This window comes from Sylvia atricapilla, chromosome 2 (assembly GCF_009819655.1).
Source record: "Sylvia atricapilla isolate bSylAtr1 chromosome 2, bSylAtr1.pri, whole genome shotgun sequence".
NCBI lineage: Eukaryota > Metazoa > Chordata > Aves > Passeriformes > Sylviidae > Sylvia > Sylvia atricapilla.
In genome coordinates this window covers 10,676,513-10,820,691 of record NC_089141.1, presented here as the reverse complement: position 1 = coordinate 10,820,691, position 144,179 = coordinate 10,676,513, and the positions used below count along the sequence as shown (strand labels likewise).

Sequence of the window (144,179 nt, the reverse complement as noted above, 5' to 3'; positions counted from 1 at the left end):
ATCAAGCAGGTGATAAAACCACAATTCCAGCCCCAGGATACTGTTGCCATCCCATCCAAGAGAAAGCAGCGGCTGGAGAAGAAAGGCAGTCACAGTAACTTAGACAAAATTTGTCCTGATTCTCCTCAGTAAGTGAATCACAGCATGAAATGCTCCCTCTCCCCTCTCATTACTTTTCTGTTCACAAAAGGGGACAAGTCTTGCTAGATAACCCTGCTGATCCACATGGGGCAAAAGGGGAGAAGTGTGGAGTGACTTAGAGCTTATGGCAGAATAAAAATGAAGAAACAGCCTCTTTTGGCTCAAACAGTAGCAGTTAATTTGAAAAATCTTCAACATGCTCTCTGCACCAAGATGGCCACAGAATCACAGCTCCTTCCTGAGCTCATGGGGTACTTTCAGCATCAGAAAAAAAAAAAAAAAAAAACCAAAAAGGAAAATGTTACCATATCATCCTGAGAATTTAAGGACCTCTATAGCACTGTCTGGAATAGAGAGCTCAACTGATTTACTGCTCTCAAAGCAGGCAGGGGAGAAGGCACCCTCATGTTAGATGAAGACATTAAGTGAGGAAATTACTCTTATAGGAGTGAATTAATTCTCATTGATCTAATTTCCTGACAGACATACCAGCAGTGAAACATTTACTAACTGTGGGTTCCTCCTTTGTCAGGTATCCCTTCCTTATGCTTGTACTGCAGAAGCAGAAAAATAGAACTAAGGCATGGAAAAAATACTTAACATTTCTCTCAAATCACCAATTAGTGTTCCTCTGGGGTAAAAGCTGCTCATACTGTTCAGCCTTTAAAAAAAGATTTGCTGAATGCAAGTACATGGATGGCATAATACAGAAATGCTCCTGGATTAAATTCCTTTGACAAAGTACTGCATTTCTCTTTTATTTGTTGGCCCTTTTAATATGCTTTGAGGGTAGCCCAATGAGTTTTACTATAACATTTAGCTGCAAAAGTCTTAATGATCTTTGCCACTTCTTACCTAAGGAAAATTTGTATCACCTTTTTGCCCAAATGACAGAAATAGTTCTTTCCTGGCTATAAATCTAGATGTGAAAAATTGGAGTTTGGGCAAAAACCAGCAGCTTTATTTAATAAATATAAACTTCACCCTTCATATCTCAACGAAAAATAGGGTTGATATTCAATAGCAAACTTGTAATTGCTATTTCCAACTAAGATCAGGTCTCCAACTAAAGTATGGCAGAATTTGAGCCATGAACAAAAATATTTGAAGGAAAGGTTCAGCTCTCCTAAAAAAATACCTTCAAATATAGCACAAACTCTCTGTGCACAGCAAAAGAAAAAAAATTCCTTTACTTTTAGGTTTTATACCCATTACTGCTGACACACAACATCAGAACAGAGGTTTATTTTAATTCCCTGGTCTTGGGAGTTAAAAATAAATAAAATACAATAATCAGATGACTGATTTGTTTATTTATTTATTGCATTTCTAGGTGCCTTTTTTTAAAAATAAAATATTTTAAAAATCTAGCTCAGGTGCACACTCAATATTAAGATACTAAAGGTTAATAAAAAGCCATCATAGATTCTATTTTATATTACCGTTTCTGAACGGCCACTCTTCTAGTGGAGGAACAAGGCTTGATCTTGGTTGAAAGCTTGGGTCTTGCTGAGCTTTCATTTTTTCTAGCCCTCTATAAATTTTTGGTATGAAATTTTAATTGACTTAATTTCACAGAGTCATGGAATCGTTTGAGTTTGAAAACTTCAGAGATCATTGGGTGCAAACATTAACCTCACACTGCCCAGGCCAGCAGGAAACCATTCTCTGAGCACTACATCCACAACTCCTTGAAATCACTCCAGCATGGGGACTCAACCACGGCCCTGGGCAGCCCCTCCCAGGGCTTGATGAGCTTTTCAGTGGAGTTTTTTCCAATCACCAATCTAAACATCCCCAGGAGCAACCTTGAGGCCATTTCCTCTTGTCCTGTTGTTTGCTAATTTAGAGAAGACACCAACATACACCTCACCACAATTTGCTTCCAGGTAGTCGTGAGATTCTTCTGAGCCTACTTTGCCTCAAAGAACAACACGAAAGCAGCAGCTTGATTTGGCATTGTGAGATATATTAAATACATCAGCCAAATTTTTTTTTTTGTTTACATGAGACCAATGAAATGCAGCCACAGAGCTCATTTATCCATGTGGATGCATGATGGTGATAACAATAATTAAGCATCATTGTGGCCAGATGAAAAATTTAAAAAATAACTCGCACTGTGTGTGAGGAACTGAGGGAAAAATCGGCATTAGCTGAAATGGGAACACTTGCACTTTCTGTACTTCCTCTCTAGGAGGCTGAACACTCCTGGCAATGTATTATTTCCCTCAGCTTTAGTCATTCTCATGCCCTGGCACAAGTAGTACTGTCTGTCATAAATTCTCATTTATGACAGACACATCTAGACAGAATTTGGTCCCTACAAGTCCATTTCTAATTGTAATAATGGTCAAAATAAAGGAGCAAAGCTTTAGCAGCTCTGCTATCCACTGTATTCTGCTCACAGAACATACAAAGACAAGAAATTCCATGTCTATATTGGCAGTTCTGCTGCTGCTGGTGAAACAGGGTCACCAGGAAATTTCAGAAAAGAAAGGAGAGAGTGTTCCAGTGAGGAAGAATTCATGCCTCACATAAATACTACCTGAACTTTCGACAATTTGAGAAATATCTAAAGAATTGAGATTATTTACAAAGCAGAGCAGTGTGTTGCCAGGGCACAAAAGGACTTTTGAGGCTCTGGTTACCATCACAATTTAAATCTGCATGCTCACAGGTAAGCTGAAGGGAGCCCTGCACCACAAACACAAATATAAGAGATTCAGCACTGAAAAGAATTCAAATACATGCCCACTGTGATAGTTACCTATCCACAAAAAATAAACCATTCTTTTCTAATTTACTGCTGTGATACAACAATTAAAAGTTCATCTCTCTTCCCCACAGCACATGGATCTGACAGTAATTTATTCATGTTGTTTTGTATATGAGTTTGCAAGACATTTTAAATACTGTGAGATCACTTTCTATTCCCAATAGTAGATGAACTTATGATATTTATGGTGCTCCCTCTTCCTAGCTGTGACATTTAAAACAAATCAGGACCTCTCTCTTAGCCAGCAGCCCCAAGTCAGCTAACCACAGAAGAAGACTGACTCTTGAAGCCCAGCTCTCTTCTCATTAACGCCCAATCACTGCAAATATCAAATCGCAGCACATGGTGGGAAACAGAGGCTTTCTTTTCAGTACATCCTTATACCAAGAAATCCAGGTAGTGTGGAATTTGGGAAAATTAAGTCTTGTAAACCTCTATCCTTTAAAAAGAAAGACACTGTGTGTCATGGACTCCAGAACACATCACCTCCACATATCAAATCATTTCTGAGATACAGACATCAACAAGGCTGATGACAACTGCAAGAAGAAAGCTTGGAAGAAGCAAGAAGAAGAAAGAAAATCAAAGGTGTTGTCAGGTCCAGAGGAAGACAAGAACATGTTTTAGGGGCTGAAGATCTTGGTTAGTTAGTCACTTTTAATTTAAGTAGGATGGGTAAAGAGCTATCTCTCTGCTTTTCTTTGTGTTTACTTCATTTAACAAGGCAAAGTTTGAAGTGACCCATACAAGTTATGTGGGGTTTGTTATTATTTGGGTTATATTTGCAGTTCAGTCATTGACATTTCACAGGAACTTGAAAAATAGATGACACTTTTTCATAACCAAGAATTTTATATGTGGGGACTTGCTAAAATTCCACACATCTTCCTCTATATTATTCTAAAAATGAAAGTTTTCCCTCATGAATACTTCTGAAAGCAACTTGCTGTCTGGAAAAATAATTAATGGAAACCCAAGTCTCCAAGAAGTGTGGAAAGATGTTCACAGAGCTCAACACTGGAAAATCTTCCCAAGGCTGCTCCACATTTTCACCTCTCTAACAACAGCAAAGAATACTTGACTGGCCAGAAGGAAATCAGCAGTGTTGAATTATCATCTACTCACACATCACATTGTTCAGCAATAAAACAAACTAGGGTTGGTAAACAAAGACTTGTGTGAGCACAACAGTAAACTCAATAAATGGCTTCGTTCAGCATTAACTGGGACTCCATCCCGACACCAGAAAATACACATGTACTTGAAGAATGTCTTATTTCAGTGTTCTAAGAACCCTTTATAACAAATTGGCTAAAATGGCCACATCTATCTTTACTATGAGATGCACAAGGAAATTATTTTACTGCTTTAACTCATCTCAAAACACGGAAAACAAACAAACAAAAAAAAAGTAATAGGCATGTGTTGTGGTTTGAAAGTAAAATGAGTGAGAGGCTCCAAGTCAGAAATACAATTTAATGAGAAGAAAAGAGGGAAAAAAAGGTAAAATAAAATAAATGCAATAACACAAAAAGACCACTGACAGAGTCAGAATACAAGCTGAGCAGGGTGATGGAAGCAGTCCAGGTGAGGTTGTGTTCCTGAAGCAGTGATCCCATAGAAAGGTCTGGTAGCTCTGGTCCTCTGGGAATCCAGTGGGTGAGTGCTGCTTCTACTGTCCCAAATCCCAGCTTATATCCAGGTGAGAATGCTTGGCTCCTCCCCTTGGGTGGAACATCTCCCAATGGGATGATGAGTCGTGCAGTGGGTCCTTGATGGCCCATTAAAGAGAGATAACTCCTGGAGGGAGTTATCTGTGAGTCATGGCAAGGCATTGATGGGCCATGAACAGAAGGCACCCCAGAGGGAGGGGGCCTGGGAAGACACTGCTCCAGCAACTGCATTCATCAGTTCATGGAGATGGTGACAGAATACATCCTATACTACAACCCAGGACAGCATGCCGTGTAGCAGATTAACTTAGGCATTAATTGCAGCCCACTGAGAAGAAAATTAGTAATTATACTTAACTCATTGGTGATAACTCTGGTCTCCAGCTCTGTGCTGATCTCAATCAAGAGCAATTCTTTTCCAGTTAGTCAAATGGACTGAGTTGAGATTGGTATGAGATTAATACTGAGTTCAAGAACTAATGAAACCTAGGAGAGAGTTTTTGAACAGACTTTTGTTGCCAAGGAAGAAGGCCAGAGGGGGAAAGGGAGTGGTTTATTGTCAACATTTAAAACTTGGCTCAGGTTAAGTACTTCTTTCCCTATAAAATATCAACAGGAACATTGAAGTCTCAAAGTACCACTAGTTTTCCAGTGTTGTTACAGGGCCCTTGCTGAAATTTTGTTATTTTTTTTTATTAGGGGGAAAGGTTGTGTAGTTATTTTTAGTAGAAACTCCCAAATTTCACATTTTAGAATTAAAAATAAGACATTCTAAGAAAATGTTGTCTAGCCTGAGGATTTAAGTACAGTAATTGACAAAACTTCTATTGCATAGCATGGTTTTTAAGATTTATTTCACTTCTCATTATCCCACTCTGATTTTTTTAGTGATAAATTCAATTAACATCCCCAGGTTGAGTCTGTTTTGCCTGTGATGGTGTTTGGTGAGTGGTGTCTCTCTGTCCTTAACCCATAAGGTTGTATTTTGTTATATTTTCTTTCCCTTGTCTAATTGCAGAGGTGAGGCATAGAGTGTGTTGTTTCTCTTTTTTTGGAGGGGGGTGTATTTTTCTCGGTTTTGGTTTGGTTGTTTTTTTTTTTTTTTTTTAAGTGAATAGCTTGCTACAATAGACACCTGAATTTTAAAACCCTACATGAGAATACATTTACTCCTCAAAATCCTGACACCTGCTAACAAATTTCCAGGCTGACATTTTCAGAGAATGCTTGTGCATGTTAAAGCCAGCCCTTGAAGAACCTGAAATTTCAAACAGGCTAGAAAGTTTTTGTTTGCTTTTCAAATAAAATTCAATTTTAGCAAAATACATTTGCACTCATCACAGAGGTATCACACAAATTTTACCCTTTGCCTACAAACATTATGGGCTCCACTGTCCTCCTCTGCTTGGAACTGTAATTTAGTGTACAAATTACAATGATATTTAAAACACTAACATTTATGCTAAGTGTATGTATAATCTCTTGCTAAAGTATATATTGATATAAACAGTAAAAAGCAAATTAAAATGTTTCAGTTTTGTCTTTTAAAACACTTGAAAATATGGATGAAATCACACACTGCCTGAAATCATCAAGCAGCCATATAGAAAAATCCTTCCAAAGGTGACCTGTGGTGATCACTTCATGATCACCGCACACCTTTCTGAAAAAGCTCACTTCTCACAGCACAAGCCTGCTGTTTCATGTTTCAGATTTGAAAGGACACACACATCTGAAAGCTAAACTTGCTCTGGTAAACCAACAACCAAACCACAAAAAAGTTTCCCCACCAAAAACACCACAAACAAAAAACACCACAAACCAAAACCTTGTATCCAACTCAGCGTGAAGAAGATGGAGATATACATGCCAGCATGGAAATGTTATTTGTTTGAGCAGTCCTGGGGATATTCACATGCTTACAATCATGTTCACTGATGTGGTTTGACAAACCAGGCAGTGCTTCCAGCATGGGAAGTCTGACGTGGTTGTGCTTATGAAGACAATTGCTGGCATGTGCAGAAATTCCCCACGGCTGCTAGACAGAGTCCTGTTGTCCTTGCAGTGATGTCTCTGAAATATCCAGAGATTACCAGAGTAAGCTGACATTTATCCTCACAGAGCTGTTATTAACTCCTGGTTTGCATCTCTTGCCTTTGCACAGAATGGAATCAACAGGATTTTTTTTTTTTTTTACTTTCAAGGGAATTATCATCCTATGAAAGATCTTGGAAAAACATAGGCACACACGACTTCTTTGCAGTGCACATACATAGTTATTTTCACATTCATATACATGATACCTAAAAAACAAAAAATTCAAAATGCTTGTTTCTTGGCTTCCCCATAAAAGAAAACACTGTACTTTCAACATCATGATTTCCCACATGGGATTTTTTTTACTGGGCTCCTACTTCCAAGGCAATGGTGCTTGTACTAAGGTATACTCTTCAAAACTAAGAGGCAACACTGGGACAAGAAGACAGAATAAAACTGCTTGTCTACTGAACCATTCTTTTTGGTGTTCACAAGTCATAAAAGCCATCATAACATTTTGACCAGAAGTTTCTCAACAAAAAGGTATGCAAAAACTGATTCTTTTTAATATATTTTATTGCTGTGTTTTATTGGCATTTCAAACAGGAAGAGAAAGGAAATTTTTTTCCTCCTGTAATACCAATAGGAGGTTTTACTTGTTGTTAATGGGAAACATTATCTTACCAGAGAGCTGAGTCTTCTCATTTTCATTTATATAGGAGATTGATTAACACTTAGCTAATTGGCACATGCAAATAAGGATTAGCTGGATTTGTTTTTCTTCACAGCTCAACGACTATAATTTAGATACTTATTTAGATTAAAATCTGTTATTTTTTGAAGGTAATTATCTGCCTGTTGTCAAAAATAACACAGTAAAATATATTAGTAATTGTATTTTACATGTGTTTCAGAAAATAGTTAATTAACTTTACTAAAAAAGTAAGCACAAAAAAAGAAAAGCTTCACTTCACAATATTGGAACCAGGTCTTCTAATGAGGGGATAAAAAGAATTTTTTTTTTTAGTGAAATGAGGTTGAATAAGTAGAGGATAACTTCAGATGCAATCACATCTGAAACCATGTAGATTTCCAGCAGAAAACATCTGCAATATTACTAGAAATAGGTGAGAATGCAGACTGAATTTTGAATCCCCACTCTAAATAAAAGATTTTTTTTCTAGCAGTGATTTATAAGGAAGAAAGGTCTCTAGGCTCTTTGGCCCCCTACTCACCTACCCTTCCATAATATTCAGTGCAAGGCTTATTTTAGAGAACAGCTTGAGGATGACTCTGTGGTTGGATGGGACAGGGCAGTTGTTTCTGAAGCATTTTTGTGGTTTGAATTTCATTTTTGGATGTTTTGGGCTGAGTGAGAACAGGTGGTCAGAGGCGGGTGCTGGGCACAGCAGCAGTACAAGAGCAGAGACCTCACAGCAACAACTGTGTGTGGCTCAGCTCATTTTATGGCTCGGGAAACAATGCAGCCTGACACAGAAATTCTCCCCCAAAAAACCCTCTCTCTTTGCTCTCTTCCTGCACTGCTACTGGAGGAGCTCATAGGAATGTAAGTAATTAGTTTTAATACTTATTATCTCACACAACCAAAGCAGCTAAATCACGTACATGACACTACAAAGACTTGAAGTTCTATTATCATCTCCCAAAGTTTATCCTATTATATATATCAAAACATTTTAGTAGAGCTTCTCATAAAGTACCAAGCAATAGACCAGCCAAGAGCTTACACGACAATATTTAGAATTCAGAACAAGCACAGTGAAACTACAGTGACCCATAGGTCAGCAGCTGGAACTGTGAAATGCAGCCTCTGGTATACAATTGGAATGTTTCTGTGAGGCACAGTTACTATCTCTCCAATTTTTCCTACAGCAAGTTCAGCCCCAAAATTTATTAAGGTGGTTGAGTTTATCCACCAGACAGTGAGGGGTGACCATAATGAAACAATTATGGAACTTGATTCAGCTTATTTCCTTCACACTTAATTCAACCCTCCATTCCCGCCTCAAATCCTAGAAAGCAGTAAATCCTCTAAAATTCGTCTCCACAGATTGCCTTGTTGGCTAGCAGGATCCAGGTCCCAGCAAGCTGCCATGGGCACGTTTCTGTCACAGACACAGCTGCTAGAAGTGCATTCTCTGTTATCAGTGCTCATACTCTGCACAACACCCAGCAGACCCGTCCCCACACAAAGCAGCAACACCTTCATCTCTTCAAGGTTTATTTCTCACCCTTGTTGCCTCAAGCCCCTCAGAACGCTCAGAGGGAGAAAGCACTCTATGGATGCTCTCTGGGATGTTTCTCTGCTTTGGATCAAATCTGGTTAGCTTGGTTATTTTTCTCTCTAACAGACAAGGGAAAGAACTGGATTATCATATCCCACTACAGGTGGAATAGCCCACCCAGAGCTAGCTGGAGAGTCTCTCTCCTTTCTTACTCTCTGAAGGGAGGGATGACATCGGGTTGTGCCTGGTGGCACTCTGGATACCAGGAATGTGTGCACAGGGAAGTCTGAGGTGCATCAAGGAGGAATCACAGCCCGGCTGTAGCCACACAGACTTTACTGATCATTGTCTCTCTAGTCCATGCAGAGTCTCTGCTGCATAAACTCTGCATTTAGGGCACATACTATTAGTATTCCATTGGGATACTCCAGGTACCTTTTCAACACCCTGCTAAAATCAGGTCTAAGCAAGACAGCACCAAGATAACTAGCTTGAAGTTCCTCTCAGGTCCAAGCACATCATTAACATCTTGCACCTAATTGAAAAAACCTAACTGTACTTTCTGGAACAGCTTCTGTATTTCCTCCAGAGCTCAGCATAATCACTCCCTACACTGCTATTCCCACAGTTTAAAGGAACTCTGACCATGTCACAAGATGATGTTACCTCCAAACACCTTCACCCAATAGAATTTTAAAACTGGGGGGCACATGCTCTAGAGCAGAGAACTTCCCACTCAGCCTCTGCACAGAATCAACAACTGCCCAAGTTAAATTTAAAATTTCTAAGTTACAAGTGTACAGAGCAGATCAGAAAAATCAAGCAAGCTCCACACTAAACAACTTGAAAAGTTTGCCAGGAATGCAGAAAAAATATGCACATTCTCCTTAAAGTCTAAAATAATTTAGAAGCTTTAACTAAAATGTCAGCATGTGTCAAGAAATATTAACTTATATAATACTGCACCATTTTGCTTGCCAGATAATATTATAGAAACTTGGCACTCTAACTGCTTCATGCTTTTCTAAGTGTTCTTACATGGCTACAATAACTCAGCATGATTGAAACAGCAGTAAATTTCCCCTGTTTAATTTTCACTTTCCATTTTATTCCACGACTACTATGAGCACAGTTGTGTTTGGTTACAATACCAAAACTATAATGACTCAGATTAAGGGTTCTTGTTTTCAAATACCCAGGCTGAACTGGTCTTTAAGGAGTTGAACATTTCAGCACCCCTTTAATCAAATAGTTCATAATTCTACACCACTAACTTCTATATACATAATCTTATATAAACATCTGCATCCTTGTATGCCTTGAAAAATAAACATTGACTCAAACACCTTTTTGAGGGTCTGAGCCCACAAGGACCTCATTTGACAAACACCTATTAGCACATCTCAGTTTTCAAAGGAAGCAGCCCCAAGACCCTACAACGTTTTTGGTGATTACTACAAGAATATTACAACAGATTAGCATCCATCATAAATACAAGCCTATGCCATCTGGACCTTAAAACCTGGCAAAGAGTGGACAGAACTATATTTAGATTTAAGAAAGATGTTCCATAACACTAAGAATTTGTGACCAAGCTTTGATGTCGGTGAATAGAATATAACAAAGCTGTTTGTTTGAGTTGGTTTTATTTAATTTTCCACATACCAGATAGAGTGCCTGCAGTTCTATACCAGACAGTAAGAATGCCATGCAGAATTCCCCCACCCATTTGCAAACATCCTCTGCAATTTTAAGTGCACTTCATACGTTCCTCTTAATGCCAGCTTTGAAATCTTTCCCTGTCTTAGAGATGAGATGGGTGGGAACTGGCAGGGCAGTAATGAAGACTAAAAGAAAACTCTGTCCTAGAAGGCAGAACTGGATTACCACAAATATCTGTGGTACAGACACCAAACTCCTGGTGGCTCACGAGGATGATCACTTGATACATCATTCTCTTTAAGCTTAGTCATAATTTATTTCTGCTTTTCTGGGATACTGAAACCTGTGACTGCATTTAACTCTCATTAACTACTATAAATTAAATTATTACACGAAGAGTTAAATAACTTGCTGGAAAACCCTTAGGGCCACCAACCAGATACCAGGGTTTGTAACCTTTCCTAAGTCACTGGGAACAGAATACTAAACAACATTTTTATTATCTCTTTGTTGCTAGATATTTTTTCAGCTTTAAAACAGTGACAATCTAAAGAGTGATAGCAAGCCAAAAAAGCACAGCCAGAGACAGCTGCATTCAATCCACATTTCAAAAATATACAGACTTAAATTCAATCGACTTCTTTAAAGCATTTTTAATTTTCCTTCCAAAATGTATCACATAATTAGCTATTGTATATTTGGGGTTTTAATAGGAAAACACAGGGAATTGATAGATAGCCTGACACAGAAATCAATACATTGTTATCTTTTAAATTCATTTGCTTTCAAACAACTAACCAACAAGGCAAGACAGGAAATTAGGAAGGCAGAATTTCTTGGTGGCAGTGGTTTATTTACTGGTAGAGGCCAGGACAAGAAATTAGGGTTGGAAAATCCAGGAATGGGGGTAGGTAGGGCTGGCCAGGCAGCTCCAAACCTATGGAAGCATCCTACATCCAGGCAGGATTTGATTCTACCACAATCAAATGGAATTGGATGTTCTCTAAGCTCCCTTCCAACCCAAACAATTATAAAATAAACAACCAGAAATGGCATGGGATGGTGAAAAAGCCTGATGAAAACAGATCTTTTTCATCCTCTTTTTCCCCAGTTAAAAAACACATGTTTGTACGGCCCCATAACTTTTTCAATTCAAAAACAAAATACGTTTTTGAGCCAATGTGTTACAAATGTCACACCTGGCTTTTTGCTACACGCACCAGCCACAATAGTCTAACTCATCAGTCTAGGTGTTAGTGCAGGCAAGACATGACTCAGCCACACTGGTTAATCCCAGGGATTCAAACCCCATCCCATAAACATTCCTGACATCATCTGTAAAGAGAGATAAACCTCACCTGGCACAACCAGCACATCTTCACCAACATGAGCTCTTATTTTAAAGATTCCACACAATCACCTAGAATGAAACCATCACCTGATGCGAACAACTTCAGGAAAAATCCGCTCATCTAAAATGTGACATTTTTGTCACTTACTGACCAGGTGAGTAGATCACACAGTATTGAAACAACTGCCTGAAAACATGAGCACGGTTTAGAACCATCCTTGTTTTGCTTTGGATGAAGATATCCACAATTTGCTTTGGATGAAATATCTGTGCCAAATTTCAATTCATACAATGCTTCCAAAGCTGAGATATCATCTAGGTAGGAAGAGTGGAAGGGAATAAACCACCCGCTGTTACAAAAATCTAAACTTGAGTTTAAAATGCACACACACACACACACACAAATAATAATAATTAAAAAAAAAAAAAAAAAAAAAAAAAAAAAAAAAAAAAAAAACAAAAACACTCAAAAACTAACCACACACCAAATCCCCACCTCACACACAGGAAGAAAAAATAAAGACAAAATGGTCACACAAAGATTTAATGCTGTCCCATAACCAGACACCACACAAGTCCAGAGCAGAAGCTGAAGATGTTGGAATACAGATTTCTCCCTGTGAGATTCACACGTGAGTTCTGAATTTGAAAGCCAAGCTAAATTCTCTTCACAGAAAATTTTGTGTTCAAATAATATCAGCCATCTGTACTTTTTAGTGTTAATGCACAAGAAAAAGTCAAATATTTCCTACCAGAACCACAATAAGGAAAACTTGGGAGGGAATCCTCAAAAAATAGCTGCCCATACATAATTTTGGTTTGTCTCTTAAGTAAAACTCAGACAGAAATATGGAAAATTCAAGTAGCTTACTAGAACACAATCACAAGGAAGGAGAGGCTTGAATATAAAATAAACTTTGCAAGAAAAGAAAAGAAATCACGGGGGAAAACCAGATGAGCTTTATATTCAGGATTTTGAAAAGTCCCAGCTACATCCCTTTGTGCAGAGATCAAGAAGAAGAAGCAAGTGTGCCAAAGCAACATCTCAGCAAACTTCTCTGTTGTTTTCAAATATGAAGGGAAGATGAATTTGGATCTCAGCACACTTGGCAGGCAGCTCTGGCTCCATGGTGCTGAGGGAGGAGACTCAGCCTGGAGACCTCTTGTCTTCATCTTTGTCGTGTTTCTACACAGCTCAGCACTCTGCTGGTGTTCCTGCTGCTTTTACCCTGAAAGGCAGTGAGACCCTTTCCCCTGCTCTCCTCATTGCTATTCCACCACAAACAGAATAGATCCTGCCCAGTCAGTGCAAATATCTATGCATTAATGATGTCTAGCATGCAGCAGCAAGCAGATTACCTTGAAATATCACCTAACATTGATTTCACCCTCCACGCTGTTGTCAAAACCCAACGTTAATGAAGCACCAGACAGATCTACCCAAAATCCTGCACTCAATTGAAAATTTCTCTTGGTTGTGTTGTTCCAGGGAAAAATCAAAAAAACATGATCTGGAACAGTGCTGGAAACCTACTCAAAGGATAAACAGAAATTGAAGAATCTCTTGTAGCTCCTGGACTCCAAACCCAGAATTGCTGAACCAGACTTCTGTTTGCTTACATCTGCTCAGGATTTATTTAATTTTTAAATTTTGTTTTACTTCATTTCTTAGCATCTGAAATTAAACATTCTCCTGAAAAGAGTGAAAACTACAGCAGCAGCAGCCCTGGAGGATGCATGTGTGGGGCTGGCATAGCTGCAAAGCTGAGCAAACACTGCTTGTGAGAGCTGCTGAAGAGATGCTCACTCAGTTCACAGGAGCACCCTTTACAAGCCATGACACATTTTCCTGGGCCAATTGATTTCCATATAAGACAGATGTGTGTATGTAAATAGTTAATAGATCATTATCTGTCATTATACCTTTTATAAGGCAGCCGATGTGACAATAGTAAACAAAACGTGCAAACACAGCATATGAGAAAACGCCTGAAGATTGCCCAATTTACATTAAAGACAGATGTTCTGACCCTGAGCATATTGCCTTCCTAAGGATCATTTTTTTTTCAGTCTGTCAAGCATACCTGTACATTTCACACAAAGTAAAAAGAAAAAAAAAAACTTTAAAAAATCCTAGCATCACATTTTATTTCCTGTGCATGAAAGAAAAGGTGACTCTAAGAAGCTCAACAGACTTCAGCTGAAGCTGGATTCTTCAAAGTTGTTGTTTTGAATGTAAAGACAATGACAACATTGCCACAAAGACAGATTTTACATGCCCATTTTAATGGGGAATTTTATTCTACTTATTTTTGTTACCTACTTCTTTCACCCAAATAAAGGATTTGATTTGCAAACCCATTCAAATTCAAACATTTAGTTCCAGACATATCTGGGGAGCCAGAGGGCAGGAAATAGGTCACTGGTTTGCAAGACCTTTATTTACATTTTAGCCAAATAACATGTTCAGATGGAGGTTTTTTGGTCCAGTATCATCATTTCCCATCATCTCTGCCAGACAGAGGAGAGAGAGCATTGGTGTGTTCCCACAAAAGGCAGCTTTGGGCAGCACTGAAACCAGGAACGTGGCAGATGTTGGATTCCTTCCCTTCCCCTGGCAGGGATCTGCCCTTATGGGGCAGAGCACAGGCTCCTGGTGGCATCATTCCCAGGTGGGAGCTGCTTTTCCTGCTCCTTTCCCTTCCCCACAGCTCTTCACTCAGACCTGGATTTCGGGCAACCTGCTGCTGGAGCCCTCTCCTCTGTCGCTCTTCCCAGGAAGATGCATTTCCTACAAAACTTTCCCCCAAACTTTCTTTAAGTCTCTGAGTGTGGATCCTCTCTTGCCCCTTTCCCACTCACAGCACTCTGTAAGGGGAACGTGTCCTCACACAGCAAAATCACTACATCCCCCTCAAAAACAAGTCCAGATAATTAATAATAAAATAAATGTGTTTTCAGGCTAAAAATGTGTCACAGCCCTCTGGACACAGAAGCTATGCTTTGGGCTCTAGCACAACCAACGGTTAGATATATGTCGTCTGAAGTTTTGTTTTTGGAGGACAAAAGAGAAGTGTTTTTATCCCCCTGAGGGTACAGCATAGCCCATGCCCTTGGGAGGCAGCCCCAAGGAAATGCATGGTCCCAAAGAGACATCCAGTGAATCCTATGGACATTAATCCTATTTTGCCCCCATTTTAAGTAAGCTAACCGCACAGGAACTCAGCTCTGGTATGTCAGGTACCCTTCATGCACTGTAATTTTAATTCCTGCGTGGGTTAGCAGATAAAGTTCCTCCAAAGTTATTTTTCCTTACAGAAAGATGAAGAATATCATAAAAAGTTTCAACTTTCACTCCTTAAAACAGGTTAGCAGAAATTAATGTTATCTGGGTATGTTTTGTGATTAAGTCTCCAGCATCTTTTCAGATAAAAGGAGTTTATCATTTCACACTTTAATAACAGCTGAGAGCGCAAAGCCTAAAGCTAAAAAAGTCGTCATCTTGCCAACAAGAAAATGATCCAGAACCATCTTAGACAAATATCTTAATAAGGAAAGCAAAACTTTTGCCCTCTCTCTTCAGAAACAGAGATACACTAAATTACTCAGATCCTTATTAAAGATTTACTCAGGAGGAAGGAGGGGAAGAAAAGAACCAAGGCAAAAATTGCAGTAATTTTTCAAAGAAACTTCCAGCAGCAGATTAAAGCCTAAGGAACATCAGCCTTCTCTGCCATCTATAACACAGAAGTGCTGGTTCTGGGCTTGGATTTCACAGCTGACAGAAGACCACACACAATTTCACAGGCACTATCAGGAGTTCACCTGAGCCTAAACACTTCTGGCAGGGGACAAGCACTCATTATCCTGACCTAATCCAGGAGCAAGTCTTAAATTTGCTGTAAATATGCACAACAAATTTAGGCCTGGTAAGTTCTTTAAAAGTTCTTTAGGTGGGGGAATGTGTAAATTAAAATAGGGGAGGAAAGTCTGAAAACTGCAAGTGATGGTTGTTTGAAGCACAAGAACATCAGCAAACTGTGGTAGTGCTACAGAGTCTGCTTGGCTAGGAGCCTGTCAGTGGAGAGGAAGCAAAAATATTTCAGCCATTACTTTGTTCCTGGTAAATTTGTTTCATGAGCTAAAATGCTGCTAATTCCAGCTGTGGAATTCCTCCCCCCCCAAAACAACCATGCATCCCATTTCCAGCTTTGTTTAATGAACCAGCTTTACAGACAACATAGAAAGTGTTCCTAATGCCATTCATGTTCAAGTCTTCAAGTCTTTTTTTTTTTTTTTTTCCCTTTTTAATCCGTGCTGAAGCCTTGTGTCATATTTTGCACAGGCCAAGGAGAAATCCATATGAAACATATGCAGTTACATAAATTGTGGTCAAAGACTTCCTGACATGGAGATCTATGAGGCTGTGGGATATTCCCCCAAAGGAAGTGGAGGAGACTCTAACGAGTGAGACCCTTAAAACATGTCCTAGCAGGAGAATGGCAGATATTAACTCTGTAGTAACTGCAAGAATATTGCTTAGAGTAGCTACTCCCAGAATTTCAGGTTTGTCATGGTTACTCTCAATAGAAAGGCCAATTAAACACTGTAAAATGCAACAAAAGACCATATAAATCTATTTGCATGGTTTTCTCAATCTTTAATAGGTTTTTGCAGCACAGGAACCAGATGTACTTTTATTGAACTGGGACCTTAAATATGGTGTAATCCATATGGCCAAAATAACTAGGTAATAACAGTGCATTTACTAGGGGACCATAATAATTATAGGCTATTTCTCTTTATGATGTATAAGCAAAAGTTAACCACAAATGTAATTTATAAACTATTAATTTCATATATGAAATAAGCTACAGAGTAAGTGGCAGTGGGACTGTACTAAAAAAAAAGACAATTCTGGAATAAAAGACACTGAGTATGACCATAGCTGGATCCTGTTTATCTCCCAGCTGAACAGTAAGGAAGAGACCCCCCTGCAAGCACAGATCCCCTTCCCATCCAGAGGGAGGAGAAGAAATCCTCACCTCCCAGCATCATCCCTCCCCAAGGCTGCACCTACAGGAACCACTGGTGGAGATCTGGAGCCCAAGTGCTTCCAGGTTTCAGCTCAAGGACTGGGAACTCCTGACCACATCCAGGAAAGCCACACGCAGAGCTGCAGCCCTGGGCTGTTTAACATAATCCTGAGAACTTCCCCTCACTCTCACATCATCAGTGCAGGCTGGAGCCTTGCAGGCATTGAGGCTTGGCCTCCCATTCCTTCACGTATTTAATAAAAAGTACTCCCAGCCATGCTTGCCTTGTTCCTCCCCAGACTCTTTTCCTTGCAGCTGCCCCAAATAGATGCTTCCAGAAAAAGGAAAAAAAAAATCCCAACCCTGACTGCCATCCACTGCTCTCCATTATTTGTTGTGCAAAGAACTGATTGGGTAAACAGCGCCCATGAATCAGCAAACATGCCCTTCAAGAAAACTGTTCTAATACAAAGTTTCTAATCTAAAAGTAACAGGACAATGTTTAAGCCTAATTGCTCTACTCTTTTCTTTTGATGTGGACCAGGACATAATACAAGAGCAGTTTTCAGTAAAAATTAAAATTGTTACTGAAGTTTTACCCTAGAGTAAGGGTACAAAGTGCCAGGACAGAGTTTCAACATTTCCAAATTTAACCTCTTTCTTCTTAGGATAACCCTACACTCAGCATGGATTGTCTCATGCTTCCCAGGATCCACACCAATACATCAAGGTTTTCTGTTTGCTTTTCAAATTATCACTAAATGCTTTTAGGGTTGGGGTTGTTTTGTTGCTTTGGCCGTTTTTGATTTTTTTGCTTTTCATGAAATTCAGCAGCAGGGTATGTACATTTCTAGCACCAGATATTTTTTCTTCAAATTCCATTCAGAAAAGCACACTTAAAAAATACATCTGTAAAATCCTTTGACAACTTTCAATGAATTCATTGTAATAATTGTAAATGTAATTATTGTAAATGTAATTGTAATAATTCACTTTAATAACACAAACAGCAAGTTAAGTTTCTCGTCTGCATTTGAAACAAGATCTTGGCAATATCTCAGGCTCTTTATCCCAAGAGTTTAGGCAGTCAAAATAGCCCAACAACCACGGTAAGGCAAACCTTTTAAGTTCTTGTGAGTGTTTGATCTATGCAAAAATTGTATTAAATTGTTTTTGATGCTCAGGTGTAGTGGTAGACTAAAATATTTTACTCTTCACAGAGAGCAACACTAACAGGAAACAAAGATTTTTGCATTGTAGAGGGGAGAATAAGGAGAAGCATTTTTTATTATTTTACTTCAGTTTCCTTAACTCAAATTATTGAATGAATGATTACAAAAATCCTTTGCAGTACTAACAACTTCTCAGATGATCAGCTTCTAACAAGTCTTTTCCAGTGAATTATCACTATTCCCTTCTGAAAAGCTCAATTTAAAGAATAAACAGCTGTCATAAAAGAGAGTAAATTATGTTAATTCCTCAATTAACCCCAGAGCAGAGGAGATGCCACAGAGACCATCACAAAAACCTTGTGGCAGAGTGTGTGTCCAGCCCTTGAGGCAAAGCTGAGAGCCCAAGCAGAGTTCCACTGTGCTCCACCACAGTTTTTAAGACTCAGCTCCACACCCACCACGCAGGAGCTGTGCTGTCCATGGACAGCAGCTCCATGGCCTCAACCACTTCTCTGACTTGGCTGAAACCCTGGAAGCTGAGAATTTTAAGCTTTCTATGCTGACAGGCACTGACCCTCAAGTAAACACTGCATTTGACCTGAGGCTGTGGAACAGGCTTCCAAAATTAAGTGACAGCACTGGGATTGTGGGTGTGTGGTTTGAACAGAAGTGTGTAACATAACAGGGTGGAACACTTGGAGTTATGGGTTTAGTATATAGTAATATATAGAAAGAAATATAGAGGGTTTAGGGCATAAGATGAGTCTTTTTTCACCTCCTTCATGAGTTTGGGGTTTTTTTTTTGTAATTGGATAGAAAAATCCGCATCGGGGGCCATGGGTGGTTGGCTGTTGGGTTAAAAGTAAAAATAATATAGATGTTATGTCATTGGACAATATGTGCCTAAAAGACCTTGGGAAGAGTTACAGACAGAGACACTTTCTACCTTGCTAGCTAGAACTTGCAACTGGTGAGACTGTAACATAAATAAGAATTAATAAACATCTGAGTCTGAATACAAAACTGAGTCTCCTGAGCCTTAATCCAGCCTCTAACAGAAGAGAAGAAGATACCAAACCCACATGGGTTCAGCCTGAGCAAGTGGCTGCAGGTGAAAGGCTCTGCACTCTGTCACCCATCACACCCCACCTGCTCCTGCCAGCATCCAGATATTCACTGTGCAGCATTCCAAACAAGAGCCTTCTCCTCTGTAACCACTCAAAATCAATCCTGCGAGGAGCAACCAGAGCTCATAAAGAACAGCTAATAATTAATTACACTCCAATGGTCTTCCAGCTAGCTCCATACATCACAGGCTGCTGGATGCTTTTAATCAAAGTGCTTCATTATCATACAGCCATGTATCACTTTTATTTTTTTTTTTCTAAAATAAAGGATGACATTTTTATGGCAGTAACCTTAAACTTTCCAGCCACATGTCTTCCTAGCAAAGAAATGCCAAGAACAACTACAAATATTATAGCAAAATATTCTTCCCTTTAGTAAATGGCACTTTGGGGATATGAAGGAGGGAAGAAACAATGGGTACAATATAATTTCAGCAGAACAAATGTGCACGGAAGCAACTTTAAAATAATTTTCCTCCTGCCCCCAGCCAGCCAGATCAGATCCCTGTTCTATCAGCAGAGGGAGGTGCTGGTGAAGTCCCTAGTGCAAGGCTACAAACCAGTTGCTATTTGGCATTAGTTCACACTCACCAATCTCATTCAGTCCTGGACAAAAGTGGTCAAAGTTTTCACATTCCTGCAAAGTGCTTTGCTGAGGGGACACAAACCAGGAAACACAACTTGCAAATTTGGGTTATGAGACAGTCACCAGTCATGAGGTAAGGATCCTGCCTGCTCCTACCTGAGCCATTTAGTTATCCATTTTTTTCTGTGAAATAACCCAGAGTCCTTCCCTCACATGTTCATTATGGGTACCAACAATTGTATGAAATAAATGATGTTTGAAAAAAGTCCCTCCTGAACAATTCCCAGCAGTGGGCCTTCACCCTTCCCTGCCTCCACAAATATTTGTCTTTTATCAAAGAGCTGGCCTCAAAAAAATGTAACACAGAAAAAATTTAGGTGGGAAAATACCTCCAAGATCCTTCTCTGGACACACTCCAGCCCCTCAATGTCTGTTTTGCTGTGAGGGGCCCAGAAATGGACCCAGGATTTGAGATGTGGTCTCCTCAGTGCTCAACACAGGTGACAACCACTGCCCTGCTCTTGCTGGCCACACTATCCCTGATCCAAGCCTGGTGCCCTTGGCCTTCTTGGCCACCAGCACTCCCAACTCCTTTTCCTCTGGGCAACTTTACATGAAAATCTTTGTGGTGAGGCTTTTTTTCCCCCTTATTTATTTCTCCCCCTGCTGTTAATCTATGGGTAGTTAATACATTTTTTTTATGGGAATTACACATATTATGGAATACTCATTTGTTTCGAAGCATAGCAAGAATCTGCTAACACTCTCCTGGAAAATTAATCACCTACAAGCAAATACCTCTAGCCTCTCTCTGTCCAGAAGTCAAGGGTAAATGGCAAGCAAAATTCATATTCCAAGACCACACCGCCAGTTTCATGTTCATCACACACTTCCAAATCTGTTTGGGCTCCTAATGACAAAAATTCCTTGCTGAAAATTATATGGAATACAGCTTTAAAGATTCCAAACACTGTGGGAAGCAAAATAGACCTCAGTCTAGACAGATACAATAAATTAAAATAAAGTAAGTGAGGTAGAAATCATTCACCTGTTGTGCCATAGGACCACCCCCCATTTCTTTTCCATGGAGACAGAAGGCACACACCATTTTTCTACACAGGACACTGCATGGTTTAAAAACTATGCTCTGAAGGTCATTCTTTTCCAAAGTGATGCACGGCTTCAAACCTTTTCCTAGGGTACATGGCCTTTGTAGCACGGTCGGTGACTGCTCCTGCAACAAGGGCTGCTCAGAGCTGCTGAGGTGCAGAAAATGGAGATATTGTGTCTGTCAGTTCCCATAGTTTTATATATACTAGACCAAATCAAGGAGAAACACTTCGCCAAACATTTGCATGGAAATGGATGGTTTCCTTCAATGAGCAATGCCTCACAATGAAAACCAAACAATTCTCAGCTCTAAAGTACTTTAAACAGTGTAAGTTAAGATGCCTTTCCTCACATAATGATCCTCTGGGGCTAAGCAGGCAGAGGATGGAAGTTCTGTCGCACCATCCACTGCTGATGGCACTTGGCCTCATTCTTGGCTGCTTGCAGTACGAAAGTGGGCATTCACAGTGCTCAAGAGCAATCAAGATGTAAAATAAAAAGAAGTATTTTAAGGAAGGTTTCTGGTCTCCTCTGTCCACCATGAAATGAGTTTTAAATTGCCCCTCTAGCAAATAAGTTATTTTTACATACATGGGAATAGAAAGGTAAGGAAAAAAATGGGCAATGCTGAAACAGTGGCACTAAAATTAATGTACTGAAAACACACACATATTAACCTTTCATCTTAACAAAAAAAAAAAATAGCATTAGCATACAAGCCAGCTGGACAATCTGTGGTATCTTCTATTAGCTCAATCACATCTCTTGTCTTACAAGTAATTGTTATCTGGGTTCTGATAGCATTTGATATTCAGACTTATGTTTCTGGAATGTTTATAAAATCCATCTTCCTACAGTCATTCATAAATATGTTTTCCAATCATATATCCAGGTAACAATGACCAATTAAGCTCAAACGCCTCGAGCTGCAGTGTCCAAGTGCTGGGGAACTGGAAATGGTGCAGCTGGATGAGACAAAACTTGTAGATCCCTTCTAACTGAAAATATTCTGGGTTTAAACAGCATCCATGCCCAACAGCAGGATGGGCTGCAGGGAGTGCTGTCCATGCTCACAGCTGGCTCTAGGGAAATAATGACAGGACTTCTCTCCCTATAAAACCAGGGATATGGAGAACAGCCTTTCCTTAGGCACACACACTTCTCATCCAGCATTGAAACATTAAATTGCCTCCTGTGCTGCCATTTCTCACCCCAGTGACTCCAGCTGATGGCGCCAAGCCCACCAAGAGGTGAGGGGGGTCCTTTTCCTCCGAAGAAGCAAGAAAAAAAAACTTTGTCCTCTGATGTTGACTCCTAGACAGCCGTGCCCCCTCCACACTGACAGAAGTGGAGAGAAATGCTCACTTCCTGCCACAAAAGCCCAGCTGTGTGACAAAGCAGCTGGCAAGAGAGAGCTCCTGTGAAGGACTCCCATGAAAGGCTAAAGCCCCAAGTTTTGGTTCCTGGAAGCCACCTCCAGACATGCTTCCCATGTCCCAGCTCACACAGTGGATGCCTGTCCCCAATCCACAGACCATGCCTACACAAGAGGCTCCACACTCGGGGTTTAACTCCTTGTCGTGGTTACTTCACTGACAGCCCTGAACATCTTGGATTTTGTGCAGTACTTGGCAACCCTTGAAACACCATAAGCAGCTTCATGTCCTCTCATTACAAATATTTAAAAGCTAAAAAATGTTTAGACAGTGTCCTGGGGCATGCTCACAGTGAAATGCCAGCCTGGGCAATTCCAAGAGTGCTCACAGCAGCCCAGGTTCATTTACTGACCTAACACATTTTCCACCCTAGGCAGAAGTGTGTCCGTGGGGTATAACTCACCTCCTGAAAATTCCTTCTTTCAGATCTGCTGTCTGCCAATTGAGAGATGTCATTATTCAAAACAATAAGCCTAAAGAGGTAGAAGGCAGGGGAATAATTCTGAATCAGGAGTATGAAGTTACTGCCACAAAAGAAAGGTCATTTCACCAATTATCTCCTGCACATATTTTGTATTAAATTCTGCATTATTAGGTTCACCAGGCTTACTTCTGATTGCTATAAGGAGAACTGAATATTTATGTAGAGCAATAGGTTAAATTATAAGTCATTGAAAAACTACAATGATGGATTTCGGTTTAATAAGCAGTGACATAAGGAATAAAATATATATGCATATACATAAAGTAAATATACTGTGGTTAATTGATTGAAATAACCTGCTTTCCTACTCTAGGTGATCTCCCACCCATGCAAGGAAAGCATCAGGAAGGGTTTCAGGTTAAGCACTACCCCCTGCAGTGATTATGCACTCCACGGCAAGGCAGTTTAAAAGAGTTTAATTTCCTTTATGATTTAACATTCTGATAGATAAGCCTTTCCTAATTCCACTGTGTTAACATAAAACCACCTCCATTTCGGAATTTTGGTACAGAACAGAAGCCACATTTAAAAGCAAGCTTTTGTTTGATGTTTTTCCTCTCCCCTCGCTCATTTCTTTGGGAGCAGGTCCCTGATTTTGCGGAGGAGCTGGAGGGCACCAGGCTCCCTCTCACCTGAGACTGATGGGCTGGGAGGGGACCAGGCTGGAGCCCGGGCACAAAACCCGTGGGCTGGCAGTGACAGGGACAGATGCCTCTCTGTAGCTGCGCAGATGGCACCAGCAAGGCATCTTTGGCTCCTCCAACTCGGGGATATTATCCCATGAAGGAAGTGTCTCTGAGCAGAGATAAGAGGAGCAGGGGAAAAAGCATCAGCTTGCCTATCAAGTGGGAGAGATCTGGAGGCAGATTGAGTAGCAGAGGATAACAGAATTCGAGTGTTCCGAAAGCAACAATCTGGCCCAGGGGGCTGAAATCTGGGGAAGTGATAAGGAGCTGTAAGAGAGTCTATCAGAAGGAGCAGCAGCCTGACACTCAGGGAAACTCACTTGGATTTCTATAGAGCAACCCTAGGAGTAGGGGAGAGAGGGAGGAACAAATGGGAGCTCTAAGACTTGAACCAGCACTAGAAGAGATTTTCCTGGGCAAACTCTACAGCTGAGCATCAATCACTCTGTAGGAAGAGCATACAAATTTATTATATTAAATTCCAAGCGTAATTCAATGTGAAATGAGGAAAAAAGACCAAAAAACCAAAACCAAAACCAACCAAGCCAAAAAAAAAAAAAAAAAACAACCAAACTAAACCCAAAAAAAACCCAAAAAACCCCCCAAAAAAACCCAAAAAAACCCAAAAAAAAACCCAAAAAAAACCCCCCAAAAAAAAACCCAAAAAAAACCCCCCCAAAAAAAACCCCCCCAAAAAAACCCCCCCAAAAAAAACCCCCCAAAAAAAACCCCCAAAAAAAAAACCCCCAAAAAAAAAACCCCCCAAAAAAAACCCCCCAAAAAAAACCCCCCCAAAAAAACCCCCCCAAAAAAAACCCCCCCAAAAAACCCCCCCAAAAAAAAAACCCCCCCCAAAAAACCCCCCCCAAAAAAAACACCAACAAAAAACACCCCCAAAAAAACCCAAAAAAATCCCCCAAAAACACCCAAAAAAACCTAAAAAAAAGCCCCAAAACACAAAAAAAAAAACACCCAAAAAAAACACCCAAAAAAAAACACCCAAAAAAAAAACCCAAAAAAAAACCCCAAGAAAAAACCCCAAGAAAAAACAAAAAAAAAACCCAAAAAACCCCAAAAAAAACCCCAAAAAACCCAAAAAAACCCCCAAAAAACCCCCAAAAAACCCCCAAAAAACCCCAAAAAAACCCCAAAAAAACCCCAAAAAAAACCCCAAAAAAACCCCAAAAAAAACCCAAAAAACCCCCCCAAAAAAACCAAAAAAACCCCCAAAAAAAACCCCAAAAAAACCCAAAAAAAACCCCCCCAAAAAAACCCCCAAAAAAAAACCCCCAAAAAAAAACCCCCCAAAAAAAACCCCCCAAAAAAACCCCCCAAAAAACAACCCCAAAAAAAACCCCCAAAAAACCACCCCAAAAAAACCCCCCAAAAAAAAACCCCCAAAAAAACCCCCAAAAAAAACCCCCAAAAAAACCCCCCTCCAAGGGTGATGTCGCTATTTACTACCACCAGACCTAAAGCAGCCCAGAAAATAGGCCACTGATATGCATAGGGCAGAGAACTTCATCTAGGGATGTTGATAAAGCAGTACAGAACCACACTGACCACTTCGAATTCAACAGGATAATCTCTGGATAAACCCCGCTAACCACCTCGAGCTACCAAAAAAATTAAATCCAGTGAAAGTACTAGAGGGGAGTTATTTCTGTTCCAGTCCTGACTAACAGGAGAATAGAAGAGAAGCAATTGAGAATTTGACATATGGGAGTAATAAATAACACTGTGGATTAAAGCAGGCCCCCCCCCCCCCCCCCAAAAAAGCATGTGTATATACATACATAATTATTTTAAGCAAAACAGCTTTTCTTCTGATAGAGAGGAGCAGAATGCGTAGCAAAACCATCACGGCTGTGCCAGAAACAGGCACTTGAAAACAGAAAGAAACATAAATCATATGTCAAAAACAAGTTTACATGGCTGAGGAATACAAAAGAACCAACATTAATCACAGTGCATTAAAGACAAGACACAAAGCTAACTAGAAAGGGACAAAATGCATCAGGAACAAATTGGTTCACATATAATAAGAGCAAACAAAGGAAAGCAAGACTTTGTTCCTAAAGAAAAGAAGAAACTCCCTTGTGCCAAGGAGTTCACCAAAAGGGGAAGTGTCCCCATCCTCCTGGGGTAACTAATGGGAGAGCAGCCCAAGGGCTTCCTTTTCCTCCCTCAGGTCTTTGAAAGGATAAATAGTCAGGTACTTCTCTGCAGTTCTTCAGTGCCTCCTTGATCTCCATGGGAAGTTCTCCATTGATAGGGGATAATTAGGGAATTGCACACTGCTAGGATCAGTGGGAGCGCACAGCTCTGTGTGCAGTGGTTACAAAGTGGGAGGTTGGCTCCAATAAAACCTAAATTAGGGCAGCTTTCCCCTATAATTATCTTTGACTTCTCTGGGAAACCAAACAGCAGAGAGGGAACATTGAAGTGTCCTCTCCAATCCAGCTGTGTTTGCACAACTGACAATGACACAGAACCCAAACCCTGCTCGCTTCATAAATGCACAGAACCGGCACATCTGGAAAAGAAGGAAATTTTAAACAGGGGTGGGAGATACATTGCAACCAGTAACAGATCTTGAAAACAAGCTGGTCCTACAGGACACGTGAGAGAGCACATTTTGAGACAGCAGAAGCTGCTTTTAATCTTGTATCTCACTGATGTGTTGTGTGGGTACACTGTTGTGTTCATGCTACAAATGTTATAGGAGGATTTCTGAAAATGCTCCTTAAATTTTAAACAAAGAAACTCTTTGGAAAATTAAACCGAAGGAGAATTTCCCCTATATTCGCACTGGCTTAAATCAGTTTTCACAGAAGTACACTAGGAAATACTAAGTTGAGTTTGCTTTCAGAATGCTAAGCAGTGCACTGCATGAGCAACGCACCAGAACCAAGTTTTGAACCATTTGCAGTGTAATAAATGTTACATTTTCAATGGCTGTTATTGAAATGGTCTTCACATTGAATGACTTTTCCATTTTGTGGCGGGAGGGAAAGGTACTTCATTAGAGCTGTATTTCACAAACCCCAACTCCAAAAGCTTACAACTGAAAATGGCCTAATACCATCTGATCAGAAGTAGTAGTGGAGGAGAGGACTATGGCTCAATGGAAGACTGTAGACATGAGCCAGATGATTTCTACCTTGCTGTAGGGCAATTGGTCTACACATTAAAGGGCAGAGAAGCTTCCATTTGCATCACAAGCCATAAAAATACATCTTGGCAAGGAAAAGCACAGAAAGCCAAGCAGCAGCCAAGGATCAGATCAGTCAGACATCCATCACAACTGACTTCAGTGTACTTGATGGCTCTCTGGTGCATTATTTTTTTTTCAAGTTTCCTCTGCCTTTGTAGTTTGATCAATCTTATCTCAAGAGCTCCTAGAAATCAAGCACAAGATGATGCTGCTCTAAACCACAATCAGGCACCAGAGTGGTGACGTGGGGAGATTTGCTCTCGTTATTTGATCTCAAATGATCTTCAATACTGCTTTGCTGTGGCAATATTTTGCATTCTTATTAAGATGAATTAAGATCATCATGTTGTATCATAACATACCCCATCAATACAAAGCAGCTTTGGAACTTTATCAGTGACATTAATTTCCCCCAAATGCCCAACATCCTTGCACTAAAAAGCGTTTAATGTTGTTACCTTTCTACTACATGAACACAACAAACCCTTTCTATTGCTTTCCCTATGTATTATAAAGCATTTCATGTACGTTTTGCTCAGCATATCTTGGAAGCACAAGGGTTGTGTCAATACTGCCCTTGTACTGTTCCTGGCTTTCATACCCAGAGATAACACAGTGCATTAACACACTCCACTGGCTTTAGTTTTACAGCTGAGCAATGAAAAGATAACCATTTATAAAAGTTGATATGATGCTGGATCCATTTGGAGCAGGACCATGCTTTGTGTGATGGGGAACAGGAGACTTTGCCTCTACCCCCACACACTCTTATTTTGACTTGGGAACATGATATACTTTTAAATACACTCTCTTCAAGTAGCATGGTGGAGAAATTTCCTCTCTAAAAAGCAGGAAGCTATTTTTCAAAGGCTACCTTTTAATTTTGAAAGGGATTGCATTCAAGCCAGAAGATCAGATACCAATATTTTTCAAGTAATCTAAAGCATGACAAGCTTAGCCCGCAATAGAAAACCCATACAATCTATCCACTATTGTCTGAGGGTTAATATAGTTATACCAAGCCTATTACTTCTGAGCCTCCTAATGAAAAATGTTCTATTTAACAAAGTGAACATCAACGTCCTGAAGAGGTTCCTCTGCTGTCTTCTACCTTTAATTTTAATTAAGAAAACAAATGGACAGTAAATTTGAAGCAAAGAATCAACATTAATCTCTAAATCAAAACGATTTATATTGAGATTACAATTAATCATATGCATGAAATATCTTATTTAATAGGGTGATGCCCTCAGTTACTTTGTTTAATCACTAAAACAATTCAATTTCCAAAATTAGAATTTGGAACCGTTCCAAACATAACCCATTAAGATTATCAATCCAGCAAGAACAGTGACACTGAGCCTCTGAAAAATACACTCTTCAAAACTTTTTTATTCCTACATTTAAGAATGTAAAGTGGGCCCAGACGGAGCAAACCTCAATTAAAAACAAAGAGGGGTAATGCAACATCTAAACAAGGAGATGACCCCAGGACATTTGCCCTTAAACTTATTGGTGACATTACTCAATCCTCATTCAAATAAAGGCCACTAGGCCAGATTTTAACCTTGAATAAACAAATCAACTTCACAAAATTACTGGGTTTACCTCCACTTACAGTGGGTGTGGGTTTGCTTAATTAATAAAGGCAATATTTTGCCAGCATCCTTAACGAACAGCAGAGAGGACACAACCTTAGTTCTGCTGTTGGGATCAGCAGCTTTCACATGGTACACTGCACAGAGATCAGTCTTGGTCCAGATGCACACATAGGCTGTCACCAAAATGTACCAGGGTGCACCAGTGATGGCTTCTACAGCTGGCTAAGCCTTGTATTCAGGTTAAACATTTTAAAATGTCTCTTGAGCCACCTTATTCCGTGTTACCACCATCATGGTTCACACCCTCCTTTTCTTACAGGGAATTCCACGTCCCTCACAACAATCTCCTGTTGTCCTCAAAAGCAGGTGGAGGCAGGATTTGAGCAGGAAAACCAAAGCAGCCAGCTTTGATTTAGCCTGGCCATAATATTTCAGCCAGCACATCAAAACATGGCTGGAACACTTCATGGAAACATGAATTTACACACATTTTTTCCTCCAGCCAAATGCCATAAGTCTTGAGACGCTGCCTCAGCAAGATTAACACAAGACTATTCATTATGGGATCAATAAGCCTGTCCTCTCAGGGGCTCTTTTCCTCCTGCCCACTTAGCTTTCCACTCTGTGGCAGGGTGGATTTATTTAAAGGATAAAAAGTCTTCTTAACTGAAGACTGCCCAATGATTTCTGTTCACATTTTGTATTCTAGCACTATGTCTCCGAAATTTAAAAAAAAAAAAAAAAAAAAAAAAAAAAGACCAGGAAAGGGAATCAAGAAGAAACTGAGCCAGGGTGCTCTGGACACTCCAAAGTGTGTTTGTATGTCTCCATGTCACATCTTAATAGAGAAGAAGAGTCATATTCTGCTTTCTTACTTAAATGACACTTCTCATCTAAAAATTCATTTTTCAAGTAGATTTTCCTCGCTTCGCATGCTCAGAGTCACCCTGCCAGCAGAGGAGAACAAGCCCTTTTGGCTCCCTGCCCACTCCATGTGCCAAATCTCCTCTGGTGGCACCTCAGCCACCTTCTCATCTTCTGCCTCACACGGCTCCAGCCTCTCCCTGCTCTGAAAATCCACCAGAAGAGCCAGCAAAGCAAAAAGTACCCCCAGCTCCAAAGGCAGAGCTGGCACGGAGAGCCACCCCAGCACATCCCTACCTTCACACAGACCACCAAGACCCCTGCTATGTATGAGACACTGATCCACCTCAGGGACAACCCCAACTGTCACAAAAGACAATAAAATTCACTGTTACTCTTCAAACTGTCCACCCAGAAGGGGTGAGCAATGCCCCTCCATCCTCACCCTCAGGAAAAGACAAGTTGGCAACATCAGAGCAACATTCCTCATCCTAAAAGCTTCTTGAGGTAAAAATGTACTTTTGTGTCACACAGCTCTCTCTGGCAGTTGTTTTTGGGAAGATGCCACATGGCTGGTTAGGGAACAGTCCTACCTCTAACCTTTATTTCTCACTCACTGAAAAATATTATTTTGTTACCTCCAGGACACTATAGGCTTGCATTTGCCTGGATTGCTGCTTTGTGTGGAGGAAGTACCTGCAGTTAATGCTAAAATGGGACAAGCTACTGGAGTGGGCACTATTTTATTTCATAAATAAATAAATAAAACAAGTTCTTCTCAGCTTGTCTTCTTGACATATCAACTCCCGTGTTGCCTTCAGGCAAGAAATAAAGAATATTAACCAACAAATCAAGTAAACACATTTTGTGTGCTGCTTTCAGAGTGCAACATGATAATGGGTTTCCTAAATAATTCTCTCTTTTGCTGGTGTCAAACCAAAAGAAGGATAAATACAGCAGCAGCCCAGCTCACCTCTCCTGAGCATGCACAGGGTTTGAAAGAGTCAGGAGCAAAGTATGGACTGCTCTGTTCAATAAAACCCAGCATGAAAACTTCAGCAAGACAACACAAACACCTGAAACCAAGGGTTGTGACAACAAGGTGACACCTCATGAACCTGGCTGCTGTTCCAGCAGGAGCAGTTGTCCTTCCCAGAAGTCCTCATCCCCCTGGAAGCTGTGCCAGCTGCAGCTCCTCGGGGCAAGGATGGGCGCTGTCACTGAGCCTGTGCTCAGCTGGAGGGGACCCAGGCAGCCACGGCCACCCCACACAGCCCACTGATCCCATTCATGGGGAAATGGAACACCTCGTGCTGGGGGAACCCGATCCTCCTCGCCGGCCCGTGCTGAGGAGAGAGTGATTGATGGAGAAGAATTGATCCTCCTGGTCCTTGTCAGGCAGCCAAGTGCCGCCCCAGACAAAGAGGTCTATGTGGAAAACTACCAGGCAGCCACTCAAATCATGCCACAGCTTATAATGCCTCCCCATAACCTTCCCCCTTCCTTTTTCACAGCTACTTATGAGCTAAACAACCTCTTTTTCTACACGTTTCGAAGACTGACAGCAGAAAACCATCCCTGAGGTATGGCAGCCTTATCCACCCAGCTGCCCCCAGATCACGTCCCCCTTTCAAGGCCATGAAAAGGTTTCTGAAAAATTCAGAGCAGACCAGGCCAAAGAAACTCCTCCGAAGAGAAGAGAGAGATAGGGGGACATTCCATGTCAAGACAGCCAACAGGTAAGGAAGGAACAGGAGGGAGGATGTGCAGAGCTTTCAGGGCTGAAGTGTGCTCTGTCAAAGCCCAGCTTGGACTAGACACAGTGAAGTATCATCACTGCCTTTTGGCAGCATGCATCACAGCCCTAAATGTTTTATCTTTCTGTTTTCCAATCTTGTTACATCTTTTCCCCCCCCTGAATTAGCTCGGTGGCATGGTTAGGCAGGAGAGCAGCATCAATCCCTGCATGAAGGGCAGGAGCACACCTCTCCTTCAGGTTCGACCCTCAAATCTCATTAATTGCGGCAGCCTCCTCAGGGCCCCGTGTTTGCACACGGCATTCCCGAAAGGAGAAGGCAGGGAGAGGAGATGAGTGCTCCCCACAGGAACAGACGGCTGACTGCTCGCTCTGGCTCCCTTCCATCCTCTCCCTCGGAGTCCCCAGGGCAAAGCTCTGCTAACAAAAAGGGGCTCTGCAAATACCACGCGAGATAAGCACGGTAGCACACGCAGCTCTTGGCATCTGTTTATCATTAAAGATAACCTCACCTGGATGGCTGGGGAAATGGCCCACCTGCTCTTTAAAGATAGGTTTTATCTCCTCTCTCACAGCAATCTGCCTGTGCTGAGTGATGCTTTAAAAATATACCAAGACATGGTGCTAACACTGAAGCATTTCCTTACCCAGCCGGGCAGGGATAAGATCTGCATCTCACAAAAGGCCAACATATGGTGCTGATAGCTCCCTGATTATGTCAACATTTATTAGTTAAGTAAAAATCACCAGCCTTCTTTAAAGGAAGGAGCCCAGATGCCTGCAATTAATATTTCTCCACTCCACCGAAGAAACTGTAACGCAACTCCTAATGTCTCTACTCAAGAAGGCTCAAAACTCACAAATTATGTCATTAGAAACTGCAACAGGGTAACGAGAGGCTCGGTATAATGTATTTTCATTAGCCGAGGCTAATTGGAGCCAAATGAGTAAAACAATGCAGGGAGGGTGAGGCAACAGAAATCCTCGGGTCTTTAGGAGCCGAAATAAATGAGAGTAATCAGCGGTGTGTGCAGAATACAGCATGTTCAATTAATATAAATGGGAGAGCAGTCACCTGCTGGTGGGCAGCAGGCGTCTCGTGGCGGTGGGCAAACACCAGCAGGATGGCAGCCTGGGACAGGGAGGATGCTCAGCTCTGAGGGACACCCAAAACAACAGGATTAGGGGGCGAAAAGCCCCTCAAAGGGGGATATCTGAGCATGGTGAACTGACCTGGGGAGGAGATAGCTGCCTGTTTGTGGGGATGCCTGAAAAAACAGAGCTAGGGTTGAAAACCCCAACAAATTACCACAAGAGGGATATACATCCGAGCAGGGAAACCTCAGGAGGAGGTGGAAAATGGGAGGAGACAGACATCAGTTCAAGGGACGCCCAAAGAAAACAGGATTGGGGGTTAAACCCCCAAAGATTGCCGGAGGAGGGGAAGCTGAGTAGATAAACCAGCATGAACTGTAGGAGGAGATGGCAAAAGGAGAGGAGATGGCAGCCTAAGTGAGTGACACCCAAAAATCAGAACAAGGGGGTTAAAACCCCCAGAAATCGCCAGAGGAGGGAAATCTGAGCAGGGAAAGCAGTGCAGACCTTGGGAGGAGATGGAAAAGGGGAGGAGATGGCCGCCTGTCACATCAGAGGAAAGGCAGCCGTGGCAGCTCTACCCTTGGCAGCTCCAACACTTGCCACCTGCGCACACAGATATTTTGTGGGGGTGGATGCTCGGAGCCATCCTCCTCCTCCTCCTCCATCTTTTCATCACGTCAGTTTAATTGTTACAGTAACCACAGTAAATTGATTTTGCAATTTAGCTTTCAGACCCTTCTGAAGTGAGAACAAGCAACCTTGTCTTCCATTTCAATCTTCTTCTCAATAAGATCAAGGCTGCTGTCCTTCAATTTTCTCTTCTTTTAGAAGAGAGAATAATGATGAGCTCCCTCTTCGGCATTTGCTTCTGGTCCAATCTGTGGCATAGAAAGATTTTTTTTTTTTTTTCAATTCGCATTAGGCAAATCCCCTTTTTTAATATTACGCTTTGGGACTTAAGGCTTTAGAGATGATGTTATTTTGTAGCTCAAAAGTCAGAAAATGCCTATGCTTTTTCAAGTTATTGGCATTTTTATACAATTGTTGATACACTTCTTTTTTGCCTTTCCCAAAGAGGAATTGGCAATAAATCTCTTATTGTTCTCCATGTACAAAGCTAAGAGGCTCACATACCTGTAAACACTGAATTTTACTGTACAAATCCTACTGAAATTAAGCAAATTAAATAAAAGCTTAGTGAGCTATCCATCACTCACAGCCACAGATACCCTGCCTCTTTTTCATATTCTGGAAAACAATAATAAGATTCTGCATCCATTAATAAAATTGCAATTTCATGATCAAGTCTGCACTGACTAACCTTGTCTTTCATCACTTCCCATCAATAAATGATGCTCTGTGACTTAAGCACTGTATGATAAACATGTTTTCAGACAAAGACCAATTTTCTTAAAGCAATTAGTTCATTTTTGCTTTAGCATTTGGTACAAGGATTTAGATGGGGGGTTGGTCTTAATTCCAAGATTCCCCTCCCTCTTTATTCTCTCCCAGAAAAAAAATTAGCTTTCACACGAAAGAAATCTGAGGGGAAAAAACGGAAGTTAAATAACAGGAAGGTCAAAAAGCTTTATCACTGTGGAAGTGAAGATGAGGCAGCATTTCCTTTCATGCCCTACTACACTGATTGTGTCTGAAGATTAGGTCAGACAGCAGAATGAAAAAAATTGCCAAACATACAAGATGGCACACCAGGAATGGTTTAGGAAATAATTAAATAGAGAAGCCAAAGACTTAAAGCAATTATGAGTCCCTAAGTCCTGCAAAATTACTGATGAGCAGCTGAAGCTTCATATCCAGGAGCTGTTAAAATACGTTCCAAGTTCCTGAAGTTTGCCTGAACATTTTTCTCTGGACTTGGTTTGTGGGTCCCCGAAATCCATCTATGTACATCAAACTAAAAAAACCCAAAGAGTTCCTACAGCAAAATCAAGCAGCTCTGATCCTGCAGCAAATTTTGAAAGAGGCCCGAGGCTGCATCATCCTTTAAAACCCAGGTAGAGGCCAACTTCAAACCCTGCAGACCCTGTTAATGCTGAATCCAGAATAAATACATGAAATTCACTGGGGGGAAAAAAAAGCTGAAAAAAATTCACCCAAGTAATCCAAGTCTAACAGGCAGCAATTTCTGGTATTACTTTATTATTCTGCACCAGCCCGATTGTGCTGAAAAACATTAATTTTTGCTGTCCCGTGTAATTGAAATAGAATGAGTTATAAGGCAGACCATGCAAATAACCTGAAATAAGCAAAACTGCAGGTCTGGGCTGACCAAGATTGTTAGATTGTTGGCAGTACAGACAGACAACGATCAGTTCCTTGAATCCCTTACAGATGCTACAAAAGAAGTTTAACTTAGATTTATTTTTTTTTCAGAGGAAAATGCATTCCAGTGATATTTCCCTGTGAAATACTAGAAAAAAAAAAAAAAAAAAAAAAAAAGGCAGATTACTGCTGTCCATCCATTTTTTTTTAAGCCCTAAAATTCTGCTCCAAAATTATTCTCCTCCCTTCCTTCCTCAGTGATATATGACAAGAAGAAAGGAAGAATATACAGATCCAAGAGAAGATTTAATAGCTGGTTTTAAACATGGAGAAGAATCTGTGAGGATAGGACAAAAACCACAACACTTATTTGACATTAAACCCTGGTCTCCATTAAGACAGTGAGGAAACCTGCAAGAAGTTTATAGATTTGCTTCTTCTGCTTTAATATATTCTTCCCTCCATTTTCATGTAATTAAACGTTAAAAAGTTTAAAAGAAAAAAAAAATCCTGAAGCACTCCTGTAAAACAGCCCTCCCCAAAAGAAAAAAACCCATTTAAACCTATACTCAATTAAAATAGTATTTCCTCCAAAAAAGCACGAATATGTATGTAAAACAACAGTTAAAAATAGCTGTGTGAATACTTTGATGTGGAGAAACTCTGGTGACATTTACTTCCATTTTAGAATTTAATCAGGATGAGTATTTCTATTAATAAATATATTTTTTGAGGTAAGAATATTTTTCTAAAAGATGGCAGGAAAAACACAAGAGTAAAGGTGTTATTCCCAAGCAGAGCATCCAAACCACCTTCCAAGTCAAATCCCACAGATTTTGCTATTTTAGCAGTATTTTGCTTCCACAGAAAAGAGTGGGAGAAAGGACAGGGGGATGGTCAGTGAGAATAAGCTGCACATTTTTCAGCACATGTTTGGAAACACATGATATTCAAATATCTCAGTCAAGTCCCTGCTAGGAAAGTCCTAAAGGATCTGCTGAAGGTCAGGTAGATTTCAGCTCCTGGAAGCCACAGAAGCAATTGGTCATAAACAGAACACAAACAATTCAGGTTTTCCAAATAAACAGAACTTGGTGAAGAATCTGTTTTCCCACATGACAGGACAAAGTGTGCTCTGTGTAAAACCTGGCTCAGCTCTTACTATATAGGTCAGAGTATGTAGGGCAGGCAACTCGTGGGACACCAGAGGTGCCACTACACCGTCTACCTGCAGCAACTCATTTTTCCAGCAGCCAGCCCATCCCAAAGATTTCTCTGATAGACTGCTTAGGTTAAGATCCTGCACCCCAACTCACCTGAATGTTCATGTTTGGGCATCATTTGGCATCACCCAAATGATCCCTGTTCCCCACCAGCCCAACATCCTTGGTTTTGTCCTTGCCCTATATTGTCTTTGGTATGGAGGGAAAAGGAAATAGTGGCTTTCAAAGACAATAACAGGAGAAGGCACAGTAATTGAAAAATACTCTCTCAGGCTTGGATATGAGCCATAGAAACAAGAGCTAACCCAGTGACCTGCCCATCAATAGTAGCTAGAACAGGGGTCTTGTATTATTATTTTTGTTCCTTGGAAAAATAAAGTTCAAAATATTACTGCTAAACCCACAGAGCCTTGTGTCACTGTATAATAGAAGAGTGTTTTATGTTGCATTTTACAACATCAGCACTTCAAGGGGACAAAACCATCCGTGAGCATTTCCACTGCACCACAGACAGAGAAAAGCACTGGACACATCCCAGTTTTATCTTACAGCCAAATAAAATGAAGATTGTTCAGCTGCTGTTTATTTGCCAGGCTCACAGATGAGGGTTCCCTTCTGCAGTGCCCAGTGAGCAGATTAGCAGGACACCAGTGAGTATTTCTCGGCTCTTTATTTGCTGAGCAGGAGCTGCAGCAGGGGAAGGCCTTTCTACCATGGCAGGACATCTCAGGCTTTTGGGACCCCTCACATGCCCTTCTTTGCCAGTGGACACAGAGACCTGAGAGCTGTTCCCAACCAGGAGGTTTAGGAGGCTCCCAATATCCTTGTTCTGGTCATCACTCGAGAGTCCTGCATCTGTTACTTCCAAAAAGAAATATTTATTCTCTCTTTCCATTCCCTGAAATTCATGTCAATCACCTTTATACACCTCAAAAGAAAAAAGCTCTGCCACATCCCTTCTGAAAACTATATTATCCACAGTTCATTGCTTTGCTTTGACATATTTAGGATTTTCTCCCCAAAAACCAAGTTTTCTTTGGGGGCAGGTGGAGAACCTCAGTCGCCAGGATATCCCAAACACACGTCTCCTTTCATGCCTCCTTGGCATCAGACAAGGATGCAGTGCTGCTGGCATCACAGGCATGAAGAAGGCCTGAACAGAAAGTCCCAGACAGGAGCAAAGGTTGGGGTTTTTCTCCCCTCGTTGCCACTGAAGTGCTGATGAAGTTGCACATCATTCCTGTGCTTTAAACATTAAAGTAGCAGGTAAAGGTCACCATGGTTCCTAACTTCCCTGTCAGCATGCAAGTTTCAACTCTGATTTCTCTTTTAAAACAAGAAATGATTCTCTGTCCTGCCTGTGTTTAAATAGGAGATTGATTTGCTCTTGAGCAATACCACTTGTAATTACAGTTACACAGAGAGTAGATAAACCAGGGTATGGGAGCAGGAGAGAGAAGAGAGCACCAGGACTTTTTGAAGACACTTATCAGACACCAGGCACCGAGGTTTTCCAGAAGGGTCACCACCTGTGTTAAAGCACTAACACAAACAGAGTCTATATTCATTTCCAGAAAAAAGGCAGACAACCAAAAAATGCCTCACACTCACCACCACTAAATAATCTCAGAACACCTTAGCTCAGGCCCATGAGCCTCCCACAGACACAGGGAGAACAAAAGCTGCTACAGCTGTTAATTATCAGGTCTCTTCTGAGAGAACTTTCACCATGACCATGAAGACCAAGCCAGCAAGGAGTAACTCCATTCCTTCAATTAACGTCAGCAACAGCTTTTAATTACCGCTCTGAACCTCACCACACACGAACTAGCTCTAAAAATGACCAAATGAGCTCCAAAAATGACCAAATGAGCTCCTTCTAGCAATAAGCTCTCTCTCCCTGGCCATCACTGCTATTTTCATGCCAGCTCTGGATACCAGACCCAGCTGGACACAGGAAAGACCAGCTCACACAGACTGCAGGGGTGGTGTGAGTGTGAGAACACAAAAATATTCTCATCACCTGCTGCTTTCCCCCAGTCTCCATATTCAATTCACACAAACCATGTGGGATGAGATTTTTATACCACCTGAAGTGAGACATGTGCCATGAGACACAGTTGTTGGAGGGTTCCTGCAATGCTTTTTTTACTTTGTTATTCCATCTGATATTGCTATAAAACATTACAGAAATGAGAAAGGAACTTTCACCAACCTTCTCTGAACCAGGCCAGGGGAAGGATCCCAGAAGATCTCCTAGCAGAAGGATTTACTAGGAGAAGGGCTCACTTCACTCAAACGGGGAATCTTCTAAAAGTTCCTCAAAGTAAAATCCCAGTCTGCTCCAGGAAAGAGGGAGAGCTTAACTTCTCTCACTGCCTAATTTTTGTATTATGTTCCCACCAGCCCTTGCTAGTGACAAGTCAGCTGTGATTAATCACCCGTGATTGATGGACCAGGACACCCCACAAAACACTGATTAGTAGATTTGCATAGACAGATGACTTTGCCACCTCCAGCAGCACTTTACAAACATTAACTGATCAGGGTTTCTTAAATTCCCTTCACTGTCTCTCACCTGGCTCCCTCCTATCTTTTTTCCCTCCTCTTGTTTGCTTGCAGGGAAGCTCTTTCTTCTCCCAGCTGTGAAAAATCTGTATTCTGCCTTACCCACACCTTACTCGCTCCTTCATCTTATCTTTTCCTCTTTTGACCCTCAGGCATCCTTGTTCCAATTAAAAACCCCAAATGGAGCAGCTGGAAGATGCCTAAATATCCTAATGAACAGTGAGATGCAGCAAAAGAGATATTTAAGGCTTCACAAGGAGGTGAGCAGCACTGAGGGAAGAAAATGTGAGTGACAGAAATAGGGTAAGGCATGTTTGCCTAAAAATGAGGATAGCAGAGAGCTCCAAAAAGCAGAGAATAAGCAGAAAAGAGGAAAAGAACCAATCCCATTAACATTTGTCTTTCCTTATCAAGAAGGTTTCAGGTGTGCTGAGTTCTCTTGTTGCAAGCTGCCCATGGAGACAGCACCACATAAGCCTGTAGGAAAGAGCAGAAGCTGATGCTGACAGATATTTAAAATGCATTGAAATTCAATAGCTCTGGTTTCATTCCCCATGAATTTCCAGATATCCACAGAATGGAAGTGAGATGTGAATAAAATTCACTTTGTATTCCAGAAAGAAGAAAGGAAAATTATACAATAAATACCAAAGTTTCAAAATAAGTCGTCTTCTTTTTGTTCAGGATTACTTTAAAAAAATACAATAGAAATTTAAAGGAGAGAATAAATAATTTCATTTGAAGTCAGTGTGTGCCCCAAACCACATTGTAATAGCTTCATGGAATCATGGAATGCTTTGGATGAAACTTAAAGGTCATCCAGTCCCACCCCTGCCAAGGGCAAGGACACCTTCCACTACCCCTGGGTGCTCCAAGCCATGTCCAACCTGGCCTTGGACACTTCTCTGGGCACCCTGTGCCAGGGTCTCCCCACCCTCACTGTCAAGAATTTCTTTCTAATATCCCACCCAAATATCTCCTATTTTAGTTTAAAACTATTTCCCCTTGTCCTATCACTGTCTGCCCATGCAAAAGTCAATCTCCCATTTTGATATAAGCCCCCTTTAGGCACTGCAAGGGGCTCTCAGTTCCTCATGTCTGCAATTTCCAAAGCTCAGGTCCATCACCTTGTACTCCTTTATCACCTTCACTAATTCATGAATAAATTTTAAAGCAAATCTTTGAAAACTTCTAAGAAAACAGAAGTTCTCGAAAGGCCTCTCAAGCAAGATGATGAAACTGTGCTGCAAGAGCACCAGCCTGATAAGCTGGTGGAAATGGCAGCACCACAAAATACAGAGATGCATAGAGAAAAAGAAATTCAGCTGGTGATACCAGATCCCCAGAATCTCTGAGCAGGTTCAGAAGGGGTGAATGACTCTGTTTCACCCTTGCTCATGCTGCAATAGTTCTGCACTCTCAGGTGCACTGTGAGCGTCCACCACAGACTGGATTTCTTCCCTTGAGACGTAACTTGCCTTTTCCAAGGAAATTTCAAATTCCTGTGAGATGTTGCAGACACCAGACACCTCAGGTGGGGATTTGCAATATGCTTTTGGTACACAGTGCCCGATTGTCTGGTTTGGGGTAAGAAAGGTGAGACCAAGGTGTGCCTTTCTGTCTTTAACTTTCTTCCACAAAAGTATCATTTGATTTCCTAGAAAAATCTGGGCATTTGCCACAGGCCAGCCTTCAGAGACAGTCACAATGCAGACAGAGACTGCTGTACCTCAGAGCAGCACCTGCCCTGTTTGCACAGTGCAATGCTGATTAAAAACCAACCTGTAGGATGGCCATGCTAGGAGTTTTACTCTTGTTTTGCTAGTGATGGGGAACAAAAAAAAGCACTGTGGTAAAAGTGGCTTAATAAATTACATGCAGCAGAGTTAATGCAGGTGTGCTTTCTTGGCCATGGAGCAGGCAAGGGACTCAAGAAGTGACTCAAAGGCAGGGAAATTTGAGACTTCAGCAGAAAACTGATTATTTGGAATTAATGTTAATAAATCTAGCTCTCTTTTCCTATACCCACTCCCCGTTCTCCCAGCCCTGCCACAAAGACTCTCAGCGCGCTGCTGGCCGATTACAGTATCCAGCACAAAACAATCCTCTTCCCCTGCCTTTGTGTCACGTATTTCCACTGATACAGAACCTTTGTGTCTCTAGCCGTGGTGGCTGACATGCCAGCCAGAGCCAGCAATCTTCACTTGGCAGGAATTTCCATGTGAAAGGGATATTTTGAAGAAAGCCTGTGGGCCAGAGCCAAGGTAAAAAGCTCCTCACTCTCTCCAGCAAATGCTGCTTTTCCAGTGTGAAAGTATTGAGCCACTGCCCTCCAAACCACTGTTCCCATGGATTTGTCCCAGGTCGGAGGCTGTCATCGTCACAGCAGGAGTAGGAAGAGGGTTTTTCAGTGGGATGGGGATCGCCAACAGCCCCAACAGCACAGACATTGTTTCTTCACAAAGGAAACAAACTTGAGCCCGAGGTTTTGGCCGGCAACACATCCCCAGTGCAAACAGCCCTCGGTTCTGGGAAGGGTGGCTGGGCCTAGCAGGGAGAGGAATAACCTCAGGCAGGGGCTGACAGCTAAATCCAGGTCATTGAAAAGGAGAAGCAAAGTACACATTTTAAACAGCTACCCCTTGAAATGAAATGCTAGGGGATGAAGCTGGGCAGTTTTGACTTCGTTTAAACTTTTCAGATCAAGATTAGGGTGATGCCCTCCCTGCATCACAAGTTATTGCAGACCTGAGCAAGACTGGTTGAGCTGCAAACACCCTTGCACAGAGCGAGCACTGCAAAAGAATGAAGCTTGGTAGATAACCAGGGTTTCAGCGAGAATGAAATGACCAATATTGGTACTGCTGCTCTTTCAACTCGAGCCACGAGCTGGATTTGGTCTTGCCCACAGGGAAGCGGGCAGTGGCCTCGGCAGTGTCTTCACACTGCAGCTTTCCCGGGATCCCGAGCCCTTCCCAGTCACCTCAGCATCAGAACTGCGCTCTTGGCTTTACTCACAGCGTGCCACGAGCGTCACCATCAGCTTTCCTGCCGCCTCCTCAGCGTGCCCGGTACCTGTTGCTGGAGGAATGACGGCTGTACCCCAGGGAAATCCCAGGCAGGAATTTGCCCCCAGACTCTAGACCTGAACGGTGGGGGTTTAGGAAATACGACTGTCCTAGGCACCCGCTCCTGGCAGGACCCGAGTGCTTCCTGCTTTACGTGAGACGAGGCAGGAGAGGAGAGCAGTGCCCTCGCTGGCTCCTGCAGCTCCGCGATGCTCCCCGGCTCCGCAGCTACAGAGCCGCGGGGACAGGGACAAGCGCCAGGTGCCACCGGCCGGGCCAGGGGCTGGCACCCGCACGGAAAACGCGCACAGGGCGCACGGGATGCTGCGCCGGGATCCCGCCCGTGCGGGCGGAGGAGAGCACGGTATCCACGACCGATCCCGTGGCGCTTGCCTGCGGACCTCGAACCCTCCGGCCGTGGCTCTCTTTCCTGCCTTTCCTGCCTTTTTCCCGTCTTTTTCCCGTGGATGCGCGGCGGCCGTGCCGCCAGCGCGGGGCAAGAGCTCCGCGGCGCGGCGGCTGCGCGCAGTGCGGATGGAGCGGGGCCGGGGCTCTGCCCGCTCCTCCCGAGCCCTCCCGGCGGCTCGCAGCTCTGACCGCCTTTGTGGCTCAGGTTTTATGGCTCAGGTCACTAAATCCCGGGTGAGCATCACCGTGAGCGGAGGGGAGCGCTCCCTTCTCCATCCCGCTCTGTCCGAACCGCCCCTCGCTTTCTCATTCCCATTGAAGTTTCTTATCCCAGCTTTAACGCTGCCACTGAGGTTTTGTAATCCTGCTCGTTCTACTTCAGTTGAACTAAAAGACTCTCCTCCAGAGACTCCTGACTGTAAAAGAAATGATTTTCACAGGCGTTCTGCGGGCTGTTACTTTTCCCGTCCTCCAAGTCTATCACTGTTCTGTGGTGGTGCTCATAAACTATGGGCGGCCGTGCACCGGCCTTGAAGGAGTTTCTCAGTTATCTCTAATATGTGTGATTTTTGAGCTGTGTCCTTACTGTCTCCATAACTGCGGGAAAAACAAACTCTCCAACAACATTTTTAGTGTTGGACAATCAAGGCATTACTTTATGCTGGCCAGGATGCTGTTCTGGACAGGATATGCAACAGAAATCATTTCATCCACACTGGGCCTGGGCTGTGCAGAGGAAATCATTCCATCACACATCAATTTTACTAGATTTTTCGCATATAGAGTCAAAACTCATAGAAATACATTGGTGCAGTGTTCATCGGCCCCACATTACACAGTTCTTAGTATTTGGCTTTATATCTTCTATCGATCTCTTCGCCTTTAATGCTAATTAGGTTCTCATTCCTTAGTTCTCTTATCGGGTTTTTCCCGACCAGGTGTCTCTGACCATGCCAGGGGTGTTGTTTGGAGCTGATGGTCAGTGGTAGTTGTCAGCCTTTGTGCATCTTCTGAGCTACTACTAGTCTGTTGAGAAGTTCAGCTTACCAGGCCTTGAGTGCTGAAACTGTCCTTTGAAAAGAAACTTATATTTCCCTTCCCCCAGGGCAAAGGCGAATAAAACCCCTGACTAAAGTTACATAAAAATACTTTCAACTCGGTATCATTCCTAATACTACCACTTAATACTAAGGGCCTCCTGCTTGTAGGGTTTTTCCTTACTGACTGGCTGGAGCACACAGGGTATCCCACATGGAAACACCGCTAGTACATCACACACACGGGGGGTTCCACCGGCATTAAATCTGCCAGATGGGAGGCAACCCCACAAATACTCTGTATGGCACTCAAGGACAACACAATCCATGGAGAAAGGCAATTTCCCTGCTGTGACCCCTGGAAGCCCATGCCCTGTGCCTGTTCCTGTTCTGAAACCCTCTATCTCCACCGTCCTCCCCCAAGCCCCCCAGTTCCTCTGCACCCTGGCCCCTTCACCCCATCAGCGACCCCTTATCTCTGCGATGATCTCTGGAAATGCCTTTTGTCTCCAACAGCTCATCGCCCTGCCCCTCACCTGCTGAGATCAGCTGCTTTCCTACTGGGAAAAAAGAATAAAAAATGAACCCTGGGAATAACGAGGAGTTCTGAGAGCTTTCAAGTTCCAAAAATAAATAAATAAAGGGGAAAAGGAAGGGAGAATTGCGTGCTTCTTTTGATTAATTCCCTTTCTTCCCACCCCCAAAGACCATGCAGTAAATAAAACGAAGTCCAGTCCTGACAGACACAAACCTTGACTGTCTGTTTATAGTTGGTGTGAGTGCCAGTATTCCAGCGGGACTGTGCAGAATGAATCTGTCAGGGAATCAGAGCACATGTTACAGAGTGTGAAGGTACATGCTTCACATTAAAAACAAATCCTTCAGAAAGTGCAGAATACCCTAAATCTACATCTGCCACACTGGTTATTCCTGTTGCGTTCTTAAAATTCATCCTGAATTTTATCTTCCACATCTTGCAAGTGTTAGATCTGCAAAACAGCATTATAAGTGCAGCTGTTGTGAAGTTCAGCTCTGAATAGCTATGTAGCTGAATGCTGGCTGGAATTCTGATTTTTACCTCTGAATATTTTCTCATCTTTTGGAAGCTGCCCGGTTTGAGAAAACCATCTCTTGTGCCTATGATCACCAATACCATCACATTTCAGGGTGATGTGAGGTGCCATCTTTTCACATCTGACTCAACCCAGCTCTAGCACCACCTTTTCCTAATTGCCTCAATTCCTCAGCACCAACTCCCTGTGCAGCTGCTTTTGCTTCTGTATTGCCATTACTCTGTCCCCAGGAGCCACATCCAGTGCCACTGATGTCATTGAAAATAACATCAAGGAGCAGAAAGAAGCCTAGTAAATGACTAATTTATTTTTATTTCTTTAAATCCTTTGTCACCGTCACCACCTCCTGACAAAGGAAGCAGACTTGAGGAGGGTCTGTGCTGTACAGCGATTTGCAGTGTAAATTTTGAGCAAGATCTTTGATCACACAGGAATTCAGTCATTTGTATTACCAGACAAATACAAACAGAAACCTGCCCGGTTCTGAGACATGGTTTAGTATCAGCTGATGACCCTATTGATTTATTTTGTATTTCTCATAATGAGTTATAGCTACATTATGGAGTTGCCTGCATTGGATTGCAGTTTGATTTTCCAAGTGCCATTTCTCAGACCGTGAGGGTTTTATAAAAGCTTTCCTCACAACAAAAGCCACGCACTTATCATCTTAACAGAATAGTCTTGCAAGTTTGTACCTACAATTCAACAACAGATTATTTTTTGTTTTCATCAAATTATTTTAATTTTTATTTTCATCTTCACACCCATGAGCAGAGGTTGAAGCACAGCAGAACAGGCCAGGGTGCTCCCTCTGATCCCATTTTTCCTTGGAGGTGGAGGAGAACACTGACTATTTTTCCTCTGCTCCTACACGTCAACACTGCTGGAAGCTACCACCTCTCTCTGGTTGGACTTTGCCAATAAAAATAGGATAAAACATTTTAGTTTAGTGTTCCTAACTTACAGCTCTTCCTACAGGACTTAGCCTGAAAAATCTGTTTCCTCAGCAAACAGTTCATCCCCTTTCCATCCTTCGGCTGGAGCTAACACCAGCCAAAGGCACCAGCACAACTTTGCCAGGTCTGAGTTGTGTCTCTGCAGACTACAGAAAACAAAGCTTCAAAAATGTGGAAATAAAAACCCAAACAAACAAAAAAACCCCACCAACTCCAAGAAGAAAAAAAACCTACCATGCTCCTTGCACATGTTATGAATTCCAAACCTTGGCTCATGTGCCAATACAAAAGTATGAAAAAAGCCACAGGGAATGAAGAGCTGGAAAATATTCTTTTCCTTGATTTCTCAAAATCAAGGTCCCAAGTGCTTGCTGGAGAATTCATATTATTGCATGTTCTCCTCATGTGTCTGTCTGTCACCAGCAGACCAAACTCCCTGGCCCCTGCATTTGCCCAGGGCTCAGAACAGAGGGGACATACCCTCGCCCTCAGTGTCCTCTCACAGTTATTCTGCCACTTTTTTTCCTTCAGGACATTCAGAGTGACCAACATACTGAACAAGCAACCTGTCCTGGGTGCAAACAGAAAACATCCCTGCTCAGGAATAGGAACAGAGCTTCTTGTTTCACCCCAAATCGTTCCTTCAAGGAAACACAGAGCTAATGGTGCTGCCAGAGATGAATCACCAGTACCCAGACAAAGTTTTGTGAGTAACTCTTTGGGGATGGCACAAAATTAGAAAAAGCAAGTGGCCTGATCAATGTGAAACATTATTTCAGCTGAGAAGGAAAAGGGACACTTCTCTCTGTACATTAAATAGGAGACAAATGCATACAGGTGCAACATTTGCCACAAGCAAAGCAGCAACCCCCAGCACTGCTCCAAGAGATGACTTCCTTCCCTTCTACTCACCTCAGGTTTCGGGATACCCAATAGCATTTAAAATGGGGAAAAAAAATAAAAAAAAAAAAAAAAAAAAAAAAAAAAGAAGGACCCTAATAAGCTTGCAATATTCAACCTGGTATTGTTCCTTGAGAATATTTCCTAGTGTGCACTCAGTAGTTGAGAAATTACTGACAAGATAATCTCTCAAGACCTCAAAACAGTTTTACTGGCACTTTAGAAAAATCAAGGAAATTTGGCAAAGGCTTTACTACAACCTACAACAATCCAGTCTACATAAAACATTTCTCAGAGAATTAACCTGGCCCATTTAACTTAGCAAACTTTAAGCCCATTTGATGTTAAGTTACCCAAAATGCTCCAAGAAGGAGGAATTGTAAGGGGAAGAAAGAGAGAAAGAGAGAAGACAGAAAAGACACAGAAAAGCATACAGGCCACATACACATTCAGAGAATGCAAGAATTTGGAATTTAAACATCCTGAGTACCATTCAGGAGCACACAATTCATCAGATAACATTTAGCTGCAGAGATCAAACTACATGACAAAAAAAGTAGTTACAAATATAAATCCAGCCCAGCAGCCCTTCACTTTTGATCTGAGATCCATAGCCATATTTTCTGGTTTGATTTTACTTCTGTTTAAAATCTAGAATACTACAAAAAGCAAATCTACTGACAGAAGATCCAGGATTGTCCAGGTTAAAAATAGACATTGAAGGTGTTTTGATTAAACTTCTTTGTTTAAACAATCACTGGGACTGGGAGAAGGGGAATGACCTTCCACAGCACCATTTTCCTATTGCACACTAAAAATGTCAGGGATTTTCCAATATGGACTCTGGTACTGTCTTGTGGGGACACTGAGAGCAGAAGGAATCTGTAAGTGACGTGAGGAGCTCAGAATTTCAAAGTGAAAAGGGTGAAAACTAAAAGATAAAGGAAGTGAAACTAATTTTAAGCCCATTCCTTAATTTGTAATGCTCTAGTTATTGTGAGCAGATATGGAAATACAAAGCCTCTGATTCCCTCCAGCCCAGCCCAGGATGCAGGAGGCCAGGGAAAACACACAGGGAGGTAGAACATGTGCCTTCTGATGAAAAGTGCAGATTTAGGGCACTCCAAGTGAATTAGACACAAGGAACTATCCCAGGTACCTGCTCCACCTCCATGCAATTGAAACATGGCACAGTTACTAATTAAACTTACACATTTATAGAATGCTTATGGCTTCCAGCACATGAGAAATCACAGCTGACATCACGCAAGCAAGAGGCAGGACACTTTTGCTCAGCAGCTTCCCACATGTGGAGTCACAAGCCCCAGAAACACATTTTAGGATAAGCAGACATTTTTATCTCTTCCCAGGTCCCGTGGAGGACAGGGTGGGTGGTGTTTTCCAAAGGGCTGCAGAGCTTTTTCCTTGTGTCACAGGACCACTGGAAGGGCTCATCCACACACCAGCTTCTCCCCAAGGAGCCCACAGCCAGATATTTTCCATGGCAGGGTTTTAAAAAATCCTATCCATCATGCTTAGCAGTGTCAGCCTGCTGCCAAAGTTTGTCAGCTATAGCCTGAAAGCATCCAGCTTTTTTAGGTTGGAATCCAAGCCCTCTGTTCCATGTGTAAAAAAGCTTTAGGGCAAACACAGTGTTTGCACTTGAAGTGCAAAATTTCTTGTGGGTGGTTTTCTGCCTGATGCAAAAACTCTTAACAGTGTTTGAATTAGAATGTTTTCAACATGTAATTTCATCATCTAGTGGTTTTATTGTCACCACTGACACTGCCGACGTTTCCCATCCTGGGCTGAAGCAGGAGCTGCCTTGCCAGTGACAAACCAGCCCTCCTGGGTTCCTACAAAACCTGGCAAATCCATAACACAATCCCAGTCTGGGTCAATAACCAGAAGGGCAACCAGCTCATCCAGAGAAGAATTTGCCCTTCTGTTGCTCTCAAAGCCTTTGTCCTTGCTGTTAACCCTCACTGAGCTCAAAGTAAATTGTGTGATGTTCTCCTGCCACCAGCAGAGTCCTTCCCTGTTACATCTGGGGAAAGCAGCTGCTGTAGACACCGGGAAGGAGACTTTTATGATTATTACAGTAGCTGCAACATCATCTGTGCCGTGGTAGCACTTGGATATTTATCAGTTTCTATCACCCACACAAGTTTTAATGTAGAAATGGGCCTGCAGGCAGCCAGGAGAACCCACAGCAGCCCAGCCCAGCCACGTTTCAAGAGAGGCAGCTGCAAGGGGCTGGCAACTCCCTGGAAGATGCACAAGATACATTGCTGGGAGCTCATGGTTTGGTCACTGTCAGGATGCCACAGATGTGACAAAATGGAAAATTGAATGTAAACTGAAAACACTAGGATCCTTTTAGTGCCATGTGATGGATTTCTAATGATGGCATTTAAAGAGTTTGTGTCTCGTAAGATGATGTTTCTAATTTCAGAGAACAAAAATGACTGTTCATCTGAGCCCTTCAGATGCACATCAGCCAGCAAGTAATTGAAGACAAAGTGTTTCTCTGTAATAAACCTTCATAATGAAGCACCAGAGGAAATTCCTAAAGTTCAATTCAATACATCAACGCTAATCTGCAGAATGGGATTTTCCTGCCACTAATCTTGTTAGAACTGGAGCACTGTGTAAATATATCTAAACACATAATTACTGAAGAGATATTAAACGGATCGATTTATTTCAATAAAAAATGCAAACTTTGAGGAGAATTCATTAATACTCAAAATCTAGCCAGGCAATAAATAACACTAATGAACTGAGAAAAAGGAATAGATGAACAAGTACTGACATGATGTCTTATGCTTATTGCTGTTAAAGAGGAGCTGACAATTACTCCATTTGAAATATAAATACTGCAAGGGAAATGCTAGAAAGTGAGTGAAAGACTTGTCAAAAATACATATGTACATATATATATACACATTTTAGGAAGGCATTAGGATGAAAACTAATTTAATTTCATCCTAAGGAGGCTGTATTACCATTTTCATCACCCTTAAGCTGTGTTTACATTAGCAAACAGTGCTGTGCAACAGGAGCATGAAACAGCTGTTGCAGAGATGCTGCCAGCACATCTCTAAATGTGTTGGGGGTTTGCTGCCAGCCAGCTCCAGGGTGGTCCTGCAGCCCAAGCGCCTCACAGAGAGCAGGGAACCCTGCCCACAGGGCTGCAGGATCTCCCTGGTCCATTTTGTCCCAAGGGAACTCCAGGGTGAACGCTCTGTAATGTGAATCAGATCACAGGGACTGTGAGTGTGGCAGCAAACACAGCATTTTCCTCAAGAGCAGCTTCCTGGCTGGCACTAAAATGTTTCCTGCAGCAGAAGCACTCAGGGCGCTCTAAAGGGCTCACCCTGGGACAAAAGAGCCAGGGTCCTCAGTGCATCACTCACCAACACAACCCAAATAATCCAGTGACAACCAGGGGTATCTAAAAGAGCCTTTTCAGTAAGGGCTGTGAGACCTTGTCAAGACAGAACCCAAGAACACGTTTTTCCTTGTGCTTGGGAGCTTCTGCTATTTGCCAAGAGGAGAAATCAAAACATTTTGGTTTGGTATTTTGGAATTATAACCTGGTATTCAAACAGCACACTTGGAGTTATCCAGGCTGCTTCAGAGGACCCTTGCAGGGATTTTCTACAGGCTCCTGAAACAGAAGCAAGACATTGAGGGGCTGAGGTGTGTCCAGAGAAGGGAACAGAGCTGGGGAAGGGTCTGGGGCACAAGCCTGATGTGGACCAGCTGAGGGATCTAGGGTTGTTTATCCAGAAGGCAGCTCAGGGGGACATCATCACTCTCTACAGATACCTTAAAGAAGGGTGCAGTGAGGTCAGGGATCCTGCTTTTTTCCAGAGGAAAAAGACAGGAAGAGAGGAAATGGTCTCAAGTTGTGCCAGGGGAGGCTTAGATTAGATATTATGAAGAATTTCCTCACTGCAAGGCTGGTCAGGCATTGGAAAAGGCTGCTTAGGGAACTGATGGAATTGCCAGCCCTGGGAGTGTCCAAAAAGGTGTGGATGTGGCACCTGCAAATTTTACTCAATCCCACAGTTCTTATGGCAAAGGAGGTGCTGCCACCTCTCCTGGTGGAAGATCCCCAGTTTATTCACTCATTCCTGACCTCCAAGCTGCTCCTGTCCATTATTTCGGACAACAGACTTCAGCAGCTGAGCAGGAAGAAAGCTCAGGTATCAAAGATGAGCCTGTTTTGTTAAATCACAGTCAAGTTATTAAAAAACACCATTTCCTTTTAATAGTCTTCTGTAGGAAAATGCTGGCAAGGCACCCAAACCTCATCTAGATGAGCAACTCAGGCTTTTACTGGTTATAAAAACAGGTGATTTATGGCAGCATGTACAACATGATGTTATTTCCCTTGCAATTTATGCTCTCAGAGGGCAGAGAAGAGGAATTACCTTGCTCCTTCCAGCAGATGCCTCTCTGCACAAAACATCACTTTCACAAAAATCTGTTTTGTTCTAGCCCACGTCTCCACAGTTTTTCTGTGAGGGCAATTACTACTGGCAATGAGCCAAATCGAAGTTTGTATTTTTGTCATTTCTTTAAGTTTATCCTGGAAAGATAGTAGGTTCCTTAGTTTTCATTCTGCTGAGGGATCCCCTTCAAGCTTTCCTTTAGATCAAGGCAAGGGGGAACCTGGCAATTCCAGGGCTTTGTTGGCAGCAAGGAGTGGGATAAAGCAGCCTGTTCTGCACTGTCTCCTCGGGACTGCAGCTCCGGGTAAGTGATGAATCTGCCACCAGATGTCACCCAGAGGCCACTCCTGTCCCCTGCTGAGACTCCAGCAAGCCCTTGGAATACCCGCAGGCAGCAGGGATGGTCACAGCACTGTCATTCATCACTTCCTGCAGTCCCACCCACATTTAACTTCACATTTCCACTTTGTACTCTGAAAAAGAAAAGAAACTTTAAAGCCTCAGGAAGTCTTCAGAATGCTTTGAAAACTGAAGCATTTTTCATGAGCTAAAAGCAAAATCCTATGGTTGTTGGTATCTTTACTGAAGGCATGTATTTCTCCTTTTACAGAATTTTATCACCTTGCAGAGTTTACCCTTATCTAACTCTTAGGGGAAAAAGAACAAACTACTGAGACAGATAATGGACTGCAAGAAAACAGCACGCAATGCAGAAAGAAGCAGAAGCACCTTGTGACATGGGAACATAAAAGATTTCCTGTCATAATAAAGAATATTATAACAAGAAAAAAACCCAGCAGAATAAAAAATTATAAAGTCTAAAGAGATGACGACTATTAGACGCCTTTTACAAATTCCTGAATACAATTAAAACCTTCATTTCATGGGGAGCAAAGAAAGTACAGATGGACATAATTTCCACTGTTTAACATCCAGAAAGTTCCACATGCTTTGTTACAAATCAGAATTTTGCTTTTTATCACATTATTTACCAGAGAGAGATCTAGAGAGCATAAATTTAGCATTGCAGCTTCAGTGGTAGTGATAGACGTAAGAAACTGTTCTTGAAAAATATTTGTTGTGATAGGAAACAGGGGAAAATGGATGATAACAGTTTTGAAAAAAACTTACTTAATTTTTAATTTTAATTTTGCTTTAATTATTTCAATCTCCTAAATACAACTAGAATGTCCAGTGCTTCCAAGGGTAAATCAACAACTAAATTACTTCAGCTCTGAACAGCAGCATCTAAAAAGAGGGATAAAATCACTCCTGTAAATATTTCAGCCTTTTGAAACTTGTCCAGCTCAATTTAAACAAGTCCAGAAACAATTTCAGCTCCATTTAAATAAGTCCTAACTTTTCCCTTGAAGTCGAGGTTAAGCTAAAAGTACCTTCCCAAAATTGCCCCACAGTTAATGTTTTTCTACTCTTAAAAAACTCTGCCTATGACAATGAATTTAAAATCAAATTTGGAACTCTCAGTAAGGATATTTATTCTAAACCACAGAAAAATGAGAAGACACAACTCAGCTGTTTATTGAGAAAGAACATCCCAACAGAGTATCTGAACTTTTGCTTAGAAAATAAATTACTTTAAGGTGAAAGCAAGATTCAGACTACTCCTAAAAATCCGTTCTGTGCATACTTGACCTTTCTTGTTTCCTCTCACCCAGCCACACTTTACCATGACAAACCTGGGAACAGTTCCTTTGGTTCTGCTAAGTTATGGGGAATGTTTATGTTCTCATAACTTTAAACAGGGAAGCCAGAAAATTAAAACAAAACTCCCAAACAATCCAAACAGGATGCAGAAAAAGAAGATTTCACCTCTAATCCCCTATAAATAAATAGAGTAAAAAAAATCAAGTTTTACACTGGCAATAATTTCAATTATTAAGTAGTAATTTTCTTACCATGACCTATCATTGTACCACCCAGTGGTAACAAATGGACTTTCAGTACCTGCAATAAAGCAGCTCAGAGTAAACAAAATACTTATTTGAGAAAACTTACAGAAATCACATCTTATATTATATTAAGAACTCTGTTGTAATTATACCCAAAATAACTATCAGAGAATTTGGTTCATACAGTGTTGCTGCAAGTTTTTGAAATCAAGTTCTTGATCCAAGACAGCCAGTGCTAGAAACCAGCAACCATCTCAAGCTTGCCTGCCTGGGGACAGAATATCTGTGTGCGTTCATGACAAAGTTGAAACCATAAGGTAAAAGGACAGGAAGCAAAAAAAAAAGACTTCAACCATGCCAAGTTCCCTGCACTGTCCCATTAAACCACGTTTGGAACACCCACAGCAGCTGCCTCCATTCACAGTGGTTTGGTTTGGGTTTTCTATTGGTTTTATTGGGACTCAGATGTCCATTTAGACACCCAGCCCTCCCAAATTTCAAAAGCCAGATGCAATGACTTCCTGCTACAGCTCAGGTGAGAGTTTCAGCTGGTGTCCTGAAGAGAATTTGCAGTTTGTGAACCCCTCAACACAAACTGCTGCCAATCCATATTTAAATGTAACTATGAGTAACCCAACTCCACTGTAATGACAGTGCAAAACCTGAAGGAATCCCCATGAAGTATTTGTTAGCTCTTGGAAAGTGCCCAGAAGCATCACCTGTGTTAATACCCTTCAACTCAGCAAATCTTACTCAGAGAGGAGAAACTGCATGGCAGCAACAACCCACCCCTCACCCAGCCGTGACAAAATGCTCAGAATTTCTGAGGTTCAAACACAGTCAGTTCATTCCCATCGTAGAACTCTCTCAGTTGGTTTGACTCATACTTTATGGAAGGCTCTTCCATTTGCATCCCAGGCTCCAGAGCGTTCTGTCCTACTATTTTAAGGTTCACCAGTTTTATTTTCCAGGTGTTATTCCTCATAGGGCAGCTGATGAGCCCAAAGATTTGCTCAAAGACACCCAAACAAGTGTTGTCCCTGTGCACTGTGCCAGCCACTGCCACCAGCACCAATCCATGAGGGGATATGGCACATTTCATGCCACTGGAATGCAGATTGGGGTTGAAGAGGAGACATTCTTCTTTAACCAAGGACAGCAGGCGCAGGCTCACCATGTCTGCACCCACATACTGTTCCACGTTTTTTTCCAAAGTGTTGTAACAGAACTTCAGCTTGGCATCCTCCCAAAAATGCTGTGGTCCCCATGTCTCTTCAGATTTTGCTCTCAAAGGGTGCTGAGAGTTCAGGAGTTCAAAGTACCACTGGCAGAATTCCCCTCCTAGACCACCAACATCATCTTGTGGTGACTTCTGTCCATTTCCACGACTCTGCAGTCAAGCAAATTTTTTTCTTAGAACTCTTTAGCAAGATTATCACTTAGAAAAAGATCAAATCATGCACGTATTTATATTAAATCTTTTAAGTGCTCTGAGCCAGAGTGCCTGAAGAGAAGCACCAAAGGAAATTCTCATTTATTTTTACAAAAATGCTTATGTAATGTAGAGAACCAGGACAGGATTCTTGAATTATACCTAGAAAGTGCTTCAGTGTCTTGGGCTCTTTACGAACAAAGAGGAAAATCCTAGTTCTACTGACAAAGGGCAGGGGAAGGATGCAAAGTGACATTTTTTGGAACTAAATGTACAGTTACTTACTAGGACTTCTCAGTATTTATGACTTGACAGCAAGACTTCTTCTACAAGTAAATTAAATGTCAAGTTTGCTAACACCAAAGTCTAGTAAGTATTAAATTGTGTTATAAGCATTAAGTAATTAAGCATGAAAAGTTTGGAGAATTCTGTGTAGAAATGCTGCATTTGTTTCACCACATGTTGAAATTCATTTCCAGTTCTGTTACACTGGTTCAGGTTTTCCATTTCTTCAAAGTGGTGAAGAAAGAAGAGATGAGAATTAAGAGAAAACAAATGCAAATAAAGATGTATGTGACAAATAAATCAACTTTCTTTTAGATTTATGAATGTGTTATAAGTACTTAATTTATAAACCATCAACCACAGAACTTTGCTACGACAAACCTTTTCTTCTTTTCTCGAATTATGCATGTGGAAAATTGTTTTGAAAACAATTTTCAGCTAAATCCTAGCTGTCATCAGTTAATCCCTGAGTGAAAGCTCAGTGCAGTAGGTTCTCAACAGGGACAGAGCTCTCACAGCCCAGGAGGTGGGGCTGCTGCTCATGAAGGCTCTGAACTACAGCAATTAGAAAGTTCATTATACCATGAGGATTTGCTAAATGGCAAAGATTTCAACTTCAAAATAACTTATTATTGCCAAAACACATTTCCTTACACTGTATTAAGTGTTACAAACACCAAGGAAAACAAACGGCACCAATGTGTGTCACTGCTGGAAATTGCACATTTTATCAATATATAAACTCCCTAAAATCACAAGGGCCTCTGCAGGATTTCTGTGTGCCACTCATACTGTTTTCAGTTGTCCCTGAACTCACAAAACTATCTGTGAATATCTTCTATTTTAGCTCACAGGACAATTTAAAAATTCAAAGCATGGAGAAGACCCCACACATCAGAGATTCAAATACTGCAGAAAACAGAGCAGACACCTTCAGCTGCTGTAATTTAAAAACCAAACAAGCCCAAACCAAGGAAGAATTAAAAAGATTTGGGACCTTCCTAGAGGTGCAGAGCCACATTTGCACCGGTGGAAGCAGCAGTGAGCTGCCCGAGGATTTCAGCAGCAGCACTGACCTGAGCAGGAGGTTTCCTGTGCTCCAGCTCCGAGGCCGGATCCAGGAGCTGCCCGCTCCAGAGCTGCTTCACACGCTCGATGAGGAGGTGTTTCTCCGAGGAAGGAGCCATTGCAACCCCCTGCGCCGCCAAATACTTGAAGATGATTTCTCTGTAGACTTTCCTGCGCCTCAGGAGCTCTTCCACGTTCTGGCTGTACACCAGAATGGCCTGAATGGCCTCTGCAAAGAAAGAAATCGAAGTTAAACTTTCCTTCTTTCACAACAAAAAAGCCAAACCTAAGCCATTTCTTAAAGTCCTGATCTCCGAACACAGTACAAGGTGACAGGACATGAAGAGACTGAAAGTTTGTCTCGAAACTGAAATCTCATCATATCAGGCACAGAATTCACCCTGAGGCTTGCAAATATGCTTCTTGGACAAGAATTCTAGTGAAGTGTTTCAGCAATGCACAGTAGTTTGTGAAAGTGAAGGCTCCTTCCTGAAGCCTGCTGGAAATGGGATTAAATCTGTTATATTTCCACACTAATGCAATCACAGCTCCCTTGTTCATAAGAAAATGCATCCTATCACAACAACAGTGCATTGAATAGCAACAATAAACAAAATTCAGCTACAAGGCTCTGTGGCAGAATGAGGAAACATGGAAAACTCACTTTCAAAGCAGTGATAGCAGACAGTTCCCACCTGAACTGAGGCTAGTACTTAACATGAGACCTATAAAAAACCTAAACCTAATCAGAAAGAAACAGCTAAAGTAAAACACAAAAACCTTTCAAGGCAACCTACAACCACTGCAAAAAGCAGGGAACAAAAGGTAAGGGAAAAAAACCCAAAAAAACCAAAAAAAACCCAACCAACCAAACAAACAAAAAAACCCAAACAAACAAACAAAAACAAACAAACAAACAAAAAAACACAACCAAAAAAACTACAGGGAAAAGACCTTTTAAAGAAATGTGTGGGGCAAGTATTACAGGTTTTAGCTACATCACATGAAACATAATCAAAGCTTTAGGGTGAGTATATATCACGGCAACAATGCCAGCGGCCTCAGAAAACTCACATAAAAAATAAAATCTTATGAAACAAGTCTTAACAAAGTGATGGGGGATGGTCACAACTGGAAATGTCCTGCAAAAAGAGGAAGTTCAATGCAGATTCGTATTTTACCCTTTCAAAACCCGAAAGCAAATGTGACTGCTGCCAAGAGCGAGAGACTCTCGAGCTTTCAATACTTTTAACCACTAAGGGCACAGCCGTGCTCGCAGCTCACGGCAGAGGTCTGAGAGGGAAAAGATGCGCGTAGAAAGATCCGCTACGAGCCCGTGGCCACCGCAACCTCCTCGGCGCGAAGAACCCCAAGCTCCGAGCAGGAAAGCCCCGGAGCCGCTGGGCTGTGCAGGAGAAGGCTCCCGGCAGCAAGGCCCGCAGCGGCCGAGCCCAGCGAGCCCCGGGCAGCCGCCGGGCCCCGGGAAGCGAAGGCGGAGCTCGGCGCAGGGCCCGGCCCCGCTCGGCAGGCGCACCTTGGCGGCTCTCCGGGTGCACCAGGCGGTTGGTGACGGTGTCGGTGAGCGCCAGCAGCTCCTCGGTGTGCAGGAGCTCCAGCAGGTCCCGGCAGCCCGCCCGCTCCCGCTCGCTCAGCCCCGAGGCCGCCATGGCCGCAGCGCGCGGTGCAGCGCCGGGCGCCGGCTGGAAAGAGCGGCCGGCACCGAGGTTCCGCACGGGGAAACGGCCGCGGGCCGCTTCCGGGCATGGATTGTGGATTATACACAGGAGAGCTTGTGACTGAGTGCATCCTGCCCCGCCAGCCGTCCTCACTTTATAACTGAGTGCACCCTGCCCCGCCAGCCGTCCTCACTTTATAACTGAGCGCATCCTGCCCCGCCAGCCGTCCTCACTTTATAACTGAGCGCATCCTGCCCCGCCAGCCGTCCTCACTTTATAACTGTGTGTATCCTGCCCTCCCAGCCGTCCTCACTTTATAACTGAGCGCATCCTGCCCCGCCAGCCGTCCTCACTTTATAACTGAGCGCATCCTGCCCCGCCAGCCGTCCTCACTTTATAACTGAGCGCATCCTGCCCCGCCAGCCGTCCTCACTTTATAACTGAGCGCATCCTGCCCCGCCAGCCGTCCTCACTTTATAACTGAGTGCACCCTGCCCCGCCAGCCGTCCTCACTTTATAACTGAGTGCACCCTGCCCCGCCAGCCGTCCTCACTTTATAACTGAGTGCACCCTGCCCCGCCAGCCGTCCTCACTTTATAACTGAGTGCACCCTGCCCCGCCAGCCGTCCTCACTTTATAACTGAGTGCACCCTGCCCCGCCAGCCGTCCTCACTTTATAACTGAGTGTATCCTGCCCTCCCAGCCGTCCCGAAGTAGTGCTGAGCTCTGGGGAGATGCTGGAGAGCAGCACCATGGAAAGGGATGTGTGGGTCCACGGTCAGGGGAGTGAGCCAGCAGTGCCCGGGAGCCAGGGGTGACATCCCTGTCCTGGGGGCATCAGGGACAGCATGGCCAGCCAGGGGTGACATCCCTGTCCTGGGGGCATCAGGGACAGCATGGCCAGCCAGGGGTGACATCCCTGTCCTGGGGACATCAGGGACAGCATGGCCAGCCAGGGATGACATCCCTGTCCTGGGGGCATCAGGGACAGCATGGCCAGCCAGGGGTGACATCCCTGTCCTGGGGGCATCAGGGACAGCATGGCCAGCCAGGGGTGACATCCCTGTCCTGGGGGCATCAGGGACAGCATGGCCAGCCAGGGGTGACATCCCTGTCCTGGGGGCATCAGGGACAGCATGGCCAGCCAGGACAGTGAGGGGATGGTCCCGTTGTGCTCTGGGCTGGGGTTGCCTCCAGTCTTGAGGCACCTTTGGGCACCACACTGTCAGAAGGTTATCAAGCCATTAGAAGGTGTCCAAGGGAGGGTGACAAAGATGGGGAAGGGCCTTGAGGAGAAGCTGTATGAGGAGGGCTTGGGCTCCAGCTGGACAAGAGGAGGGCTCTCTGCAGTCACATCATTGTGGGAGGGAAAGAGGAGGGACAGTCACTGATCTCTCTGGTGGTGACAGTGACAGGACCCGAGGACCTGAAGTGTCAGGGAAGGTTTAGGCTGGTTATTAGAAAAAGGTTCTTCTCCCCAGCACCAGGCTGCAGAGTTCAAGCAGCATCTTGCCGGTGCTCTTAGCACAGGGTGTGATTCTCAGGGGGCCTGTGCAGGGCCAGGAGTCAGACTCAGTGATGCTTGTGGGTCCCATCCAGATGAGGATAGTCTCTGTTTTCTATGATAGTCTCTGATGTCATTCCATGATTTCTACCACTGGTCACCTCATCTGGAGCAAGCCCTCCCTGAGCATCTGAGCCCCTGTGGGCTACAGGCAAGTCATCCACTTGCGACTGAGGCAAGAACTGCATGTTCCCTAGTAATGCATGTCTCCGGGACTGGGAAATCCAACAGCACAGCACCTCCTTAAGTCCTATAAGCTAAAGATGCTTATTTTTACTAAATGCAAACTCTCAACCTTGTATTGTTCTTCCACTTTGCACTATTTTCTGTGTCAGTGATGGACACTTCATAAAACAGGGAAAAAAGAGAAAGGAGGAAAGATGAACAAAACAAGGAATAGAAGGCACCAGAAGCTTCTACTGAGCTAAGCATCGTAAGCTACATGCCAAGAAAAATAAAGGTGCAACGAGTGTTTGACCTCTCTTTGGCAGAAAAAGCCAACACTCTCCTCCATCCCGTGCTTTAATAGGGATGTGTAAGGAGACTACGTTTTGGTGCTAAAGCTGCCTGCGATTTCAAACCCAGAAAGACCCAGATTCTGTAAAGACACACAGAACCACATTTAAATTACTGATGTGCAAAAGCATCAAACAACTGAACTTATCATTGTGGTGGGCTCTGTTCTGAGCTGCCCTCAAGATCTGGTAAAGCTACACCAGAACACTGATGGGAACAGAGAACACATCCCTGATCCCTGTATTTTAGATGATTGTTTCCTCTTTGAGATCTAAAAAAGTCCATGCCAGATGTCCAGGTTGATCAGAAGGAAAACCAACACACGTTCAGCTAAGTAAGAGCTGTTCTCCTGAGCTGCAGCAATGCATTCCATATGAGCCAGAAACAGCTGAACGGAATTTGCCCATGAAGTTTAAGTTCAACATTCAGACAAAAATTCAGTCTGGAAGCATCTGTAAAGTTTTAACATAATAATGCTTATTGTCTGCTGTGCCAAACTTCCCTTCACGTGCACACTGATTTAATATTCTTGATTAGTATCAATTGTGCAAACTACAAATTAGCCAAAGCATCTGAGAAATATAAATTATCTTTGCTTCATTTTGCCTATGTTTCAATAAACCTCTACTTAGATTTGCAGCCTTCAAGGAAAAATAGCTATCCAAATCTTCTGGAATTCAGGGGAAAGAAAAAAAAATCACCAGGATGCCATTTTGACAATTAGATTGAGATATCTGCTGTGTCTTCAGCAAGAAATGAGGGAGTGGGAGGGGTAAGGGAGGGGCAGGTTGCCTCGGAATGGTCACATTCCCATTAATCCTTAGAGAGGAAAAGTACACTGAGATGAGGGAGATTGGAGAGGCTTTTCTACGTTCAGGACTGATGTCTCCCCACAGCCTCATTCCTGTTCTAAACCAAGACCAGCCCTTTCAGCAGGATTTAGAATTGTTTATAGTATTTTTATATATTATTTTATTTTGTAAGTGCTTCCTCTGTGGAGGGGGTGGAAAGATGATAATCTCAGAAGTAGGTTTCATTTTTTTCCCCTCTTTCTCGTAACTCTGAATTCCCTTTAGTTTTTAGTCAAACTTTTAATTGACTTGAGCATTGATGGGCATTCCCAAAGGGGAAGAAACAGGAAAATTATTAGCCTATATAAACCAAAAGGTGAACAGCAGTCTTGTAACAATAAAGCACTGTCATAATTCAAGGAATTACTACAAGGGCTTTTGTTGTATTTTCTCTCCCCTGTCCATCTAAGGAGAGGCAAAGAAGTTTATATTTGGTGTTAATATATTTAACGATGAATTTACTAAATGGCTTATGCACACATTGCCATTTTGATAAACATTTTTGCTGGCAAAAGGTACCTGAGGCCCCTCACTCTTATACCCACATTTAACTTCCCCAGGCAAGAACCTTGTCAAAATTATCCAAAGTAGGAAATAAAGGTAAGATTGAAGTTACACACACACACACAAAAAAATCAACATCCAAAATTTTCCAGAAGACAGTCAAAAATCTGCAGTCAAAAGACCCTAGGAATTTACAGGTTTACGAAGAAGAAATCTAAATTATCCAGTAATTTCAGATGGCAGTATTGAACTTTCTGAAGCAAAAGAAAAAATTAGCTGCACTGTCTTTCTGTCTGAACTTGGCAACCAACCCAAAGCAGAGAAACAGTTGCACCCAGACTTGGATTTGGATTTTGAGCTCTAGGAATTAACTGCTGCTCCCATGCTGAAGCTTGGTCTGTTCAAACCCAAATATATCCACACACCTGGAACATCAAGACCTGGCATCTTCACACAGGTGCCACACAACCATCATGTACCAAACATAACACAGTAACTCTGAACATCAGGGCAGAATTTCCAGAGTGATTCTCCAAAAGACAAGATCAGTTTCTATCAACAACAAAGACAATGTTTTATTGAACAAATCTATGTACAGTACAAAAGGTTTTTAAAATGAAACACTACTGTAGATTTATTGCAGTTTGATGGCTCAGTTTTAATTTGTACTCTTATATAAAATGCAAAGTAAAATAATTTAACATTCAACAAGGAAGCACAAATTTCCTTTCTTGCTGAACTTGTAACAGCTTTTACAAATTAAGAGTCCCAAAATGCATACACTGCATTTAATCAGAAAGGTGTTATACAGTACCAAATAAATTAAGAAAATAGTAACACTACCACCCCCTTTGGGTCTTTTGTCCATAGCACTGGTGTTAAACAATAAAAGAAATGAGTACAGCTGAACCTTCCATGTGATATTAAAATCACAAAGTTTAATGTTATAAATTATCCAAACTATACAATTCATATAATTTTAATGAATATGGCTAAATAACCAAAGTACCAGTGACCTTGCCCCACAGATATGACCACTTGCAACCTACTTTCAGTATTCATTTTTTTTGTGAAAGGTGCCTAGACTGAGCGGCAGCTTTTTGAAATTAGAAATTACATGACCTTCACACAGAAACATGATGGGGTTGGAGGAGACACTCTAAAAAGGAAAGTTCAAATCCAACTGGAGGAATGTTATTAAATACAATTATGAGTACTGCATTGCACCAACTTGGATCCAACAAGGCTCCTAAGCTCATGTATAACTTCAGGCAGCTTTAGGGTAGCTGGAGGCTTACATTACACACATACTTCAGGATTTATTGAAGCAAAGTGATACATCTTCAAGGATTTCCAATTATATCACACAATGCTTAACTGGCTGGGGGCGGGGGCAAATCAACCAGAACCCCCCCAACTTTCAAGATTTGTAACCCGTTTTCAACCTTAAAATTGCAAGCTTAGTAGGGGGTAATACTCAAGAGAAAAAAGAATCCTTAATAAGCATGGAGAATTATTCCACACATGATCCAACTAACTTTTTGCCTCTGATTAAAGTTGCTTAATACTGCAACTATCTGAGAATACCAACAGGTATCAAAGAGTAGCTTAAAGAAAATGAAGTATCTTTTCAAGTGAAAATTATTTTAAAATGTTACCACCCACTTGCTACTTAAAGTCAATTTAACAGATTACTGATAATTGTTAGGTGATGCTCGTTTTCACCTACATAAGAAAATTCCTGTTTCCTGTTCTCCAGAGTGTACACACTGAATACATGAGAGAAACAAATGGTGGTGTCCCAGAAAAGCATCTTTGAACAAAAAATTACTTTAATACAGGTACAAAAAATTATGGTCACAGCTTATGCATGTACACAGATGCATTCATCTATACACTTAAACCAAAGATAATACAAGTCTCAATCATGTTTTTAAAGCATCTTCAAACATATGGAGCTCCAGGGAAAAGGCAAAAAAGCACCAAAGATTAAAAGGTACCTTAAAAAGATTTTACACAAACATCTTTGTTGTATCTTTGTTGACTCAGTTTTATGATTTTCAGAACTGCAATACTTTAAAATGAACCTTTTTATTTTTTTCCCCAAATATATTTAAGCAATGTCAGCAAAGAAGGGGAGCCTGGGAACATTCAACACAGTAACTGGGTCCTTAAAAATTAGTTGGTATCTTGAAAGTAAAAAATGTGAAAGTGCATTTGTCTGATAAGGACCCCATCAACTTAATGGTTAAAACTTTTAATGTATTTATACATGTAAATCTATATATAGTGTGTATATATGCATATATAATGAATGATGCAGTTAAATCAGGCTTTTTGCAATTGCAAAAAAAAATTCTTTGGTGCCTCAAACATCATATTAATCTCTGGAAGTGGGCCATAACTGGGATTCATGTAATGCACACATACCTGTGATCATAATTTTACAACCTTTTATGATAATCCAACTCAAAGTTAAGGCAAAACTCTTCTAGAACTCAAGAGCATGATTTTGAATTTGCATTCTTTTTACCTTGCAGGAAGGGGAAAGCAAGCAGAATCAATGCAAACATCTGTTTACTTCCACAGAGGGCTATTAACAGAGGCATTGCTCAACTACTGAGTTTGTGTTCCAGAAGTACTTCACAGCCAATCTTACAGAGAAACCCTTGGGTTTGCAAGAGTGAGCCATTGCTACAATGAACAGGGGGTTTTATGAACCCCCTGATTTTTTACACATTAATTTTCACCCACCTGTTGATTTAAGCCCTGCACACACTGTGATGAACTCTTCGGTGACAGCTGAGCAGGAACAGTTGCTCTGTGCTGTGCTACATTTCTGGAATGACTCTGAACATCAGTTTTTACCCCTTTGCCTCCCCTGCCTGCAATCCCACTACAATTTTCATAGAACAGAACCCTTAAAAAATATTATGTGGCAAGATAGTGTGAGATAAATTAGAGGATAAATTAGCATAGTAATTGGACAATATGTATGTTTGCCACACCTCTGCCTTAGGGTAGGAAGATCAACACTTGAAGCAGCATCTTTTTGGTTTCAAAATCCTCTGTATTTCAGTTTTCCATATAGAGTTGAAAGGTTCCTATTCCCTGTCTTCAAATTGTGGCTGTTTCTGTGAACAGTGAATTGTGAATAAAGTGCTTAACATTTAAGTAACTCCTTCAGCAGCCTCTGGGAAAGGCTCTCCTTTCAAGGGATGCTACTAAACAGGACTGCAATGTGTCTTTAGGATAGAGGATCCCAGTTTTCTCCTTCCTAGGCAGTAAGTATTGAGCTGGGCCAAGTTCTGGCCCACCACCATTAAGCAACATCACAGATGTGAAACAGGTTCTTCCTGACCTTTTTGTTCACCCCAATTTGATGTGCTCTGCTTTTGTTTGCCTTCTCAAGTCCTTGTTGGTCCTACCAACAGCTGAGGGACTTGCAACAACTGTCTGTACTTGCAGAATGTTAGTTTAACTCTGCTTTGTAATGCAAGCTTAACCCTCCCAGCATTCTGGATTTGCTTCCATCAGCTGCTGTTAATAGCCACACAATCTACCACTTGTGCTGGTCTTCCCACACCTACGGCAGATGTTTTACAGGACACTTTTACCTCAGCCTTGCAAAGGGCTTCTCCTGCATACATCTGACTTCCACTGTGTGCAAGCCTCACACCATATCACAGCAACTCACTTTTTCCTACTCGTTCTGTATTTCAGGTTTTTGGCTACTCCAGCATCCCATCTATCTCAAGATTTCCTTCCACATTCCTCTTTGGATTCTGCGCAGAAGTTTATGAAACAAGCTCCATGCTTTTGAGCAGATAGTGGACTCACACATTCAAACTTTAAGAGAGGGAAAAAAAAAGAAAAAAGGCATGGATTCTTTATGTATTTATCCACAAGGTAAGAATGTAATACTTCCTTGAATGATTCCTTCTCAGCTGTGTGGACAGATACCCATTAACCACACAAACTAAAGCAGCTTCCAGAACTGGTTGGTTGGATTTCCACAAGACAATGAACACCTCTGCTTCCTCTGCCTGCTCACCTCAATGCCTCATTGTCCTTCAACTTTCATGCTAGAAAAGCTGTGCCATTAAGCTTCAATCATACATTTGGAATGAACATGGCTTTTTTGGATAACTGGTACTTTGGGGGTTTTGTAGCAACTTTTCTGGACTCAAGACCTGCAGAGCTCCTATTACTCCTCTGTGAGTTTTGTCTAGAAAATGTGCTTTGTCTTTATCAAGGTCATGTTTTTCTATAGGAATTTGAGACTGCTTCATGATTAAGGCCAACTGGGAAACAAACTGATGCTGCTCCACGTAGTGTTTCCTTACATCACTCCTCAGCTGATACTTCTCTACAACATTGAATCAGGCACCTGTAAAACACAAAAGATATAATTCCTTAATCTAGCATACTTATGCTTAAACATTTAGTTTCAAACATTAGCCACATTTAGTTTCAAGGAAACTTTCAACTTTCAGTTTCCTTTTGCAAGCAAAGACTGATCGAATTGCCCCATTCTGTTTTATCAGAAGTCTTTTTCATTAGTTAGCCTACGAATTCTCATCACCTCTTTCTTGTTCTGAACGGCATGCCCAATTTCAACTTCCAATTTAGCAGAGCACTGTGATTTAGTGTGTGTCTTATCTATTCCTGTTTTCAAAGCCCATTTTCTGACTGCTACTGACTACCAAAGAAACCAACAGGGAAGGACTGCAGGACTTACTTTCATCATCTGAATCGAATCCAAAGAGCGTCTGACACTTCTTTTGTGCAAGGTGAGCCTCAAGTGCTTCTGAATTACAGTAGATGGTCAAGCAGTTGCCACATCTAAATCTTTCTGTTGATTTGCTACAGATTTTGTCTTGTTCAGAATAAGCATCTACTTCATCAGCCAAAATTTTTCTCCGTTTTGGCATGCTAATGTAACGTTCATCAAGGTAGCTCGGAGGCAATGGTCTGACGTAGGGTTTTGTTAAGATGACGCCGTATGAAGTAGTCTCTGTTGTCTGATTTGGTTTAGAAGGTACTTGTGAGGCCACAGGAGCATTATTTTGTGGTGCATCGTGACAATTCTGTAAAACTGGTAACACTGACCCATTTTCTGTCCTTGTTTCATCTGCTACTCTGTCCAAAGGTGTCTGGGCTGCCTTGGAGGATGTCTGATCTGGGTCAGTGTGCCCATTGACCAGTTGGTCACTAACAACATTACAGTTTTCAGGATTTGGCTGTAACACAGGTGTCTTTTGGTCTATCACACTTAAAACTGGAGCACTACCCTCAGATGAGCTTTCATTTCCATTGTGAATTACATTATTTGCTTTCTTCTCTACACTTTGAATATATGTCTTTGGTTCTGCAGAATCCTTCCTTGACTTCCAGGTTGGAATTGGTAAATCTACAGTTTCTTTTTCGTTAACGGATTCATCATTATCTTGGTAACTACAAAGTTCTGAAGGATCATCTGAAGAATCTTTTTCACTTGCATCTTCTGAACATTCTGGGGTTTTATTTAAATAATGCTGAGCCTCGTGCTCATACAGCAAAGGGAGCTCCTCAAATAGCTCACAGCAGTTTGAGAAATTGCACTGAGCTTTAAACACACTGTGACTTTTTGAATGTTCTGCAAGCTCAGTCGACAGCTTAAATCTCTGATTACAATTAAAGTGTAAACAAAAGTAAACATTTGGATACACGTGTCTCTTCAGGTGGTCTACAAAATGTTGGGAATCTGCGAATTTCCTCTGGCAGAAGCGGCATTTTCCTTTATTCCATTTCATTATATGCTGCTGCACCTTCAGATCGGTTGGATGAGTTTTTCTGGCATGTTTGTTGAGGAATCTTATTTTTTTAAACACTCTAGCACAACCATTAGCAGGGCACTTAAAGGTTCCCTCCTCATCCAAAGCATCAATATCTTTTTGAGGGCAAAGCATTCCATTCACTTTATGCAGAATGGGTGACTCTTTACTGGAGCTCTCATCATCCTCAGGCAAACTCTCTGTACTTAAAGCCTCAGGAACATTATTAAAACAGCTGTCACTACTGTTTTCAGTAGCATCATCCTGGTCACTTAGATGGTTTTCCACTGCATCTAAAACCTGTTCTGCATTCTCAACCTCCCCTCGGACCTGATCGGAACTCGGAGCTACCGTAGCCTCTGGTTCAGTATCTTTGGAACCCTCAGAATTCCCATTTTCAAGAGACACAGAAACACCAGAACATCGCACTTCATGAAGAGCAGGAGCCTCCTGACTACCCTCAAGAGCTGCGGCAAGATGTTGCCTTTCTATCTTCCTGACATGATTCCTTAAGTGCTTCAGCATGAGTCCTTTCTGCCTGAACTTCCTGGTGCAAAGTACACAGGAGAAGCTGCCCTTTTTTTGGTGAGCTTGTGCATGCTTCACTATGTGATCCCCAAGGAACTCCTTGTTGCAGATCACACAGCGGTGCCTTGGTTCCGTCTGATCTAACGTTTTGGATGCCTCAAGAGCCTGGTGGTTCTTTCTGGCACTCCCTTTGGAGCGGGCTCCAGAGCAGTTTCCAGGGTCAAGTTCCCCATTGCTGACATCTGTTAAACAGCCACGTTCCTCACCCAGAGCCCTGTACTCTGCTGTTTTCTCTGTGTTTGCAGGAGAGTTTTCCAGTGTACTTTCACTCAAGCCATCCAAGGCTTTATCCCCCAGCAATGCTAAACAATTCTGCTTGATCATCAAGAAATTCCAGAACTCGGGGTCAAAAAACAAGCCTTTCTTCAGGATGGGCAGCAGCTCGAACCGCACACGGTTTTGAACAGAACTAGTGCACTCGTTGTACTCTTCATCTGCACATTTATACAAGTGTTCAACAGTGTAGTAAGATTCCAAGGTGCGCTCCAGGAAAAAGATGGAGAGAGCACAAATTCTGAGGATCTCCAAGTCGTTTGGCAGAAAATGAGCGATTGCTTTATAAATAAGACTTTTCATGTTGGGATCTTCCCGGAGGTCCAGCTGTAGGGCACATCCACATATCTCAACGCAGATCTGAAGGCCGTCTTCACCAACCTGCAGGAAGGAAACCACAGTGTGCATAAACTCCCAAACATCCCACGTATTTAGATCCATCTATAGCAAAACAGGAGGTCAGGAAGCATCCTGCTACTGAACTTCATCCAAGGGCATGAACATTTTTAAATATTGCTCAAACAAGGCTATAAATGCAGACTCAAAAATGGTTTGCACTGAAAGCTGTATGTACAGCTACAAAGCTTCAGCTCTGCAGTTCTGTAGTAAAAGACAATTATTTGGAGATATAAACCAAAACTGCAAGAGATCAGTATCTTCTGCCCGCCTCTTCGTTGCCTAGGCTGTTTCACACTATAATTGGACAGTTCCTCTATATTTTGGCCGTTTTAACTTCTTTAGCTTGAATTACATAAAAACCATAGTAATATTGCTCACAGTTTTGAACAACCAGCAGGAGAACCATAACAACCCATGGCCAAGAATTCTAAAAGGCTTCATTTTCCAAAACTGATGACCCATCCTTCCAATGAGCAGAATTCTTATTCCACACCTCAAGCTGGGGGCCCTGTCATGAACATGGAACTTAAGAGAAATGATCAGAAATGCACTGCCCAACGGGTAGCAGATTAAAGTCAAAAGAGGCATGGGAAATTTAGAAATAATGAATGCCTCCTACATTTGGGTTCTAACAAATACAGTCAATGCTCCATAAGGAGGGGGTTATTAAAAAATAAAATTATTCAGATGCAAATAGAATTATTTATATCACCGCAAGCATTTTGGAATATTTACCCTTGAACAGCAGCAAATTATTGCATTTAGATCTGACAAAATAATTTAGAATTAATTTAGGGCATAAAATAAGAAGGAGCTTTGTTAAGTCAGGTCAATGATAAATAACATTTGTTAGGAAACAACTCACAGGCCTGTGTGCAAAGCATTGCATGTGACATCTTTTGCAGATGAGGCAGAACAAGACTGAGATCTTAAGCCTGAAATACAGCACAATTTTCTGAAGCAAAATGTCTTCTCCTGTATTATTCTGCCTTTTTCTTTATGTTATATTAAGTAATTTTTTTCCAGATTTGATTTCAATTGGTAAAGATTCAGACTTTAACAAGAATGAAGGGTACATACAATTACATAGCCCTGTTTCCTTAAGAGGTCAGGCTGAAAAAAAACCCCAACCCACCCCAACCAATAAATCATTCACATTTATTCCATGGACTTATTCCTCGAACTTGCTGCAGAAATAGAAGAAGTCTGAATTCAGTTAAAAACAAAAAATAAAACAACACAAGCAATCATAATATTGAAGCCCAATCTGGAATCTGACAAAATTTTAAAGATAATATTGTGCCCGTCCCTAACCCCTCTTTTTTAACTTTCCACCAAAAGTGGTCATTACACAATATAAACACTTATCTTTACTTTAACTGGTTACCAAAAGAATGGTGGATGAGGTAAAAATGAACAGAACTTACTTCATCCTTAATGACTTTCATGAAAGGGAAAATTACTCTGACATTTGTAGCAATTCTTAGAAGCTGGTAGCACTGGTCCACAAATACTTGTTTTGATGGGTTCGACTTGAGCTGAAGTTTACTCCAAATGAAGATCAGGTCCCTATTAGGTAGAGAATAAAATATTCCAATTACATTGAGTTTTAGAACTCTCTCACTAAGCACAATGCATTACTAAAGACAATTATTTGCACATTCTATGAGTAAAATCATATTTGAGAGTGTAATACTGATCTAATTAACACCACAACTGCACACAACGGAAAATGCAACTTAATTACTTTGTTAAAGCATTCAGGGTATCTCCTATCACCAGCCAATTAAATATTCAACAAAACATTCATGTATTCAGCTCAGTTTCAGAGAAGTGCTCAACAAAATCAGATGGAACGGCACCTAGCCCTCAACACCGCAGGCAATAAACATCTGTGTGCTCTTGGGATTAAGTCAATTCCAGTACAAGCATGAAGAGTCCTTCAGGAAAAGAAGCTTTTGAATGTGAAAAATGGAAGCAGCACAGGAAGCTCCTGATGTGGCAGGAAATAGTGATGTCCTCCAGTTATGACAGCACAATTTTCTGCCTAGAGCAGTTACACCAAAGTTTCAGGCTCTACAGCTATCCTACATCTCCATGATCTGCAGCCAAATAACCTTCCTGCCTGAGAAAAGGAAGTGTAAGAACAGATTAGTGCTAAACTCGGCACAAGTGATGTGTTAGCCTATAAAATAGAGCTAACTGAAGTCTACAGCATATTAATTCAGAGACTTAGGAAGGCAATTGGGCTAACTTCTAGTCACAAGATTTTTTGCCAGCACAAAGATCTCCCACAGGGGTAGCTCTAGTTAGGACTCGGGAGAAATCCCACCACATTACAATGCAAGCAAGACCCACTGCCTTTCATTTTCTGAAGGAAGACACTACCCTACTCCAGCAACCTCCTCTCACAGAAAACAAACCTGGTTACTGGCAAAATATTTGGCTGATTTCCAGACTCAGACAAACCTTTTGAGATTAAGCTTCTCTAAGTGAGCTCAGAGCCTGAATGAAAGAAAGTGTCAGAACTGCCTATGAAAAAATCAACTCCACTTTTAAGTTCAGGACAGCTCTAGAATTCTGCTTGGCATTGAGACCTCGATCTTCTTTTTTTCATCAGAACCCAAGAGAACTAAAGTTGAAAGAAAGATCAAGCTTCTGGGGGAAACTGAAAAGGGAGACCTATAAGCTAGGTCTACACACAAAAATTAGTCTTTCTGGTTTTCTAAAGATACAAACTGCTCACCTCTGCCTTTACCAGGCTGGAAACCTGAATTCTATATATTTGCAAACTTCATATGCAAGTTTGAAATTAGTGTCTTCATGCACTAAACCACTCTTAGCAACTCAGCAGAAGTCTCAACCTGAAGTACAGAAGTAAGAACTGAGTATTTTTGCTGTTATATGTTACAATTCAATAATCCATCTCATTCTGTGCTTTTCCTCACACCATTTCAGAGCGAGCCATTTCAATACTAATCCCAGAGAACATGAAAAAAATCAAACTATTCTTCTGAGAGATTAGTGGTTAAAGGGGCTTGCTGTGTGCTCAGACAAGTGCTAGGCTGGCACAAGGTAAGAGTTGAAAAAGGAGAGCAGGAAACTGGAAGTAGAAGGAAGAGCTGCACGGGTGAAGAACAAGATGTTACCCACCATTTACCTAGACCCTGACATGAAGCAGTATTTTAGTCTTTTAGTCATTTTTAGTAATTTTTCTATGTCAATACAATGGCTTCTCCTTTTCAAGTCCATCTCTGACTTTGTTGGGACAATTTAAATTGTTGTTGGGAGATCACAGAACTCTGCACCCCTTTACCAGAGGCAACCATGCATTCCAACCTCCTGACTACCAGCAACATAAAATGATGGTTAAACTCTCCCTAAATTAGGTAGATCTAAACCCTTTGCTACTCTTATTCAGTGGGGAATATGCTTTGCCAAAAGACTGATCAAACCTGTGGCAAAAATTCTTTGACTTACTTAATTTACTGCCTAAGAATCACCTGAAAACACCCAAAATCGCATTTAAAAATCATCAGGGAAGGAAAGTCACCTGTGCCTGCTCCATCAAAATATTGTGTGTCTTCCTGAAGAGACAACACTTGGATAGAAAGTATTATTGATTATAGATTATCAATTATAAAATTATTTATAGATTATCAATTACAGAATTGATTTCTTACCAGTACTTTGCACAAAAATATTTATAGCATGACCAAGCACAGCTTGCTTGATGATTTCATTTCAGAAAAATAATTTCTTCATCTGAATCTAGAATTTATTCTTAACAGAGAAAATTTGAGTTTTGTGACCAAGCTGCTTAAAATTAATCTTCCTCCAAGATGACAGCCAATGGCTTTAGCTTGAAGATTTCATATAAGCCCTAGCAAATATCTGCTATTTACAGCTTTCTAATCTGTTTTGTTGTTTTATCTTTGCTATTAATGTAAGCAGCTAGATCTCTGTTAGATCTGCAAGGCCCTCAGCTCCAGACAAGGTGAGATGATTTATACTGTGCTGGAGACATTAAAATCATCCCTGGGGAAAAACAGACTCTGTAGGTTAATTTAACCAGGCTTCCACTTCGTCAAAAAGTTGGATTACAGTATAGTCATGCCTTCACAAGCTTTGCTGCAGCTTCCCTGATCTATTAAGTATTACAGAGAGTTCTTGCTGGGAACACAATTGTTAAGGTTCAGCATCTGTGTTAAGGCTCAAACATCTGTTGGAGCTGCACAGATATAACTGCTCTGAACTCTCTTCCAAAGATCTTCAAGCCCTATATTCTGGATAAATTAAAATACTGAGAGACGCCAAGATTATTTCTCCGAAAATCAGGCATTAAACAGTACTTGAGCCTCTACAGGAATTTCACCTTTGACATGTGCTTTGCCAGAACACAGAGAACATAAAAAGAGATACACCTTGCTTTGAAGAGCAATTTCAAAAATGGATGATGCAAAACTCAATGATCAGCTGCATAAGAGCAAGGTCAACAGGTTACTACAGCAAAAGGAGTTTTAATTACAGTATTAAAAATGCATCTCTTCCAAGGGTAAATGCCCCAAACAGAAAGCATTAATCCATAGAGGTTACACCTGTAATTTCCTAGTAAGAAACAGGGAGATGCAGCTTTGGGGCAGGAATCAGCAAAGATCGATTCAATTCCCACTGAGCTCACACAAAATCTACCTTTTTGGTTGAACTTCATCTTTCCCATAGGGACAGCCCTGTCCATCTTTTCCTGGACAGACTGGATGAAAAATGCCAGCAGCTATTGCCAACATATAAATGGATGCCATTATCATAATCCCAATGGTTTTGATCAAGCAATTACTCATCCAACAGTCCAGTAGACAAGGAAAAATATTAATATCCAACCAAATATTATCATATCTAACTTTCATTAATTTCTCAAGACAAAGCTCTTTGTTTTCCTGGAATCTTGGAACACAAATCCAACGTAGGTTCTGAACTCAATATTAAAATTAGACAGATTGATAATTTGATCTCTATCAAATCCTTGCTAGGATGTTTTGCTTTAGCTACATAAACAAACAAACCATTTTTTAGCAAGGAATGCAGATGTTCCTTTAGGTACAGAAATTATTCAGGCTCAACAGGATTATATTCCTTAGCCATCTTTCAGTCTTCAGAATGATGAAATTCATTGACAGCTCTCTAGAAAACACTTCCTAGCCCTAAAAACAAGTCCAGCTATCAAGATAATTGAACTTGTGTGAAGAAATCTTTAATGTGTTCTATAGAACCCCATTTAGGTGATACCTCTGTCCATGACATCCAAGTTCCCATAATTAACAGCACACTTCCAGCACCATACATTCTCTTTTTAGGCACATTGGTGACACACTACACTTACAGAGCAAAATATCTACATGGCTAAAGCCTACAGATAGCATTTTGCTAATAATAAATGCTACATTTCTAGGTAAGGAATGTAAAGGTTCACTTTTCTGTTACTTTGAAACAGTAAATAAGAGTTATAAACCATTAGGCTACCCTGTATATGACTTGTGTGTAAAAGGGCAAACAGGCAAAACAGAAGCACCAGGAACATTTAAAAATCATTTTTATCTGGTATTTTTAAGTTAGGCTAGTTTCATTTTGGCGAAAAGCATGTACTTTCTGCTCAGCTGCTTCCCCAGAAATAAAGTATTTACCATATACAATACATGTCCCCATTTTGGAGCTGTGGGACTAGGAAGGATTCACAAAGCTGTAAGGCTAAGGTAGTCTTCCCTTCTTTTTCAGTGTTGCAGATGATCTCAATTCCACTCTTGCAATCAGTCCTCAACAAGTGCTATACAATTAAAATAAAATCGATTTAGATCAATTTGCTGACATGAAATCAAAACCAATCAGACCTTGCTCTACTAAAAAACTTCAGGAATTGCTATTAACACAGGAAGGATGTCTTTGGAATGGCTTTTGTGTACATCTAAAAGTAAAGATTTTGGAGGTATTTCGAGCTCTTTCACATTTCTTAGAATAATGACCATCAGAACAATTGTCTGAGAAACTAAAATACCACACAAAAGCACCTTTTTGCTTGTTCTTGCCACCTTTTGGTGGCTTGTTCTTAGAACAAGGTTAAGAAAAGCACTGTTACATACTAAGTGCTATCAGTGATGAAATAGGGCCACATTCAGCTCAAGTGTCATTTTACATATTGGAGCATCATTAAAAAACTTAACAAAACTATATAATGTATGATTAACATTAATTAGGCTCAAGTGCTTTTACTAAAACAGTCAATAGCAAAATAGTCAATACACTGAAGTTACAAAATATTTAGAGAATATATCTACAAGAATACTTGACCAAAATCTGCATTTAGGTCAACAAGATCTATAGGCACTTCACATTCAACTTTCCCAAGTTTAAGCCAGCACTAAGTTTAGAACACCAGTGTGGCTGCCTGATTTTATCACATTTGGTTCCACAAAATCAGAGTTCCACATGCTCCTCTTGACAACTTGTACACAGCAAGTATAAAGCACCACTTCATTTTAAAAAAAGAAATGTATACTGACAAACAATACCTCCTGGAATAGCTGATCTTCTAATGGTGACATATAAAGACAGGTGAAAAGAGCTTGATGGAAATACAGATCTTTACTGATATCTGGATGATTTATGCAAGATTTGATAAGAGCCATTGCCTCAGGGATGCGTTCACAGGCAATAAGGTATCTGGCACGGAGTTCAAAGAACAGTGGATTTTCAGAGCTTAAATATTTGTTAACTGCACAGAAAAGAAAGATTTAAAGGCAATTAGAATATGAAGTCCAAACAACAAATATATCTAAAAGTAATGTTTTTAATAACAAATAATACTAAATAAAATAAAGGCTCTGCTAAAAAAAGTCTATCAAATATTAAATTAAATACAATAAGAAATCTGTCCTTCTGCTTGGAAACAAATTGCTATTTTTCTTAAACCAGTAATCTAATTCAGCATTTTGTTTCTAACAAGTTAACACAAGATGCTGGAAAAGGATTGGTAAAATTAATATTATATAGAAGCAGATGTGAGCATTTTAAAGAAAGAAAATTCCCTCCTTTCTCAGCAGTGGAATCCATGTGACTGTCAGAAGTACAGGACTGACATCACTTCCTTAAGCTGTAATTATAAATATTTATAAAAACCTCAAGATACTCATTATCCATTAAAATGTAAGACCTCAAAGTGGTGAAAAAAGTTAACTACAATTCACATGCTATTGCCTTAAGAAGCTTTGAATGCCTTGATTTTGCTTGCTTGGAAAACATATCTTCCTCTAAAAGTGCTACTGGGCACAACTCCTATCTAAACACCTTTAAATTCTGGCTCCTAATTTCTGTAAATCTGTTTTTCAGCTCTAAAAGATAATCTTAGCGTTAATATTTGAATGAAACAATTTCAAGTGAGATACTGAAAATACTCAACATTGAAGTAACTGGACATTCAGAAATACTTAGAAGAGATGCTTTGCATCTTTATTATAAAAGATCATACAGATGATAGTATCTCTTTGGATTAAGAGTTATAATATCACTCAAGGCTACAACTGTAGTATTTTAGTGCTTTATGCTTTAAAGAAAGAAAGAATAAGAGTGTCAATTTAAAGTCAGTGAAGGCTGAAAGTTCCTCTTTTAGAAGGAATCTGTACTAATTAGAAGCAACTTAAAGTGATACTTAAGAAATGGTTACCAAAAACGACAATCTGGACAAAGATTTTTTTCCCCCAAAATGAAGAATTACTTGTACAGTAAGCTTTCAGTTAAAGCTTTTTTTAAGGATTGAAATCATTCTTTACACTCAAACCCAAGATTTCTCTAGCATCTTTATTTTTATGCAAGCTAGCAGTGTTCCATGCTAATGAACATTTAAGCAGTGCTATTCAAGGTGTCAGGTTTCAATTTGATTTATTAACAGATGCACTGTAAGAAAGAAACCTCTCATTCCTACTATCCATTAGCACTTTTGAGAACAAACTCAGAAAACAAGAGGACTAAAAGGAAAGCTGGTGTCTAATGGTGGTGACAAACTGCAAGAAAAAGTCATTACAGGGATAAGTCCTTAGAGTAAAGGCCTCTCCTTTTCTGAATTACCACCTTCAGGATAATAAACCACACCCCGTGTTTTGTATGCAAGCATTACCCAACCGATTACTGAAAAATAAGGCTGGAAATACTCAGCTTTGGTAAGTGTTAATGGTAAGGAAATGCTGCCCATCTAACAAGTGGCTGTAACATCCTTTTCCCTTAAAGGAGGGAGAACTGCACTCCACAGCACAGCACAGCCTATTCTATCATTCCCTCTTGGTGTGGGGAACTCTCAGGTCCCTTCTGCTTCAGAAATGAGACTCTGACAGCCTCTTCTCCCAGGGAAGAGTACTTCCATACCCTACACCACTGCCAGCAGGAGCTCCCAAGGATGAGGGTTCCTACAGCCTCCTCTGTTTTCAAACAGTTCCACTGATGCTGCTGGCAGGGCACTGCTCTCTCCCTGTCCTGCAATGTCCTATTTTCCCAGGGCAGCACCCAGAACTTTCCTAACCCCCCAAGCCAAAGACAACTGCCAGCTGCAGTAGTGTTGGGCCAAGCCTGTGATCTACTAAGAAACAACATTTACTCTTAGCCAGGCAGTGATGCTTTGCTTTAGAGCACCAGACATCCCCCACCACCTCAGAAACTCATCAACTGCTCCATCTGACTGCCCCCCTCTAGATGCTCACCTTATTCTCCCTAGTCCACTACATGTTGATTGCTCCTGTTTCAATCCTACTATTTTTCTTTCAGCTCAATGACTGCTTTGTCTTACAGCCATGTCCAAACAGATTATGACATCTCAAAGGTTACTACAGCTCATGTAAAGACAGACAGAGAGGGTTGTCTTGGCCTAAGCTTCTCCATGGAGTTAATTAATCCAGGACAGGATTATGTAGTTCACACAAACTGATTTTTGCAAGGAATGGTTGGTGATTCAGCAATAATAGGCAGTTTTTCCTATTTAAAATATCCCCTGAGAGAGCTACATGGCCAAGTTTCAAAATACACACTAAACACTGCTAGCCTATAAGGCAGCACAGGATGTTTGTTTTGTGTAAGACTTGACAAGAATCGCATTTTAGAGGAAGTGAGAGGAAGAAAGAACTACATTCCAAATATAGTTGTCTAAAATAAAACATTTGTCAGCACACATAAGAAGTGTCAAGGCGATATCAGAAGATAAGAGGAGAGAAAATCTCTCAGCAGAGGGGAAGGAGATGCAGCCTGAAACAAAAGGGACCAAAGTGCTCATCTAGTGACAACATGTCTCATTCCTGCTCTGCCAGGTTAAAAACAAACATCCTCAAACTGTTACCCATCATAGGGAGGATTCATGATGATCAAAAGAACCATTACAGCAATGGACTGAACTAATTCTTTGCTGGAGAGATGGAGATTGAGACCTAATTCCACATCATCATCACCAAAATTGTGTGATGCAGAACAAAACAAGGTTTATCTCGGTTTTCATTTTCTTTCTGTAGGTATTTGACCAGAACTGAGATATCTAATCATGGGTAAATCTGTTGCTCAAGCAGTTGCTTCACAAAAGAGAACAACAAAGGTGTAATTACATTAATTTGCTATCAAAACCCTTGATCTAGTTAAAGAGGCAGCTCACTGGGCTGTCCTGACTTTAGTGCTCTTCGTCTCTTTCAGTGAACACACTGTCACAAACAGAGTGATGAGTTTGTATCAGGTACTACACCATAATAACTAAAGAACTGGCATTTTCCATCACTATCAAATAAAAAACAACTTTTAAGAGCTCCCCCGTGAACACTGTTGCTTAACATGTTAGTAAAAACTTTACTGTAGCTTGGGTATTTTCCCTCTTAGGAGCTTTCATTAACATTCTGCTGATTTTGTTCCCATGCACTGCACCTTTCCCAGCTCCAGGAATTACATATCCATAAACAGGAAGCAGTTGTCACATGTAGCCATGAGCATCATTGGAAACAGAACCAAGAAAAGCCACAAGACCAAGTATTTACAAGTAAAGAGAATAATTAAATGAGTCAGAGTGCCAGGAGACAAATACACATCAGATCCTCTCCAGTCACGTTATTTCAGGAGTCTAACTAAAGTCAAGTTGGTCTCCATGCTTTAAGGGTACACTTAGAATTGGGAAATCCACTCCATGAATTTTATGAACTACTCCATAGCTGCCTGTGTCTGACCAATCTGATTTCTACATTATAAAAGAAGACTTAAATTAGTAAAGAAATTCAGATTTCATTCAAACAAAAAAGGGACCAGCACATTTTACTACAGAAAAATAGTTTAAACACTGTGCTATGCCAGCTGATAACCTGACCTCATATACATCTTAAAAAAAGCATAATTGAACGCGTTTTCCAGTACTCTAGAAAATTATTGTGATAAATGAAGTACCTAATTCTTGTGACACAGGCTTTGCTTTAAGGATTGCTTGTAATACTGGATCTTCCCATGGTCCACCATCTCGAATAATTCGAGTCACTAGTTCCAGGTTCAGATTCCTGTATTTATTTAGAAGGTTTTGACATTCCTAAGTGTAAAAAGAGAAAAAATTAGAAAGAATAAAAAGATGTTGTCTAAAAACAGTTAGGCTATCCCAAAGACACAAACCAAGAACCCCATGACTGGTTGAGTATTTCCTCAGTCAGTAATTTGAGCTACAAAGTCTTTCCTTGACCATACAGAAAGCCCTAAAGCAAAAACTGATGTTATCTAAAAACAGCAGTACAGAACTGCTGAAGGTCAAATTCATGGCTTCTCCAACCCTCAGAAAGAGCCTTCCACTTGTATAACAATGCAAAACAAACTTGGATTGGAGATATTGCTGGCACACACTGAGACAAGTCCTCACCTCATGGCAGCCAGCACAGATTTAGACATGTTGAGTTGGATTTGTGATTTCTGAGGAAAAACTCAATTAAGGCATGAGTCACCAGCCCTCAAGCAACCATTTTTCTCCAAATTTCTACATAACAGGAACTATGTTTGCCTGTAATATCATGGAATGCTTTAGCCAGCCATGATTTTCACATGTCAAGTTCCCTCTCATTCCCACACCTTAATTGCTGAAAGAGTGTCAACAACACCATTGATTAACAGAAAATTCTAGCAATGAGAAAGTTATCTAATATTGAAACAAAAGATGGAGCAGAAGAATGGCTTCCATCCACATACAGTTACTTACTTTTCACTGCCAGCTTCATTACACAACTGATGCAGAAACACATGTACTGGCACATTAATTTGTAGGAGCAGTAACAAACAGGTATCAACATAAAAACAGCAAAGGAAGAGTTTTTTCCTCCAACTGCAGTTCAATGAGAAGTATTAATAGAGACACAACCCTGGTTTTTATCCTTTCTTTCCCTACAAAGTTTCCTCTCATTGTGGCACAACCCTAAAAATCCATTCAGGTATCAAAAAACCCAAACAAACCGAAAGCCCACACTTACCTGGCAAAACAAATTTTTAATCCAGGGTCATTTATCTTATGCAGTTGTACATAGACATAGAAAACTCTGTCCCAATCTACCCAAGAACAAAATAATTTAAACTCTCCATGTTTATGCTGACTTGAAGACTTCATTGAGATGAAGCTTCAATTTGAAATTTACTGTTTAAAACCAGAGGGGAAACCTGAGATTTCATGTCATGAAATGAATGAAATTAACCTCTAAATAGACATAAACAAGCAGAGCTTCTTTCACTATCATGGCACGTTTCCTTCAGGTCATACATTCCCAAAAACTGCCTTTACATCTACTAAGATAGTATTAGAAGTTAATATGAAAGTAGGCAACACTACCTGGATTGAACCTAAAATATCTTTCAAAGGATCTTCATAGAATTCATCCTTTCCAAAGAACAGCAGCAGTTCAAAAAAACTCCTAAAAAACAGAAGCAGTGACACATCAAACTAAAAACATTGATTCAAAAAATGAAACTATTTTAAGTCTCTTACTTTCCACAGCATTCAAACCAAAATTAGGAATTCTGTGAATTCTAGACTTGTGTCCATGTGGAGTCACCCAAGGGTTTATTGTGGACAACAATTCATGTTTTCAGGCGCTTTTTACAAACACACTTTATTTCATTTCAGCTGTCTTGCCATAACTGAAGTCTCTCTATGAAGATGCTGGTTTAAAGGTATTAATTATTTTGTCTTTTCAAAAAAACTTTTGAAGAATATTTAGAAAGGGACAGCTTTCGTGCAAATATGCAAACAAAAGTACATTCACCTTCCGTGTGGCATTCAAATTCATACAACTTGAATTTTACTACCACCAAGTTTTTAAGCAGATCAGGTCTCTGTCCAGCGAGATGAATTCACAAGTGTTACCCCAAAAAGAGGTGACAGAAATGGGTGAAGAAAGGACTAATACTTTCAATAGCTGCCTAGATTCAAACTGATTTTTAGTTTGAATGGTTTTTATCATCTTAAATGATTTTTATCATCTTAAAATACTGGTCTAGCATTTTATTTAAGTCCTGTTCCAGAATCAGAGAGATTGGTAAAATGCCGCTTTCCAGATGTCCTTTCAATTCAGGTTTTTGTTTATAACAACCTCCTTCCAGATAATGCAGTTGAGTCAATTCAATCAAAAACTTGGCAGTCAGAGGAGCGCGTGGATCTGCAGTGCAACTGTTACTGTTCTGCCTGAAGATTCTGAGAAATTTCATTTCTACTTGGAAGAAGTACCAGGCAGGCACTGCACTAATGAGCTGCAATTGCTGATTGAGAAAGTCAAGAGCAACAGAAAGAACTGAGCAACTCTCAGAGGGACAGACAGGACTTCAAAAACTATTCTGCAAATTAAAGGCGTTTTTTTCTCCTTTAAGGATTACTATGCATTAAAAAAGTCTTAATACTCACAGACAAAATCAAATTTTCTATATGAATAATGGAAAAGTACCATAAAATTAGATTTCCAATAGATTGTGCTGAAGTATTTTTTTCTAACCAATGATTAGCTGTGCCAAAAACAGGCTTAGAGAAATAGACACAAACCTATTACATTCAGTGACAGAATTTCTCTCAAGGCTAGGTCTTTAAATCACAATTCAAATATGCAATGGAAAAACAATCCCTACCCAAATAAGTACTTGGTTCTGAAAAAACATTATCTCATTTCATGCTAAACAAAATTTTGCAGCATACTTGACTCTCAGGAAAGGTCAGCCATGCGTCATCTGGCAAGCAACCAAACTGGAACTTAAATAATAAGACAAAACTAGTCAGAGCAAGTGATGCATGCATGCTTGTATTTAAATTTGCTTTGACCGATTTAAAAAGAGGAGGATCTGGCAAAAAAAAAATTTTAAAAAATCGGGAAATCAACATTGAACAAGTGTAAACTATGATTTTCTGCTTTATCAATGCACCTGCTCACAGTCTAATAAAGGAAGCCATCAAGATATTTTTATTTCCTCATCACCAGTCTCCAGTTAAAATTACTACAGTCAGTTCCAACTTTGTTTATCTCAAAACTGTCTGCAGCACTGCATGTCCACATTTATATCCATCTAGAGTGATCACATCACTGCTTTGGCATCAGAAGATTGCCTAAAATCACCAGTGTGGCACCATTATAAAACCCCCAGATATTAATGCAGATGCTGCTTCATTTGATAGGAATAGCAAGAGCATTATTAAGTACAGGAAATTAAGCAGTTGCTCCTGTTAAGTTTATGGTCTGGTTACCAAGGAAATCTTACTCAAGGATGACAATACAGTCAGGCAGAGTTTTGTTCTCCAAGAACTAAGATCTAATATGCACTGAATTTTCAAAAGAGATTCGAGCCAGGTTGCCCAGGTAACTGCAGCTACTAAGCCCTGGGATCCCTTTATATCACATCACATGCAAAACTGTGCCAGCCAGGCAGAAGAATAAATAATCTGACATCCTAGAATGCAAGCAAATCTCATGGAGTAAACCCAGTCTCAAAAATCAAAACAGCCAAGAGTGATAGGAACTCAGTGACCAATTTACTTCCCAATTATCTCAATTACCAAAAAATTACCTGGACTTCCACCTTTTACCTCCCAAGCTTTGCTATTTAAAAGTACAGATAAACACGGTTTGAACTCTGAGACTTTTACCCTAAAACTAGTTAAAAACCCACAGGAACAGATGTCACTGTGTTTTGATGAAACTTTGAAAATTGTGGCCTTATGATGCCAAAAATAGTGCTCTGTCAAACAGTTTCACACACACAAAACAGGAAACGTCCACAGTGAAGCTTCACCAACATTTAAAGACAGCATTTATTTTTCCTTATGTACCTATTACCCTGACACTTCCAGTCCTCATGTGGGAAAATGACCAATGCGTCAAGAAAATTGAAATTAGAGCAAAATTTATGATACAACATCCTGCAATTCTTGAAGCTGAATGTGACCTTGGGTCAGTTAACTGCATGACAAGTAATTCCCATAAGCATTTTGATGACTCAAACATAAAAATCAGTACAATTTTAAAAGTAATTGACTTCTTTCTTAAGAAATTTACCTTAAGTACCTAGGTTATTACATCACTAGAAGTACAGAAGTAAAAATTAGAGATAAATTACTTAAAATTGTCTACTGGCAAAGGTTGGTCTTCAAATACCCCAAAACAGAGTTACGATGATCACTTGTTTCTTAGATTATTCATTTTGCCAGACATCCCTTATGATAAAACACTGCCATAGCCAACTCAAATACTTAACAAAGATACAAAAGAGACGAAACTAAAATAAATTCTTGTTTCTGTGTAGCTACACCACCTGTAAAGCCCCTCTTGGGAGCTCTGAGGATGTGAAAGCCTTTTGCTATGCTGTTGTAAAGGAAGGAATAATGAAAATGAAGGAGTACTCACAAAGCAAGGCTACTGAGCACATACTGCACGTGCTCACATTCGGCCGGGAAGGACACACAGGCAGAGGTGAAGCAGCACAGCGCCGTCTGCAGCACCTGCAGCTGAGGCAAAGGGACCTGCCATCTCCCAGCATAGTCTTCCACAACCTAGGCAAAAACATGGAAATATGGATTATTGTCCAAGACACTCTCCTCGGTCAGAAAGAGGAAGCAGTTAACACTGTACCTGCTTTAGCTTCCCTCCTTCTCCCTGAAGAGCAGAGTTTGTAACCTAAAATATTTGACTGTTTTCTGGTTTATATCTGGATTTATATCATGAAAAGAGTATCACAAGGGACCTCCAGCTATTTTTTTCAGAGGATAAGACAGGAAATACTTTCTTCCTATGCTGCACCACAGGAGATATTGCACTCTGCATTTAAACACGAGTTTTTATTTTGCAAGGGGATGCAAATTAGAGAGTCTGTAACAACATCCAGACGTTCTAGTCTAAAACTTTTCCAAGAGGGGAAAGAGTAACCTGCACTCTTCCAGCCTTTATGTTAGAGTCACAAACATTCCACTCTTCCTTATCTGATCTAATGAGTAAATTTGGCTTTATTTAGACATAGGATGGATCTAAGACAAAAGCAGCTGAGATAGAATCTACATACAAAGTATGAATCAAAGTTTTCCAAACTCATTTTAACAATTTGTTTGAAAAACTTAGCTTAACGCAGCAAATATCTAGGTGAACTGAAGAAGAATTAGCAGACTTGTAGATAAATACTCTTCCTCTTAGGACTAAACATTTTATAAGATAGTCCTGCCTCACAGATCTATTAAGAGCTCCCTGACATAGTTTTAGCCAAGTCCCTTTTATAGAAAACCACAAAAGCCTTAGAGAAAATATCCTTTAGAGGTGTGAGCCTCCAAAAGGTCAAACAAAGGTGGAAACAAAGCATCACTTCCCACCAGGATGTTTGACAATGCTTGTACCCGATGGGCACAGAACAGATACATTCATAAATTATTTCAAGCAATAAAACAACATTTTGTGTCCTACTGCACAGCCCTCGCTGCATCTCCAGCACTCACCTGAACACAATGTAAGCTCGATTAGGAATTAATGGGCAGGGAACAACCCCTCCCCAAAAATGCCATCAGTCCCAGTCTGCACCAGCTCCTCTGCCACACAAATACCAGAGCCAGCAGAGAAAGGAACACAACCACAACACCACCTTGGCCTGGCAGCTGGTCTGCAGCTCCAATGTACCAAAACAGATCCACAGCAACAGTCCCTCCATCCCAAACTGCTCAGCAAAAATAGGAATAGCAAACTTTTCCCTGAATGTAGCTAACCTCAAACCATGCATTCATCAGTTGCAGGAGAAAACGTCTAACTGGTCAATCCTCAGAAGACTTGCAACAATCAGGAAAAGATGGGGGTGTGGGGAGCATGTGGACAAAAAGATAAAGTATAAAATAAAGTATAAAATAAAGTCCAAACCACATTTCACACACATTTTACAGAGAAGGAAGGGCAGGGAATAATGTATACTTCAATGTCTGTTTTTAAGTAATCTCATGGAGTAACTTTTTCTGTAATAGAAATCAAGTTCCCTTTTTTGTACAAAATACTCAAGATGCCACGATTTGAAACAGGACTGCAAAGCAGAACATAAGCAGAAATCTATCAGCACATTTTGAACACGTTAATTTCAATATAATGAAGTCAACCAAAAAAAAAAAGGAGCATATCATTGCCAAAGCACAGCGGCCTGTTCCTTGTCCAATTCACAGGAGAGAAAACCAGAAGGGGAGCAATCTTTTTTATGTGACTTTCTGCAACAGTTGCTTTCGAAGTCCCTGTTAGCGTGCAATTTTTAACATCTTTAAACCATCATCCCCAGTCTCTCTGTACCTGCCATGGCTCACAAGCATGAAGGGACTGGGTCTTTGTGTTTCCCCTCTCATTCAGAGCAGATAAAGGTACTGAAAAGAGGCTGAAGCACTGTTCTGACACCAAACTCCCCCATTAAGCTCCACCTTTCTCCCACACCAATACACTATTTCACCTCCTTTAACAGGTTTTAATAACTCAGAGGGAATCCAAGACTCGGATGTGTCCCACTAAAACAAAATCAAGACCAGACTCATCAAAAATTTGAGCACGCAGCTAAGGCAGCTAACCCCTAAAACAGCAACATAGTAATTAAAAACCTGGACTAATGAAACAACAGCTTTTCTTGGAATATTACATTTTAACTGATTAATTATACACACATTCTAAGTGATTAAATATGCATATATAAAGTTATTTGGCTATATTTCAAAAACTTAAGAGAAACAGCATTGCAAATAATTAGATTTGCAAATACACAGGACATAAACGCCAAATGTTTTATGCAGTGCTAGGCCAGAAGTTGCTACAGCTTTTCCTATTCTTCCACATAACAAAAAAAAAGAAACTACAAATCCCACTAATTTGAAAAGTTTATCATTTCTAGGATTTCAAACAAAGCTACTCCCATAGCTTCTTATGATTTAACAGTAAAGTCACCACAGAATTAAAACCACAACAATTCTATGAGTCTTTCTCTTTAGAGTTTTCAGACACAGAAAGCTTCTTGACAAATATAATGATTGTCATTCATTATAATAAACATATGTAAGGGTTGTCACGTGAGAGGACAACCCCAAAAAGGGCAAGCTTAGAAAAACCAAGTTTTCCTGAAAATTAAAATCCATAATTAAAATCAACACCTACCACAGCTACGTGATCGGCAGAAACATTAGAGGAGTTCAGATACCAAAGTCCAGCTCTAGAACTTGAGTAATACTACATCTACTCTTCCTGGAAACATCACAAGCTTTTTAACTGTCTTTTGAACATGTTCAGTGAATGAAGAGCATTCTATTTTGTTCCCAAATACAAACAAGCCAACCATGTCTTTACAAATAAGGATTTTACTATCCAAATAGAGAGTAGGAAAAGCCTTATGATTTCGGGATAGTATGAAATATTACTTACTATGCAAAAGTTTTAAATGGCTTTATACTAAAATATGTAAGCAATGGCTGCAATTCACATGTGAATATTACATAAAGGAGTAACCACACATAATCACACTTCTGGCAAAAGAAAACACATCACCCAGCAACAGCATAAGGCATCCTAGGAGACAAGTTACCTAAATGCCTTTCTCCTACTCTAAATCACCAAAATCTCATCCATCTCCTCAGCCTGCTTGAGGCAAGAACAATTCTCAAGACTGGGTACGATATGCCCACTACATTTAGCAAGCCAAAAAGTCATGTATGTTTATAGTCTGTCACTTGCACAACAGTGAAAACGATACATTAACTCTAGAAAAGCAGTTTGGGCTGATTGAAGCACTGCAGTAAGTGCTCCTATGTATGATTTATAGCTGATAGATAAATATATACACTGAAAAGCAGAAATATTCCTCCTCATCTTTTGGTTAGCACCTCACCCCCCAAAGAAAGGTCAACTTTTGCTCACATGTGAAAGCAAGGACTGCCAATCTTGTGAACACACAAATGCTCACATCCACATCACTGGTAACCAGTAAACACAACTCATTAGGTGTATCAGTGAAGAAGTACAATTACTTCTCTTCCTCATCTAAACAAAAAGATGTAAATTTTAGATTTTTGCATTACCTCCTGCACTAAGTATGCCTTTTCTAACTTGAACAAGCCCGTGCAGCGAAGCTATCAAACAGACAGAAGCCTTACTCAATGGAGTAACTTTGCAACTTCTTTCCAAGTTATAATCCTGATACATTTTTCCGAAGAAAAATCACGAGCTTGTCTTCATACAAAATCTATACTTAACAAAAAGGCATTAAAATCTGGAGAAGTAGCAATACCAAAAAGTTTGAAAATGTCAAAGAGGAAAGCTTCAGAGAAGTGAAAAAGGTGTTACTTTCGAGATCAAGAAAAGTCTACAAAGTGTTGCACAGATGCTTCTTTTGGAAAATAGTAACTCCTTAATCTCACTTGTAAAACAGGGAGATCATTTCCCAGGGTAAAGCTAAAAGGCCGGCAGGTACAAAAGCTGATGAGAATCATCCTGATTTGTGAATAAGAAAAGATTGTATGATGTTAATGACAAGACAACTGAAGACTGGAAACCTGGAGGAGTCAATCTTCAGATGAAGAGGTTGCAAATCAACTGCTATTGTGAATTCTCCTGACCTGACAGAGGAGCCAAGTGCACTTCACCCACCACAGCCCAGTTTTGCATGATAGACCCTTATCGGTTTTCCCATCGAGTGTCAGAGGAAGGAGTGACAACACCTAACCCAGGCCAAGCACATCCTTCTGCACACACAGGTAAATCCTCACCACAACTGGAAGCTCACCTTGGCATCCAGCCTGGCAGTGAACACCACGTGGTTTTGCCACATCTGTTCCATAAGGATTTCCTTTCAAACATGAATTCACTTGAATCTCAAGCAGCACACCATTAAATTACCAATTAGTAAACTGAACACACCAGTTTCCACCAGTCCCACAAGTAAAAAACCACTATCACAGGTTAATTTTTAAATTTAAATGCTTTCAAGTACCTGTGGTACTCTGAAATTTAGGAACTGGAATGTATTATTGGCCCGCCTTTATGTAACAAGCAGTATCAATAGTCAAAAACATGAAAAAGTCAAATACGATTTACAACAGTGCTCTTAAAATCTGAGCCATTAACAAGGAAAAAGCCTATTTGTCCAGGAAGGTACATAAACCCCGAAACATCAACACCACAAACTATTACACGAGCAAATAGGTGGTGAAAAATTACAGATTCTGCCTTTTCAGAGAAATAATCTTCAAGGGTGTTGAAGAAATCACTTGTCGCTACTAGTATTTATGAGAGCAAGACTCATACGGCTGAGCCTGAAAATGGTGTGTGTAGATCAAATATGGATCCCAAAATTTGAAAAAATACAAGTCTGGCATAACTTAAAGGTTTGGGGAAGTTTTCTTTGCAGTTGTTTTGCTTTTGGTTTTGTTTATTTGTTTTAAATACAAAAACAACTTAACCACTATTGATTCAAAAAGTAAGAGACAAAAGCAACTACTTTCAAATTTAGGCACAAAAGATGTGAAACGATATTAACCCCAAAGTCGGAAGAACAAACATCTAAAGTTGTACATTATTTTACTTCCATTACCACAAAGCAAGACAAACAGTTGAGTCACACACCCCTCCCTGCTTTTTTTGCCTGCTAAAATAAATCCAGGAAACACTATCTTCTCTGGTGTGTTACTATATTTTACTACTTAACCTTTTTATAAGCCAAAGAATTGCTTTTCCACCAATTAATTGTAAGCAAAGGAGGTAATCTTTCTTTCAGGAGTGGGATCATCCTGGAAGGCTGTAAGCTGATGCCACAGAAAGAACAGGTCAAGGAGTGTTTACCCCTCACAGCATCACCTTGTTACTTGAGATGAACTCACCTGGTGTTTATTCCAGTCAGCACCAACAGCAGAAAACAACATCGAGTACAGTTATGCAGCCCTGAGGACAACTATAGAAATGCTGGAACCAACTAGTAATATTTTGATAGTATTAAGGTTATGAGAAAAAAAAATTAATTTCTTTTTCTAGTTAATAAAACTAGAATAAAACTTCCAGCGCAATGAAGGAAGCTACATCCATTTTCCAGCTCGCCATTAAAGTTTGTTTTTAAGCCAAGTAAAATTGGGAATCCACCCTTCCAATTACAAAAGTATTCCCCTTAACCCTCATACCAAAAAAGTCACCATCTATGCTGTTTTCACTGCCCTTCACCATTTGTATTTCAGTCTCAAAGGAACCTCTCAATGGCTACAGTTCCTGAGAAACCTCATAAAAAAAGAATTTCAAATTCTGCATACAAACACAGAAATGCCTTCGAATGTTTAGGCTGAGGGAGATTCTTCTAGGTACCACCTTGAAAATGTCTTTAACTTATAAAAGTAGTCACAGATGCGTTGCTCTTTTGCCTGCCAAAGCTGGGAACAGCAGATTTTATTTTCCCAACATCCAAGTGGGTTTGGAACTCTGCAAATAAGAAGAGCCACCTCAGCAAGTTGTAGAAAGTAACATAGAAACAGCTGGCAAGATGCATAAGCCGGGCACTTGACTCATCTTCCAAATGCCTTTTTTCCCTTTTAGCCACAGAAAGCTTGATTTTTGCTGTGCCCATGTCACCAATCTCAAATAACATTCCAAGAAAGCATTTGATTCCATTTTGCCTTGAAGGATTACTCAGGCTGCAACGACTCTCTATGACCATGAACACCTACAGGACACAGATCCCAAAATCACAAATGGGCTTCAAGATGCCACATCCCAACAGCATCTTGTATCACTAAACTGTGTTTACCCACACATTAATGGAAAATGCTCTCATAATCCTGACATCCCATCGTTTTTAACCGGTACTTAATCGATCCAAAAGTGAAGTTGAGCTGCAATACTCCAGGCCTCAAGAGAACTGAATCTGGCTGTTTAAAGCAGTTTTGTTACCTTTCTAACATCATTCAAGGATGAAAGATGTGCACACCAATGCATCTCAAGTTCTAAGCCACTTTCTCAAAGATCAGTAGGATTTTCTGTAGACAGAAAACAGATTTATAGACTGAAAAAGGCTTTATTTACGCCTTGCTTCATTTCTCCTGTAGCTCTTACTGAAAGATGCTCACAGACTTCGTCAACTTAATTACAAACAATCTAAACATTATTTTCAGGTGACAGTAAGCTTCAGCACCATGTCTGAGGCACAGCCACGTATTTTGACAGGTCGTCATTCTGAAAATAACAATGTTTCTTTTGAGGAGCCAAAACTCGCTGCACCATCACTAGGCAACTATTTCTACAACCCATTTCCACTTCTGACACAAAACCAGGAGCACAGGAGGCAAACTGGGACATTCACAAGGGCCAAATGAGTATTAAGACAAGCAAAACTGTGTTTTCAGTGCAAAGTGGAGTGAGGTGGAAAGGCTCAGTCTGCACAGCAGCCAAATGCGTCCTTCAGAAGATCTGGATAGAAAAGTACAAATGTAAATTACATGTATAATTACACAGTGTCAATCTCATGAGGGAAAAGGAGCTCATGTGGAGCACATACAACTTCATTCGTTATCAATCCATAAATGTCACACAGCTACAGGCTTTTCACACCAGCACACCCCTTAGGATCTTGTGTAGTTAAATCAGTAGAAAAACCAATTACTAAAAAACATGCTTGAACAAAACACTGATTACCTTGAGTGAGCACATGATTGCTGTTCACACCAGGCCAAATTTACACAAAACAAGGAGAAAAAAGAAAAAAAGAAAACAAACAAACAAACTTGGGACAAACTGTTAATATATTAACTTACTCTCATCAGGATTATTTAAACTGTGCATTGTGAAAAGGAAAGTTTAAGAGAAAAGGAGCAGAGCCCTTTACATACTCAGGAGGCATTGGCTGCTTTTCTGGAGAGTTCATCAACTCAAAGTAGGGGAGAGGGTTTGGCAATCTCCCAACACAAAAAAAGCCCTGCAGCAGAAGTCAACACTAGATACATAACACATAAAATACTTGTGACGCAACTATTTCACAGAAAAATTCTTCCCCTCTTCTGCTTCCTACTAATCCATACCTTTCCCTGGAACTGGCATTAGTACATGAAGTTATCACCTTTCCTGCACTTCCACAACACAATTAATTCAATACACAGTAAGCACAGAGAGAAAAATTTAAGATAAAACCCTCAGGGTTGAGCAAAAGTAAACGTCTTTCCAACCAGCCAACATAATCAAAGATGGTTGTCATCCCTTACAGTTGTAGAAAATGCCAGACTTTCAAAAACAGTCGCTTCTCCTTTTCCTGGCTCTGCAATTTTTTGGGAGATCATGAAACAGAAAAAAATATGAAAGGATCAAGAGCCCCAAAAAGCAACCTACGGATTTAGTGAGCAGAATGCTCCTCGACGTTATTGTAAGCACGTAGAGCAGTAATAATATTTCAAACAGGATGTTTCACTGAACGATAAAACAGGAACAAAGTGACAACATGGCAGCACACTTCTTTAGATGGCAGAAGACAATTGTAGTGGTGAGGTAAGCCAAAAAAAGTTGATAAAATGAAGCAATTCTATATAAAATGACCTCTGCGCTGTGTTTGGGGAAGCACCAAGTGGCGTGGCCGGAATACACCAAAGCAACTAATGTTCCATCCACACCTGCTGATGAAAGCAACCTGTTGGTGCCTGTTACTTTGCAAGGCACACCTAAAGGGCTTGCGAGGAGCACAAGAATTCCGGGCCGGCATCGAGAAAAGGCTGCTTTTCAAAGGACAAAACCCTGAAAATCATAAAACACCCAGGTCTAATCCGGTCAGCGAGACGAGAGCTGATCCCGAGGCCCTTTTCGCCTCTCTGCCTCCTTCCGCCACGCAGGCGAGGCCCCCCGGAATCGCTCAGTCCGCAGCACCGGCGGCACCACGCGTGTCCCCGCAGCCGCCCCCGGCTCTCCCCGCCTGCTCCCGCCCCGGCCCCGCGCCAGGAGCCGCCTTTCCTTCCCTTTCCTTCCCTTTCCCTCCCTTCCCCGCTGGGAGCCTCCCTGCCCGGCCGGGCCCTCGCTCCCCCGGGCCGCGCCCCGCACTCCGCTCCTCACGGCGCGGCAGCGCGGCGGGCCCGGCCCGGCTCCCTCCGCCGCTGCCACCGGCGCTGCCCCCCGCGGCGCTCACCTGGCAGAAGCGGCGGCAGTAGTACTGGCTGCGGAGGAGAGCGGGCAGCCCGGCCGGGAGCCCCGGCGCCGCCAGCGCCTCCAGCTCCTCGCTGAGCCGCTCCGACTCCTGGTCGCTCTCGTCTTCCGCCATGGCGGCCCCGCCGCCCCGCGCGTACCGAGCGCCCCCGCCCCGCCCCGCCGCGCCGGAAGGGCCACCCCCGCCGCGCCGCCGAGCGTCCGGCCACGCCCCCGCCCCGCCGCGCTCCCATTGGTACGTCCGCTTTGCTCATTAACGCGCCTATCACCTCTGCCTCCGCCCCTTCCCAGAAGCGCGCTGCGATTGGCGAAAAAGTCTCGTCGTTACTTTGGTCCCGCCTTTCCATTGGCTGCTTGCCCCGTCTGTTACGCCCCTCTCCGCCACCGCCCGCCCGATCCCCCGTCCGCTTCGCGCTACCGCCCTCGCACTGATTGGCCGGCGCACGCCTCTATCAGCGTTCCCACGCCCTCTCCCCGCTTTTAATTGGGCGTAAGCCACGCCCATCTCCTCGGCGACCCAATCCACGAGTAACTACCGGCGGCGGGGGCGGGCCGGCGGGGTGGGCGTGGCCGTGCGGCTGCGGCGGAGCGGCGCGTCCGGCCCGGCCCGGCGGGGCCCAGCGCGGAGCGGCGGCGGCGGCGGAGGAGCCTCAGGGCGGCCCCGGGCGCCGGCGGGCGGCGCGGCCCCTGCGGGTAACGGTGCCCGCCGGCACGGGGCCTGCGCGGATCGGCGCGTGGGGAGGAGGCTGCGATTCTTTCCCGGGGAAACACCCGCGCCGCGGGGAAGGGCCGCAGCCGCGGGGCCTGGGGTGCGGCCCGGTGCTCGGAGATGCAGGCTCGCTGTGCTCCTCACCCGAGCGGCTCCGGCGCTGGCGGCGGGTCCGGGTGCGGTGACAGCGATCACAGCCGAGACGCCCGCGGCCGCCGCCTCGGCGGGAGTATCCCGGAGAGCGGATCCGTGTGCGCCGGGCACCCTGAGGTGGAGACAGCAGCTCTCTGCCGGGAAATCACACCAAAACTTGACACTCCCTCCCCTAAAAACAGGCCTACCTAAAATCCTGTGTTCTGCTGCTCCCAGAATCCCCAGAGATTTGCTGCAGTAGGACTGCAAACAACTGGTTTGATGGGGGTTTGGTGGGTTTGGTTGTTTGGGGTTTTTTCGCCTTTCAGAAGCCAAAGCAACAAGTTCGTGTTGGGTTAGGACTTGTTTTCCGCTTCATTTCGGGAAATGGTTGCTTAGGAAACTCGTGTATAAAGCAACAAAAAGAATGAAGAAGTTTACATTGATGCTGGATAAAGATTGCTTATCTTTGAATCAGTCTTAAGATTTACAGTTCTGCAAAGCTGCAGAGCAAAAAAAAAAATTGAGAGCAAAAAAAATTCACTGGAAAGTAGCTAATACCAAGATCTTTGTTTCCTTTTTCTGCGGGACCTTGTAATCTCTTCAGGTAGCAATGGCTTAAGAAAAAAAAGACCATGTTGAAGATAGAATTCTCTATTCCTTTAGTTCCAGGGTGGGCAAAAACCATTCTGGACAGCAGAAACTGTATTCAACCGTTGGTTTTTGTTTTTGTTTTTGTTTTTTTTTTAATGTGGCAACAGCAAATTGGATAACAAAAGAAAACAAATACAGAGAAGTGTGTCTGGAGGTATCTGGATGCTTAGAAGAAACATTGTTGCCTTTTGGGTTTGTTCTGGTTTTTAAGGAAATGGCTAGTTAACGGGTAGACCATTAATTTTGCTCAGAAAACCTCAAACCTGAGCAGAGCTATTACTTGACTTCAATTTTACCTTAACAAGGAGTTAAATTATCTTTAGCTGAGATTTGTAGTAGCTACTCCATACCTCAACAACACAAAGACACAGGTCCTGTTTGATTTCAGAGCACGTAACTGGGTTATTGCCTGTTTTGGTGACATGGTCTAGTTTGGAGTGATCTTAAACCTCCTTGAAAATACAGTTTCTTATTCTGCTTTGCAATTTATGCAATTCTGTGTTCCCATTAGGCTCTTCCAGCAATAATTACAGTGACAAATTTATTTGCTTTAAGCTCCAAGTTCAGGTTCGATCTAATAGCTGCAGTTTAAAAACCTGTTTCCAAACAAGTGCTGGCAAAGCTTTGGTTTGGTTTGGGGTTGTTTTTTTGTTAGGGGTTACTGGCTTTTAAAAGTGACAGCAAAGGTTTTCTTGCTTGCTGTGGATAAAATACACAGAAAAATACTTAGTATAATTAAGCTGTCAAATATGTTGGAAACGGTAAAGAAAGTACCCTTTGTCCTAAAGTGTAAAAGGTAAAAAAGGGTCTTCAAGAAAAGCAGGAAGTGTTTTTGTTTAAATGACTAACAGATTGGGTTTTGAGGGTTCTGCTGAGAAACTAGGAAGTGTTTTGCTCTGACCCGCAGGGAGCTTCATTCTCCCAATGTCTTTGGACTTCCAGCCAGAGAGCCTTTCAGTATCAGTGTCACAAACCTGTCCTGCTGTAGTCAATGCTGTTTTACCTGGGTGTTAAAAGGCTGGATACTGACTTACCGCTTGTTTTTTCCCCAGCTGTGCCCAGGCCAGGCAGGATGGAGCGGTTCGCCGTGAAGTCGGCGCCGTCGCGGAACCGCTCCAAGACGGCGCTGTACGTGACGCCGCAGGACCGCGTCACCGAGTTCGGCAGCGAGCTGCACGAGGACGGCGGGAAGCTCTTCTGCACCTCCTGCAACGTGGTGCTCAACCACGTGCGCAAGTCCGCCATCAACGACCACCTCAAGTCCAAAACGCACACCAAGAGGAAGGCCGAGTTCGAGGAGCAGAACGTCAGGAAGAAGCAGAGGACTCTGACTGCCTCCCTGCAGTGCAACAGCGCTGCCCAGACAGAGAAAAGCGGCGTGATCCAGGACTTTGTGAAAATGTGCCTGGAAGCCAATATCCCCCTGGAGAAGGCTGACCACCCCTCCGTGCGAGCCTTCCTGTCCCGCCACGTCAAGAACGGCAGCTCCATCCCCAAGTCGGAGCAGCTGAGGAAAGCCTATCTGCCTGATGGCCACGACAACGAGAACCAGCTCATCAACACTGAAGACCGCTGAGAACTCTTTTTCATCCTTGTTGTGAAGTTTTACATATTGATGGTGTGGTTTATTTTTATATTCATGCATATATACAGTGTTACATATTGACTTTACAAGCTATTTTGTATTCTTGTAGAAATGACAATCTACTCCTGAACTCAGTGGTGTGCCACAGATTGTTGCTAACCCTGCTGTGGACTTCAGAGCTACGTTGATACAGAGCTCGTGAGGAATGTAGGGAGCATCCTTGGCATACACCTGATCTCTGCTCAGTCCAGCTGTAACTGAGGCTGAGGAAAAGGCGCTTAAATGGAGGACCACACTCCACAGTGCATCTAAGAAGATGATGTGGTAGGGATTGCTGCTTGTGGCAGTGGATTGCTTTGTCCAGTATCCTGTCCCTGAGTGACCAAGAAGAGGTGCTGCACCTTTGAAATGCAAGAAGCTCTAGGATGGTTGGTTAAAATATCACTGCTCTGTTGGGGGAGGACAACTGCAACTTTCTATTCAACCTTGGTTTACGTTTTGAAACAGGAAATATTTTTCTTCTAGAACTCTCTCTTCTGCTGTTCAGTGCAACTGTGGATGTATTCATTATCCAGCTTAACCAGCCAGTCTCTTCTACTGACCTCTGAACTCTTCTGTTTTCATAAGGCTGGGAGTTCTGCAGGTTTGCCATATCTGCTTTTCTAAAATCACTGTTCCTTTGTCTTGGTTTCCATATGCCCCCTTCCATTTCAGTGCCAATATCTGAAAGTTGAGTAGACAAACCAGTAACTGAGTGTGGTTTGCAGTGCAGCTGCTGTCAAGTGAAGCTAATGCTGGACCAAGTTCTTAGCAGAGAAGATTGATGCCTTTTTCCTTCTAGCAGGACTAAGCTAAATCTAAATTGGGAATGGCAGAGGCACTAAATTGAGGAGTTGGGAAGGCTTTTTCATTGTGCACAGGAGAAGAGGCTACTCCATCTTTCCCTGAAGGTCCTTTACACCTCTGGCCTTGTCATCAGCCTTGCAGTCAAGGGAGATGAAGTGATTAAAATAGTTTTTAAAGCAGTTACTGCAAACACTCTTCAGTACTTGTACACACAAGTAGGGAAGGCACATACACTCTGACCTTGTACTGGAATTACAGACCTGGGCTGTACTTCTTACTCTGTGCCATGGCCACATCTATTGGACTGGCAAAAAGCAAAATGGGAAATTGAATTTCAGTAATGTTACTCTCTCCAAAATCCAATCTGTTATTAACCTATTCCAAATGATGATGCCAAATAGTTCACCTGACACAAGTATTCTGTAAAGGTTTTAAATGAAATGAGAGAGTACTGTGCAAAGTGCTGGGATACAGCTGACCTCTGCCTGCTCTAGATCTCCTGGAGATGCTCTGGGTTCAGAGAGGTGCCAAGCATCTCCTGGGAGTACAGGAATCCTCCCTCTCCATGGGTACAATGGCATAAGGATGCTTTAACTCCCAAGGGTGGAGCCAGTTGTCCAGCTTTCTTTCCCCAGCAGAGTTTCCCAGCAGTTTATTTACAGCAATACCAAGGAATTGCTGAAAAGAGACAAAGTAACCAGATTATTTTGGGTTTGGAGCTATTTCCCCAGCTGTATCTAGAGCAGTCTCCTTTGCTGGGCTGAGAGAGACTTACATCCTTAGTAGCAACTGTTTTTTTGTGCAGTTAGTCTACAGAAATGCACGTGTTCCAAGTCCTCCTATGAAACCTGCTGGAATAAATGGACAAAGCTAAAAAGCAGAAGGTTTCTTACCCATATGTATCAGCCCACTGCTGGTCTAGGACTTCAGACAGAAATAACAGTAGCAACTTTTTAATCTAATCCTAGAGATCAAGATATGCCTTCCTAAATACCATTTTTTATTGCACAAGCTTGGGTTTAGCTTAAAATCCTTAACTGCCTTGGGCTAGAACTGTTAAATAAATCTTCTGAAGCCAAGTGAAAGGTAAACTGCCAATAGCCTTTTCTGTCCTGACAAGAATTGAAAGTATTTTCTCATAGCTGCTGTTTCCTCACAGTGAAACAACATCCTTGCTTTAATTTTTAATCTTTTTTGAAACCTCAGCAATGCTGTGTTAGGATTGAAGCAAATGGAGAATACTGAGATGCAGAGAAAACAAAAGCAGCTACAGAAATGGGATAGTCAAAAGAAATTTGGGATAGTTCACTCAGTTTTTGCTAACATGGGATTTTCCAGGCTACACCCCATAAGAATTTTATTTGTGATTAGATGCTGGATGTTCTTCCCTTGACTGACAGACTGACAGACATTTTGAAATGCTTCATGGGAATATTAAATAGGCTCTTGCCTATTATAACTGAAAAAAGAAAATCAAGTTGCTTTCAAAGGCACAGTTTTACATAAAAATAAAAATATTGGCAAGTGTAATGAATTTAATTTGCAGGACACTGTTGTCTTATGGTTATTTTCATTTAAAAACAAACATATTTTCTTATGTTGTCTTATAGGTTATTTTCATTTAAAAACAAAGCCACTATACTTTTTTCAAGCTTTTTTGAAAATCAGGACCTTGATCCATTGCAAGAAACATTAACAATGGAGTAAAACTATGAGAAATAAAGCACTTCCAGGTAATTAATAATTTTAGAATCATGAACATAACCCAAATCATCAAGACATTTTTACAGAAAATATGAGTAAGTTGCATTCTGTCATGAAACAGAATCCTGCAAGCACTCAAATTCAGAACATAGTTTTGTCAGTATGGCTGCAGCTGGATAAAACAGAACTTTCTTTTAATTGCTGTTGATCTCAAGGAAGATTTACAGCAGAAGTTTTCTAATCTATCTAAACCTAAGGAATAACTAAATCCTAGTTTTGAGGCTACGATGGAGTTGTTTGAGCAGACAACACGGGGGTTTAATTTCTTGTGCAAGAATGTATTTCCTGTAAAGAAGAAAACTCTCAGAACTAAAGGAAGGATGGTACCAATGTCAGCTTTTCACTTTACATCCAAGTGTAGGGACAAGCTCTAAGGGATACTTTCTGCCTGGTGGTTTTAGAAATACATCTGAACCCTAAATGTCATAGAAAAAAATATTAAAATAAGAAATATTTTCTTCTCTAACATTTAAACTAATTTAGCCAAATTAGCTAAAATTACTCCCAAGTGTTTTTCTTGCAACAATATTTGCAAAGAGTAAAATACAAACAGGAGCATTCTCTGTTTTTTGACTCCTTACATGGACACACCATGATAGTTTCAGCTTGCATGTTCTTGAAAAAACATGAGCAAGCTTCAAAATTTTTAATCATTTTGAAGGCTGTAATTTGGCAGGTCCCACGGGAAGGTGAAGCATTCAGCATAATGAAAGGGAAATGTGTTTTTTAACAGACAGAGAAACTTGTCCTGCAGAGTATGGGATATTCTCATGATAGAAAAGCTGGTTTTAGCCAGAGCCCCTTTTAGCAAATCTGTTGAACTGAAAAGTGAGATGTCCCCTGTTAGGTTTTGCAGCATGATGAGCTGGTTTTCAGGAAAATAAAAAAAAAAAAAGCTGGAAGTTTGGCAAGGATAATCTCTATTTATATTTACATATAAAGAGAGGCAAGGCTCACTGTTGTTGCATTCACATTGTACTCACTGCTACTTCGTGTAATTTGAGTGCTTGTTGTCTTTGTACAATTCTGAAGTCGTGTCTAACTTTCAAAATATTTTTATTTTAACAAAGCTTCTCACTGTAATAGTGCTGTTAGAGTTTAGTCTCTTTTGGTCTAATGAAGATGCTTTATTTTTGTTTTGGTGGTAGGGATGTTTTGTTGATGGTGAGTGGCCACAGAAATGGTTTTATTTAAAAAGAAAAAAAAAAAAAAGTCATGAACTTATGATTAGATACTAGAGTGAGGCTGAAGATACCTAGGTCCTGCAGTGCCACAAGACTTGCTGTAGGAACAGTAAGACCAGAGTAAGCGATTTAAGTTTTTATATTAAAACAATACTGAAGAGAAATACTTTACATTGTAAAGTTTTCACTTGGTAATGAAAAAATGGTCTCTTTCAAAAGAAAAATAAAGGTATTCCTTTTTTATAGAATTTATGCATGATCTCTTATTTTACCAGTCATGTGGATTAAGAACATGTGGTAGTTCACATGGAGTGGTGTAATGTAAGACTGAAGAAATGGATGGGCACAGGAAGGAAAAATTAAGGAGCTGCTGCTGTAGCTTAAGGTAAAATCAGATACTGAAGCAGTTGGTTGATTTATCTGCAATGACACTGAAGTTTGTTTCAGGACTGGTTACACAAAATCTCTGCTTCCAGTCAGTTCCTGATTTCCTTCATGGTGACAGAAATTCCCTAGTGATTCCCTAATGCCTTCTGCTCCAAGTGAATACCAGGTGGAACAATTGTTATGCTTTTTCACACTGCAGTAAATGATTTGTAGTTACAGGATCTTGCAGTTATCCAAGGCCTCAGATCCAAAAAGGTCACAGTTTGATCCCTCTCCCTTGAGGACTTAATCAAAATGGAGCAAATAACATCAACCCATCAAAAATAATCATCAAGTGTGGGTTTGATTGTTTACACATTTCTTTCCCTGAATTCTGACCTGTCTTGACATCTCAGGATGGATCAATGATAAATTCAGCCAACTTCTTGACTGATGGATTTATGAAGCATTATTTCCTCATTTTCAGTCATTTCCAGGTCACAGCACATTAAGATCAAGTGCTTTTTGTTGTGAAATGGAAAAGCAGAATAGAAATAAACATAACCTTTTTAAAATTTCCTTGTGTGGACAATTCTTGTATGAAACAGCACATGCACACTTGAAAAATCAACGTATCAGTCAGGATTTGTGTGGAAGCTGATTCAGAACCAGGTGAAGCAAATATTTAAAGTTTAGTAATTAGGCCATGCAGAATTCTGATGGTGACATTTTACCTTTTTAACTGAATCAAGGCAGTTCAATCCATATCCAGGATGCAGCAGGATCAAGTATACACAACTTTCAGGCCAATTATTGATAATTAGGTTTGACATTTGTTATTTGCATAGGCTGGAGGGGAGACAATCTGTAGCAGTTCTGCTTTTTTTGTTTGTTTGTTTGTTTTCCTCATCCCACCACTTTTTTTACAAGAGGTTTGGAATTTGTGCCTCATGTGGTGGTAGAGGCCACCTCTTTCACATCCAAAAAGACATCTCAGGTAGAAGGAGAAAGTGCAGGATGAGAGCTGGAATATAGAGAGTTACTGCAGCTCACTTGAAGATATTGTTCAGTAGTTCTGTTCAGAGCTGGAATAAAAGTATTTAGGGATTTTAGAGGTTCTCAGGAGGGATTTGTATATTGGTTTGCTTCAAGTGGTTTTTTTAATCTGTCCTCCAGTGTACAAAATAGCTCAAATTCAGCATTGGATTTCACTGCAGTAATTGACACCTTCTCACCTTAATTCTTCTATAATTAGTTTTAAATTGCTTCCTCCCTCCTCTTATTTCTGAAGCCTGTCATTACCTCAAGACAAATCCAACAGCTACAATACCCGTGGTTGCTCTTAGGGAAGCGTTTTACAGGCAGCAAACCCCCGAGTGCAGCTTTAAACAGCTCTGGACTGAATTATCTGAGCCCCCTTGTGAGAGCACCCAAGCTCAGCCTACAATTCAGAACCTGGCTCAAGATGTGTGCTTTGGTTTAACAAGGCTCAGCTCATCAACTGAAACTGAAATTGCTGAGGGAAAAGTGGGGAGATGCAAAGAATCTAATGTTGTGAAGGACTTCCATCAAATTAAGCTGATCTGTCCTTTAATAGGGAATTACAGGAATGGTGCAGCAGCAAATCCTGAGCTCTGTGATCACCAGTGACAGGCAAGGAGCTGATGGAACACTGCTGTTCCTTTAAGGCACTAAAACCTCCTTCAGGCAGTGTTAAAAGGTAATTTTCAGCAGACTTCCTGGAGCCCACTCTGAGACCGCTGTGTCTCACTCTGTGGTTTTCTGCAAACAGGAAAAAAGCAGCCCCAAAATAAAATGTTGGTTTTGTCACAAGAACTGAGGAGGGACAGAAAGAACATTGCATAGATTATGGTTGGGGTTTTTTTCTTCACTTGCATTCAGTAAAGTTGTAACAGCCCTGACAAATAGGACTGAATCAGGTAAAGAAAGTTTCTATTTATAGCAATCCTCAGGTCTGAATTTCACCCCACATTTTTGGAGCCTCTTCCTCCAAAATAATCATATCAAACAGAGAAAACTGTGCTAGCTGTGTTTAAATTGAATTAGTTCTTTGAATTCAATTGCACTGAATGAGGGGTTTTAAATACCTGACATCAGTTAGGATTCAGCAAAGAAGTTACTGAGTTACTACAGACAGGGCAAATAAGTGCCCATCTGGTGACATCTTTTTCTGCCATCTCCCCTTCCTAATTATACCGTTTAGGATTACAACTCCCATTCCTTACTTTGACAAAGAGTTATTTTATATTTATTTAGCATTTACTATCCCCTCGAAAGTGCTTTTAAAGCAAAACTAGACTCTAGCAGTGTCTCAAATCCATGGGCTGAGTTAAAAAAAAAAAAATTCTAAATTGGCATTTGGAGATTGAAAAGATCTCGGCCATTCTCCCTCTTCCCGTCCCAGCTTTCTGTGCCCCTGGAGAGCACAAAAAGCACACCAGGCTCCTGTTTCCAGCAAAGCCACAGAACCCCCCTCTGAGGTCACCCAAACTGGCTTGCAGCATTTGTATCTTAATGATATCATAAAAATAGAATGGCTCAAGATGGTAATTAAGTCTCAAGAAGAGAAAAACTTCTCTGAATAACTAATTTTTCTCTCGGAGCTGGCTGTGGATGCAGCCACTGAAGAAACACCAGGTGTCTTCACTGCATAAAAACAGAATTTGTGGTGGGAGTGTTTTGCTCCAGTGGAACCCTGGTGTCCATGCACTTACACTCAAGTAGTTTTCTTCCATAAATATTTCTATTTAAGCTGGATTGGAATTTTTGTCAGGTTTTTTCAGTTCCTCACAAACATCAGCAGGATTCTCCTGAACATCACACACTCCATCCAAACACAAATTTTTTTGACAGAAAAAAGAAATACAAACATAACATTTCAGAAAATTGTTCCATTATTTTCTCCAAAATATTACTCTGGGAAAAAATCCTGGTAATTTAGACTTTGGTAAGCATTTCCCTCATAAGCAGAGGTGACAATTGCTATATACAACATTCCCGTTTGCCTTCAATTTGGTTCTAACTTTCTAAAAAAACTTTGCAGAAGTTTTTGGGAAGGTTCAGCTAAGTGCTTCAGTGTCTGAAAAACATTTGGGGGGGAAAATATCTTAAAGACATGCTGAGAAAAGAACACACAAAATCCAAATTACTTGTCCTTATGAAGATGTTGAGAACATGCAGCGGAAACAAACATCCCTTACAGAGCAGGTGGTTGTGTAAATAGTGAATTTTTTCAACTTCTTATTTGATTGATGTTAAATTAGAGTCATGCAGAAGCACTGAGCAAGTTTAAAATCCTGCTTTGCATCCCTTCTCTCTGTTATCTTGCTTCTTGTAAAATCAAAGCTTCACTTGCAGGAGCATCTTTCAAAAAACAAAAGAACTACAGCTTTGTTCATTGTTCTGTGAGGGGAGCCAGGAGCCAGTTGAAAGGGAGATGTTCTGTAAACCCTGAGGATCACCTTCTCTTCCCAATGCCCAGACAATAAAGGTTTCTCCAGTCCAGTTGATAAAAAGGATATTCCTGTACATTCTCCAGGTAATGCTGGCTCAGAGGATTTATCAAGTTTACAAGATGTGGCCTCATAATTAAACCTGTCTGTAGCTATTAAACATTACAGGTGGAGAATAGAAACCAAAGCAGTGCTCAGTGCACCCTGGAGATAATGAGTCGTTTTATTACTGGAGCAGAACCTCCTAATTTAACTGAAAGGGATGATAATGATAATAACTGAGAAATATTCAGTAACTGGATATTAGATAAGAACTCCAGCACCTGAGGACAAAGTACTTTTGAACCATTGCCAAAGGTTTTGGTAGCATTCAGCCCTGAGCTTGAAATCTGGAAATCTTACAAGCTCTAGGTCCAGTCTGCAGTCAAATTATCCTTAATTTGACAGTGTATCTGTAATTATTTAACCTAACCACATCTAATTATCATTCAACTTTGAATGGCCACAGTTTTTAATAAGAGGCTCTGCTAACTTGGACTGATGTGAGGACTACACTGTGCCCAGTATCCTCCTGTGATAAAGCACTGCTAAAATGACAAAATTACTACAAATATCAAATAATGCATATTAGGAGCATTACACAAACAAGTCTTGCAAGTCAGTCTCTACAGAACCACAATGGAAATATTTTTTTTTAATGCACCTCCCTCTTACCCCTTCTAAACTTGTTTGTTTTTATTTTGGTCAAAAGTAAGCTGGGAGTTGAAGCCAACTTATTAAAGCTTTGTATGTTGCAAAGCTATCCACAAACAAAACAGGGAGAGCTCCAGAAAAGCCTGCAGTGTACACCAGAAAAACCTCACTGGTGTTTCTTTAAAATGGGGAAAAAAAGCGAAAAGGACTAAAATTAAATTTCTATTTGCAAAATTGCATTCCTCAAAAAAATCCCAATGGCAATATAAATACATACAATTACTAAAATAAAATTTTCCATCATTCCTTAAGAAAGCCTTCTCTGAAGCTCGAGGAAGGTGTTTAATGAGCTTCAGAACTGTTGTGCTCATTTCAAGGGGTTGAAGAATTGCAGAATCCTCCTTATCTGCTGCTGGAACATCTTCATATGTTGGAAGAGATGAGAAGTTCAGTACCCTGAGTAGCAGAGCAGCAAAATGTTTGACAGGTATGTGAGAACAAGTGAAATAGCTCCTAACTCCGCCTTCACATTTTGCATTGTATCAAGTGCCACTGTATTTCCATCTGTGCACTCATCCAAACTTCCTCCAAATGCTTTTGTGGTGAACTCTGAGCATCTGTGTATTTTAACCAGGCTCTTTCTTCTTCTCTGAAGGTCAGAGGGACGTGGAAGACTCTGGTCCTTAACCACAGCCAAAGTGACCCGTGCTGAGAACGCTGATCCTGGCAGAGGAAAGAACTTTTTAAGCCAACAGAAGGATATCTCAATACTGCTGCTTGTAAACTGCAGTTTGTTGTGAACGTTGATGGTATAAAATGATCCTGGTTCTGACCAATGACAACTGAAGACTACAAATAAAAAGTGGTACATGTGCAGGCTTGGTGAAGTGTGCCTCTCTGGTGTGTGGCACTGGTTATGTCAGACCATTATGAGCCCATTGATAGTTTGTTCCCTAGTTCAGTTTTTGGGTTCATTTCTTTCTTGATGTTTTGCTTGGATGAGTAAGTTCCTAACATTAACAGAGGGCAGACTGCATTCTCTTCAGTGTTTACCAACTGAAAACTCTGTGTTCAATTTTCTTCATGCCTACTACCTGAAGGGTGAAGAGAAGTTATCAAGACTTCCTAAATCTCAGGACTGTCAGCATCTCTTGTCCTGCTTGCCTGGAAAGTACTTGTGTGCCTTGTAAGCCACTTTTCTTCATTGTTTCCAGAATCTCATCTGTAATGGAAAGCCCAGTGTTTACAAGTGAGTTGAAATTGGTTACAGGAGATTGTTCTAAGGTATCTGTCAAGCTGTAAAGCAAAGTTTATAAACTTTGTCCTCCTATTATTTCACGCAGGAATTTTTATGCAAAATAATCTCCCACCAAGCACAAATAAAGCTCACAGTTTACAAACTGAAGTCCAGTATATTGCTAGAATTCTGTATGAAGCTAACTGTAGGAGAGAGTGAAATTTGTAGCATCTTCTCACAAAAGCTGCCTAATAAATCAGGTGTGAAGAACAATCTTGACACTGCATGATCATTTGTGCCCATTAAGCATTAGATCAGGAGGAACAACTCCAAATCTCCTCTCTACACCTGTAAAATGAAAGACATCACATTTCCCACTAAGCCTCTTAGGTTAACACCACCATTCTCTTCCATAAGAAAGAATTGGCCTGGCATCATTAATTATTTCAGACTTAATTAATCCCCTTGGAATTGAACTCCTGCAGAGCTGCTGGGGTCCCACACTTTCACTTTCCAAACTAGCTTGGGGAGTTCTTAGTTTTGATAAATTTCCTTGCATTTTTGGTCTAACTGTGATCAATATTTTGATTTATACCATGTTAAAGGTGGTTTGGCACATTTGAATATGCAAATAATCACCTGGATTATTTTCTTTAATTGTGACCAAGTAGAATAATCCTCCTGGTGAAAGCAGGTCTGGTACCAATGGGAAAACTCTATCCATTACTTCTCTGCCCTGTTTGCCCCCAGCCCAGGATGCCTCTATTCCATGGCTTTTCACCTAGGAAGAAGGAAAGCAAAGACTGTCACAATACAGAATGACAGAACTGTCACAAAAACAGTAGCAATACTGTTTTTACTGCGTATTTCATAATTTTCTTACCTCTTCAGAAGGTGTAACTACATATGGTGGGTTAAACAGCAGTAGATCAACCTTCCCATTTAATCTTGGGGATAATCCTTTGACCTGTAGGTGAAGTTGATGATTGTGTGGGGTTTCTTTTTGGGGACATGAAGAATGCAAATGTTGTGTAAAAATACAGTTACATAGTGCAGTTGTTCAACCATTCAAAATCCCATTAATTGTGGCATACCTACATCATCTTTATCAACATATAAAAGGGTTAAAGAAATGAGAAAAATTAACTTTCCTCCATATCAAGTTTTGTGAGAAACTAAAGGTAACAACAGACACAAGTTCTAATTAAATCAGAAAAGACTGAGAACCAAGAACTGCATAACTTTAGACAATGGGCTATGATAATGTCGGTCACTATAGAATTCCTGGTTCAACACTTTCCAAACTATATCCAGTGATTTATTTTTTTTACTTAATACAATGAATTTTTAGATCTTAATGTTGAATTTTAGAGCTTGAGTAGTTGGTTGGTGGTTTTCTGGCAGAGGGTGATGTCCAGAGGTCCCTTCCAACCCTAACTATTGTGTGACTCCATGATCTTCAGTAAGTATCAAAAAATTACACAAACTATGAAGGAGACACTATTGAAACCTCTCTCTTACCAAGTCAGTAATGACAGGCTGCAGGTGAACACTGTTAAGCAGAGCTGTCTCCTGGGTACAGTAAGCTGCCATGGGGTTGATATCTGTGCAACTTAAAGGGAAATTAAAAAAAATGTAAGTTACAGGCTACTATACTTGGAAGCTTAACCCTATGAACCACTAGCTAGTTTATAGAATCACAGAATATTCTGAGTAAAAAGGGATCCACAAGGATTAAACCCAGCAAACACAAGTGTAGGCTTAGCAATTTGTCTGAGAAATGAGAAAACTGATTTCTAGTCACAGCAATACTCATTTGTTACAGAACCTGAAGTAAATAATTCAGGCTGCTCAGAAACGCTCAACAGGTTCTCTTTGCTTTATGCATCTGTAGAATGGAGAAAAGAATAGTTTTTAAAATGTGAAAATAAGAAGTATGTACGAGAGGGCTAAGCATTCTTTATTATTGCATGCAACAGTTTAGGTGCTGTTATACTTACACATACAATGCACTGGGTCCAAGGATGGAAGAAGCCAGAAATGCTGAAACCACACCAGATCCAGATCCTATTTCAAGGCAGATGTCGACTCTAAAGAGACAACAAACACTCTGGATGCCTTTTGTTTGTTACAGACACAGAGTTGGTCAAGACAGCGTTATAGAACATGCTGTCCTCCCAAACACGATGACGTACAGAATCACAGGATATCCTGAACTGGAAGAGACTCTCAACCATCATTCCGTTCAACCCCTGGCGCTGCACAGACACCCCAACAATCCCCCATCCCACCCTGTGCATTCCTGGGAGCGCTGGCCAAAGACCTTCTGAGCTCTGTCAGGCTGGTGCTGTGACTAATCCCTGGGGAGCCTTTTCCAGTGTCCCACCGGCCTCTGGGAGAAGAACCTTTTCCTGACACCCACCCTGACCCTTCCCGACACAGCTTCAGGCCATTCCCCCCGGTCACAGAGAACAGGACCGGCGCTGGCCCCTCCGCTTTCTCTCCTGAGAAAGCCGCACCCAGCGACAAGGTTTCTTCCTCTCCAGGCTGAAGAAGCGAAGCGCCCTCAGCCCCTCCCGGCGCGGCTTCCCCCGCACCTCCGCCGCGCCCTGGACCCTCTGCAATGGCTTTAACAGCGCCGTGCCCGGCTCCCCGCTCCCGCCCCGCCGCACCGAGCCTCCCGCAGCCTGCCCGCGTCCCGCTCCAGCGCATCGAGCAGCAGGAAGGTGTCCTCGGCCGGCTCGTACACGTCCCGAAAGGGCCCCCGCGGGCCCAGGCGGCCGTGGCGCGGGGTGGGCAGCGCCATGCCGGCCTCATCCGGGGGAAGGGGAGGGACGAGCGAGGAGCGGGGCGGGATGGCCTCGGCGCCGCTCGGGAGCGCTGCTGTGTGCTCGGCCCGCGGTGAGGAGCCGTCTGGTTGCCTCGGTGCGACAAGGACACCCTGGGTGCGACACGGAACACTCGGTGTGTCACCGCCGGCCCGCCGCCGCTCCTGAGGGCGGACACGGAGAGGCCGCGGCTCCGGCTCCGTGTTTCGTGTCGGCCTCACAAATCGTGTTTTCATCGCGGAAACGACCGCAGGGAGTCAGCACAAACCCGAAGGAAAGAGGTGCTGGGGAAGTTTCTGAAGTGCACGGGGAAAACCCTTATACTGATATCCAAAAAAGCTCGTATTTTCTAATAATAAAAAGAATTACATTTGTGTGATTCTTAGCCAGCAACGCTAGACAGCATCCTTATGTATCAAGCGTGTGAACTTCAGAGTCGCCGAAACACAGATTGGTTGGGCTTGGAAGGGACCTTGAAGCTCATGTCATTCCATCTCCCCATGGGCAGGGACACCTTCCACTGTCCCGGACTGCCCGAGCCAGTGTCCACCCTGCCTCGGACACTTCAGGGATCCAGGGGCAGCCACAGCTTCTCCGGAAAAACTGTGTCAGGGCGTCCCCACTCTCACACAGTAAAAGAAGTTCTTCCTAATATTCACTCTGAACTTACTCTCTATCTTTTTGAAGCCATTCCTCACCGTTCTGTCGCTCCAGCACTTGTAAATAGTCTCTCTCCATCTTCCTTTCAGGCTCCTTTCGGGTACTGGCAGGCTGCAGTTAGGTCATCCTGAAGCCTTTTCCAGGTTGAACAATCCCAATTCTTTCAGCCTTTCCTCCCAGCAGAGCTGCTCCATCCCTCTCTTCATCCTGGTGTCCCCTCTGAACTCTCTCAAACAGCTCCTGGTCCTTCCTGTGCTGGGATCCCAGAGCTAGTGGCTGTGCTCTAACAGAAATGAAGCTCTGCAAAATTAAGAATTGAGGAAAAAATTCAGGCCACAGATCGGATTAATAATTTTATCTACTCAACGAAGAAACCCAAAGACATTCTGATCAAAAGCAGAAGAAAGAGTTGAACAGATACTAATTCCCATTAATTGTCTGTGTTCCATTATTAATGCCCTGAACGCTCAAATTCTGAGTGAGGTGACTGTCTAGGTCAATGAAGGAAAAAGGTGATGTTAACAAAGTCACTGCAATCAGATATCCAGAGATTAATATTCACAGATCCAAAGATGAGGGTTTGAGTCAAGGATTGTTTTTGTCCTGTCATGGAAATGAAACCACCAAGCTTTATCTTAAAATAGGCTTATTGCTCCACTATCTAAAAAAAGCAATTTTATAAACTCAGAAGTTCAGAAAATTTCAGTTTCCAGAGTAAATTTATTCATGGATCTAACCTTGTACTAATATTACTTTTTAATTTAAAATGTTACTTTCTCTTCAGGAGACAATACCAGCTTTTTTTGGCTCCAAAGGAAACAGAGTAGATGCTCCTTCATTTCATCTGCCTCCCAAAGATTTGCTGCTGTGCCAGAGAAACAAGTACTTGTAAAACGTATTAAACTTGCATAAAATTACATTCCTGAGGCCAGATGAAGTCATGTCAAGAGACAGAATTTTGCACTGTGCCCGTATTAAGAAAATTAATTCTTCAGATATATTTTTTTAATCTCTCCAGGTGGTCAAGCTTTGGAGTGCAGTAAGAGAGATGACTTTACCTCCTTCAGCTGTACTGGTTATTATTTTTGGCTCTTTCATACTTCATGAAATCTGGTTAATTATTATTGGGGGTTTTTTTTAATACTTCTAAGTCCTTGTGGGTGAATTTTATAAAACATTTATTTTTAGTACTTATATAACTACCTACCTAAAATGTTTTTCTTGGTAGACAACTGTACTGTTTTTGCCAAAACAGATTCTATTTCAATTTTGGGAAATTGTTGGAAAGCTGATATTCCCATTTTTCAGCCTGTGACATGTTGTTAAACTGGGCTTTATGGAGATGAAAAATTGATCTTGACAGGAATCATAACCATTTGTTTACACTAAGCTGTATGGCTTCATCCCATCTGGAATTCTGTGCCATGCCTCCCATACAGAATCCTTAACTCATGATTTCCTGCCTGTCCTCAAAGGCTCCCTCTGTAAAATTCTCAAACATTTCACAGATGCATTTCCTGGAAGAGACCTAGGCCTATGCTGGACCTGGGAATTCTCCTGTTTTGCTTCATTTGAGGAAGTAGAGCCACCAGGATAACTGCAAAGACAGAACTGCTAAGAGAAGGCTGGAAGAAATCTCATCATTGCTTTCTTCAACTGAGCAAGTATCTTCCTAAAAGTAGATAATTCTCCTGCCATCAGTATTTCTAATTAAAAGGTAACACTTCAGTGCTCTAATACTTAGAAACCTTGTAGATCCTGGCATAAATACAGAGGGGATAGGTTTTATACTCACTATTCTGATAAGTATGTAAACTTAAGCAATTCTTTTCACAGTTTTTCTTGGTGGATTTGTAGGCAGGAAGTTCTCATCAGCCCTTGTTCTGCTTGACTAAATAAAATATGTTCTTAAAAGTTTCCTATCACATTATTTTCATTTCTCTTTCCACACTTCTAGACTTTCTGCAATATGGCTTCAAGTCTGACTTCACACTGACTGTGACTGACCCAAAATATTGCAGATAATGCCTTGCTGATGCTTTGAAGAATTTACAAGCTTCATTATCTCTTGTGCAACTTTCATGGCACATGCTAGGCTCATGGCTGCACTTGTTTTGCAAAGATTCTTTTTGCCCTTTTGTGATCAGCTGGTTTTTCTAAGTTTTCTTCAATAATTTCCAAATAACTGAAGATAAAGTGAGAAATCCGTAGCACTTTTCTGGTTTTAATAGTTTCCTTTTGGCATGCCTATTGCTCACATTCTGATCATTTAATTTTAAATTGATTTGTCCTGATTTCTTGTTGTCATCACAGTGATGCCAAGGATCCTGATAAAAACACTAAGCACAATCAGCCCTGGGACTGAAATTTCAGGAGTCACCAGTAGTGACTGAATTCCTTTTCAGTATAGTATATGAGTAACTTATATTCAGTTTCTTGTTCACTTCACGCTCCTGCTGCCAGTTCCAGCTTAGTTCATAGTTTTTCCACATGACATCACATCTTAAGCTGCATGGGAGCCTAAACAGATTAATTTTTGGTATTATAAAATGGAGACAGATACTACAGTAATGTAGTAAGGTGTCCTGTCTCTGCCACATGGCCAAAATCTACACTCAGCTGTTACTTCTAATTGTTATCCCAGGTCAGTAGTACAGAGGTCCTGATGTTTTCCTTCTTGTCCACTTGAACACATGTCCAAACTTTTTTGCTCTAGTATTTTGTGTTTTCAAAAGAAATATTGAATCATAAAATGGTTTGGGTTAGAGTGCAATTTAAAGATCATCTCATTCCAATGCCCTGCCATGGGTAGGGTCACCTTTGACTAACCCAGCTTACTCCAAGTCCTGTCCAACTTGGTCTTGAACACTTCAAATTTTAATAATTTTTATTTTGCATTATATGTTCTAGCTTCCAAAACATTGCATTTTTGGTGATCAGTCTTTCATCCTATTTTTGATCTCATGCTTGAGATGTTTTTTTAACCAATAAGCTTTGAAGATTATTCCTGCTCTCATTCATTCCCTTGCTTCCATCTCTTACCTCAATCAAATGTTTTCATCCCCTTCTGACCTCAGCATCCTTGAATAACATGCTCATCACTTAACTAAGGCCAAAATAGTATCATCTTTTTACTGCTTTCCTGGCTATTAAGAGCAACTGCTGCTGTTGATGTGAAAACCACTTGGATATTACTAACTTCTAGTCTCCAGATAATTCACTTCTTTTTCCAAGTGTCCCATTTCCCAATGAGCCTTTCTAATCATACACCTGAGTTTCCTAACCTACCAAAGGACAAACCTTGGGGTTTATCCTCCAATAAAACTCCCCATTCTCCACAGATATTGTCAGATGTGTCAAATCTGGGTTTACACACAGTTCTCTTGTATTTCTAAGGTGAATAGCTCAAATCTCTTTTCACCTCCTCGCCTCCTTTCTGACTGATGAAAATTCTTGCCCTCACATCATTGCTGCAATACATCATGGCATGGCTGTGGGATTTTCAGACCTGCTGAGGAATGGTCCAGGGATGACATATTAAAGAGCAGGAATGCTGGATGCTTGTTTACAGCCCTTCCTGAAAAGATCCTGGAGCGCATCTTGAGCTTTAAAAATCAATTGCAAGCTCTTGAAGGAATTATTACATCACTCCAACATTGAAATGCAGCTGCCTTGGGGGAAAGGCAGAGCATTTTTAATAGTGCAGAGAAATATTTCAGCACTTCAGAAGAGAAAGTGAATAATGCCATAATCAACTGAGCAGAAAGGGAATGTTTAGTAAGCAGTCATATATAGTTGTTTTAACTGGATTTAGGCCAGAAACCTGGGAAAAACCTGCTGCTAATGCCAAAAATGGAATTGGGGTTTTTAAGTCCAATGACCAATGACCAATGACCAATTCCTTTGGTTTTAAATTGCATTTTAAACTGAAGCATCAGAGTTGTAGTGGAGCTTTCTTTTATAACTGGTTATCAACATTTCCTCATTCAATGAGCAAGAGTGATGTCTGATTTCCCCAGGAACTCACAATAAATTAAGTTCTCTACAGGTCTGTACAGAGAAGCAGCAACGCCACAGTCAATTATTTAAATTAGTCAGTGATAGAGAAAACAATAATTAATACTAATATTTTCTCATCATAGGCATCTGAGTGGGTTTAAATGCACCACACCAGGTCTTTACCTATTTTCATTTATAATTTTATTGACTTAATCAGAGTTATAGGTACAGTAGTGTTCATAAACAGAAGCTAGAAAACACAGTTATAATTGTCCTTATACATTTCAGGGTAAATTTATTGTCATCCATCAGAAAATAAATCAACATCATGGAAAATCAGGGAAAATCTGTTTGAGATACCACAGGTGCACCTTAGGTTAGAAGGAGAGGAAATAAAATTGGAAATATGATTGTACTATTGTATGCATTGATGCTGAGATATATAAGCATGCATATAATTATAATGGCAATTCTAAAAATGGTCTCTTACCATTTATATGGTAAGTATGTTACCTGATGGTGTATATATTTTTTCAATATCGTATTTTTTGCATCCTGGTTTTGTCAAGGAGCTTATAAATGAGTGTTGAAAGCTGTTGATACCAGGAAAAGACTCAGACTTTCTGGAGAATAGACTAGGATGGGAGACAAGGGAAAAATGAGAATAAAATGTGATTGGAGCATTTAAAATAGTGAATTAGAAACTACATGGTATGAAAGGAAAAAATTTAAACTATGAGGGAATTCTCGGGAACTCAGAAAATTAAAGAAAGATTTTCTGTGTCTTCATTTTAGTGTGAAAACCTAATAAAGAGATATTGAAAGGTGTTATTGCTTGAAAACAACTCTTGGGATGTTCTTCATAATGAAATTCTGAAATCATACATTGTTCAGTCAAAAGTAGAATAGCAAAATTTGGGCCATAATTAGGGATTTTATGGCAGTAAAAGATAAGGAGTAAACTGCCACCACACAATCTGAGTGCAAGGGACTATGAATGAGAGACCATGTTTTCTGTGGCTTTCCATAACTTTATATCAAGACTTTAATTACTTAGCTTTTTTAAAGGAAAAGTAAAAGAAAAAGACGTGAAAATGCATGACTGAAAGAAGAAACTGAATATATTGTGGGAAAGAACCTGAAGATTAGCATATTCCTGGCTGAGTTAGCCTGATCTACAATCAGAATGTGAGATTTGTGAAACTTTTTTATTTTTGGCTTGTAACATTTTCATTGGACTACACCCAAACCAAGTCTTTGTCCAATAACAACAACCTCCTTAAGTTGTCTGTTTTTCACGCTCACACCTGTTAATATATTTTAAAGGAAATACTAAAAATATGTTACAAGTAGACACATAACATATGTGAGGAAGAAAGAAAGAGATGATTTAGAATTAAAACTTTCAAGGTGCCTGGTTGGTGAGCCACACTCCAAAGCACTGCAGGTTGACCTCAGCTGGATCCAGGAAAATTGCTGTGATGGATCCTTGTCACTCCTTCTCCCTCACTTTGTTCTCTTAGTGCAGGGCTCAAGTTTGTAGGAAAAGTTGGAAAATATTTTGTGATGTGGTGCGAGTTGAGACAAAGCTCTGGAGATCTGCATCTGCTGCATTTAAACTTGGAGGGCTGAACTCAAATGTTTTTGTCCCTTTTAGTAGCAAATGCCCACCAAGAGGTATTTAAATTACAAAGGCTGAGAAGTTGAGGAGCACCTCACAGGGAGGAATTTCCTAGCAAGAAGAAACACTGAAAAAATCAAGGAAACAAGAAAAATGCTCTTTGCTGTAGAAAGATCTCAACATCTGTCATATTGCGTAAGAGGAATTGCATTTTTCTCCCTTTTGCTGAGTCTGTAAAGGTTTTCATCAGCTGTCACCTGTATCAGTGGTACTTTGGAATATGCCAGAAGATCTGGGGGATATTTGAGCTCCTTGGCACCTTTGATGCCTAAACACAAGGGTTGCCAGCATCTAGGGGGATTTTGGGACTTATTTCAGGAAAAGGAGTACTAAGGTGGAGTACTGCTTCTAAAGGGAGTAAGCCTGTACTATCCTCACTGTGCAAACTACCTTTTGAAACATCACTTTGAGATGTAATATCCTGAACAGATACTCAGTCAAACAAATATTTAGAGAGAGATGTGAGTAAGCCCTAGGAGTTAGAATTTGGGAAAGGAATATGAACCTGTAAATAGATACACAAAGAAGGTCACTCTTTAATAGGTCCACAGCAATTGGACATGGAAGAAAAATGTTATAAATCCTTTCTGATGTTAAAGAAAGCAAAACTAATCAGTCACTGGGAGATGGGCTGGTGGTCTGATTAATTAATGTTATTCTCCCGAGTCAAATTATTTTTTTTAAATATGCTAGATGTTACCATGAAACCTATCAAATAAAAATTCCAACAGCCATGTTTTTTTTCATTACCAGCTTACAATAACAGTACTGACCTTGGCATGAAATAATTTCTTGAGATTAATGACCAGTTTGGGTTAATGATCCTTGGCTGTGCTGCTGACCTTCATCCCCTCTCAGCCAGGCATTAATCCTCAGGAAATTTACTGCACCTTGATTGTTATTGCTCACACATGCACAAGTCTCAGGAGCTGGGGAAGACATGTAAATTGTACATTGCATCAAGAACTCTTACAGCAAAAACCAAAGCAAGAACAGCTTTGAAACTTTAAAGAAGTCAGAAAGGCAAATCATCTGATTTTGATCAAAGAATTAGTAACAGCCTTCTCTGTGCACTGTTCTCTCTTGGAGCAATTATTGAGGAGTATTACAGAATACAAAAAAACGTAGCCCTTGGCACTGACGGTCAGGGTCAGGCATTTCTGAAACTGCTATCAGCTTTGAATTTATATGCCAAATACAATATTTTGCCTTGATGCAATTGTTCCAAGTACCATCCATCCTCCTCTCGCTGGAAATGGTGCAAATCAGAACAATGCTTTTGTGACGGTATGAAATCAATGGGAAGGGTTTGGCTCATCAAGCCTCTTTCACTACCCACGCATCACATAATTAATTCTTGCACTTAGCTACAGCTTGCGGAGGGTTTGCACAAAACCTTCCAAAAATCCATAATATGTAGAATTATAAACCGAGTATGAGATGTTTCTAGTTAATACTCGTGTTGATGTTCGTTCCTGAAGACTTTTTTTCTTCTCTGCTCTAAGGATGTAATGTTTATATACCCGTTGATGGTGTTACCTTTTCTAGCACCAAGAATTTCATCAGAGCTCCAGATACAGAAACAAATAGGAAGTAAAATAAGTGATATAATCCTCCTTTCTACAGTTGTTTGAACTGGCAGTTCTGGGAAAAAAAAATAAATTACACAAACCCCATGGCTGAAATTAGACATAAATACTTTACTGTATCAGAGGTCTTACTGTTAAATTTGGATGAACTAAACTTCTTGCTCCTTCTGAAAAGAACAAACAAGAAGTTTGACTAAGAAGACATCCTGGAATACTTTAGCCATGTCAGTTAATGCCTGTGGAATTTATTTAAGCAAAGAGACTTTTCCTTGAAAATTAATGGCTTTAAAGGCCTTGGCATCTTCTTCCATTTTGTGTGACTTTCTTGTCCCAGTTCTTTACCAGCCTAGGTTCTGCATTGCCTCCCAGCAGTGTTCTGGCTAAGGGAAATGATATGAAAACCTTGGAAGCGCTGTATATTAACCAACTGTGCAGATAACCCGTGAAAAATGTCAGGAATTTATTTCCCCTACAAACAATTCATCACAATGTTTTCCCAGCATTCCAACGTCTGCCAGTCTGAGAGGTGAAATACCTGAGGAGCAGGTATAAAACACCTCCTAAATGTTTTATTTCCAAGGCAATTTCTGACTCTGTCCAGATGTGGATGGAGCAAGTGAAAGAGTGGTTTTCCCAAGAGAATAAAAAGAATCAAAATACTTTTTAAGGACTTCATGAAGACTGTTGGGCATTTTTTAATGACAATAAATAGAGTCATCTTTCTTCCCCCACTATATATAATTTGGTAAACTTCCATCAGAACTATTTGCATGTAACATAATCTGCATCCAAAAATCCACTAAAGTCTTTACAAAGGGAATATTTTATAGTTTCCCCTACTACATTTTCATACCACAAAAGTACAAACAATTTGGCCTTTCTCTAGTCCTAAGAGGATTTTACTGAGATAAAATGAGAAGTTCAGCAGTTGTTCAAAGCTCTAGTTTTAGTGTGAATTTAGTATCTTGGAGTGCAGGGGAAGAAGAAGGAAGATTTTCAGGGAGATTGAAAGAAATTAATATGAAAAAATAAACTTTATTGTTTCGGTCAATCAATCCATTTAATGAACTTAAATGTTTTGTTCTCCAAATCTCTTATGACTTTATAGCATTTCACTAACATGAAGTTTATCTAATTTTCAAATAATTGAAAATATTTGAAAATATCACACTGGCATTGGAATATGAGTGATATTTTTTAGAAATAACAGTGCAGGTAATGAACATTAATGATTTAACTAAGAGTAAAAAATTCTGGATGGCTCATCACTCGACACTATTCCAGCTCTGTCTCAGTATCTCATACCTGAGGCAAGTGTCCTCAAATATTTAGTTACTGATTAACAACAGCCAGCTTGAAAAGGCTTTGAGAAATGGAGAGCTATTGACAATGAGGACAAGAGCAGATGTCTGGACGAGAGCATCAGAGCAGGACAGGAGTGTGAGGATATTCCCATTGCAGTGCTTTGCTTTAAGGCATGGAAGGAAGTGGTTTATTGTCTGACCTCTCAAAATTACCAAGCAGCATCCATCCAGGGCAGACACTGCAGCCTCCCCCTCCTGGTGGTGGGAGAGCAGGTCTGTCACTGCTGTGGCACAGGGAAGGACAGATTTGGGCTCCCTCTGTGTCATGACCCACAAACCTGGGGGCCACGGAGGGTGGGGGGTGTGTGAGGACAGGCTGCACGCTCTGCTGGCCTGATTCAAAGCTACATGGAGTGCCTGGCACAGCTGAGTCTTGGACAGGCCTCCAGAGGGGTTTTCTCTGACCTGTTTTCTTGTGAGGAGATAGAGAAAATCCTCAAATCTACCATTACACCCACTTCCATCCACCTGAGGGGTTTAGGGATTTGTCCTTTCTCACGTGCAAGGAAGGGCCAAAAAGCCGCTGTGGTCATTCCTGACATGTCCTTAAAGATATCCATGACACAGGCTCCAAGCTTACATGTCAATACTTTTGTTAAAATTAGAAAGGACTTTTCAAAACGCCTATCCCAAACAGCTCCCTTTTCAGTTCAAGCCCGGGTCTCCTTGTTTCCACCACAGAAATAAGATAACTCCTTGCACTGTGTCCTGCAGTGAAAGATTGTTGTCATGACTGCCACTTTGGGCACTGTGGTGTTTAACACCGGCTGGAAATCCGACTCCAAATAAGCTCCTGCCCTTCCTCCCTTGCTCCCTTCAGTTACAGAGGGGCAAAGGCAGAGACTGAGGGTTGAGATAATTTACTGAAAGCAAACAGCAGTGGGCTGAGGAAATGCACAGTAGCAGCAGCAATCTGTTTGAATAGATCAAGATTAAACACAGTCACACCTGATTCACTCTCTGTGTGCCAGAACAAGAGGAAAACAATCAGTCCTGTCTATTCACATCACATTTACTGTGCAGAAAAAGTTCCTTTCTTCGTGCAGGACCATTTTTTTTCAAAGGGTTTCTTTTTTCTCTCTAGCTCTGCCAACATTCCTTTCACATGAGGAAACTTGAACAGATTTAAGCCCTTGTTCAGAGCACGGTTTGTAGTACAAACATGCTACAGTTACCAACTCACAATGCCCAAACACACGGGGCAATCCAGACTGAGCTCCCACAACTTAATTTTAGAAAGTGGTACAAAAAATAAGTGTTCTAAAAGCAGATCATTATTTTGTCATCTATTCATGAAAAGTGGTAAAGCTAGTGTTGTCTACAAGATTTAAGGTATATACTCAATAATTAAAATGCTCAATATAAATACAATTGTACAAAATAAGATGCAATTTACCTCAGCACACTTTTTCTTCGTCTGCTCGGATTCCTTAATGGTTAGCCTTATAACACAGCCAAGGAAACAAGAGTTATTATTGAAATTCCACCTGTCCCCACTGGTATGTACCCAAAACTGAGGCCAAGTCTAGCATGATGTCAAAATGGATCCACTCACACAAGAACAGATTTAGCCTAACTGCAGGCACTTGATGTTATCCAGACACTCTTAGAAAAAGGAGAAAAGTTAAACTGGGCTGATTTTTTTGCTAGAGAAAACATGCAAAAACAAGGTGCTGAGATTTCTGCTGAGTATTCATCTCTGAAAATTATTTCTTGTTAGCCTTCTCGTGTTGAGTGGGACACTGAGCAAGGGGATGACAGCAGTATATACACATCTTGCATCCTAGTTGAACAATAGGATAAATTCCAAGTGCTTATGCACATAGTTAGAGTGCAAATTCATGGATCAGCTTATGGAAGCCTTATCTTGAGAGATGACAGAATAAACTCATAATCATTTAGATGTATTGCAGTGCCAGTCCCAAGGGAGTCTTCTAAGAGAACAAAAAACTCCATCTGTTTGCATGTGGCCACTCATTAGTTTTTAAGCTGTCTGAGTTTTTGTGAAGGCTGGTTTTTTGCATAGCATGTATGCAATAGGAACTGTTTGGATCAGAGTACTGGGTTAGGTTTTTCATGATTGCTTGAATTTATCCTTAAAAAAAAAAAAAAAAAAAAAAAAAGTAGGCTATTTACAAATAAACTGGCAGAGAAGGAGATCTGAACCCACAATACACTGGGATTTTTGGTGGCAATGGTTCCATTGGTTCCATTAGTGGAGAACTAAGACAAAAAAGATTGTCACCACTAAATGATTTAATGGAGGATTTCTATTTCTCTCCATTCAATTGCAGAGTCATCCCTTTTAGTGTCCTTAAGGTTTGCTAAGGTCAGAGCTTCTTTCTGGTGTCATGTTGCAACTGAATTGATTCATATAATAGTTAACAAAAAATTCATTAATGTCTGTTTTTCCCCTGAACGAGATATTTAAGTGAGGATATTCAATATTAATTTGAGCAGATCTATCAAGAATACAGGACCAAGGGGGAAAAAAATGGAGAAGAAAAAAAAAGGAAGAAAAAGTTCCAGTATTCCCTGGCAGATAGGTCTGTAATGACTAACTATCTGATGCTTGTAGTAGCATTTTGCTAAACATTGCTTAGAGTTCCTGTAGTGTATAATTTGGCAGGACACTGTTGTTCCTTGAGAACGTGGAATTCAAATGCCTCAATGTTGGAAACTTACTGTAATTAAAATTGCTGCTTTATTAATGGGTGGTTTGTGAGCTATGTGATCCTCCACTCCAGCAAAACTGGAAATAGTCCCAACAATTATGCCTGAACTGGAATAAAACAAGAAATTCAACATAAGTGCAGGGAAAAAGCAGGGAAAGCATCTGCATGGGTCACAGAGCATAAGCATGGAAATATATGAGATTTTGAATTGAAGCTCAAAGAATAGTTTTAAAAAGACAAGTAGTCTGAGATCTGCATCATTTCCTTTGCCAGGCTATACATGAGATCATCCTTTAACATTTTTAGGAGGACACTGATGAGTTCAGAGGGAGCTGTGTTAAGCTGCAGCATTCCTAACACAATGCCACAGCACAGGCAGTAGAAGGTGCTCTTGTAACAGCAAACGCTGGTGCTTGATTTGGCCAGCGAGAGCTCAAGAATCCTCCTGCCCCTCATGCATCCTGTGTTCCAAAAGCCACGGAGCCAAAGGATTGCACAACCTGATTGTTTTTAATCAAGCAAGGCCAGTTTTAGCCACACTGAAGTGGATAGAGAGAGAATTCCTTCATGGTATATGGACTTACCCCATTGCTTTTGTTCCCTCTTTCCACAGCACCTGGCTTATCCCACACCTCTGGAAGTTCTGACAGCTCTGATGGTGCAGAATATTTCTCTATTTAAATAGATGAGAAAAGTTAATTTCTACTAAATATGGTTTACCTGCATAACAATTAGGATAGGTGAGTGTAAAACAACTTTTATTGCTTCACAGTGTCAGATACTGGGAATCCTATTCATGCAGTGTTCAGGAAAGGGAGCTGAGCTTTTCCCTGAGCAGCTTTTAATGGTGAATGGGAGAAAACTCAACAGTTTTTCAGGTTTTTTAACATCCTGTCTGTTTTTATCTGAGCATCATGCCTACAAGAGACTTATCACTTTCCAACCCCTTTCAAATACCCAGGTAAAACAAAGCATGAAATTGTGAAAAAAGATCTTGTGACTGGACAGTTGTTGATGGTTCTCGTTCCCATTGTTGGGACATGGATCTCAGCACTCACAGAATGAGGTCTATGGAAGGGAAACAGATAAATAACACATGTTAACTTAGCTAGAACATTTGAAAAAAATGTTAACATTTTTCTTTAGACATTAATGGATGGATTTCAGTTTGTCCCTTCAGGACTTAAAACCACTTACAGCTGTTACTTGCTAGAGGAAGACGTATTTTAATTCTTACTATGCCCTGGAAATGACTGTGTGTTTTCACTCACATCTTAGTATCAGTAAACCAATTCTACTAGAATTATTCTTTAAATAAGTCACTTCTATGGAGTTTTATAGTTCATGGTGATACCCTGTCTGAAGCAGAGTAAGTGCTAGTGAGGTTTTTCCTGAAGTTTAAAGGAAGAAATTATCTTGGATATCTTTTATAGTAGTGTTTCCTGATAAATAACAATTTTAATAGCCAGACAAACCAAAAGGGCACATGCTTTAAGAAGTCTCAAACATCACACATATTGATTAATACATAGGAACTTGTTGATGTTTAGACATAAAAAGGAAAATGTTTTGAAGTCACAAGAGCAAGTTTGTTTCCTTTTATGTCTTAAATGTGAATCTTTATTTACAGCCCACTGCAATTGTGCTCATTAGCGATGACTGAAAAGCTGTGCCAACAAGTTTCCATTAAAAAATTCTAAATAAAAAGAAGAAAAGAACAACATAGAATTACATGATCACATACCTCGTTGGGTTTTTCTGAAGCAAAAATGGGTGCATTGCAAGGCACAGGGTTCCAGGTGCACCAGGTATTTCCCTAAAGGAACTGTCCCGTTCTTCTCTACGATATATAGAGATTATCCCTTTAATAGTTTTGGCCTTTAAGCTGGCACAGTAACCCACATATCTTCAAACTGTACCACCAGATAGCCTGATGCTTATTTTGGCAGAACATCTGAACAGAGGATACACAATGAGTAAAAATGATGAATTCACGCAGAGAATTATCCCTGTCTCTTAAAAGACAACAGCACTTGTTACAAGCCTAGTCACTGCAATTGTATCTTCTAGCAGTTGAAGTTATCATACAATGATAAAATCACAGGATGGTTTGGGCTGGAAAAAACCTTAAATATAATCTGGTTCCACCCCCCCTGCCATGGGCAGGGTTGCCTTCCACTAGATCATGTTGATGGGAAAGTATCACAAATTTATGGAAATGATGCAGTGTCCTGATATGGCACTGCCTCAGAGGCAGGACTGATAGGGACCAGTGTGTCCCCACACTCTCAGCAGTTTCCATTTGCTTTTTCCCGTGTATATTCCTCACACAATTCACTCCTTAAATGGCTCTGACTTTCCCCCAGCCACCTCCCTCCCCACATCCCATCAGAGCGCTGATCATCACCAGGGCAAAAGAGCCAGGCTGGTTTTTTTTCTTAGATGGATTTTTGGCAAATGGCCAGACCGTTTTGAGCACAAATGTTATGAACTGCAGTTGCCAAGTCACAAGGCATTTTCCTGATCTTCTTGCTCCTCTCAGATCTGTCTGATACAGAGATTTGGATGCAGCTACTTCATGATGCTGCATTCCCTAGAGACACATTGCTCGCTGTCACCTTTGCCAGCTGATTGATGTTGGGTCTTGTGCTTCAAGCATCCTCCTCCTATTTCTGGAAAATTTCTATTCATCATCCAGGTGCCTGGGAAAGCAGCGTGGTTCTAGTGCATCCTGTCCTAGCAGCAGACACAGGAGTTCCAGGAAGATTCATTGGCTTTTTGAGCCACACAGGATGTTTTTTAGGAGCAGACGTATCTGCGCCGATGAGAGGCAGACAGGAGCCAGGAGAACACGAGCACTGTGCAAACCCCACACACATTTCTGTCATGGATCCTGAGGTCCAGCACCCTCCTCAGCCTCATATTCCACTTCCTTATAAACACAACCTGCCAGACATGGTCCCCCAGGCAATGTTTTTGCAGTGGGAGCTCGGAGGCATTGATGACATCATTAAGATATTCTCACTGAAGCAGGCAGGTTTTGCATCTTCACATCTGGAAGCTCTAGATTTGTGCTTGAAAGCTCTCTGATGTCTCGCAGAAATGCAGGTTTGCTCTCTCCCCTCTCTGTTTCCCAAATTTGACTTTCAAATGAGCAGTAGGAATTTTATTTTGTGCTGAGTCTGGGTATGTCCAGTTCAGCACTTTGTAATTAGTTAGCTGATTTCTCAGAACACTGCATGTGGCATGCAGCAAGTGATTGCAAAATGAATTATAAATGAATCCATAAAGAATGCGAAGCTTTGGCCCATGATGGGTTTGCAAACAAAAGCTTTGGATGCCGAATGTTATTTTGATTTTTAACACCTGTAAGAAATTGAGATTTATTTCTCCACCATGCTCCTGCCCTGAAGATTTATTTTGCTCATATTACAATCAGGCTTATCTGGGGTTTAGGGTTTAACTTCTGGTTAAGCTTCCAGATGCAATTATTGTTTTAAGATGGGTGGTTGTACCTATTCCAGTGACGCTGTGCTGCTTCAGCAGATTTTTAATTCTCATGCATACATTTATTTTATAGTGTGTCTTGGCCTTACAGGAGACATTCTTCGTGAATCTCTTGAAATCCCAGCAGCCTTCACCTTTATAGCACTTCTACATGCATTCTTACAGGAAAGAATTCCTGACAGGCTGTAAGAAGTCTGATAATTTTATTTCTGATCTGGACATTTGGATTGTGCAAGTGTGCTGTAAGAGGCTCCTCCTTATTTTCCTATTCCTTTTGACTCAATTGGCTCAGTGAGCTTGCAGTAATTACCACATGTGACATCTGAATTTATGACTCCCCTGGTACTCAGTAGAGAGTGAATTGATGTCCCTACAATAATACAGTAGATTCTTTTGTTTGCAATATATTAAAACATGCTTTTTATTTTAATATATTTTTGTTCTCCTCTTGCGTTCAAACTATTCCCAGCAATTAGAGGAGAACATTGTAAATTCGCTTCTGATTTATGGAGCTTGAAATCATTTTCTCCAGTGGAAATTATCCTTCTGGTTATATGGTCAGCACATGTTAAACACTTACTCTGTAAAAGCACTGCTAAGCTCATTAAACTCAGGAGAAAACCTCCAAGAATTTAGTAGAAGCTAAAGTAACAGTGCTAATTTAAAATAAATGGAGGGTTCGCTCTGTTTTAAAATGAACAACTTAAAAATATCTGCAGGTGGATGAGAGGCTTGGACATGCCCTGGCTGTGTGCTCTGGGAGTCCAGAACCCCATTGTATGATCTCATTTTAACTACTGCATTTATTTAAAGGAGAGACTTTCTTCTCCATGAGTGGGAATTCTACTTTTTAACAAAATCTTTGCTTTTCTTCAATTTTATTTTAAAATGCTGTTGGGATTTGCTAACAGTTGACTGCTTATCTTGGAAAACAAGCTTAAAAAAAGTATACAAAGCAAAATGCTTTTGTGCAATCCTTTAGAGTGAGGAGAGCAGCCTGTAGTCTTTAATTAATAGGCACAGTTTGCTATTTATTGACTTGTGGATTTAATTGGTAGTGCTGTAGGAATTCCAGGAGTAACTGAAGATTTAAATTCCTCCAAAAACATGTTGCCAAGTCGTCCTGCCTCAAATCTGCAAGAATGTTTTTGTTTATTCAGCCTTTAGAGTGCTTCATCCACATATTTCTAAGTAGAGCTGATCTGGGTTTTTGCTGAAGGAAAAGCTTCTCTCCAGACCTTGATCAGGGCCAAACTACACATGTTTGTGTGCAGATGGATGTTCAGGAGGCAAATTACAGTCTCCTGAAGCAAGGAGGGAACACTGATGCTGCTTGTTTCAGGTGGAGTGTGAACTTGCCTCCTAAACTGTACAAAGAGGAGACCTGGCTTTTTTCTGGGAGATTCATTCCATGGTTAAAGGGATTGTACTGAAATGTTCAGTAAAAGAGTGAAAACTCAGAAGCCAATGTGGCTTGAGTTGCTTTGAACATGAAGTTCTGTGATTTGTTTTCCAACCTGAAAAAGCCCCAGAAGGTTTTCTGTGGAAATTTCAGCAGAATTGCAGCACAATGTTCCTACCTGGATCACCTCTAGTAGGAACCAAGGAAACAAAGGAGCCAGCTTTTAGAATTTGTGGAGATGGACTTGGCAGTGCTGGTGCCGCTTCCCTTTTATCCAGGCACTAACAGGGGCCTCAGCCTCAGTGGCTGTGATTTCTGCCTCCTGTGCTGCTTTGCTTGCTGATTTCTGCAGTCTCACTTGCACACTCAACTCCCTGGAGTGACCTTCCTTCAAATTTTTTATCCCTGCTCTTCCCTCTCTACTTCATCCTTTGTCCTTTGTTCTGAGATTGACAGAGACAAGAGATTGACAGCCCCTGAACAGCAGATCATGAAATCACAACAGAATTTGCAGAATAGGACTTTACAACATAAAGTGGCTTAACTTGTTCTGGTTTTGAGCTCTGTCTTGTGGGAAAGATTGTACTTGCATTTGTTTTTCCAGTTATTCCTTTTCCTGCCTTTGGAGAGCTTCCCGCTCTTCTCATCATTCCAGCCCTGCTTTTCTCCCTGTTTCTCTCTGTACATTGCACTGCTTTCTCAGAGTGCTGTGATATCTCTGCGCTGTGATGAGCTGGAGTGGGACACTTCATAACAAAAGACAAATTGTGGTCGGTTTTCTTGGCCAGGCTTGGTGTCAGGATTGGTGAGTGAGACAAATTTGAAACCAGGATGTATCTAGGTGGGTCTAGAATTAAGAGCTGCTGAAGAGGCAGGAATTTTTACAGGGATACAAGAAAGCAGTTTATATTTCACATTTCTTATGAAAATGGCAACAATTCCAAATCAACTGAACAAGCTCCCTGGAGCAATTCCTGACATTTATAAAAATCCTAAGGCATGAAGTTGCAGAATTAAGCACCTGGTTTAGGAAGTGCCAGTCATAAGATTTTCTGACCAATCTCAATACCTCTGAATTATGATCTGTTCTGCAAGAATTCTGGCCCAAATCTCATTTGCATGTGAAACACTGCAAAGAAGTTCCATATTTCACTTGTATGTGTGAAAAGAAGAGTGTTTATTTTTTGCAAAATGAGTGTTCATCTCACACTGGCTGAAGAAAACTCTTCAGATGTAGGGTCCTAGACCTTGCCTGCACTTTATTAAATGTCTCCTGCTCAAGAGAGAGTTTATTCCCCATCCCAACTGAGCAGCTTTGCCTTGGGTTGCACAGAGGAGCCTTCAGCAAACTCATATTAACCACATGCAAAAGTCTTTTTGCTAACCTGGGCCCTGGAAAATGTTGCCTCCGGGATCCCAGGATGGCTCAGGCTGGAAGGGGCATCTGGTGCCACCTCCCTGCTCAGGCAGGGCCATCCCAGGGCACAGGGCACAGGAGTGTGTCCAGATAGCTCTGGAATACCCCCAGGGAGGAGACTCCACACCTCTCTGGGCTCTGCTCAGGGCTGGGCACTGCCCAGGGCAGAAGCTCTGCCTCCTGTGCAGGGGAATTGCTGCCGTCAGCCCTGCCCATGGCTCTGGGGCCATTGCTGGGTCTGGAGCAGAGCTGGGGCTGCTCTGACCCTCCCTGCACACAGGGACACACAGGGACACACAGGGACACAGGGACAGAAGGGCCACTGAGGGCTGGGGTCCTCTGTGAGTACAACATCCCCTCTACCATCACAGGGCTTCCTTGGACACTGGACCAGACCTGGATCATCAGCACCCAGGGACATCCTGAGGACTCCTGAGCTGGCTGCTGACCGTGTTTGACTCTGTGTAGTTTGTCCAAGCTGAAATCCTGATCTCTCATGGCTGGAGCAGATCAGTAACGTTCTGCACTAGTTTACTGGCGCCTCCTCCAATTTGAAACTGTGCCCAGCTGTATCAAGTCCCCAGGACTTTTTGTTCAAGCTGGCAGGGGTTTTGCCTTTTTTAACCATTAATCACTAAATTGTGCAAAGCAGAGAGTGGGAGACAGGGCATTGTATAGCTCCAGACATAATAAATAGTTTACCAAGGATATTGCGTGAAGTCACATGGAGAATTCTTTAGTTATTTATCTTTACTACGCACCAGCTGAGTGCATTCGCTGACAAGATTTGTGTGCCATCAGGAAAACATTTTCTAGACCTACCACAATAGTCCAGATAATATGCTAAGAATAATAATGACAGCACTAACATAGTACCTGGAGAGCTCCTTCTAGCCAGAGGATGCTTTTAGGTGCACAGATGGAAAAGATAACAAATTTGCCTCATCAGGAAAAATTCGAAAGCCAATTAAAATATTTTTTCCTTTGCAAAGACTGTGATTTGGCAGCTGATTTTATAAATGTTCTTTAACTCAAACAAAACTGTTTTCCATTTAAAAACCCCTTATTCTTTTGCACTGGAGTTGCGTAAGACAAGCCTGGGACAGACATTTTATTGCTGAAGTCTGTTTAAATTTATCTTATGACTAATTGGGCTTTGATTAAAGTATAATAAAACATTAAGTGTCTGTAGGCTGAGTCCAAAAACTACTTTTCCTTTTTTGCAAAAGATGATTTTTAAGCGTGTATGACTCAATATTTCAGTGCTCTTTAGTCTAAGGAACTCGTAGTACTGTAAGTACTTGCAAATGGCACTTACAATCTGTGGTTACTCGTAGTGTGTAGCAATTTGTGGTTACTTGCAGAAGAAAACCTCCACATAATTTACCCTATTTCTGTGCTATCTTTATAAAAAATTACCATGGTTTGATTAGCTTGTAAAACCCAGCAAATCTTTACTCTCAGAGTGGGAGCTGGGAAGTCCACATCTCCAGTACTGTGAAGGATTTGAAATGTCTCTTGCTCTGAGCATCTGCCATAAAATCTCCTGACTAAGCCCCTAACTCAAGGTTTATTGCCATTTATAGTCTGCCTGCAGTTGCCATGAGCTGAAGGGTGTCTATTCTGGTTTCCTACTGTTTTCATAAGGAAAGAAAGGGATGTAAATAATACAAATAAATATTTATTTCTTCCACCCCTTCCCTGCTGTCACTGAAATAAAACTGAAGTGTCCCTAATGGAGGAGCTGGCCTCAGGGTCAGTACAACATTTGGGATAATGCTTGACCTCTCTTCTATTATTTTTGCATCTTTTATTAACAGTCTGGTTTATTTTTCTGTCTTTCTCATGAGGCTGATGTTGCGCCAGTAGTAAGGCTATACATGACCCATTCAAATGCAGTTTTCCAGCTCTGCCCACTGCTGGGATCCATCTGCAGTGGGTTTTCAGATGTGCTGCTGTCCTAAAAGCTCAGCCACGCAGAAAAAAATCCCTGCCCCAAGATCTGCAACTGTGAAAGTGTGAATTTATTTCCTTACATTGAAAGAACAATTTAAAAATGTAGATGCACAATCTGAATTTTTCTTTCTCCGTTCTCTGGACTCTATTTTACCAGAAGAGAAAACAAAGTAAATACAAAATATGTGCTGAAAGGCCTTCTACATTACTGACTCATACTCTGAGCAATAGCACAGAAAATATGGCACGATATTGTTTCATACCTATGTAACAGCAGTTTTTATGACATTTTGTTGAGTCCACAAGACAAATTTGTTCATCGTCCAGCTCTGCTGGCTTCTGATCTTCTTGAAATTCAAGCTGCAATCCCCTCGACTTCTTGTCACAATAACTTCCCACCAGCCAAACTGTGTCCTGCATTGCATTTATGCAAGCACACATTCTTCAGATTCTGTTTCTGGTTAATCTTTTTCATTCCTTGTCTTGCAGAGGCTGTCTGGAGAGACAGGATTATGGCCTTGGATTTAGAGCATATTGATACGTGATGCAGAACAGAAATCCATTAACTCACAATGCAGAACAGCAGAACATATGGAAACATGATGGTGAGCAGAACTCATTGTTCCTTAATGGATGTGGCTTTGCAGTACTCACAAGGGGCACAAATAAGAATAAATATCTACTTCAGGAAGAAAAAAAAATATTATGACTCCTAATATCAGCAGAAATATATGATTTTTACAGATCTGCTAGCCAGAGCACAAGTGCAGCTCTTGTTACATGTTAGAGTTGCAGTAATGTAATTTAGAGGCTAAGGTTGGGTGGTCCAAAGAATGGAATGGCAATGACTAAGTTTGCTCATCTCATTATACACTTCCATAATGCCAAATAACCTTTATTTTGTTGAGTTTCCCAGAGGACCTGTTAAAAGCATGACGATGATGATGATCATGCAGAAATTGCAAAATTCGTGTTTCAAAGGTGGTTTTTCTGGAAGTGTTTCCTTCCAGGCAGCAGGTTGCTCTGTGCAATATTGGGGTTTTTCTTGATCTGCAGGATGTTGCTCCTCAAAAGCCAGAGATTATTCTGGTCTGTGTACGGGAAGTTTCACTTGCTGGCTCATTGAAGGCAAGGGCCATTGCACAGCATTTGAAGTGTACGTTTCCTGCAGCCTCTGGCTTTTGCAAATTCCAGGATCACAGAATGGGTCAGACAGGAAAAGACTTTTGAAAGGCATCTAGTCCAGCCTCCCTGCTGAAGGAGTCTGCCTTCACTGGCTGCTGACTTCCACTAATGATGCCCTTAAACCTTGTGCCAGCATTTGCAGGAATATTTAACACGTATGACAGTGGATTCTGCAGCTTTTCATCGGGGGACATACTTTTTCCTCAGTGTCATAGAGTAGCCTGTCAGGAAAGTGGGGTGTGGCGTGTGCTGAGTGTCACCTTACTGACTGTCCCCTGCAGTTTGCAGCCCCACAGAAAATGTGACATTGTCTTACTCCTCATTGCTCACCATCTTGAAATCTCTTGATAGGACCGACATTATGACAACATTTCTTGTTGGAGTCATCCCTTGAAGGTGAGGAGTTTGAAGTGTGATGTGTACTGAGGCATCACTGTGCAAAATTCATGCAACCTCCCTTTTCTCTGGTTTGCAGCCTGACTTAATAATGGGGACAGGGAAGAGGCTGGTCTCCTGTTGGAGAAGGTCTCTGTGAAAGCCAATCCATTTATGTAGGGCACAGCAAAGTGCTAAGGAAGGGGAAACAAAGCTGAAATAGGAAAATTTGTATATCCCAGCTGCACACTTAGAGCGTCATTTAAGTATTCTACTGGTTTATCATAGTGCACTATTATCATATTGTTCTAAGAAAAGTTAGAAACTTGGAATTTTTTTCTTGGAGTTTCTGAAGATTTTCTTTTGGCACTCAACCTTTGTCACACTCCAATGACAAACTAAGCATCTTGCCACAAAAATGCACACATTTATCATCAAGCCCTCTCTTTTAAAGTTCCCTGCATTTCCCAGATTGTAATAAAACCTAGAATTTGAAGCTGGAGCCCACAGTACTGCTGGTATAAAACATAACAGGGTGTGACCAGAGATTTTTGGCTCTCACTGAATCCATTGGAAGATTTACTGTTGACGTCAACGGGAGGAGAATTGGGCCCACGGTAAGAACTACAGTAGTAAAAACAATGCATTTGACTTATTTAGCTGCATCTCTGCTTGCCAGTGGCCCTTTGGGCACTGCATCTAAACGAAGACAAAGCAATAAAAGCGGTTAAAATGTCTCTGATCCCAGCAGATTTAGAACAGGCAAACAGTTTGAATAATCAAAGCACGCAGTGGTGCAAACTGTGTAATCCTACTGTTTATGGCAGGCCATCCCACGCTCCCATGAAACCACTGCCTGCTTAGGGTTTTGCTAGCATACAAATCAGCACAAAAAGGTGGATATTGATAAAGGAAAATATTTTTAGGCTTGCAAATCAGCCAGAGTCAGTCAAGTTCTTGGCCCCAGCCATGTGCTGCTGGGCAGTGTCATATGCTCACACATACACAAATTGACATTTACAAGGCACGCTGTGCCTAGTGCCAAGTTCAGAAATAAATTGCCTCTTGTCATAGGTTCACCAGAGCCTCCTAAGTACACTAGACCCTCCTAAGATTCATTTATTGTTTGCTACTGGAGGGATTGGAATGCTCCTGGGCAGAGAATGAAGATGCATTCAGGATAGCATAAGGGAAACTGCACTAAATGAAGTGCAATAACTGCAAAGCTGCAGTTTCATGGGGTAATGTTTTGGGTGTGCTCCATGGGGAGGATTAGGTTTGACTGTAATTAACAGCAGTGTGGGCTGCATAATTACCTCCACATGAATGCTGCTGGAAACCAACGAAAATAAATCCCAGCAGCACTTACCTGGGGAGTCCAGATGAGGCTGGGTCTGGCTCCTGAGGCTTTGCTTGTAAAAAATGTAGCCCTGAAAGGATTTCCCTCAACTGCACAGAGCTGCTGACTGCTGATGGATCTCTCCAAGAACACCAAAGTATTTTGGTGTTGTGGGAAGCTGAAGATCCTAATTTTGCCTCTTCACTTGTCCAGGCCCAATGTGATATTAAGTTTGCGAATCCACCTCAAGAAAAATCCATGCACATGTATAGGACAAGAAAGCGTAGAACCTCCCTTGTTTGGATGAGCCATTAATCAAAAATCCAGTGTTCTGCCACTAGGCTGTCTGATACAGCTGATGGTAGCTCAAAACAAATATCAAATTCGCTTGGACAGTGTTGCACAGCAATATGGGGTGCAGCAGCTCTGAGCTTACATCTCAGAGCCAGGAGAGCCTTGTCTAAACCCCTTCCTGAAGTCCTGAGAGCCAGCAAAGCCCACACGTGCCAGCCTTTGTCCTCCTCCTCAGGCTGCTTTGCCTCCTGGAGGAGGTGCAGACCATGACTTTGCTGATGAGGCCAGTTCTCCATAGCATTGTCTTTCTGCGGATAATTATAGAATGGGTTTGGACAGCTAAGAATGATGATGTCTACCACATGGCACTGTAATATTTAACAAGGGAGCCGAAGAAGACAAAGCTTCACCACAGACTCCCCTAATGAGACAAGATGGTGCCTGTGGTGAGAGATTCCGTTCCCTGACACAGTAACTGAAAACATTGCAAGAGAAAGGAGGACAGAGGCCTTATTTGTAGTCATCTTTCTGAAAAAGAGCTACAAATACGTGGCTGCTGGCTTGCCTGGCTCTTCAGACGTGGGGCAGGCCTTGAGCTCTGTGGGTGCCACCAGCAGTTGTCCTCTGGTTGTGATGATCTCTCCTGACAGAGGGAAGATTTCTAGGGAGAAATGTGATCCTCTGTTGGGCTGGTTCATACACGTGGGAGAAATCAAACAAGATTGAGGACACATAAGCCCCTTTGGATGAGAAGGGTTTCAGCTTCGTGTCTGCTTGTTCCAATTTCCAGTGAGTCTAATCTAAGGTGTTGTCTCACCCTGAAAACCTCGGTGTTTTTGCATCTGTAGCTCCCAGCAGCTTCAGTAACGCTTCCAGGAGTATTTATCCTGTTTAAAACTGACCTGTTCAACTTCAAGCCCAGCTATGAAGTGCTGTGAGCATGACCTTGGTTTTAGCAGTGCCAGTGCTGCCAGCTGTGGCTGGGGTGGCTGCTCTGGGTTTTTAAGAACGTTCAGAGATCTCCAAACACCGCCCACTACCTCACAGCAGTGATAGGTGAATCTCTTAGTATTTAGAAAATGATTGTGCTTTAAGGGCTTGCTACAAAGACAAATGAGAAATGAGAAATGGAATGAGCCACTGTTCTCTCTAGTTCATGGCTGTGGGAAAAGAAGTGCTTTGGGAACAGAGGGCAGAGCTGGGAGACCTCATGCAGGCATGGTACCCCCTCCAGTTCTGCTTAAAATACTCTACTTTTAAATATTTGCCCCCTTTTGGGGCCAGAATTTTGCATTATCTTGTGGGAAAAAGAAGGGAATATGTCACCCTTCCTGTGGGAGAACTGGACGTTTTATAGGCAGAGTTTGTTCAAAATGCAATGAAACTGAGAAATGGCTTGGGAGCAGAGTTGGGAAGGGTGGGAACAACCTGGGGATCAGAGATGGGAACACCAAGTCTTGCCTATGGGTGCTTTAGTAACTGTAACCAAATAGCTTCAGTCCGCTTTTATCAGCAAGCTTTATGTGTTTAGGGATAGACATTAAACTGCAATTTGGTGTGAATGTCGGGTGTTGATGAGGAGCAAATTCCAACTGGGACAGCAAGGACATTTCATCCAGGCTGTGTTGGAGGTGCTGGACTGGAGCTGTGTGGGAGACTCTTGGCTGAGTTTATTGCACCAGGCCAGCTTGAGCTGCTGATCCCCTGCAACTTCAGCAGGAGTAATATATGTGCTTGGGCATGTGGCTCCAGTCTGCCCTCAGAAACACCTCTCTTAGCACAGTGACCTTAATTCCTCCCTTTCTATTCTCTCATGTTCAAAATAAGGGGGAAAGAAATCCAGCTTTTATTGGCAGAGTGTTCTGCTTGTGCCACTTGTCCCCGGAGGATGACACCCACACGAGCTCCCAGCGCCTGGGTGTGGGAGGCCTGGGCAGGAACATTTGCCCAGGCATCAGGATTGCAAGGTCTTCAAGGACTGTTGGGACATTTGCCCCTTAGTTTGGGTCAGCCCAAGGGTCCTGGGTTGGGAGATGAGTCTCACTCCTTCTTCATCCTCCGTGGAGAGAGGCAGAGATGATGACTTTGGATACTTCCCAACTTTAGGCGTGCTCTTGCTTTGAATTGTTCTTTGGAAGAGTGCACAGCAACTGTGCACAGCAACTGTGACTATTCATGAGAGGAGCCCCAGTTCTTCTGTAAGAATTCACGCTGCAGGTGCAGGAGACATTCAGTGCCCTCAGGCACAGGCTGTGGCTCCTGGGGTGTCTGTGCAGAGCCAGGAGCTGGACTCAGTGATCCTTGATGGTCCCTTCCAGCTCAGGGTATTCTGTGGTTCTAGAGGTCCAGATTTCCTGGCTGCAACCGATAATACAGTGAGGAGTCACACACTGTTCTGCTGAAAGAAAAGTGTGCAACTTTACAGTGTTCTGATGAAGTACAAGTTAATGCCTTTCAGATGCACGCTCAGATGTCCTGCACAAACCACTAGAGGTCAGTCTGGCTACATGAAAAGTCAAGCACAATCCTGCCCAGGTTTATGAAGTATTTTAAACTCTAATATCTCTGGTAACACAATCTCTTCATTTACCACTACAATTTGTCCTGCCATATAGCCATAAATCTTCTTTTTCTTTGCAGTGACTCTTTCACATAGGGCAAAATATTTAAGATAAAAAATCATGTCAGGGAATGTAATTTACCTCCTGTTAAAAATAGTTTTTAATACTCAAGTGTCCTTGATCTTTATGTTCTGGCTCTGGTTTTGCTGTGCTAACACTTGCAAGGACACACACTGGCAGGTGGGATTAGTTGTACTCTTACAAACCATTTCCTTGAAGCACTTTGTGCATAAAGCATTTTCGGTATTAAACAAATCACAGGTCACCTTCTCACCATGTTTCCCTGTTTGACAGATCCCTGTGTTACACTTTAAATTTCCACATGCATTCCCTCTGGCAATTAAATGGAGCAAGTCCAGGGGACGCCACAAAGATGATCCAAGGGCTGGAACATCTCTGCAATGAATATCATCTGGGACAGAGTTGGGATTGTTCAGCCCAAGTGGAATATTTCCTAGAGTTGGGATTGTTCAGGCTGGAGAAGAGAAGGTTCCAGGGAGATATTGGAGTGCCTTCCAGTGCCTAAAGAGACTCCAGGAGAGCTGGTGAGGGACTTGGGACAAGGACCTGGAGGGACAGGACAAGGAGGAATGGCAATAAACTTAAAGAGAGTAGGCTTAAGTTGAATATTAGGAAGAAATTGTTCCCTGTGAGGATGCTGAGGCACTGGGACAGGCTGCCCAGAGAAACTCTGACTGCCCCTGGATCCCTAGGAGTGTCCAAGGCCAGTTTGGACACTGGGGTTTGGAGAAACCTGGGATAGTGGAGAGTGTTCCATGAATGACAGGGTTTTGAAACTAAATGATCTCTAAGGTTCCATCCAATCCAAACCATTCTATGATTTCTCCCTCCCTCCCCCCGCTTTTTTATTGTGTGTGTATGTCACTGGAATCTGGGGAACTGCAAGTGCTCAGTTTGGGGTGATCAACTTCATCAGCTATGGGGCTAGATCCTAATTTTGAAATCCTTCTTGCTGATTTCCTCCACGTGACATTTTTCTGGCCATGTGCCTGTGTAAGATCTGCCTCGTGCCCAAGCCTTGCCTCCTTAGAGGCTCCTGGATCTGTTCCTCAGCGCTGTGAGTTGACCATGCACTGGGAGAACCTTTATCCCTTAAGGTAAAGCCATTCCCCCTCTGCGTCATGGGGCTGTAGGAGGATGGCTGAAGGCAGTAGCTGGCTGCTAGTGAGATGGAAATCTTTCAGAACATGACAACCACCCTGAATAAATTTCTTGGGATTGTGGATCTTTTCAAGCTCTTTCTTTATTTCAGACCAAATCCTACCAAACCTATTTGCATTTCTCTGGTAATAGATTCAATTAAACCCCAGTTTTATTGCTGTAACTGTAGTAGAATGTATTTAAAACAATTTCTATGTGTAGTTAAGACATCCTGCACAGCTTCTAAAGGGTCTTATTTCTCAGTGTATTACAAATCTTCTGGGTTAATAAGTATGTTTCACTTTGTATCTGACATTCAATTTCAATTGGCAAAGACAGTGAAGTAGTGACATAAAGCAGAAAGTTAAAAAAAAAAAAAAAAGCTGGAGAAAGAACAAACACAATCTTGAAAAAGAGGGATATTTTGGTTATTTTAGCACGATAATATTTGTGGAAAAGAGGTCTGCCTGCCACCGAACACTCCTAATGTTTACAGGGAGGATGCTGCTGCCAATGTCGATGTAAGCCTGCTTGTGGAGAAATCCAAATGCAGCCAGGCAGCTGCAGATGGCAGTGCAGGACTGTGGACGGAGAGATGGCAGCTCGCAGGAGTTGGTACTGGTCCAGATTCGTAGCTTTTTGTTACTATGATGAAACCCTGCCGCGATCCAGGCTTGCTGCCGGTGTTGCTCACTCTGTTGAGGGGATTGCAGGTGATTTTCTCTCATGAGACAGTTTTCCTTCCAAGCAAGTGTAACAAATGATAACAGCTGAAAATAGTGATATACTTCAGTGAAGAATGTAAAAAGGGATTCACATATTTTTCATTTAGGGTACCATTGATCCATACATTCATATTTCTGACTATTTTCACTCATTTTGTGAGGGGGTAACAAGCTGTTGCTTTAATAGAGCATGTTTGGAGACTGAAAAGAAGATAGGGCAGGTATCTGCCCAGGCTTTGGCACACTTTTAGGTTTCCTCCTAAAAACCTTCTGAGATGTGGCTTAGGGGTTGAGAAGATAAATAACTTCTTATAAGAATGACTGAAAACAAATCTAGGCCTCGATCTTGCAGCCATGTGTTTTAGCAGGCTGACTTCAGACCCTGTGTAGGATCAGTCATATGCAGAAAGCATTTATGGAACTGATGCCCATGATGGAATATGAAAACCAGAAGGCTCTGCTTCCAGATAATAAAACAACATGCATAACATTTTTGTTGCATAGGATAAATTAATTAAAGAATCATAATAAATTTGGTGTTTAAGAGACCTGGATTTGAATTCCAGTTCTTTCACGGACTTCCTCCTGTGACCTTTGAGCAGGGCAGGGAGGTGTAACAGAAAGCAAGGCTCTTGGAGAGAGTCCCTGCAGCCTAGAATACTGGTTATTTGGAATACTGATTATTTGGAATGCTGATTATTTGTTTCTAATGGGACTGGCAGTGGGAAAAAAATTTCCTTTCTGCCCCAGGATCTGTGTGTGTGACCTCTGGTGTTTTGCTGCTGGAGGCAGCGAGAGCCTCGTAGTTGCCACGTTTGACCCAAAAGTATAAAAAGCTGCAGGGAGAGCCCCACACGGTCTGTGCAAGGTTTTGTGCTGTGTGTGTGTCCCCGTCAGTGACATCACTGGTGCCGGGTGCTCTCCTTTTCCAAAGTGCTTCCCGTGGGTGTTGGGAGGGCCAGGAAGGCACCAAGCCTTTGACGGTGCCTCCACCTACGAGAAATCACAATTTGTGACTGTAACTGGTGCTTGGAGAAGCCTCACTTCTGTTGGTCTGGGAGGTTTTTGTGAAGTCAGAGCCAGGGCTGTGTGGTTTGGAAGAGGCTTTTTGGAGATTAGCAGCAGGTCAGTAGATTTCTCAACTGCCTCTGACAGCTACGAGTAGGAGGGAAAACAGCCTGGGGCTTAGGAGAGTCAGGATTATGTCCCTTGATCTTCCACTTTCTCCTCTGTGACCCCAGGCCATGGGACTGGAGCCCAGGTGAAGATCCAAGAACCAGATCCTGGGAGGAGAGCGGGGAAAGAAAATAAAAGTTGTCATCAGGGCAGTTGAAGTGCAAGTGTTACAGTGGTGGCTTCACCCCCCAGACCTCAAAGGTGTTTCTTGGTCAACCTCTGCACAGTTGAATTCCATAGGCATCCAAGTTCCCAGTATCCTTAGGATGGGAATAGGTTAAACTGTACGCCTGTTTGGTTATTTTAATCTAAATCCAAAGCCAAGCTAGAGTTACACTCAGCACTGGGATAGCACTGGAGACTATGCTGTGGGTGGGTTGTGGGTGTGCTTTTAAACTCACCCTGATCTGTATGTGAGATAATGGGGAGAGCTGAAATGGCTGTGTAGACATGGTAAAATTCAAATATTGACACAGGCTACCACAGCTGAACAAATGCCTGAACATGAGAAGATACAGACTTCAAGGTTGTGAGGGTTCTGTGTTTATCCACAGAACAGGTCCGGCAGTTGAACAGCTCCTGGTGTCTCCTCAGCCATGTGCCATCACTTTGTCCTTTGGGGACCACTGGTGAGCAATATCTGACCAGGTCTTGACATGTGGCCATTAATTCAAGGATGACACGGATTTCTAAAAAGCTACTGAACTGGAAATGTCCAAGGCTAGTTTGGATAGGGCTTGGAGCAGCCTGGGATAGTGGAAGGTGTTCCTGCCCATGGCAGGGGATTGGAACTGAATGGTCTTTCAGGTTCCTTCCAACCCAGATCATCATGTGATTCAATGAAATGGATGTTTTGTTTTGGTTTATTTTTTGTTTAAGAAACAGCTCCTGAAATTATGGTTGGCAAGATGTTGGTGATCTTTATGTAGGAAGGAGTTTATAGTTAAAATATGAAGATGGAATTTGGAAAATAATCTTATATATAAGCTATGTAGTACATGAAAGTAATAGGTACAAGCAGATGGTCTAAGTGATAGATCATACCAAGAAAAATACTTGTCTATACTGATTGCAGAGGCCTTTGATTTTCTTGAGCTCTACAAACTCACTGTAATTATCAACTGAAACTGGAAAGAAGCTAGTAGTCCGAATTGTCACTTTAAACTTATTTTGAGACTTTGATGGCCATGAACAACTGACCTTCTTCCATGTCATTATGAAACTACATCAGATTTAAAGGCAGGACCTCTTTCAGCCGCTTTGTTGAAGAAGCTGGGCTGATTTAACAAATTTTGGAAAAGAACTGTAAAATACCCGACCTCCTTGACCTGAGGCTGGTGGATATGAGCTACATGTGGAGTCTGGCAGCTGAGGGGAGGAAACAGGCAGAGTTTGCTGGGAAATTGTGTTAAAACTGTTCTGCTTAGTCATGACCTTCGAAACTGTAATTCAAACAAGGGACCTGTTGCATTAAAGAACAGACAGTTCAGATCTTGATGTCTCCTCTACTAATGCTGGTTTTACCCTGTATACTGAATTAAAAATAATTAAATGGCTTTCCAGTGGTGATAACTTTATTGCACTTGCATCCTAAATCACTTTTAAATGAGAACAAGTGATTATGATTATCTTTGCGGTACTCTGAAATATTTATGATTATTAAAATATTATTTGAATCAATTCACAAAATTATAGTGCTCAGTCCGAGCTCTGTCATGAAGATTTGAAAAGGTCCCAAATATCAGAGTATTTTATTGCTCTAAGAAGCTTTTAGAGTCACATGACTGTCTGATACCAATCAAGACACCTCCACTGGCATGCTTGTATTTTTCCACTGAGATTTTAATTATGATATAGCAAAGTTCACTGTTGAACTTTTTTCTGTGAATTCCAGTAGTGAAACAATAATATATTCACTCCCACAATCATGCAGCATTTCACAATCCTAATTTCCTTTTTAAAGACTGGAGATATCCTGCTAATAGCATTAAAACATCCTCTGGCAATTAAAAACAACGACTTCTGCAAGCACATGATTGTGTTAGGGTGGAAAATGATCGGCTACTTATACAACCTAACTAACACAAATAACCAAATAACAGCTGCTGTCCTTTTTGGCTCAGGTTTAGAGACTTAGTTCTGAGCTCTTTTTGCCCTTTTGCAGCTGCTACTTTGGATGTTTGTGGTGCCTAATAGTGTGAGCATCCACAGAGAAGCACAGGCTGCTTTTTGGAATGATAAATGTGAAAGGTGAGAAGTGGAGTATATAATGCTACGTGCTTTACCTTTGAATTTCCTAGCTGTTCTGAGATATTCTGCATCTGAGTCATCCTGTGAAATACCTCATTGTTTTTGTTCAGAGGGTGCTTTTCAGCTATGAGAACAAGAAATCTAATTTCATAATGACACAGGAACAGTGGATTAAAATTATCCAATGTTAACCGAGCTCAGTCTTGCTCCAGACCTTTACCACTTTCTTATTAAATTTTGTACCAGGTTTTAAATAGAATTTTTAGTTCATGGTAAAAAAAAAAAAATGGAATTTTGGAATCTTCAAGAACATATTTCATTTGGAGTTGTAAATTCTAAACATGTCTGAGAAGTTAATGAAGTGATATCAAGTAAAAATGATAAAGAAATCCCAGGGTCACTGCAGGGAAGCAACAGGAACCTACATGGTGGTGACTCTCTTAATCTTAATTCTTAAAGAGAGACTTAATCTGTCTCTCTTTCTTTCTCTCCTCCCTGCCTCTCTCTACCTCACATTTGCTGTTAAATAAAATCCCTATTATTTACTTTGGCCTATGGTTTCATTTGCACCTTAATTTTGGCAGAGGCATCTTTTAATAATCAGATCCTACCAGGTCCTGGCTTGGGACAGCAGTCAATGCTGAGTTTGCAGTTGATTTAGTGATTTAGCACAGTGAGAGTAGGCTTGTTTTTCCTTTTCCTTTTTTTTTTTTTTTTTTTTTTTTTTTTTTTTTTTAATTTTCTAATTTTATATGGCACTTTTTCAGATAAATGGCCAGAAATATAAACCTCCTGATAAGGAAGCAGGCATGAGACATTCAATCATGCTAACTTTCAGCTTTGTTTCTGGTAAAAAGAAAGACATTTGCTGACATCTTGCATTGCCATGTGACTGCTTTCAGTGCTTTCCATGACTTTTTTCCTGGAGCAGGTTTGTTTATAAGTGATGTATTTCCTAGCCAGGAATTTTAGCTGTGCTCTCTCCATCCCAGTCCAGAGGCACATTGCGAGATTCTGTCAGAGCAGCTCGAGCTCTCCGAGAGCCCCTTGGCTGGAGTGCAGCTCAAGCACATATGGAGAAGATATCAGCTGCAGAGATTGCACAGGCCCTCAAAATTTCTCTTTTTTTCACTCCAGGCCTGTTTGAAAACACACGTCAATTTTGTTTTTAAATGTATTTGTGGAAATGGTCTAAATCCGCTACATGTCAATTCAGTTTGCTTCCCAAGGCTGCAGCAGATTATTTACGGGTTAGTTACACTCCTCGAGATTGAAAAACCCGTAAAGAGTCACAGCAAGGCCTGGAAATCTAATTATTAGTTGCCTACAGCTTCCAAGGGTGAAACCTTGCTCTCAGGTCCTTACCACAAACTGCTGATTTTCAACAATAATTTATGTGGGTGTGGGGTTTGTTTTTGGTCAAGAACACACTTTGTCTGATCTGGACAATTTTAGCTGGGGGCTGATGCAGTCAAGTGCTTCTTTTTGTGGGGAATATTTGCAGCAGATCCAAGGACTGGACACCTAAGACATGAAAGCCATGGTTTGATGGATTTTTGTTTTTTGCTCAACATTTCAGTCACTTCCCGATATTGGAGCATGGGAGCATCACTCATGGACACAGCAGTGATCTGCAATTTGTGGGAAACAAGCAGCAGTGTATTTTTCAAGTTGGTGGTCTGTTCACTCAGAGTTCAGCCCCTACTAAGATTAGGTGTAAAAAGCTGTTCATGCCATGCATTCAATAATTTAATAAGCTTTGGGTTATCTTCTGATGTCAGCAGGAAATAAACAAGCAAAGCTTATCCATAACTGGCTCTTAGCAAAGAGCCAATACCAGGTTATAAAGTCAAGGCAGCCTTAAAAAACCTTAAATTACTTACACACTTTACCATCACTTGCAGAACTCCAAGGCAGGCAGTGAGAAGATTTGGGGAGAAAAATCCATCTCCATTATTGATCTCCCAGATAAGTGTGAGCACGTGGCTCAGACAGTGTTGTGTTTAGGGAGTCAACACTGTTTATGTAAAGACTCTCACAGGTTTGATCCAGCACCATTGAATTAAAGGGTATCTTACTGTTGAATTTAAAATAAGAGGCAAGAGAATTCCTGATAAGAAAAAAAAAAAATCACCTTCTTCCTTCTCATTAAGCTTTACTATACCAGCCAGAAAATATATTTTTTAATCTTTTAGAAGAAAATACCCCCTTGCAAAATAATCATTTCCTAAACATGGTGGATGATGATGTTAGCACAGATAAGAAGTAGGAAGCTGGATCTCTCTTTTAAGCTATTTGAAATCACTCAGATTTTTATACTGAGCCAAGAATTTGAAAGATAATGTAAGAAGCTTCTTAAACTTGCTATGTATTTTACACCCACTCCGGGAAAATCACTGTAATTCCAGTCCAAAGATGCTGAAAATTTCTCACTCAGCAGTATTGCCTGTTCCTTGTATTAAAAGAATTCATACTCAGTACTGATTTATCAGTGGAACAAGATGAATAAAGATTTATAGGTGAAATTATTCCCTTGGAAAGCACCAGAGGTGACTCTGGACACTACTTAAATATCACCTACCCCGCTTCATAAAATCTGGTAGCTTCTAAATGGTGGCCAGGCTTCTGACTGACATTCTCCATATGGAAGTGTTTCATGGGGGAATGAAAGAAAAGGGACATCTGTCTTTGAAATTGGTTTCCATCCCCCTGCATGCAAATCTAACCGCCAGAAAGGTTTAATCAAGAGAGAGTTAAAACCAAGGAGAAATTGCCCCCTCAGTAAAATTCAAAACCTGTGATTGTCAACTCTTCAGGAAATCATAGAATTCCAGAATAAAGAGAGAAAAGTAATGGGAGATTTCAGCAAACTTAACAGGCAAATATTGCATATGCCTTTAATTATGTACAAATATATTTGTAGACATCATATTTATTTTAGTCACTCAGCTGAAGTCTATTGTTTATTGAGAACAGATTGAGAATCATCACTTATTGCCACTAGTAGATGTAATTGTGCAATGAAATGCTTCCCCAAATGAGCAGAGAAACCGCATAAGGAGCTGGCTTTGTGTTGTTAGACATTATTTTTTACTTAATCCTGTTCTATCATGCCACCTGTACACTGCTGTGCTCCGAGTCAAAGGCCAGATCAGAAAGAAAGTTTGCCACAAAAGCTAAATCGTGATCTTGTTGATTGTATGGTAAAGAACTATGCCTTAAGTTTTGGCTTTCATGTTTTCAGATTCTGTGCTGCCCAGGGGTGCAGTTCTGAGCCTCACATTCAGTGTCAGTCAGCTCTGCACAGAGCAGGGAGACAAAACAAATCCTTTTCCTGCTGAACACCAAGGACAACTTTCAGGCCCAAAAGCACAAACAGCATTGGGCTGAAGGGAGGAACAAGAAGGATGGGACCTCACAACCTGGAGCTGGAATTGGACAATTAAACCCCAATATGCAAATGAACCAAAACTTATAAAAGTGTGAGACCTTGTGACCACTGAGCCATTTTGTGACCATTTTGGGTCCACCTTGGGTGTAGCCCTGGTCAGGCCCTGTCCTGCCCAAGGGGGATCCTGGAGGCCTTTCAATAAATACCTGCTTTATTCTCCAGCTCTGCCCAGTCTCTGTTCCAGCTCAGCCTTCCCAAGGCATCAAGAAGAGAAAACAGTCTTGAGTTTGTCAGGAAAAATCTGCAACAAAATGTAAGTAGGAGGCTTTTTTTACTTGAGGATATGAGTAACTTCTCTTCACACAAATGGGAGTTATTTATGTGCAAGGTTTTGTGAGGTTTGCATAACTTATAGATGCAATAAGGCACTATTTTAGAGAATAAATAAAAAACCCAAAAGCAGGACACGGTATTTGGTATGTGCAGAGAGTCCAGTTTAATTTATTTAATACTTCTTATTCATCTTTTGGAAGCATCTCTGAAAATACTGTTTCTGAAGTGAACTGCAATTATAGGAGCAGAAAGTGAGGTTGATATTCACATGTGGACAAACTCAGTTCAAAAAACCTCTCATATGTTACAGATCACATGAAAATCAGAGCTGGATCTTAATTCATCCCAAGAGATGATTAGAACAATATTTGTTTCTTCACAAAGGCAGTTACTAAAAAAACCCTAAATGGGTGAGTTTTGGAACACAGTGGTTTAGTTATTCAATGTCAGGATTATCAGACAGCTGAGCCTCTGGAAGAGGAGAGAAAAGACAATGCATTTACTCCCATGTTCAAAGAGAAGAGACTCCTTTGAAGGCCAAGGGTAATTTTACCAATTGCAAGATGAATACAAAAGAACAAAATAATATTCTTCTCTTAGATTCAGCAATTTTTTGCAGAAAGGGCTGAGCTTTGCCCAATCTGTGCTGACAAGCCTTTCTGGATCTAGAAATCATTAGAGGTATACTGCAAACATCTGAACAAAGTCTGCAAGGTGCCCTCTGGATGTCACAGCTCATATTTGCACTATTTCAGATATTTTTGGCCCCCATTTGCGCTGTGTAATGGACTATAATGTCAGGATTGCATAAACTCCAATGTTTTCCTTGGAATTGGTGCAGATTTCACCAGGCTTATGGATTTGCTTTAAATATACAAATATCTCTTCAGATGTGTGGCCACAGGGAAATTCAGCCCTTAGTGCCTGAGCTCTTCTTCTTTGCATCCCGTGAGAAATTCCAGTCAGCTGAGGGTGTTTGTTTAAGGGTAGCACAGTTGGAATTGGGATTATTCCATAGGGATGCTCAGCACCTGTCCATATCTGAGTTGTTCCTACTTCTATTATATCCATAAAACAACGCCACTCAATTTCAGTGAAGACAATGTGCTCATGCCAGTTTGCTGAGAAAAAAGGAGAGAAACAGGAGGGAAGGAAAGAAGGAAGGGAAAACAAGAAAAAAGGTGAGGAAGAAGAAGAAGAAAGAAAAAAGATAAAAAGACTATTCCTCCGCTCATCCACCAAGAAGAAGGAAGGCCTAACAAAAGTGTTATTCACTGCTGAGCTGTAATACCTTATTTTAGCTTCTCATCTGAAATCCTTTGACGTCAATGAACTTTCTTTGACTTTAATGTGCTCTGGCTCAAGCTTGTCATGTGGATCTCAGACTTGCTGTCTGTGAATTAATATGAATCCGTGGATTAGTTTTCCAGAACAAACAAATAACTTTACAAGGTAATTAGGCTGGTATTTCAACATTGGCTGGTTCGAATACCCAGGTCCCTGAGCAGATATGTAGGGTGATGGGTTTGAAGGGTGCAGGATGAAGCCATTTCTCAGCACTGTGCTTTCTGGGGGCGGGGGCTAACAGAATTTAGGTTAATGGAAAACATGCCTGCCTTGCACAGTATTTCCACCAGAAATTTTGGAGTCTGTACAAAAACCTTTCCCTATCCTGAAAAACATGTGTAGCTGCAGTAATGTGCTTTTTCCCCCTTTTGTGTGTACACTCATATCACTGAGTATATCCATGTCATTGTAAGGTGTACATGCAGCAGCTCACATTATATAAATACATTAAAATGTAGCCATATCTACCCTATACATTTATAATAAATACCACTTATTATTCCAGAATAATGTTTTCTTGAGCTCTGCACATTTGGTCTTAAATATTAAAATAAAACCTTAAATGAGAATTTTTGTTTTCTATGTTTTTATCCATATCTCATTTTTACTTTCAAGGAGTGTTTTCTGACTCAGAAAAATCATTAAACTCTTTTTAAGATTCCCCTGCCAGTCTAGGAGAGATTTAGTTTTAATATAGTTTATTTTTTGGAAACGCTAGTGGATGAACGTGATTGTGTGCATGTAAAGAGGATAAAGAATTCTTTCGTTAACCTACCAGGACTAATTTTATATGGCTGATGTTCTGTATTATATTTAAATAATACAGAACATCAGTGGAACTACCTATTTTAAACCGCTTACTGATTTTGTCTGATCAGTGTCCCAAATGTTGCCCTTTCACATGGCCAGATCATATTATACTGCAATTTCTAAATTGTGCACACTTAAAGATTCTGCCAAAGTATGCAACTTAGTACACAGAAATTATTGGTTGAGGAAAAATATATGTAACAGTTAGCATATTGCATGTCATTTCTATGGATTTTATACATGAATATTTTGGCAGAAGCAACTAGAGTGAGACCAAAATGACACCTATTGAGTAGGAATGAATTCCAAAGTCTCTGTGTTGTCATTACATGTCATTTAAACTGAAATAGAATAGGTTTAGATGGGATATTGGGAAGAAATTCTTCCCTGGGAGGGTGGGGAAGCTCTGGCACAGGGTGCCCAGAGAAGCTGTGGCTGCCCCTGGATCCCTGGAAGTGTCCAAGGCCAAGCTGGATGGGGCTTGGAGCAACCTGGGATAGTGGAAGGTGTCCCTGCTGCCCACGGCAGAGGTAAAATGAAATTAGCCTTGTTTTGAGGTTGCCCAGAGCCCATTCAAATTGCCCCCCTTGAAATTCCATCCCCATTATACCCGAGTAGTTTTTATTTAGTCCCATTAAAAGAGAGAACCAAACCACAGCAATAAAATTTCATCCCCATATTTGGAGGCAAAATATCTGTGTCTAGTTCAGGGCAGAATCAGGATTCGTCCATATGCTGGGCATTGTTAATTCTTTTTCCTATCCCTCTTCGTTGCACTCGGGTCAGAAAAACCATCCTGCAAGGCAAGGGTTGGCCATAAGCCACGTTCCTCTTTCTATGCATGCTATGCATGTATGCATTTGTGGTGTAT

At 41.3% G+C, this 144,179-nt stretch overlaps 4 protein-coding genes across 8 annotated transcripts; 1 reads left to right on the top strand and 3 right to left on the bottom strand.

Annotated features, from left to right (window-relative positions):
* Nucleotides 1-50,545: 50,545 nt before the first annotated feature.
* C2H3orf38 (chromosome 2 C3orf38 homolog) lies at nt 50,546-56,408 on the bottom strand. The gene is made up of 3 exons (XM_066340809.1): nt 56,271-56,408; nt 54,745-54,965; nt 50,546-53,341 (listed from the first exon to the last, which is right to left on the bottom strand). The coding sequence occupies exons 1-3, from the start codon at nt 56,401-56,403 to the stop codon at nt 52,766-52,768; spliced, it is 930 nt and encodes a 309-aa protein (XP_066196906.1). The 5' UTR covers nt 56,404-56,408; the 3' UTR covers nt 50,546-52,765.
* A 3,988-nt stretch (nt 56,409-60,396) lies between these two features.
* Nucleotides 60,397-90,740, bottom strand: ZNF654 (zinc finger protein 654). Of its 2 annotated transcripts, XM_066340810.1 has the most exons (9): nt 90,564-90,740; nt 81,836-81,981; nt 78,784-78,865; nt 77,373-77,508; nt 73,487-73,689; nt 72,605-72,744; nt 68,351-68,492; nt 64,589-66,905; nt 60,397-64,237 (listed from the first exon to the last, which is right to left on the bottom strand). In XM_066340810.1, exons 1-9 carry the CDS (start codon nt 90,693-90,695, stop codon nt 64,230-64,232), a joined length of 3,306 nt encoding a protein of 1,101 aa, XP_066196907.1. In that variant the 5' UTR covers nt 90,696-90,740; the 3' UTR covers nt 60,397-64,229. The 2 variants fall into 2 exon arrangements, with proteins under 2 accessions (XP_066196907.1, XP_066196908.1); XM_066340811.1 differs by lacking the exons at nt 72,605-72,744; nt 73,487-73,689; nt 77,373-77,508; nt 78,784-78,865.
* Nucleotides 90,741-91,169: 429 nt separating this feature from the next.
* Nucleotides 91,170-95,979, top strand: CGGBP1 (CGG triplet repeat binding protein 1). Of its 3 annotated transcripts, none has more exons than XM_066340815.1 (2): nt 91,170-91,273; nt 93,128-95,979. In XM_066340815.1, exon 2 carries the CDS (start codon nt 93,148-93,150, stop codon nt 93,649-93,651), a length of 504 nt encoding a protein of 167 aa, XP_066196912.1. In that variant the 5' UTR covers nt 91,170-91,273; nt 93,128-93,147; the 3' UTR covers nt 93,652-95,979. The 3 variants fall into 3 exon arrangements, with proteins under 3 accessions (XP_066196912.1, XP_066196914.1, XP_066196913.1); XM_066340817.1 differs by lacking the exon at nt 91,170-91,273 and adding an exon at nt 91,380-91,709; XM_066340816.1 differs by lacking the exon at nt 91,170-91,273 and adding an exon at nt 91,380-91,714.
* Nucleotides 95,980-100,717: 4,738 nt separating this feature from the next.
* On the bottom strand, nt 100,718-106,055 carry N6AMT1 (N-6 adenine-specific DNA methyltransferase 1). 2 transcript variants are annotated; one of them, XM_066340813.1, is made up of 7 exons: nt 105,896-106,029; nt 105,224-105,313; nt 104,745-104,835; nt 104,107-104,190; nt 103,863-104,004; nt 103,081-103,208; nt 100,718-102,709 (listed from the first exon to the last, which is right to left on the bottom strand). In XM_066340813.1, the coding sequence occupies exons 1-6, from the start codon at nt 106,027-106,029 to the stop codon at nt 103,102-103,104; spliced, it is 648 nt and encodes a 215-aa protein (XP_066196910.1). In that variant the 3' UTR covers nt 100,718-102,709; nt 103,081-103,101. The 2 variants fall into 2 exon arrangements, with proteins under 2 accessions (XP_066196910.1, XP_066196911.1); XM_066340814.1 differs by having other exon boundaries at nt 100,718-103,208; nt 105,896-106,055.
* Between the last annotated feature and the right edge of the window lie 38,124 nt (nt 106,056-144,179).

Bases quoted from the DNA above. Each gene is read 5' to 3' on its own strand.
- C2H3orf38 (XM_066340809.1), bottom strand. From the start codon at position 56,403: ATGGCGGCCTCGGGGCTGAGCGAGCGGGAGCGGGCGGGCTGCCGGGAC. The intron at 54,966-56,270 runs GTGCGCCTGCCG...CTTTCTTTGCAG, and splicing joins GCACCCGGAGAGCCGCCAAG to AGGCCATTCAGGCCATTCTG. The intron at 53,342-54,744 runs GTCAGTGCTGCT...GCTTGACTGCAG, and splicing joins ACAGGAAACCTCCTGCTCAG to AGTCGTGGAAATGGACAGAA.
- ZNF654 (XM_066340810.1), bottom strand. From the start codon at position 90,695: ATGGCGGAAGACGAGAGCGACCAGGAGTCGGAGCGGCTCAGCGAGGAG. The intron at 78,866-81,835 runs GTGAGTACTCCT...TCTGTTTTTTAG, and splicing joins GTGCTCAGTAGCCTTGCTTT to GAGTTTTTTTGAACTGCTGC. The intron at 66,906-68,350 runs GTAAGTTCTGTT...TCCTTCCTGCAG, and splicing joins TGAAAGTCATTAAGGATGAA to GTTGGTGAAGACGGCCTTCA.
- CGGBP1 (XM_066340815.1), top strand. From the start codon at position 93,148: ATGGAGCGGTTCGCCGTGAAGTCGGCGCCGTCGCGGAACCGCTCCAAG.
- N6AMT1 (XM_066340814.1), bottom strand. From the start codon at position 106,029: ATGGCGCTGCCCACCCCGCGCCACGGCCGCCTGGGCCCGCGGGGGCCC. The intron at 104,005-104,106 runs GTAAGAAAATTA...CCTTCTTCCTAG, and splicing joins TAGTTACACCTTCTGAAGAG to GTGAAAAGCCATGGAATAGA. The intron at 103,209-103,862 runs GTGATTATTTGC...TTTCCATTACAG, and splicing joins AATTAAAGAAAATAATCCAG to ATGAGATTCTGGAAACAATG.